The 133,195-nt window shown below is 31.0% G+C and overlaps 8 protein-coding genes and 1 pseudogene across 20 annotated transcripts; 5 read left to right on the top strand and 4 right to left on the bottom strand.

Moving 5' to 3' along the window:
- Nucleotides 1-6,829: 6,829 nt before the first annotated feature.
- Nucleotides 6,830-10,853, top strand: LOC111277982 (protein NRT1/ PTR FAMILY 4.4-like). The gene is made up of 5 exons (XM_022864428.2): nucleotides 6,830-7,170; nucleotides 7,604-7,821; nucleotides 8,110-8,550; nucleotides 9,152-9,294; nucleotides 9,553-10,853. The coding sequence occupies exons 1-5, from the start codon at nucleotides 7,026-7,028 to the stop codon at nucleotides 10,448-10,450; spliced, it is 1,845 nt and encodes a 614-aa protein (XP_022720163.2). The 5' UTR covers nucleotides 6,830-7,025; the 3' UTR covers nucleotides 10,451-10,853.
- A 1,010-nt stretch (nucleotides 10,854-11,863) lies between these two features.
- On the bottom strand, nucleotides 11,864-60,907 carry LOC111276705 (leucine-rich repeat receptor protein kinase HPCA1-like; annotated as a pseudogene).
- A 1,013-nt stretch (nucleotides 60,908-61,920) lies between these two features.
- On the top strand, nucleotides 61,921-65,680 carry LOC111276706 (RING/FYVE/PHD zinc finger superfamily protein). Of its 3 annotated transcripts, none has more exons than XM_022862452.2 (5): nucleotides 61,921-62,526; nucleotides 62,786-62,915; nucleotides 63,004-63,216; nucleotides 64,063-64,671; nucleotides 64,761-65,680. In XM_022862452.2, exons 1-5 carry the CDS (start codon nucleotides 62,172-62,174, stop codon nucleotides 65,590-65,592), a joined length of 2,139 nt encoding a protein of 712 aa, XP_022718187.2. In that variant the 5' UTR covers nucleotides 61,921-62,171; the 3' UTR covers nucleotides 65,593-65,680. The 3 variants fall into 3 exon arrangements, with proteins under 3 accessions (XP_022718187.2, XP_022718190.2, XP_022718189.2); XM_022862455.2 differs by having other exon boundaries at nucleotides 61,925-62,526; nucleotides 64,111-64,671; XM_022862454.2 differs by having other exon boundaries at nucleotides 61,925-62,526; nucleotides 63,013-63,216; nucleotides 64,761-65,653.
- An 83-nt stretch (nucleotides 65,681-65,763) lies between these two features.
- Nucleotides 65,764-70,023, bottom strand: LOC111276708 (vacuolar protein sorting-associated protein 9A-like). 2 transcript variants are annotated; one of them, XM_022862457.2, is made up of 7 exons: nucleotides 69,777-70,023; nucleotides 69,645-69,691; nucleotides 69,413-69,560; nucleotides 69,165-69,335; nucleotides 67,934-68,113; nucleotides 66,182-66,488; nucleotides 65,764-66,095 (listed from the first exon to the last, which is right to left on the bottom strand). In XM_022862457.2, exons 1-7 carry the CDS (start codon nucleotides 69,858-69,860, stop codon nucleotides 65,866-65,868), a joined length of 1,167 nt encoding a protein of 388 aa, XP_022718192.1. In that variant the 5' UTR covers nucleotides 69,861-70,023; the 3' UTR covers nucleotides 65,764-65,865. The 2 variants fall into 2 exon arrangements, with proteins under 2 accessions (XP_022718192.1, XP_089619603.1); XM_089763477.1 differs by having other exon boundaries at nucleotides 69,645-69,988.
- A 750-nt stretch (nucleotides 70,024-70,773) lies between these two features.
- Nucleotides 70,774-72,599, bottom strand: LOC111276707 (uncharacterized). The gene has a single exon (XM_022862456.2). It carries the CDS (start codon nucleotides 72,342-72,344, stop codon nucleotides 70,905-70,907), a length of 1,440 nt encoding a protein of 479 aa, XP_022718191.2. The 5' UTR covers nucleotides 72,345-72,599; the 3' UTR covers nucleotides 70,774-70,904.
- Nucleotides 72,600-98,418: 25,819 nt separating this feature from the next.
- LOC149517991 (uncharacterized) lies at nucleotides 98,419-100,735 on the bottom strand. The gene is made up of 5 exons (XM_089764324.1): nucleotides 100,698-100,735; nucleotides 100,438-100,528; nucleotides 99,326-99,557; nucleotides 99,127-99,260; nucleotides 98,419-98,916 (listed from the first exon to the last, which is right to left on the bottom strand). Exons 1-5 carry the CDS (start codon nucleotides 100,733-100,735, stop codon nucleotides 98,419-98,421), a joined length of 993 nt encoding a protein of 330 aa, XP_089620450.1.
- LOC111276709 (vesicle transport protein GOT1) lies at nucleotides 100,078-104,354 on the top strand. Of its 7 annotated transcripts, none has more exons than XM_022862458.2 (7): nucleotides 100,078-101,343; nucleotides 101,489-101,546; nucleotides 102,736-102,827; nucleotides 102,934-103,014; nucleotides 103,129-103,226; nucleotides 103,323-103,404; nucleotides 104,123-104,354. In XM_022862458.2, exons 2-7 carry the CDS (start codon nucleotides 101,516-101,518, stop codon nucleotides 104,159-104,161), a joined length of 423 nt encoding a protein of 140 aa, XP_022718193.1. In that variant the 5' UTR covers nucleotides 100,078-101,343; nucleotides 101,489-101,515; the 3' UTR covers nucleotides 104,162-104,354. The 7 variants fall into 7 exon arrangements, with proteins under 7 accessions (XP_022718193.1, XP_022718197.1, XP_089619605.1 ...); XM_022862462.2 differs by having other exon boundaries at nucleotides 100,341-100,439; XM_089763479.1 differs by having other exon boundaries at nucleotides 100,349-100,579.
- Nucleotides 104,355-105,189: 835 nt separating this feature from the next.
- On the top strand, nucleotides 105,190-119,805 carry LOC111276710 (SCY1-like protein 2 B). Of its 4 annotated transcripts, XM_022862464.2 has the most exons (14): nucleotides 105,190-105,906; nucleotides 108,763-108,867; nucleotides 109,341-109,451; nucleotides 110,417-110,599; nucleotides 111,327-111,453; nucleotides 112,022-112,083; nucleotides 112,209-112,295; nucleotides 112,704-112,790; nucleotides 114,028-114,141; nucleotides 115,131-115,259; nucleotides 116,550-116,612; nucleotides 117,155-117,316; nucleotides 118,160-118,278; nucleotides 118,467-119,805. In XM_022862464.2, exons 1-14 carry the CDS (start codon nucleotides 105,415-105,417, stop codon nucleotides 119,422-119,424), a joined length of 2,799 nt encoding a protein of 932 aa, XP_022718199.2. In that variant the 5' UTR covers nucleotides 105,190-105,414; the 3' UTR covers nucleotides 119,425-119,805. The 4 variants fall into 4 exon arrangements, with proteins under 4 accessions (XP_022718199.2, XP_022718201.2, XP_022718200.2 ...); XM_022862466.2 differs by lacking the exon at nucleotides 115,131-115,259; XM_022862465.2 differs by lacking the exon at nucleotides 112,704-112,790.
- A 3,694-nt stretch (nucleotides 119,806-123,499) lies between these two features.
- Nucleotides 123,500-125,901, top strand: LOC111277651 (endoglucanase 9-like). Its single transcript, XM_022864047.2, has 6 exons — nucleotides 123,500-123,786; nucleotides 123,972-124,475; nucleotides 124,580-124,729; nucleotides 124,925-125,036; nucleotides 125,159-125,322; nucleotides 125,400-125,901. Exons 1-6 carry the CDS (start codon nucleotides 123,571-123,573, stop codon nucleotides 125,733-125,735), a joined length of 1,482 nt encoding a protein of 493 aa, XP_022719782.1. The 5' UTR covers nucleotides 123,500-123,570; the 3' UTR covers nucleotides 125,736-125,901.
- The last annotated feature ends 7,294 nt before the right edge of the window (nucleotides 125,902-133,195 follow it).

Raw genomic sequence — 133,195 nt, forward strand, 5'->3', positions numbered from 1 at the left:
ATTGATGTGGTAATGAAGTGTGATGATTTGACATTTGAAATGAACAATAAAAATGCTGATTTGGCAAGAAATTAAAATAAATTAAGTATAGGAGTGTAGATTCAAAATACTAGTGCATACTATAGATCCTTGGGGCTTTGGGTTTTGATATTTTCAATGATTTTTCTTGGTTTGGAGTTAGTGGTGATGAGCTGAAAATGAGATAGTATTGTTTGATAGTGGCAATGGTAAAAATTTTGCTAAAATTTCTTTTAGTTTGGGTTTTTTTTTTTTTTTTTGAGCTGTCTTGTTTGTGCTTGTAACTATTGGTGAGAGAAAATAATATAAGGGAACGATGGATGAAATGTTGTAGTTGTTCAAGCTTAGAAGAGAGTATTAATCTGTGTTTTGATTAGGTAATTCCTAATTAATGCATAAAAATATAGTCAATAGATAATGATACAGTGTCTATAAGCATAATCTTTAAATTCAAAATTCATATGTGCATATTAGAATACCAAATAGAATAAGTTGTTTATCTGATTAGGTAGTTATAGTTTATAAGTGAAAGCAATTGTAGTTTATTAAACAAATTAGATCTTTTTCTTTATTATTTTTTTATTGGCAACTCTTAATTGGTAGATATGGTTCATTAGAAATGAAAAGAGAAACCCTAGAAGCTTTTCCATCAAAGATTTCTAGGCCAAAGGCCTACATTGTCAAACCAATGTACAAAGTCTACATATAAGTAATCACTTTAAATTATTTAAACTTTCATAATTGTGTCATATTAGAACTAAACTTATCAACTAATTTTATTAAATTATAAAATAACCAATTAATTATAACTCATTTATTAAAAAATTCAAACAATGACAACTAGCAATGGAAAAAAAAAAGATAAGGATGTTATTTGAAGATAGATGAAAAAAATAAAGAAAGTAAAAATATTTTTTATTTCTTAATAATTACTCTTTCTCTCATGAATAATGTTTTATTTGCAGACTTTTAATTTTTTTTATGTCTTTAATTGTCTTATATTAATGTGTTATTTGAAAAGTGAAAGAAAAATCAATATTTTTCTTTTTATTTTTAATTAATAATCACTAAAAAGGTGTTTACGCACTGTCGCAAGTAGACCTGATAATTTGTATATTCATATCGTATAAAACAATAAAAATTCATGCATTTATATTGTGTTTTATATGAAAATTACATATCACAATTCGTGTCGACAAGAAAAACATGAAAAACATTTTTTGTTTTTCGTTAAACCCATATATTTTTTTACTAAAAATTTAACCTGTGTCACTTTCATTTTTTTGTATTCTTTTCATATCATGTCATTGTATCCTATTTTAAATTACTTGATCTAGCCACAGGTCTACATTTTTTTATTTTGTGATATCTATTTATCATTTTTTTTACAAAATTTACCAAATTAAAAAAATGAAAGTAAAGAAAAAAAACAAACAAGAATGAAATATGAATATCTTAATTTATCCATTTTTCATTAAATTAATCTAAAAAAATACTAAAAATGTGAAAAAAAAGGGGAGGGGGAAGTGATAAACAAATAAAGTAAAAAAACCTAAAAATAAGTAGAAAAAGGGTAAAAAGAGCTAATAAAAGGTGGTATATTGACAATTTATATTGACCTTAAAATATTTCTTAAATTAAGATAAAAATGTAATACATATATATATATATATATCTATAAAACTAAATAAATAATAAAATATGTTTTTTATATGCATATCGAAATGGGTCAAAACAAAGCACCATAAATACGATTCCAACCCAATCTCATTTTTCTTTAAAAAAAATTGATGTCTCAACTCAACTTCTAATTAAAAAATAATTTCTTATCAAATTGAGATAAATCGCAACTTGTGAGATACAGATTTTTTTGATATCTTTATTAATTGGCACATTTTGCTATAAAATTTATTTAATTAAAAATACAAAAAAAAAACTTAAGGTAAAAAAAATTCAAATGGATTGTCATTTGGGCACACACACACACACACACACATATATATATATATATACAAATTACTTTTAATAAAAAGATAAAAACTAGAAAAATGAAAAAATGAAAAAAGGGAAAGAAAAAAAGAGAAGGAAAGAAAGTTCATTTGAATTACTATGTGGACTTCTTAATTGAATGGAGACTTATCGGATATAAGTTGTTTTACCATTAATGTTATTAATTGCCTCCATTCGTTATAAAATTTATCTAATTAAAAAACTCAAAAGGAAAAAAAGCAAATTGAGGAAACAGTAGGCACCTATATAACTTTATTCACAAAATTGATCTAAAAAAATTTAAAGAAAATGAAAAAATAAAAAAAAAAATATAATACGTTAAGATCTCGAATGAGGGTCAAACAAAAGTTAAAATGAATGAAATTTATATAATGAATAGATTGATGAATTACATCTTAATTATGTATAAATATATATTTTTTATTAAATTAATATATTAAATACTAATTTTATTAATATATTACATATATACAAATATAAAATTAAATAAATATTTTGAAATATAATTTAAAGTACATATATAGTGAAAGCAAAAAGGAATACCATAAATCCACCTTCGACTTGATCTTATTTTTTCATGAAAAAATCTCGATTCAATCCCAAATAAAAAAGAACACACCTATTAGATCTTGATAAATTGAAACCTATATGATTAAATTAACAAAAAAAAATGAAAAAAAAACTTAATTATATATATACCTCTATTAATATTTTTTATAAAAAAAACTTAATTTATTAATTGCTTTGTTGTCAATTATCTAATTAAAATAACAAAAAAAATGACAAAAATAGTTAAGCAAGGTGTCAAGTGTACACATACATTTTTTTTAAAAATTTATCTAATTAAAAAACAAAAGAATTAAAGTAAGAAAAAAATTTGGAAAAGTAAAAAAAATAAAAAATAAAAAGAAAAAAATTGAATTGCCGAGTGACATTATCTATAATAAGATTTCCTTGCAAAATTTATATCATAGATTTTTAATTTACTTCTTTTTCCTTTCTTATATTTAATATTTTTCTTTATATTTTAATTTTTTGTAGAGTCAATTTGATATTTTTGATTAAAAAATTATTTTTTGTACGATAAAATAAAAAAAAAGAAAAAATATCAAATTTATATGCCATGTTGACACATCCATTAATATCTTTTTTAACAAAATTATATAAATATAAAAAAATAAAAAAAGATATTTTAATCAATAATATAAAATTGGCCCTACTCATAATAAAAATAAAATATAAAAAATATTTATTAAATATAAAAAAGAAAAAAAAATAAAGAAAGAGAAAACTTAAGAAAGGAAAAAAGAAATAACAAAAAGCAAAAAAAAAAAAAAAAAGGAAGGTTGAGTTGTCATATAACATTAGTAATGATTTGAAAAAAAAAGTTTTATATCATAGAATTAAAAAAAAGACTAAAAAAAGAAAAAAAATCAAATTCAAATGTGATGTTGGCACCTCCAATAATATCAATTTTTAAAAATTATCAAAATAAAAAAAAAAACTAAGAAATATATTTATTATAATAATATCAAATGAGCTCGATACAAAAAATAAAATAAAATATTTATTGAATAAAAAAGAAAAAAATTGCAAACAAAAAGGTTCAAACAGCAAAAACAAAAACTATTTGACACGTGATATATTTTTTATATCAAGTAAGGTACAAAAAATGAAATTTACAAAATTATTTATTAAAAATATAGAAAAAAATAGAAAATGATAAAAAAGTTTAAAACTAAACAAAAAAAAAAATACATAGCATACCTTTAGTATTAAATATGTTTAAGAAAAATATATAAAAAAATTTTAATTAAGTTTTTTTTTTTAAAGAAAATTTTGGTATCAAGTGGGTCTAAGAAAAAATATAAAAAGATTAATTAAATTTAAAAAAAAAAAATTGATGTCAAGTGGGTGAAAAAAAAAACATATATTAAATATTTTAAAAAATAAATTTAAAAAATGCGAGATCAAAAGAAAAAAAGGTTTAGAAAAAAACAAAGATAAAAACGGGCCTTATAAGAAATAAAATAAAAAAGTCAATCCCACATTTAAAAATTATAAATAATTTAAAAAATAAAAAAAATTGAAAACAAAAAAGGTAAAAAATCAAATACATACTCAAAAAAATATCATAAAAAATTATTGGTCCCACTTACAAAAGATTTTTTTATAATAAAAGATATAAAAAGGTAAAAATATATATAAAATACATACAATATTAAAGAAACCATTGAAAAAAGTGAGTCCGGCCTCATTAAAAAATGAAATTATTTTATAATAATACATATATATATATATATATATAAGTAAAAAAGTGACAAAAGCTAAAAAAAAAAAAAAAAAGGAAGAGAAGTCAAAATGTGGCACGAATAGGAAAATTTCATTTGCAGCATTTATATATAAGACTTATTTCAAGTCAAAGATAATTTTGTAAAAAAATATATAAATCAATAAAAACCAAATTTTAATTTAAAATATTTAAATCTTGTGCAAAATCAAAATCACACAATATATATGAAGCAACCAATAAATATTTTTGCATAATGATTCACATAGCTAAAATTTTACCATTCATCAATTTGTATCATGCTATAATTATTTAAATGTACGTATATTTGATGTACTTCACAGAATATATGGAGCAGCCAATAAATATTTTTTAATCATGATTCACATGGCTAAAATTTTGCTATTTATCAATTTATCTCATGCTATCATTGTTTAAACATATTTATATATATTTTTAAAGTTATATTCATTATCAAGTATTATATACATATAATCAATTAAATAACCAAATATTATATTATAATCAAGTTACATTATTAAATAATCAATTAATAAATTATAATTTAACTAAACAATCAAACTTACATACAGTGAGACTTAAACGTAATACTTCAAGTATGTATTTGGTATATAAAATTATAATAAGATAGGATAAAATGATATTATGAATATGATTAGATTAAATAATGTTATCTTATCTTGTAGTTGTTATACAAGGATTATGATAAAATAATTTATTTATTAGTCAAAATTATCCGTCCTCAAACTTTATACAATTTAAATTATTAATGTAATTTTTAAGGATATAATAGGATATATAAGTTTAATTTCATAAATTAAAAATAATCTTTTCCATTTTAAGAAGATCGAATCATCATATATCAAGAGCATGATAATTCTTCTTATAATCTTATCTCTTTTCAATTAAATGCAAATTAAATATAATATATAATGATTATCATTCTATCATATCTATTATTATATGCACCAAACATAACCTTAAATTTTAGTATCTCTTCCTTGTCAATGTCAATAAGCCAAAATCTCATTGGCAATTATTTGATAAAATGTTAGTATATAGATACAAACCTCTAAAATAAATAAAAAAAACTTGATTTTTTAAAAAAAATTTATCATTAATGAGATGATATTATATAATTTATTGATAACGTATAAAATTTATACATATAGTATATCAAATATAAATTTTTAAAATTTTGTCATATATATCATCACGTCTTAAAGAAATTATAGTGTAAGGATTATATAAAATCAATAATTAACATGAGTACAGAGAGCACTTGAAGAATTTGGCAAAAAGGGCAAAATATATATATATATATATATATATAGAAGGAATAGAGAATTAGATATACAATATATACATGAGCTTGTTTATGTTGAATTATTGCATAAGCTGTAGCTTAAGAACGATAGATGGCCATAGTTTCACAAACAATAATTTCCCAAATGTTTTCTTTCAGCTTCACAATTGCTCGGTAGAATAAGATCTCACAAACAAAACAAATTAAATTGAACTCCAATGATACATTGGGTTTATAAAGTTGATGGGGCAGGCCATCAAATTGAAACTTTTTGTCCACCAATCTTACCCTCTTTTTCAAGAAAAAAAAAAGTGAATTTAAACTTACAAAGTTCCGTGCTTTCATAATTGGTCTGGAAATACATAAAGTTTGAATTTTGAAACCTTCGCACAGATAAAAAGATAAAAAAAAAAAAAATGGAAGCTGCACCCTACTTGTCTGCCATTGGGGGAATTAAAATTTATAGAATACAGGTTTGTGTTCGTTACTTTGAATAGAGTTATTACAAATTTAATAGATTTTAAGTCTGTATTTTTTATATTTGATACTTAGATTATTTTAATTTAGATTATCAAATTTAAATTATTTCAGATGTAAATTATTCAATTTTAAAATCAAATTAATTTAATTTCGTTTTATTTCAAGTTAATAAATTTTTAAGACGATTTGATGTGGTTTATTTTGAATTTAGGTTAACTTAAATTTAAACTTTTGATTTTTTTTAATAAAATTTAATTGAATCAGATTCGGATTTGGATAAATTAAACTAATTTTTTTGCGTATTAATTAATTTTGTCAACTCTCTTAAAATGCAAATTTGAAAGCTATCTTCCTCAAAGACTCAATTAATTAATAAGATGAACACAAGGGAGTGGAATTATAAGATGATTTGTAGCCTATGACCCACATTTGAGAAATGACATACCAACCAAAGTTATCATGATATATACGAATGACTAATTTTCGGCTTTACGTGTAGTCTCCATGGCAACTGAACCACCAACATCTAGATTCTAGCGCTGAGTGGGAAGATCCAAACCTATTGATATTACCTGATTCTGGGAGCTGATTTGCTTGGCCAAGTTTTTTGAGCACATTCATGTAATGGATGGGACATGCCACTGCTGCTAAGTCAACTTGGCAAGGAGTGCCAAAGATATGAAAAAAGATAGGCAACGAGGAAATGCAGGATAATATTATAAATACGAGGGTAACTTGGTTGTGAACATTGCCTCCAAATTCGAAAAGAAAGGCTCTGCAAAGAGAGGCTTTTGTTTTGAAGTTGAAACACTTTATAATATATTGTTTCTGTTTTGTATTTTTGGACATTGTCAATTGATTCTAGTATATAATAGACACCAAAGACTAGCTAGGAACATTATGGACTGTACAGAGAAGACAAGAAAGAAATACTTCGATGGAGATTCCATGTCTGGTGTTGTGGATGAAGTATCTGTTGATTGCAGAGGCAGACCCTGGAAGGCTAACAAGCATGGTGGAATAACTGCTGCTGTATTCGTCCTTGGTCTCTATCTCTCTTCCTCTTTCTCCCGTGCCTATAGCATACTTTCTTGTGCTTTAGCTTCCACTCATGTCTTGTTTTTCTCTCAGTCTCTTGTGAATTCCAAGATAAACAGGTCTCGCCACTGTATGCTGAACCATAAATCAGTAAACAATTTCATTTTGCACTTCTTTCAAACTGTTTCCTCTTTCTCCTAGCAAATTTGGCAAGACAGTTTGACTATGCTGGCTGTTTACTTTATATAAGATTGCTAATCGCCTTCTTAGTTCCGTTCTGCAACTACTTTCAGTAGTGAAGTGGATACTCATACTATAATCCAAATTTAATGGTGGAAGCAGTAGAGTCGAAAGCATATTTAATACTGTTTTCTTTTACGTTATGCAATATGCATCTCACGACTGGGAATTAATCTTCTGTTACTGGTGGTTGATTTCAGGTCTTCAAGCATTCGAGATGATGGCGATTGCCGCTGTTGGGAACAATCTAATAACTTATGTCTTCAATGAGATGCATTTTCCCTTATCAAAGTCTGCCAACATAGTCACCAACTTTATTGGAACTGTGTTCATCCTCTCACTAGTTGGTGGGTTCCTCTCAGATTCATATCTGGGGAGCTTCTGGACCATGTTAATTTTTGGATTTGTGGAGCTCTCTGTAAGTAATCGTTTTCTCTGGTGCGTTCCCTTTTAGTGGTTTTCTGCTAAATCTTTCATAATTCAAGCACTATATATGTATCTTCAATTTGGATTCTCCACACTCTTGTCTCCCTTGGCATCCCAGCTAATCCATTTAACTTCTACAAGCCGGTCTTATTGTAAAGTAAGGTGTAGGTGAATGTTTCTGTGATCAATGGTTTTATTTTACAGCCCAGTGTTTTCCAGCAGCAATCAGTACTGGCATGGAAGCCTACTGGCTTGACACTTACAGGATAATGTTTTGCAGGGTTTTATATTACTTTCCATTCAAGCACATCTTCCGCAACTGAGGCCACCCCATTGTGATATGGTGTCTCATGGAGATCAATGTCTGGAGGCAAAGGGCTACAAAGCCTTGATATTCTTTCTTGCACTCTACTTGGTGGCTTTAGGAAGTGGATGCCTCAAACCCAACATAATATCTCTGGGGGCTGATCAATTCAGAAGGGAAGACTCAAAGCAATCCAAGAAGCTCTCAACTTACTTCAATATAGCATACTTTGCTTTTTGCATGGGAGAGCTAATTGCACTGACTCTTGTCGTTTGGGTCCAAACTCATTCTGGAATGGATGTTGGATTTGGCGTCTCAGCTGCTGCTATGGCAATGGGAATGATAAGCTTGATTTCCGGTACGCTTCTTTATAGGAACAAACCACCAAGAGGAAGTATCTTCACTCCAATTGCTCAGGTGCCCTTTTTTTTAATTATTTTTTCTTTAGGCAAGACAAAGCTTTACCATGATCAAGTTTCTTTCTTCACACTTTGAAGTTCTTTGTTCTAGCTAGTTTCTGCATCTCCAGGCCTGTTAACCAAGAACCGTTTTCTTTTATTTTATCCTTGAAGCTAATAGTTTCTTTTTAGGCTCTGTTTCTTAATGAGCAATAAAAGTAATAAAGCTAAAAGAAAGAAACTTTAAACTTTCTATTGCTTCTTTTTACCAAGCTGAGGATATGAAATCTTCTTTTTGCATATCTCTTCTATATATGAATTATTTTAATTCACTGAGTTAAAATTCTTGAGCAATCTTTTTGTGGCTCTGGTTTCTGCTGGTTCATTTTAGGACAGCCAAAAGTATTTTCTTTCAACTTATTTTATGTTTGGACGGCTAATTGAAGTAGTTTTTCTCTTTGCCGATTAATTTATCAACAATTAAAGGAAAAACTGATGTGTACCAAATTAAAAGGAAGAAAGTGAAAGAAATATTGCATCAATATAGAATGTATAGCCTTTAACCCCCCCCCCCCCCCCCCACCTATTCAGTTCCTTTTGTTTGCTTTCTACTTTTACAGGTTTTTGTTGCTGCAATAACAAAACGAAAGCAAATCTGCCCTTCAAATGTACAGTTGCTCCATGTAAGCCAAAACAATGTGCCAAACCAGATTCCTGGTATGTCGGCCAATGTCAGCAACCTTCTTCATACAGACAAGTTCAGGTGGGGTAGAATAGAAAGATTCAAAACGTTAAGAAAAACAGTGGACCTTAATATTTATTGCAAGATGTTGAAGCCACCAATAATATCACAATGCCGAAGTCTCTCTAGATCTTGTCCTGTTTTCATCAGGGAGATATAGGACCTCTGCTATATTTGTATTAGGACTTTTCATTTTGTTTTTCCTATTTTGATATGAAAATCGTGTTTAAAGTTGAGCATTTTACGATTCTAATGATTTTCATCATATTCATGTTGTAGATTCCTTGACAAGGCATGTATCAAAATCCAGGATGGAAAAAAAGAGAGTCCGTGGAGACTATGCACAGTGACCCAAGTCGAGCAAGTGAAGATAATCATCTCGGTTATTCCTATATTTGCCTGCACCATCATTTTTAACACCATTTTAGCACAGCTCCAAACATTTTCAGTCCAACAAGGAAGTACTATGAACACGCGGATCATGAATGGATTCAAAATTCCACCAGCTTCCTTGCAATCGATTCCTTACATCATGCTTATTTTTGTTGTTCCACTATATGAAACAGTATTCGTTCCTATTGCTAGAAAAATCACTGAAAAGGATTCTGGAATCACTCCTTTACAAAGGATTGGGATCGGTCTATTTGTTGCAACTTTCTCAATGGTTGCAGCTGCCCTGGTGGAGAAAAAAAGAAGAATCTCAGCCTTACATTCCAATGAGACTGTATCCATCTTTTGGATTGCTCCACAATTTCTTATCTTTGGGCTATCAGAAATGTTCACCGCAGTAGGTCTTATAGAATTCTTCTACAAACAGTCCTTGGAGGGGATACAATCATTTCTAACGGCCATGACTTACTGCTCATACTCATTTGGGTTCTACCTTAGCTCCATACTTGTTTCCCTTGTGAACAGAATTACATCCTCTTCCTCTCATAGTCATAGTGGCTGGCTTAGTGACAACGACCTCAACAAGGGCAGGCTAGACCTTTTCTATTGGATGTTAGCCACTCTTAGCCTCCTCAACTTCTGCAATTATCTTTTCTGGTCTTCATATTATTCTTACAACCCGTCTCTGTCACTTGGTGAACCACATGATGATCAGTATCATGAACAAGACCTCGAAAACCAAGGCAGGGAAACATTGAAGCATATGAATGAATGCAGCCGGATATAGTACCCTAGAATAAGATTTTCCTTATGATATTATTCTAGGTAATTACCTGCCTATTGCTCATGTAGTTGAATTACCAAAGTATAGTCTTAGAAACATTGAAGCATATGAATGAATGCAGCCGGATATAGTACCCTAGAATAAGATTTTCCTTATGATATTATTCTAGGTAATTACCTGCCTATTGCTCATGTAGTTGAATTACCAAAGTATAGTCTTAGAGCCACCTAATGCACCTATCTTATGCTAGCTGGCTAGTAAGTTGATGACTTTGTGCTCACTTGTTTGTAGACACTTAATTTTATCTAGGATAATTTGAGTTTATCCGATTTTTATACTTATTTTGGACATTTCAATTTAGACCTATTTAAGCACTTTAATTGAATTTATCTGGTAATGAGCTTTGTTTAAGATCAATTTTATAGGGTCATTTTGCGTGGGTTTAGGTCCAATCCTATTTAATTTGGGTTAATTTTAAATTAGGTTATATAGGCTTAAAAACCTAAAATTTAGTGTTGAAAGTCCAAATACAATTTTTAAGCCTAAAGTCAACTTTATTAAGATAAATTGATTTTAAAAGTCCAAATTGAATTTAAATGCTCATGTGTGTTTGGATTAGGTATATTTCTCTACATCGGATTGTTTGAAACATTTGAGCAATAATGCTTTTATGATTTTTGATATAGCGTGATGGTTAGAACCTTATTATAGTCATTCCTTATTAAATGATATATGAGCTTATGGTTCTTATGGGTATTGCTTTGTATTGCATATGCTTATGGAAGATTCCTAATCACTTGAGAATTATTGATTGTGATATATTTTAAAGCATTCCATATGCTTGAGATATATTTGTTCCTTAAAAGTTGTTAGATAAAGATGTTAATGAACTATTTAACTTTCATGGGATGTTCTTTATCATGCAAAAATATGTGTTTATCTTTAATATAGCTTATGTTTTTAAGCAAAAATTATTATTTGCATTTTAAATTGATTTTTTTTCTCCTTTTGTTATTAAAAAAAGGGAGAGAAGTCATAGAGTATAAATTTTGTTTGAATATATTTACGCTTAAATGTCTATTTTTGTTTAACATTGATAAATATTTTGATGAAATACTTTCTTGAAAACCTTATATTCAAAAAGCATATTTTATCTAAAACATGATTATATGACATGATTTATAAGACTTATCCACTAACAATACTATATCTCTTTGCTCATGCTATATATTATGTAATAACTTTGCAATTATTGTCTTAAAATTCTTCAATTGGATATATTAGTATATTTATTCTTACATTTGAAAATATTTGCCTTTACATTTGAATTGTTTGCTCTTGAATTTATTCTTTTTATATTGAATTGATCTCCATTTTACTATGATATAAAGGGAGTAAATGTTTTATAAACAAATTTGCTTTAACATATATGGGTTTAAATGAATATTATGTCATAAATTATTAGATATTAATCTATATATATGCTTATTAATTATATCACATATATATTGCTTTTGCCTACATTAATTATCACAATGTTGTTGACATTAATATATATATATAGAGAGAGAGAGAGAGTGAGTAACCTTTATGTAACATTAACTTCCTTACATATGTCTTATTTCATTTCTCTTGATAACAAGGATAGCTAGGCCATCTAGAATTCAAAAAAAAAAAAAAAAAAACACTTGTGAAGATTCTAATTAAGAAAAGAAAAAACAAAAAATTAATGAAGAGGAAGGACGAAAGCTAGATGATCTACTTGGATTCAAGCTTTGTAGAAAGTCTGTATCCACCATTGCAGTTGAAAGCATCACTGTTTTTGACATCTTTTTTATAAGGTAAAGTATTGCCCTAAGGGTGTTTAATAGAAACTAATTTTGCACCTCCAAAATCAATGGTAGAAGCCAAAAGTAGTTGTTAAGTTTGTATTCTTCCCATCATTTTGCAATAGGGTTTCAATGGCCTTTACTACTTGGCTAATTGTTGGATGGTCTATAGCTGAATCTTTAACACATTGCCAACTCCAAGAATTTTCCAAGTCCTACAAGATTTTCTTTACTTCTAATGCTTGGATCCATTAACTCCCTCAATCCATAATTCTTTTCATCATCCTTATCCATTGTTTTTTTCGTGTCTCGCACACAATATTGTATTTACCTTTCTTAATAGGTTGCTTGGTTGTTATAAGTTCAAGCATTACCATGTCAAAACTGTAAACATCACTCTTTTAAGTTAATTTTTGGGTCATGTAATATTCAGGATCTAGTTAACCTTGCAATAAAATTTATTTCATTTAAGAATTAGAGATAAAATTCCATATATAGTTTTAGCTTTTAGTGGATAACATATGAAAGAATATTATTGATTTTTAATAGACAAGTTGATAAAAATCTGATGCACCATTTTATGAACAATTAGCCAAGAGTAAATTATGATTAAATAGGAATCAACAAGAGAAATATATAATTAAAAAAATTTAAAAATATAAGTAGAACCTATTTGATTATGATATCACATTAGCGAGAATGAATCATATATATATTTATATATGTATATATAATTGCATCAATATGTCATACTAATTAATAAGATTCCAATAAAAACTGATATCTTCCCTCATAGCTTATGTCTTTTTTGATCACCTCTCCTCTTGACATGGATATAATTGAAGCATGTTAAAAGTACTCACTGATGTACCTTTAACTTGGGTTGAAACATGACCTTTTGAATTGTATGTTATTGTTAGAGACAATAGCTTTTGAAATTTATCTATCAATAATGTTAACATTTTGAAATCTTGTAACATATTATTAATAATGTTAATTGAACTTAGTCAAAAACCATGTGAAACTCCTTGAAATAAGGAGACATGTGTCAACTACTACAACTAATGCTTTTGTATAAATTATATGATAATGAAATGAAATGTGAGTGTCTGTTCCTAGTTCATATCCCATTTTTGTTCTCTACAATGAAAATTTTATTTTTTTTCTTAATACCAAAACATGGTATCGGAGCATTAGAAATGATCTTAAGCGCTATAAGTTAGAATGCAAACTAGAAAAACTTCATTCCTTAAAACTTTTAGAACCTACTACATGGCTTTTAACAGTTTTGCAACTCCATCACCTCTTATTTTTATAGGAGAAAATTATTCTATTTGGTCAGTAAAAATGAAGTCTTTTGAAAGCATTTGATTTGTGGGAAGTAGTGGAAACAGGAAGAGATTCATCCACTTTAAAAGCAAATCCAATAATTGCTTAAATTAAACAACAAAGTGAAGAGGTTTTCAAAAGATACAAAGCTTTGTCTTACATCCATTCAGTTGTGTCAGATATGATTTTGACAAGAATAGTGACTTATGAAACAACCAAAACAACATGGGACAAATTTAAGGAAGAGTTCCATAAGAGTGACAAAACAAGGCAAATTCAAATGCCTAACTTATGAAGGGAGTTTCAAGTTCTAAAGATGAAAGATATTGAGAATGTTAAGAAGTATTCTAATGGACTCATACTAACTAAGGCTGCATGAAGAAGAATTGTCAAATAAAAGGATTGTTGAAAAGGTACTTGTAAGTGTTCTTGAGAGGTGGCCATTTTAGTTATTCAACTTTGAAGAACATGCATGTAAATAACTTGGTTTAAAATTTGGCTAGCTTACATGATAAAAATGATATATATGTTGTATGTCAATATGGCTATTGTGGTATTGAGAAAGAAAACGAAATACTCACCGTAGAGAACAAAAAGTGATATGAGCTAGGAATACACACTCACACTTCATTTCATTACCATATAATTTATACAAAAGTATTAGGAATAGTAGTTGATACATGTCTTTTTGTTTCAAGGAGTTTCACATGGTTTTTGACTAAGTTCAACTAACACCATTAATAATACATTATAAGATTTCAAAAAGCTAACATTACTGATAAATAAATTTCAAAAGCTATTGTCCATACTATAGAAAAATATCAAAGTCTAACACTCCCCTTTGAGATTTTTCTTTGAAAAGTTTGACTTAGACAAAATGAGATATTTTCTTGGAATGTAAATCAGTCAAGATGATGTTAGGATTTTCATTTCACCAAGAAAATATGCTTTAGAGATCTTAAAGAAGTTCAATATGAAAAAGTGCAAATAAGTGGCTACACCATTGGTGGCTAATGAAAAATTGTCAAAGAATGACATAGCAAACAAGGATGATGTTTCTGTATACAGAAGCTTAATTGGGAGTTTGCCGTATCTTTTAGCCATTAAACATGTTATAATGTACTCAGCAAGTTTGCTTTTAAGATTCATGTAATCTCTTAGTCAAGTTCACTAGAGATATATCAGAGGTACAGTTAATTATAACATATGGTAACTAAAGCATAAAGCAACAAGCTTTAAGGATATGTAAATAGTGACTGGGCAAGAAGTGTGAATGATTCCAAAAATACTTCAAGTTATGTTTTTTCTTTTGGCAGTGATGGTTTCTCCTTAAATTCAAAAAAGCAAGATGTGGTGGTTCAACCCTTAGCTGAAGTTGAGTATGTTTCTACTGCTGCAGTAGTAAATCAAATTATTTGGCTTAGAAAAGTTTTGACAGATTTGAAGTAATACTAAAATGAAACTATTGCAATATGGGTTGACAACAAATTTACTATAGCAATCATAATGAATCTAGTTCAACAGGGCAAAACTAAGTACATCAATATGAAGTTTCATACAGTTAGAGAAGTTGAAAAACTTGGTAAAGTAAACTTAATACACTGTTACTCTAAATATCAGATTGCTGACATAACGACTAAAGTTCTTCCAAAAGCAAGGTTTGAATTTTTAAGGACTAAACGTAGAATCTCAAAGAAAAATCTTGAGAAGTGTTAGAATTTGAGATTTTCTTACAATAAGGACAATAACTTTTGAAATTTGCACATCAATAATGTTAAGCCTTTTGAAATCTTGTAATATATTATTAATGGTGATAGTTGAACTTACAGTATGTTTGGATTGAAGGAAGGGAAAGTAAAGTAAAGTAAAGGAAACAAAACCCCCTTCCACTTGTTTAGATAAAATTTTAATTTAAAGAAAGAGGTAGATTGGTTTCTCTTATAAACCAAATAACCTTTGGTTTCTCTTATAAACCCAATTTTTTTAATACCTCAATTTGAAGGAAAAGCTAGGGAAAAGAAAGTTGAATTTTTTTTTTTATAAAAACACTATTATATCCATCTTTTTATTAATACTAAAAACCTAATCAAAGTAATATAAGCAAATCACAATCATCCTATAATTTTTTCAAAACCTTCTCTTTTTTCAAATAAGTTTCATATATCTCTTCCAATATAAAAATTTTTTACAATTTTTTAGTGATTTGATTTTGATGAATGATTGAATATGAACGGACATATTTTTTTGAGTTTATCAGATGTTAAACTAGTTCAAAATTTTTTTATTTTAATAATTAATATATGTGAGTAATTAATAAATATTAGTATTATTATTAGTACTATGTATGATTTATTGTTAAATGCCTCATGTCTCAAAATTCTCTAATTCAATTTTGTTTTAATATTATTTTCTTTCATACAAGTGTTAGTGTATTTATTTTTACGATAATAATAATTATTGTTAATATTTTACTTTGTAGATGGATAAATAAAGAAATGAGACCATTGATATAGCAATAATTGAGAAGTCAAACAAGATAATAAACATATTATGATTCGAGAGTGCTCTAAAATCACAAGTAATGAAAAGTTATAATTGAAAAAAATTATTATAACGAATCATTTTCTTTCTTTTTCACTTTTTATCTAAACAATAGTTATTAAAATTCCTTTTCTTTCCTTTCTCTTATTAATTTTAATTATCCAAATAAGGGTTACATATATCATTTCCTTTCATTTAAAAACTTTTTTTTTTCTGTTTTTTTCCTTTGCTTTATTAATATTTATCTAAACATAGCATTAATCAAAAACTATGTGAAACTTTTTGAAACAAGGAGACATGTATCAACTACTACACCTAATGCTTTTATATAAATTATATGGTAAAGAAATGAAGTGTGAGTGTGTGTTCCTAGCTTATATCCTTATTTTTGTTTTTTTATGGTTAGTATTTCATTTTCTTTCTCAATACCACAACAGATACCAGCTTCAACAAGCCAAAGTCTGCGAGTTTTGCAGTTAAATTTTCATCCAACAAAATGTTGCTGGACTTAATATCTCTGTGGATAATAGAAGGATTTTCAAGCTCATGTAGTTAAGCTAATCCTCTAACTCGCTATCCTTTTCCAGTCAACAGAAATGCCACATCTCTCTACAACACATGTGATTCCATGTCAGATATCAAAAGAGATAGCCCATCACCTACATTATTAATAAGTGCAATTTCCATGGAGTTCCCATCAGGCACATAAATGAAACTCTAGGTTAAAATTAAAAAAAAAAAAAGAATGGTTCTCTAAAGGTGCAGATGATAACCTGTCGCAAAGATAACCATCACATTTTCAATGCCAAAATTAAGCAATCTTTCCCATGATTAACGCATCAATCTTATGGGCCAAAATAAATTTACTAATCTCATTGTTTTATCTTTTACTCGCATGTTACACCTGCTTCATAAGGTAAACTTACCTGATAGGCTCCTTCGAAGTGTTCCATTAGCCATAAATTCATAAACCAGCATTTGTTCTCCTTGTTCAAAACAAAAACCAAAAAAGTTTTTGTGATGTTCTCTTGAAAGCAATTCAATTTCAGTCTTGAATTCAAGCCCACTCTGTATTAATCCACTCTGAGCTCTTTTAATTGCCACTTCTTGTCCATCAGATAGTATTCCTCTGTATACCTGCATCGGACATGAAAGCTATTTTAGCAATTGCAACAGTAATTCATAAAACTCCTCTGACAAACTTGGACGTTTACCTTTCAATACCCTCCGAATCCTAATTCATTTCTTTCAGAAAATTTATTGGTGCACTTTCTGAGTTCATCATATGAAAACCACGTTGCTCCTTTCAACTGTGGTGCACCGCCACTGTCTTTGCCACTTGGCACCCAGGATGCTGGAGGATATGAAGGATCAATACCACTTACAAGTTCCTATCCCAACTGCTAAATTGGCAGGGAAAACAGTGATTTCAAGTATTACTAATTACCAAATAGTTTAGTCAACCCAGTAGCTTTTTGTTCACATTTCTTTTGTCCAACAGCATATATTCCAACTCTGAAAAGTCCTAGAACCAAAAGAACAGCCCCAGTTGCTACAGCAATGATTACTTCAGTTGTAACTGAAGTTCCACATGAGACTAAAGCATATTATTTAATTTGATTTGTCAATCCATCAGTTTTATAGGGTATGATCAAAGTTATAGTCAATTAAAGTTACTTGGGAAAGTATAAGGAGAAGCAATAAAATAGTAGGGTCCAAACTTTGGAGGCGGCTTGTAGGTTTGATTACTTAAATCAAATCCAATTCTCTGAACTTCTGATCTATTGAAGTATTTTTTTCTTTTGTTGGAAAGAGTGCCAGCTGGATTTGAAGGTAGTCATCAACATTGAAGAAAGGATTCTGAAGGAATATTGAACCAGGCATTAGGTCCAATTCGAGCCAAAGGCTCATTTTTAATGAATGGAACATATTCACATTGGACAATTCCCTGAACACGGGTCTTTCGAAATACAATGTTCCTTCAAATGGATAGGCACATTCACGAGTTTGGGGGCTAAGCTTCTGATCAATGGAGCATGATTTACTTCCACAATTAGCTAGAATGGTGGAATAGGATTTTGTGTTTTGTTGTTGAATCGACAATAATTAGTGTTTGAGACAGCAGTTGTGCACACAGGATTGCTTATAAGACTGAACTAAATAACATTGACAAATAAGTATGATAGGGGAAAATATAGATTCTCGTTCTAGCTGACGACAATTAACACCCATGAAATTTCTTACGTCAAGTATTTGTATATCCAGACCCCAGAGTTATTGAGGAAATCTGATTGTTCTGCTAATCAACAAGTTGAAGTTGAGTGCCAACACTGTCACCCTAGTTCAATGTGCCATTAAAGGCATTGTTTCGTAGTTTCCTGTCAAAAGATCAAGATGACCTGAATGGAATCATGCACCTTCTCTTTTCTTAAATAACGACCTTTTAAAAATGGTAATTATGTATTCGAGTCAATACTCACACTTGCCGTATCTGTGGGAAGTTGAAAAGCTTTTGTGGTACAGGCCCTTTAAGTGATCCATGTTCAATAACACTACACATTATAAAATTTTGCATGAGTTTTAGAAATAGTTAAAGGAAGACTAGGATTCTTTTTTGGTGACTAGTTACGCACAGAGTAATGAGTGACGATAAGGTTGAGAACCAAACTGGTGCCTCTGTTGGGTCGAATGAATCGTTACTAAGATCCCTGTAAAATTAGATGGATCAAGATTTATTACTATGGAAAACAAATAAACCATCACACCTGAAGAAGGAAACTCCTATTCTTTCACTTACATATAATTGAGGGTATTCATTGAGGTTAAGTCCGGTAAAGGGCCAATAAGAATATTGTGTGCTAAATTCCTGTAGGAAAGCAAAATTTTCATCAGGAAGCAAGTTCAGTAACCACAATATAATCAAACTGAAAAAGTAAATACCCACAATTCATTGAGGTTTGTAAGGTTGTTGAGATTCGAAGGGACCTCCTGTCAAAGTGTTCCAATCAAGTCGACAGTTTCAGATTGGAAATGTAAGCATTGCCATTAGTGTTAAAAGAGGAACTTAATAGAGCAAAGTAAATTTACCAAGGAAAGAAAATTAGCTTAGGAATTTTTGACTCACAAAACCTCGAGAGTCTGAACGTGTCCTAATGTGGACGAGATGTTCCCAGTAAATTGATTTCCATCAAATAGTCAGTCATTGGAACACTACAAACCATTTGTTGGGATTTTTTAAGTAGAAACAAATTCCACAATGAGATTAATACAAAATAAATCACTAGTAAGAGGTAATATTTAACGTGACAAGAGGCAATATTTAACGTAGTTCAACCCAATTGCCTACATCCATGGATGAGAGAAAAAATTCACTATAAATGTAGAGATTACAAATAGTACAAAACACCATAAACAAACACTAATCTTGAGCCCTTGAAACAATTCCAGTTTTCATGCTTTCTAATGTATAACCTATAAAATATCTTTTATCCCATGCAATTGGTGTTTTCCCAAACAAACTCTTTTTCACATCCCTACAAACCTATTTGTCTTATAGAGATCTCATAACTTTTTTATAATTTTAAAAGTTAATACTCACTTTATATTTATAAAGCTCTATTACTTGATCATCAAGAGTTTCTATTTACTAAACACTCTTACCCATTAAGAATATTTATCTTTAAATAAACTTAATTATCAAGTAATTCTTTAACTAATAGAATTTCACTGGAATTCAAACCAATTCTCAATTAGAATTTGAGTTAATATCTAGCAAATCTTCAACTTGACACAAATTCTACCACAATATTAACCTTCAAGAAATCTCGACTACATATGGTCAAATTAATGTTGACTCCACCTTATTCAAAAAAGATGGTCAACACTCATGTAGCCAAATCAACTTCATATGGTTGACTTTACATGTAACTAATGCCTTGTTGCAGTATTTTCTCTTGCATATCTCCGATCTCACGAACACAATCTACAACAGCAAATCCCCTTCCATAATTGATGTGGGATAACCTTAACAATCTTTGCCTTTCACACATCGAGCCATAGGGGAGAGCTTCTATGCCTGGTTCATGAGGGGATGTTGGAAACTTGGCTCTGAAACTACTTTGATGGGATAAAATGACCTTAAACAATATTCAAACTGAATATGTCAAGCAACAAAAAATTAAATTATCCTTCTTTTGTGTGAATCGAGCAAGAATTAAATAAATAGAGCTAACAAATAAATTTTTAAACCACAAGTACAAGGACACAATAAATTTATGTGATTTTTACTTTTTATTTTGGGAAAGTTTTTCACGTAAATTGCTTGTATCCTTGTGCTTGTAGTTTGAAGATTTCTCACACAAGAGAGGATTGTTGGGATGGTTTACATGTAAGGAAAAAATCACACATTACTACAAAATATGAATGAGATGACTTATATATACATGGAGGATCTAAGAATCTAATAGCTTAAGCTTTTAGGCTCAAGTGACGTTCAACATATATGTATGGGCTCTTTGGAGTGATTCCATAGGCTTTAAGTGTGACAAATCTTCCAATAACTAGTATCAAAGCCAAGGTTATGGGTTTGAGTCCCAATGGTGTTACTAAGGGAGAGATTGTTAGTAGATCGAAGGTTGACCACGTCCATTAACTCCATGTGCTCAAACGTCAATATTAGAGTGAAAGGTTCAACTTTGGATGTAATGAGTGTGTAGAATCGAAACACCTAAGAAAAAAAGTGATGTATCAAGTCAACCTATGACAGAGTGCAAAGATAAGGCTGTGATTGATTGTAAGTTTGAGAGGCACTAAGACAACATAGGCAATAAGGTGCAATAAGGTTGTATGCTATGATTGAGTGCAAACTTGAGGGGCATTGAGATAACCTAGACCCAAAGAGAAGCAAGGTTGAATGTTGGGCCTAAAGTGCACTAAGACCATCAAAGATGCAAAGTTACCTAGCCCCAGGGAGGTGTTGATAGAACTTACTTGCATGGGGGAGCCTAAAGTGCAATAAGACCATTCAAGAAGTGAGGTTGCCTAACTTAAAGGAGGTGTTGATAGAACTTACTTGCACAAGGGAGTTGAGGTGAGACTTGATAAAAACTCACAAGTGAACGGAAAAGATTGTTAGGTTGGTTCACATGTGAGTAAAAAATCTTACATCATTAAAAAATCTAAATGAGATATCCTATATATACATGGAGGACTAAGAATCTAATAACTTAAGCTTTTGGACTCAAATGGTATCCAACATGTATATATGGGTTATTTGGTGTACTTTTATAGGCTCAAAGTGTGGCAAATCTCCCAACACCATTATGATGGTTGCCATGCAAACTAAATTGATGGATGGATGCATATCAACTTACATGTGTATTAGCACCATCTCAAAGTTGAAAAGTTTCAAAGGAATGATACCAGAATGCTTATTTTTATTAAAATGGTTGCAAGTTCACAAAAATGAAGCTCTTATTTGGTTAATACTTAGTGATCTAAACATATAACTACATAACAATCAAGTACTTTCTTCATTGTTTTCCACACTGAAGGTGGATTGGAAAAATAAACTTACATGTGTTTAGCCTTTAAAAGGATGTCCAATCTTGGTAGGTGGGTACTAAAACTGGATAGGTTCCATCAGTTAATTGTTAGCCAAATCGAGCTAATAAAGGTTAGAGAGCTTTTCCAAAGAGAAAGGAATTCTATCAGTGAAATTATTTGAATCCAGGGCCTTACAAACAAGGGTAGTTTTGAAATGAAGAGGCATAAGAAGTTAGAGTTTATTGTGAAACCGATATATATAGTTTTATTAGTACAATGGCAATTCTTACAAGAAAGATAACTCTACAAGATTTTCAAGCTCTTCTGAAATATTACCAGTAAAACCATAGCCAACTAAGATTCTAAAAAATAAAATACGTAAAGGAAAGTAAGAAGAAATTCATATCATAGGGATGTTAGTTGAACAGAAATTTGGATTCATCGTATCAATAAAGTAGCAATCTTACAAGATATTTAGCTTTTGCAAATCCCCCAATCGTGGAGATAAAAAACCAATGAGATCCTGATTAAATGATAGGTCCCTACAGTTAAATAATTTTAAAAGTAGGTACATTCAATAGATGTGATTGAGAATTATTCATATACCAATGGAGCAACAAAAATCCATGTTAAGACTATCCATGTAGTAATCTTGCTGGTTTAGTTGAAAACCAATGTTGTTATTTATTTTGTTTCAAACAAAAAAAATGATGAGAAAGAAACTCACAAGAATCTTAATTCAGTTAGTGCCCCAATTTCACCACTTAGTTTCCCTTTGAGACCTACGGTTAATAATCCCCTAAGATTACATAACACTATGATAACGAGCAGTAGATGAGAATTAGTTGCAAATTTAAAAAGAAAAGATCATGAAAAGCCCACATTCAGGTTTGAGAAAAAGAAACACCCACTGTTATACAATACTCATAATGCAGTCATCCTTGAACTATTGCATGTGATTCCTTCCCATGGTGCTCTATATGGATCATTTTACTTACCGTAGCTTGGTGGCATATTTTGGCATGAATCCTTCAATGATTGGAGAGCAGCAGCTTAAAAGCACAATTTTATATCAATAAATTGGTTATTTACAAATGATGATTTAGAATGTTTTTCAGATTACTGAAGTAAAAAAGATTACATTCAATGAAAGCGGTCTTGAGTATTAAAGATGTACAATTTAAAACCTTGTTAAGAGCATGTACTTAACATGGATAATGAGAAAGCATAATCTAGACATTTTATCAAACGAGGGAATATTTATATATATATATATATATATAATAAAATATAATATAATAATAATTTAATTTTAATAATTTTATATAATAAAAGTAAATTAATCATTATGATTCTAAATAAAATTTAAAATATAAATATATAAAAACTCAAAAACAAGATCCATAAAAAATAAATATCCAATATTTCTCTATTTTGATCTTTCTTTTAAGAAACTTTTTCTTAAAGTCTTCTTGTGTAAGGTCATCATTTTCATCTTCATCTTCTTCATTATTTTTTGTTTTTATTTTATTTCTTTAGAGGATCATCTTCTATTATAAGCAAACTGGATTGAGAATTTTCTTTCTTTTCTATTTTTTTCTTTTTCATGAACTTTCTTTTTCTTTTCTTTGTTTGTAGATCTTTTATCTTCATTTTTATGCATTTACTAGGTAATCAATTGTCGTTTAACTTGTTCAAACTCTTACTTTTGATCTATTTGCACTAAAAATTTAAATTCCTTATTTAGACTTGAAACTTAATTGTTGTAATAATCAAGTTCTCTTCTTTTCTTTATTTCTTCTTACAATTAAATAATATTAATATTATAAATAATATTTTATATTATATTAAATTAAATTACAATTATGTAAATAATAATTCATTACCTTATCATTCAAGTACTTGAGATATTATGAATTTTCACAACCAATGAAAGTTTTTATTGCTTGTAGATAAAGTGAATATAATACTTTCCTTTCTTGATCTCTATTTTACCCTATACCTATTTAAATGATATAAATTAGTTTGAAGTTTCATTTGATTAGAATGAAAAATGCATACTTATTTTATGTATATAATATGTTATTATAATGAAATTTCTTACCTCGGTCCAAATTTTGTAGTGAATTTTATGCATTGTTTACACCATGCTTGGTTGATGTTTTCATCAATTTCTACCTTCTCTTTGCATTCTTTGCAAGCATCTTACCAAGGTTTTTCTTTATTGGTAATATTCCTTATAGTTCTTTGAATGAATATACCATATTCTACAAAATTAAAGAAAATTAATATTTTATAGTATTTCAAAAATAATAATTTAATATTGTGAATATTATAAACCTTTGTAGTTGCAAATAATGGATCAACGATTTGTTCCAAAGTGACTTCCAATTCTTTCATTTTCTTCTCAAGCATTGAGTATGATGTCACGTTGTGAATTTTATAATCAGAAATCCTAATAAATAAATTAATTAATATTTTCATTACATAGTATAAAATAACTTTTATTTCTAGAATATTTGAGTGAGATGCATTTAAAGAAAATATATAACTTACCACTTTCTTAATTTCTTTATCTTTTTTATTGTATGATTAACAATGATGGAAGATATTGCAAGCAATTTTACATAAACATATTTATCAAATTGATCTTCGGTTAAAATCTTGTTTCCTTCTTGTAATATGATTAATATATGGGAACAAAGAAGTCTTCTTTTTTGAAATTCAATAACATAGATATGTGCTACAACTTTTTCGAATATTTCTTTCTTGAAAAATTGATTTTTAAGATCTTGCAATTTAGCATGAAATATTCTATAAGTCAAATTTGGTTTATCTTTAGCCTTCTTTTAGTTCATACGCAGCATGTCTCTAAGGCCATTAATAAAAGTTGCAAGAAGAACTATCCTTTTTTCCACTTGGCTTCCTCTTACTTCTTTAGCTATTACACTATCAATAATTTCCTAATACAATTCAGATTGATGTTTTGATTATAATATACACATTTATGACAAATTGTTGAAACAATCGCCTGGCAAAAAGGTATATCGTTAATGTTATTTCAAAGTTTCTTATTTGAAAATTGAAACAATAATATTCCTTATTGACACATTTCTACTCTTTTCTACAATAATTCCTAAAGTAATAAACAAATTTTAGAGTTTAGTACTTTAACTACCAATTTAACAATAAAACGTAAGATTATTATAGGAAACAAAATATCAATAAGTTACAGAAATGTTAAAAACTTGTACAAATGCTAAAGTAACTAAAAGATTAATGTTGTGAATCTTTAACATAAAAATAACATTAATCAAGTATATAAAAATATAAAAAAAAAATTAACAAAGTATGATTAGAAATTATGAAATAAAAAATTAGAATTTTTTTCATAGGAAGCTAATATTTATTGAGGATTTGATTGAATGAATAGTGCATATATTTTCTTACCAGTTAGCAAAGTATAAATTTATATAAGAAGTGAAAATTTAAAAATGAACAATTAATAATGAAAGTAACAAATTCTAGATAAAAATTTTACTATCTATGATATGATAAAAGTAATGACAAATAAATAACATTTAAAAAATTAAACATATAATAATTTTAAAAATATTAAGTTCACAATAATTATCTTCACATTCTCTTTAAAAAATTTCTTCTACTAAGCAAAAAGATGGTGTATTTCCAATTTTTGCTTCATTCTCATTAGTATTATTCAAAATAACTTTCTTAATATTTTTATGCCAACCAACTTCTCTATTTGGAAAAAGTAAAGGATACTGCAAGGGGTCATAACAACCGAAAATAATGTTTAACTTTGTTATCTTTTTAAGTGAACATGAACTATGATATCTCTTTCAAATGGAATGTTTGAGTTGTTTCCTTCAATCCATATAGCAATAACTTGATTAGCAGATGGATGATTATAAACTCGTTGATATAGATTAGCATTTGTTATAATACGAATTTTAAAATCCTATACCCTTTAATCTCCATAAGACTTGAGCATAAAGATTTTCTTCTAAAATTTTTATTAACGTCTCCACAACTGTGTTTTCACTCTATTTTGAAGTTCATTAGTAGTATCATAAAAGTATAGCTAAAAATAATATAAAGTATTTTCTTCCAGAACTAATGCTGAAATATCATGATATATTTGCCTTTGTGCTCGAAAGTTGTAAATACCTTATCTTGGAGATGCAAGATCTTTATCTAACCTAACTCCAAAAGATGTGAATAAGAACATACTATTATAAGAACTAATATGCTTTCGAAATTCATTGGCTTCTTCATTTTGAGAGACAAAAAGACGGTATAAATATTTTGGAATAGAAATGGTAGCTAATTTCACTCGATTAGTTTGACAACAAAATGGTAGAGGCTGATATTGGATCTTTTTAGCACCATAATAATTACAACATTAAATATTATTCAATTGATGTAATAGGGAAAATGAAAAAGTATACAATGTTTAAAATTTCATATTAATTCTAAAGAATATTGAAATAAATACAATTATATATTTTGCATTTAAAAATCATATAAAACTAACCTTGTTTGTCATATGGAGAAGATAAAGCCATGTATAACCTATCATTCTTTTTTCTCTTTTTTTGCTTAGGATAATCCTCCATTGGTGCTTTCATCAATTGAAAGTAATTGCATGTTCTATTAATTGAACAATTAATTCTGTTATTATTGAAAAAATTTGTTATACATAAATTTAATTGTATATAAATATTAAAATAAAGAGTTTTAAAAAATAAAATAAAATAAATTTCTAACCTTGATATTTTGTCATGTTTCACTGAATTTTTTTCACCTTGAAAAAATTCACTGATGCATAACTTTTCTTCTTGATTTTTGGTTAAATTTGATGTAAGAAATTTCAAGCAGTCAGTATACAGTTTTACAATGGAGATAAGCCAACCACTTGTTTACAAAAAGGAGAAGATTTTTTACATAAAAATACAAGAAGATAAACATGCATAAGTTTTGCTAAAAAAATCACATAAAAGTTTTCATTTAAAAAATACTATTTGATGTCTAAACTGATTTAAACTTTTTAATGATAATGACATTATGCATATTAAATTTGAATGATGCTGAATCTGCTAATTAAAAATGTAAAAATGTAAAACTTTTTTAGTTTAGTACTTATCAGGTGGCATACTCAATATTAAATCTCCTTCAATGACTATTAATTTAAGAATATATACATATGGCATGCATGAATGTCAATTTATGCATGCATCTCTAATAGATCTATGGTGTATGTGTGTCGTAATAGTTTTGGGGACCGTTAGATGAATTTGAAAATAAAAGAATAAAGTCGCCACCAATCTTTTTTGGTTATGTGTGATTGGCCACCTATTAAAACTTATTCTTTTAATAAAAATTTTAAAATTAATTAAAATTTTATTAAAAAGAAAATTTTTGGGTCTACAAAAACAGTTTGATTTTCGGAGTCGGTTATGTGTGGGGAAGGATTAGCACTCCCATAACACCCATTTAAAATGGTACCAATTAATTATGCACTATCTTTTAATATTGACAAAAATGGTCTTAATTTTGGTATTTAAAAATTAATTTTCCTAATTTTCTTTTAAAATATATTTTTATTTTTTTTAGTAAGCTTGAAAAATAAATAAGAACCTTATATTGAAAATTTTATAAAAATATTCCAATACTCTAGCAATATTAAAAAGAACCATCTCACCTAAGGAATTTTTAAGAATCACCATTCAAAATTCTAAAAAATCATACCATCGGTGGTTCATATTTATTTTTATAAAATATGACATCTATAATTTTAAAAACAAATAACATTTTCTAAAAACTTATTTAAAAGAATGAAAATCTTTATTGAAAATTAATCTAAATGCTCCAATATATTGGTGGCATTTTAGATAAATTTTCTTACCTAAAGATTTGTAAAGAATCACTACTCGAATTTATTTAAGATCTCATTCTTAGAGATTTTTCATTTTTTTTATAAAAATTATTAAAAGTCATGCAATAATATAATTATCTAAAAATACATTTATTTCCAAAAAACATACTTTCATTTATTAAGAAAAATTGTTCAAATAAAAGAAAATAATTAAGAAATGAAAATTTTTCATATTGAAAAAAAGGTTCAAAATATTTTAATACTTTAATAATTTTTAAAAGATTTTTTTCACCTAAAAAATTTTCAAGAATCACTACTCGGATTTTTCAGAGTCCCATCATAAAAAATTCTCATTACTTTAAAATAATGTAATAATATTATTATATATAAACAAATTTATTTCCAAAAAATGTATATTTTCATATATAAAAAAAAGTCTTAAATTAAGTATAAGGATAAAATGGAAATCTTTTGTATTGAAAAGAAATTTCTAAATATTCCAATAGTTTAGTAATTTTTAGAATACTTTTCTCACCTAAAGAATTTTCGAGAATCACTATTCAAACTTTTTGAGGTCTCAACATCGAAAATTTTATTTGCATTTAAAACTATGTACTGTAAACAATCAAGTAGAATATGCATATGAAAGACATATATTAATTATGTTTTAATCTTATTTAATTATTTTCCAATTATCACTAAAACTTTTGAAAGGAACAAAGCAAATAAAATTTTTATTGGAAATTTTCCTAGATATCTCGATACTTTGATAATATTTTAGAAAACTTTTCTCAGCTGGAGATTTCTTAGGAATCTCTACTAAGACTTCCTTAAAATCCCATCATCGAAAATTTCATTCACTTTTTCCTTTCTTACTTAATTTGTTATATTTCATTCTAATTTCTAATCTTTAATTATACCAATTTCATTACTAAAAGAGTCATTACATTATTATTGACATCTATCAAATTTTTAGAAAAATAGACAAATGAAACTTCTTTGTGTTGAATATTTTCCTAAATACTCCGTTACTTTAGTAGTATTTTTAGAAAAATATCCTCACCTAGACATTTTGGAGAATCGTTACTCGGATTTATCTAAAATATCATCCTCAAAAAATTTTATTCATATCACTATTTTTTAAATTTTGCATAAATCTAACATAGATAAAGAACAAATTTCTCTAAAAGTAAATTAGAATATAAAAGTTTAAATTGCATAAGAAATCAAGACAAACATATAGATCCACTCATAAGAAATCTAAAAAAAAGAAATTTGAATTGCAAAAATAGTGTGCATAACTTTGAATGATGAGTCAAGCATGAAAAGAGGCATTATGGAGAACAAGTAACTTTCGATCATATGTTGAAACTTTTGCTCATTATTCAAGTAAAATGGAAACTTATGGCTTTTCACCATCTAATCTTAAAGTAAAGTCACCTTCCCATACAATATTTTATTTGTTTAAAGATCATGAAATGTGATATAAGGGAACTTTGACAAGTCCTACAACTACAAATCCTAGTATCTATATTTTAGAGACTTTTTTTCTTTTTTTTTTTAATTTAGTTTTTGGTGGAGTTTTCTAAGGCCATAATTGTCACTGCCTTTCCTCTAACTAGCTCTCTTCTAAGAAACCATTCAAAACACCAACCAACCATAATATTTAAAGCATCAATACATGAAAATAAGCTTAGAACTAAATTAGCAACTATATTCACATATAAAGCATCAACCAAAAAAATGGTCACAATAGTAAAAATGGACACAAATTCACTTAAACTAGTAAACTTGCATCAAACAAACTAGTATACAGTGAGGGTGAAGGCAACAAATATATAAAAAAAAAAGGAGCTTTGTTCATGAAAATGACTAGATCCACACAAAAAGGACAAAGAAGGCTAGCTTTGCTCTATCTTTTTCCTCTAAAGAAATGCTTCATTCCCCTCTTTTTTTTTGTTAGCAGCTTTCTCTTCTTTCTTTCTTAGGCATTTCCCTACTCTTTTTCAATAAAATCCTCTTTTTTTTTTTTTTTTGCTTTTTTTCTTCTTCTTTACCTTCTCTATTCAGTTTGCTTTTTTTTTTCAATAGTTTCTTTCCTTCCTTTCTTTCTTTATATTGGCCCCCTATAAATCGTTAAGAGTCAGCCCAAAAAAAAAAACTCATTTTATTGATTGTAGGCCATTGGATGAGATCTCATCCAAGGGTTAAAGTTTTTTTTTTTTCTTTTCAAGGAACCACCTTTGGCCATTGAATCAAAATCAATAAAAGATCCAATGACCACATTATTCACTACAAAGGTTGAATTTTTATACCCTCCAAACCCATGAAAATGCCATTTTACCTTTAGTGCAAAGTTTTCGGTATTTAGGCCATTTTTTTAGAAATCAATGTTCCATGCTCATTTTTGAGATTTTAAAACACAAAAAATCATGAAATATTATAAAATTAAGATTTGAAAAGTTTCATGAAAATCCGAGCTCAAAAATGTCAAATTACAAAAATACCCTTATAGAGGTAATTTGGTAAATTCACACTTCTGTGAGGTATTGTTGTGATTTCAAATGCACCAAAAATCATGAAATATTATGAAATTAAGATCTGAAAAGTTTTATGAAAATCTAAGCTTGGGAACGTCAAATTATGAAAATACTCTTATAATGGTATTTTGATAATTTCAAATTTTTCAGGGTACTCTGTGATTTCAAATACATTAAAAATCATGAAATATTATAAAATTAAAATCTAAAAAGTTTCATGAAAATTTGAGCTCAGGAAAGGCAAATTATGAAAATATTCTTATAAAAGTATTTCAATAATTTCACACTTTTCAAGATACTGCTGTGATTTCAAATGCATCAAAAATCATAAATATATTATGAAATTAAAATCTGAAAAGTTTCATAAAATTCGAACTCGAAAAGGCCAAATTACAATACCCCCTAAAGGGCTTTAGTAATTTTGTATTTCCTCGATCCAATAAAAATTTTTAATGTTTTAAAATCACCAAATTTAATTTTAAACCACATTGATTCCAATTAGGATGTGAATTTTGAGGGTTGACCCCAGTTTTATTCATTTGACTAAGTTTTGTGTAATTTTGATCAGAGTTGACTTTGAGATTTACTCATTTCGTTTATTCTTTAATTTTCATGCATTCACGTGAAAAAGGTATCATCCCTATAAATCCCATGTGAAAAAGTATGATAGTAACCATACAGGTCTCATTTTTCTTTGTTTATTAGGCCTAAATATCGATGCATTTTATGGGCTCTTTAAAGGACCTTTTTACGAACTTTAAATGGGCTTTGTTCAACCATACTAAAATATTTCGAATAAAATTCAGTGTCTATAGCTGCTCCTTTTTGCATATTTCTGAGAATAAAAAATAATACAAAGACACAAACAACAATTTTTTCTGGATGACACTTTTAAAAGTTTTTTTTTTATATATGACTTTTCTTGAATAGAGGCTTTGAAACTTTTTTTTTAAATGACTCCCCCTAAACTAAAGCTTGAAAACTTTTAAAATGGCTCCCCACAAACAAAAGTCTTACAAATCTCAAAAATCTTTGAATGCTCCACGTAATAGAGGCGTTTAAACTTTGAAAATTTAAAATATTTTGTCCGGAGGTCTTGAAGATTATGCCTAGAGGTCATACAAAATTTAAAAATCTTTGAATGCTCCATCCAATCAAAAGCATTGAAACTTTAAAAATTTAAAATGTTTTGCTAGAAGGTCTTGGAGATTATGCTCGGAAGTGTTACAAATCTTAAAAATCTTTAAATGCTCTTCCTAATTAGAGGCAATGAAAATTTGAAAATTTAAAATGTTTTGCTTGGAGGTCTTGAAAATCTCAAAATCTTTTGAATGCTCATCGTAATAGAGGCATTGAAACTATAAAAATTTAAAATATTTTACTCGAAGGTCTTGGAGATTATGCCCAGAGGTCTTGAAAATCTCAAAATTCTTTGAATGCTCATCGTAATAAAGGCATTGAAACTTTAAAATTATAAAATATTTTGCCCAAAGTTCTTGGAAATATATCTGGGTGTCAGCTTAACTGGACTTAAGTCTTATCTTGTATCATATCTCTTTTTTTTCATTTTTTCAACAATCTTTCTACTTTTTATAGATAAATTTTCTTTCAACTTTTAAACCTTTTTGATATTTTGATATCTTTTTAAACTGTTTTTTCTTTTTCTGATATTTTCATGATAGACTTATTTTTTATTTCTCTCTTTTTTTTTGTCTTTTTTTTCTAATATTTACAAAGTTGATAAATGCAATCATGATGCAAATATCTATTCTCATCAAATGATGCTAATGGAAATATCAATATGAATGCAAATGTCAAAATAAATGCAAGAATGCAAATGTTTGATACATTTGACTTTTTCACAATGCAAATGACAATGTTCTTTTCATGTAAATGCCCTTACAAATACCTTTTCTTAGGATGCAAATGCCATGATGCAGATGCAAATGTCTTATACAAGTGCAAATGCAAGTAATGCGAATGTGAATATCTTTCTTGTGATGTAGATGCAAGTGATGTAAATGTGAATGTCTCTTTTTTTATGTAGATGCAAGTGACACAAGTACAAATACAGTGATGCAAATGCGAATTCCCTTTTTTGATCTAGGTGTAAATGATGCAAATGTCTTTTTCTTGATATAGATGTAAGCAATGCAAGTACGAATACAAGTGATGCAAATGTGAATGTCCCTTTTGCAAAGCAGATGCGAGTGATACAAATGTCTTTTTGTTGATGTAAATTTGAATGCAAATTCCTTTCTCATGATGCACATGTAAGTATGAAGGTGAGTGATGCAAATGCGAATATCTTTTTTTTTTTTTGTGATACAGATGCAAGTGATGCAAATATGAATGTCTTTTTGTTGATGCAAAGCTGAATGTAAATGTCTTTCTTATGATGTATACGTAAGTACAAATGCAAATGTATTTTTTTATGATACAGATACAAATTATGCAAATATGAAGACCCGTTTTTATTTTTTACAGTATACAGACTAAATAACCTTATCATGATACAAATGTGAATGCAAGTGATGCAAATGCGAAGACTCTTTTTGTTTTTACAACATGCAGATTAAATGTCTTTTACAATTGATGCAAATTTAAAGATTTTTTTATTTTTTTATTTTTTTTTGTTTCAAAAAATCTTTGTTCAAAATTTCAAGTTCATTCTTCACCAAAAATGATTTCAATATCTTGTACAAAAATACTCAACTAATCTACAAACTTTTTTGAAGTAATCACAAAATTATCCCACATAAAATGTTTTTGTAATCAATAAGAAAAACTAAAAACACATAATTTTTAAATCTCTTGTAAATTGATGATTACTATCTGGAATACTTATGGACGGCATGATTGGCAATTCAATTTTTCACTAGTGGGCATATTTCTAAGAAGGCTTTATGATTACTATTTGGAATATTTATGGATGTGGTGATTGATAATTCAAAATTTTCACTGATAAGCATATTTTAAGAAAAGATCGATAAAGGTTACAAGGATTTCTCTTAGGCTCACAAAACAAATAAAATTTCTAAAACACTTTTCTTTTATTGAAAATATGATACTTTAATGTGCATTAAAACTAATCAATATTTTTCGAGGAAGATTTGGGAAGAGAAAAGAGTTGTTATTTTATTTTCACACTTTGGGTGAAATGCAAAGTCTTTAATGGGTACTGATCCTTTAAAAGATTTTGCTTTGTGACTTTTTATTTTGGATAAAACCTTAGAATTCTAAAATTCTTTTGGGGTCTCAAGAGTGATTATAGCTCTAAACTATCCTTTTTAGGTTTTCACCTTAGAGCTATATTTTTTTATAATAAAGAACTTGGTTAAATCTTACCAAATATGTATATACAAATTTTCAAAGACATAGCTCTTCAATTCAAGTGTCCATATTTGATCAGAATGGACTTTTTAAGGTACGTAATGTAAGCCAAGTTTTGGGGTTCTAAAAGAATGGATAAATAGGCTCAAAATATATAGGATAATTATGCCAAGGATCTTACGGAGCATTTTTTAGATAAAAGGTCAAGTGTCTGTCTTTCTTTGCCCTTTTTTCTTATTTTTTATTTTTTAAAAAAACATTAGACTTCAACTTTAGCATTCTTCTTCTTTGAATTCCATTTTTCTTTTTACTTAGGATTCTAACTGAAGCTTCACTCACTTTTTGCCTTAGGCTCTCATTTCTGAAGTGCATACCTTGTTTTTTTTGCTCTTTTTTCTTCTTTTCTATTTTTTTTGGGAAACATTAGACTTCAATTTTAGCACTCTATTTTCTTCAATTCTATTTTCCTGAAGCTTCATTCACTTATTGCCTCGGACTCTCATTTCTGAATGCATTTCATTCTTTCTTTGTTTTCCCTTTATTTCTTATTTTTATTATTTTTTTTTTTGGCTTCATCTTTAGCAATTAATTTCTTAAATTCTATTTTTCTGAAGTTTCATTCACTTTTTCCTTGGGCTCTCATTTTCGAAGTGCATTTCTTTCTTTCTTCGCTCTTTTTCTTTTTTTTTTCCTCATTTTTTTTGCTTTATCTTATTCCAATCAACTTTTTAAAATTTTTGAGATTCCAATTGAAGCTAAATTCACTTTTTTACCTTAGATTCTCATTTCCAAGATGCACGTTAGACATTCTCAATATCATACACTTTTCATGAAGTTGGACTTTTGAAAATATCCTTATTTTACCCGATATAAAAAAAATGATCCTTGATCATGATTTATTTTGGGAACAATAAATTTAATAGGCTCAAATGGGTAACATGTAGATAATTTTTCTATAAGTGAAGGATAGAGAAAGATGGTCATTCATCATATCAAACATGATCACTTAATTAGAAGAGTAATATACTTGAAGAAATAGATAAAAAACTTTTTTTTATTTTTATTTTCATTTTCACTTCATTTTTATTATTTTTTTTGTTTTTTTACAACCATCAATTATTTTTATGTGACTGATGCCCCATCTTGTTTTTCTACTCAAAGTTTTTATGTCAACAAAAATCAGATCATATAGGTGTCTAAAATTTGAGTGCACAATTCACCAAAAGGCTCATTTTGGTTTGGTAAAATAAAGGAAAAAGATATTAAGGCATGAAACAAATTGTCTAAGGTGAGAAGGAATTTTACTTCTTTTAGTCACTGTGCCTTAAGACATGAAACAACGATTAGTTGAGAAAGAAAGTTTAGGCATTTTTCATGTCTATGTTATTGAAAGAATTTGGATGGTTCAATCATATTGGCAACATTTGATATACATTAAATTGCCAATAAAAAATTTGAAAGAGTATCTTGCTTGGTTTTCAAATTTCAAAATAAATTTTCAAAATTGGTCTCTTTTGTTCATTACCCAAGAAATGATCATGATTTCAATGTATCAAATAATAACAAGGTTCATAAGAGGAAATTCATATCCCTTAAAGGATTATGACTGGTGAATAAAATCATTCAAAAAGATTGAAACATAAAAGTGGTCAAGGAAAAGTAAATGGTATTGGATGAGGTTTTTTTTTACATCTAGTAATCACCAATTACTTTGAGATTCTCATCATAACAATCTTAAATTTTCTTTTTGAAAAAGCCTATTTTTTTATTTGATCTTAAAAACTGCTTATATGGGACTTTATTGCGAATAATTTTTTTTTGGGTTTTTTTTTTGTGAAATGTTTTTCATTTTATGATTTTGAAAATTAATTATGTGGGATTGTTATTCAAATAAATGCATAGAGATTTCATCGAAAGCATTCATTTCTTCCAAAATAAAGTTTAACAAGATTGATTTAAATAACTCTTAAGGACACCATGCACATGTCATACACAAAAGGTTAAAGGTTCAAAAGAAAACCGTTTTATCTTGATCTTTCAATACTTGAAACCTTCTTCCATATTTCAATTCTTCACATTTTACAACTGACCAGAGTCAACTTCCATTGTTCCATCAGTTTTGAAACCAAAATACCATTCTTGATAAGATCCTCATCCATTTTCTTTAGCTATCTATATTTTTTAGTTGAATGGCTAATTGTTCTCATATGATAATCACACTTGTCATTAGGATCATAACTCATGATCGATGGATTATGTGTTATTTTCAAAGGTATAAGAGTGAGATATCAACCTTTTATTAGCAAAGACAAAAGGTAAGCAATAGGGATTGAAAGTTTTTCTTGTTCATTTTTTTTTCTTTTTGAATTTTTTATTGGTCGGGTGGTAGACTCAAATATAGGGACAAGATTGTGAATGGTCATTGTAGACACCCAATTGGGTCTAGGCCCAGATCAATTAGGCCTGGCCCAAATGGGTAAACCCAATTCAATTTTTATCTGGTATTATTTTTATTATTATTTTTTTTCTTTTGTATTTTATGTATTTTATTATTATTTATTATTATTATTATTATTATGTATTAATATATATATCTTTATTTATTTATTTATTTATTTTTTTGTTAATATTTATATGTATTTTATTTATATAGTTATATATTTATTATTATATTATTATTATTATTTTGTAATATTTTTGGATTTATCTTATTTTATTTTATTTATTTTTTTGTAATTATCTGTCAATTTTATTTTATTCATTTATCTCATTTTTTTTATTATCCGATTATTATTTTTTTTTCTTTTTTTGATGGCTGTGATTGAAAGTTGAAGAATCCCACTATGAAGAGGAATTCAATCAAGAGAGTCCAGATTGGATTCAAAGATTGAATCCCCGTCTAAGGAGGAATTGGGATTGATCAGGAACTCCTGATCAACCCCTATAAAAGGGACCTCCTGGAACAGATGCTACACAAACAGAAAACAGTAAGCAAAAGCTACTGATTGAGAGAATAGGGGCGTATAGAGAGCTAAGAAAAGGTTTAGGAGTGTTCGGGAAATTAGGAAAAATTTTTTGAAGTTTTTTAGCGATTTTTTTTCTGGGAATTTCTGGAAATTCCAGATTTCGGTGAATTTTTCGACGGAGTTTGAATTTTTCGACAAAAATTTTGGCCAACCTTGAAGTTTCCGGTGATCTGCCCAGTTTTGGACGAAGAATCCTAGAACCGGTGATCTTCCGACCAACTTCCAGTGAAATTTTTTTGATTTCGATGACATTTTTTCAGAATCTGACGAACATTCAACCGGAGTTCTTCAGCTTTTAGAGAGAAGGGAGAGAAAAAGGGAAGAAAAAAGAGAGAGGGGAGAAGGTTTCTGCCAAAAAATGAAAGGAACTGCATTTTATACCTTCCCAAAACGACGTCATTTTGGCCTTAAGTGACCCAGAGGATCCGTGCGTTTTGCCGAGAGCCGATCCGACCCGAGCGTTGACCCGCCTCCTGACCCACGCGTGCTTGCCCCCTCCGAGCCAAGCCGAGTCGAGCTTTCCAAGCCATCCCCGAGCCGTTTCTCTTCCTTGAGCCGAGCCGAGCCGATAGCCGAGCCGCTCCAGTTTTTTTTTTTTTAGAATTTTTTTTATTTGTTTTATTTATTTATTTTTATTTATTAGATTAGATTTATTTAATATTTTTTTACCTTTATCTTATTTTTATTTTACTTTTCTTTTTTTTATCTTTATTTATTTTCACTTTTATTTTGTTCTATTTTCTTTAAATAAAAAAAAATATTTTTTAGGAAAAGTTGAAAGTATCAATTTTCCTTAAAAATAAATTTTCAAAAAAATATTTTTGGGGAAAAATTGAAAGTATCAATTTTTCTTAAGAATAAATTTTCAAAAAATATTTTGGGAAAAAGTTGAAAGTATCAATTTTCCTTAAAAATAAATTTTCAAAAAAAATATTTTTGGGAAAAAGTTGAAAGTATCAATTTTCCTTGAAATTCAAAATTTTCGAAAAATAGTTTTAGGGAAAAGTTGAAAGTATCAATTTTCCTTGAAAATCAAAGTTTCCAAAAAAAATATTTTTGAGGAAAAGTTGAAAGTATCAATTTTCCTTAAAAATAAATTTCCAAAAAAGTATATTTGGGGAAATTTTGAAAGTATCAATTTTTCCTGCACAAAAACTATCGTTCTTCCCTTCCTTCTTATTTTGATTTTGATTTTTTATTTAATTAATCCGACGACGGAGCCTTTGCAAGTGAAACAATAGTTTTTCTTGCATACTCTTGAGGTGAGGGGATTTTCTCAATTTTTTACTAAAAGTATTAGAGTCAATTGAGGATAATTTCCAACAATTAATTACTTGGTAAAATTTTAAGGCTCATTGGATAACACAAATTCAAGTTGGTACCATCTTTTGATGGGCGTTGTGAGGGTGCTATAACCTTCCTCACATGTAACCGAACTCCTGAGCCCTGTTCTGGTTAGTAGACCTGAACCTATTCTTTTAGGGACCCTTGAACATAAGTGTTCCCTGAAAAGACAGATTTTTTAGGTGGCCAATCGCACCTAGATAAAAAAGATTAGTGGTGACTCCCTAAAGTCAATGTCTAGCGATAGATCCCCAGATCTAGACATTATGACAGCTTGACGATTCCACTGGGGACTTTGAGAGTCAGGCCAGCAAATAATTTGTGTTATCCAAAAGCCTAATAAAATTGAATCTTTTTGTATATATGTGTTATTATTCATTCGTGTTTATTTACCTTGTTAATTATGTCATTCATATGCATGTGCATAACATGAGCTCTACACCCGAGCTTCGTCCCTCTAAGAGGGAGTAAAGTACCTATTGCTTTCGTGAGGTCTAATGCCTCCGCAGTGGCTAGCGAAATACTCCCACTCAAATTAAACATTTTCCGCTTGTAGCCTGTAATGGGTGAGGATTAGGGTGCTTTACTAGTCTGTGATGGATAAGGATGTAAGGAACAATTTGAGGACCTTTATACTTTGACCTTAAAACCGTATATAGTGAACCTTAAGAGTGCCCAAGCCTAGGATAGAGCCCTTTCTACCCAATGATAGATATACCCTGAAATTAAGACACAAAAATGGTGTTTATCTAATCATTTTTATTGTTTAACTTTGTGTATCATTTTCATTATCGTATGTAACATTATGCATCATTATCACTTTCATTTCATCCATGGAACTAACTATGTTGTTTGTCTGATTGTATGCATCTACATTATTTTTATGATCATGTTTTAACACAATCATTTGCATTCATTTCATACTAAATTTTATTCAGGAAAATGTACATTTCATTCGTGCATCAAAGCATCATACATAAGGCACATCATAACATTTCTAATCATAAGTATGGTACTCAAGGTCCAAAGATAGCTCCGTCTAGCGAGAATGCTACCCATCGATACAACACAAGATCCAGAGCAAGACAAATGGAGCAAAAAAATTCTCATAGATTTGAAAAGATAAAAAAAGCACAAGAGAAGATTGAAAGTGAGCTGAGCAAGATTCTGGAGGCTCTTAATAACATGAATAAAGGAAAAAGAGTTGAAAGAAATACAAGCCAGCAAATTCCCCCATTACAAGAAGTGGCTGACCTTTTGTACCCTTCAGGTTTTGGCCCACCTCAAGCCCAATCTGCTCAAGAGGTCCCACCACAACACTTCGCATATCCAACTTATCCTGGAATACCATCAGCTTTTAACCCAGGGTAGTATAACAGCTATGTAAATCCTATCTTCACTGAAAAAGCCGCAAAACCAATTCTTGATCTAGATGATTTAAAAGAGAAAGAGAAATAAAAGATAAGAGTGGAAGTTCAGGAAAGCTCCAAGATTAGTATGCTAGAGCAAAAGTTACAGGCTGTAGAAGGATTTAGCTTTTATGGGTCAGTTGATGCTGTTGGGCTCTGCCTAGTCCCTAATGTGGTTATTCTCCATAAGTTCAAAGTACCAAAATTTAAAAAATATGATGGTACAAAGTGCCCCAAAACTCACATCACAATGTATTACCAAAAAATGGTAGCTCATGCTCATGATGAAAAACTCTTGATGCATGTCTTTCAGGATAGCCTTATAGGCTCAGCGGTCAGGTGGTATGTTCAGCTGGACAGAACCCGTATTCGCTCTTGGAGCGATATGGCACATGACTTCATCGGTCAGTATCGACATATTATCGATTTGGCCCCTGATTGTTTATCTTTACAGAATCTGGAGAAAAAGGTAAACGAGTCTTTTAAAGAGTATGCCCAGAGGTGGAGAGATGTTGCTTCTCAAGTACAACCTCCTTTGACTGAGAAAGAAACTACAGTGTTATTTGTCAGCACTTTGAAGTCTCCCTATTATAAAAAGATGATAGGGAATGCAACAAAAAATTTTACTGATATGGTAATCTCTGGAGAAATTATTGAAAGTGCCATAAAAAATGGCAAGTTAAAAGGAGGAGAAACCAAGAAGACATCAGAAAAGAAAGAAGCTCAAGCTCAAGCTGTGAGCTTTGATAGACAACAATTTAGGGGTTATCAATCCTATCCATCCCAAGATTACTCTCCATACTATCCTGCTGTGAATAATGCATCATCCTACCCATACCAGCTAGCTCCACAACCACCTTATTCATCCACACGTCAATCAATTTTTAGCCCCCAAGATCTTACATACAGCCTTAACATTCAAGCTCTTGCAAGAACCCAAATTCGTCCTATTAACCCAGCAAGTGGTTCACGAGAATAACGAACTACTCGAGAAAAATTTATATTTGATCCAATCCCTATGACTTATACAGAGTTATATCGAAAACTCTATAATAGCCATTTGATTACCTCCAGCCATGTGGAGCCGCTTAAACAACCCTACCCAAAGTGGTATGATCCTACAGCCCACTGCGACTATCACTATGGAATTACTGGCGATTCTACTAAAAATTGCACTACTTTAAAGTATAAGGTGAAATGGTTGATCAATGATGGAATGATAACTTTTGATCAAGGAAAAGCAACAACATCTAATGTTAGCGCTCTGAGTGAAAGTCAACAGAAAGGGTCCGAAGAGTCACAATGAATTGAGGGGCAAGATGTCAATAGAGATTCTTCACCTGATCGCATAGGGGGACAATTTTAAAAAATGGAGATATGGCTGTGACACTGTAGTTCAGGGATAGAAAAAAGAGGTCTCCAAAGCCGATGCTTCCAATATTGCTGGTGTAGGAGGCATTACTCGAAGTGGGAAATATTACACCCCAGAAATGCTAGAGAAGGCTAGGAAAGAGAAGGCTAAAGAAGGAGAAAGGTGAAATAATCCTAAGATAGAGCCTTAAGAAGATCAGTCGAAGCCAGTATCAGAAATGGAGGTTTGTGAATTCCTAAAGCTGGTAAGACATAGTGAGTATTCTGTTGTGAAACAGTTGAATAAAATGCCAGCTCGAATCTCATTATTATCGCTGCTGCTGAACTTAGAGCCACACGAAATGCCTTGCTAAAAGTGTTGAATCAGGCATACGTGGCACATAACGTGTCTATCGAATATGTGAACCACTTGGTTGGAAATCTAGTTATACTGAATCACATTTCATTTGGTGATGATGAGATTCTTTTGAAGGAAAAAAGAAATGTCAATGCTCTGCATATCACAGTCAAGTGCAAGAGCCATATCATAGCTAAAATTCTCATCGATAATGGTTCTGCCATCAATGTCATGCTTATGTCAAATTTGGCAAGGTTACCCATTGATTATTCTCATATGAAAGATAGTTAGATGATTGTGAGAGCCTTTGATGGGACCAAAAAAGAAGTCCTGGGGGATATTAAGATGCCCTTACAAATTGGGCCATGCACCTTTAATATAAAATTTCAAGTGATGGATATTTCTCCATCCTACAGCTGTCTGTTAAGAAGGCTATGGATTCACATGGCAGGAGCTGTGCCTTCTACTTTGCATCAGAAGATTAAGTTCAATATGAAAGGTCAATTGGTAGTGGTAGTTAGGGAGGAAGACATGCTGGTGACCCAACCATTGAACACTCCATACGTAGAGGCTGCTGAAGAAGCATTGGAATGCTCCTATCGATCTTTTGAATTGGTCAATTCTGTAGGTGAAGGATTTTAAAATCAACTTTTTTCAAAGATAGTGGTGAGCCAAGTCATCAACAAAGGCTGGTATCCAAGACTTGGGCTAGGCAAAAACTTACAGGGAATTAAAGAACCTCCAACAATAACAGACAATAGCGATAGGGTGGGCTTAGGCTATGAGATAGTAGAGTGGGAAGTCAAAAAAAGGACATCAAGAAAGACAGCAAGGCTGATGTTTATCCCACATTTATATGAAACTTTCAGACATGAAGGATTCATGTACCCAGATGCAAGAAAAAGTGTGGAAGACGATTTTGCCCAGTTAGCCATTAATGTTGTTGAAGATGAAGTGAAGGTTAATCAAGAGAAGTGGGTTTGCCTTTGTCCACCAGATTTTAAGCTCAATAATTGGAGTGCCATTGAAATGCCTTTGACTTTTGATTTAGATGCAATGTAATTATAACATCCCAATAGCTATTGCCCAAGGTATTGGGGTGATCTTTTTGTTTGGGGCCATTCATCATTTATTATTTTTAATAAAAATTAAGAAGTATGCATTTTCATTCATTTCTTCTTGTGTCTTCATTATTTCCATCTCTCCAAGCACATCTTGCCAACATATCCCATTTCATTCAATTACAGGTCTTTAAATGAACATGAAGATAATCATGATAACAATCAAGAGGTTAGCTTTGAGAATTCAATTAACACTGATGAACTTGACAATGAAGAGAATTCTGAAGAATATGTTATACCTCCGGACTTAATGAGGATGATTGAACAAAAGAATAAGCCAATTGAGCCTCATCAGGAGGTAGTGGACTTAGTGAATCTGGGAGATGAAAAAGGTAAGAAAGAGGTTAGAATGGACACTTCACTTTCATCTGGAGATAGGCAACGATTGGCAGACCTACTTCGAGAATTTATAGATATATTTACTTGGTCTTACCAAGATATACCAGGACTAAGCACAGAGATAGTGGAGCACAGATTGCCCCTAAAGCCAGAATGTAAACCAGTTCAACAAAAACTGAGACGGATGAAGCCTGAAATGCTGCTAAAGATTAAAGAAGAGGTGAAGAAACAATTTGATGCAGGTTTTCTACAAGTGGCTAAGTATCCAGAATGGGTAGCCAATATAGTCTCAATTCTTAAAAAAGATGGAAAAGTACGAATGTATGTAGACTATCGGGACTTGAATAAGGCTAGCCCAAAGGATAACTTTCCTTTGTCTCATATCGACACACTGGTAGATAACACAGCTAAGCATTCGATTTTCTCCTTTATGGATGGTTTCTCGAGGTATAATCAGATAAAAATGGTTGCAGATGATATGGAGAAAACTACTTTTATGACCATGTGGGGAATCTTTTGTTACAAAGTCATGCCTTTTGGGTTAAAGAATGTTGGGGCAACATATCAAAGGGCCATAATAACACTCTTCCATGACATGGTGCACAAAGAGATTGAGGTGTATGTAGACGATATGATTACAAAGTCTTGTGAGGATGAAGATCATGTTACTAGCTTCAGAAAGTTATTTGAAAGGTTGAAAAAATTTTAGCTCAAATTAAACCTAGCCAAGTACACCTTTGGGGTAAGGTCAGGAAAGTTGCTAGGCTTTGTGGTCAGTGAAAGAGGAATCAAAGTCGATCCCGATAAGATATGGGCCATCCAAAATTTGTCACCTCTCAGCACACCAAAAAAAGTTCGAGATTTTCTGGGGAGATTGAACTACATTTCTCGATTCATCTCTCAGCTTACTTACAAATGTGATCCCATATTTAAGCTTCTCCGTAAAGATAATCCTGGGAAATGGAATGAAGAATGTCAAGAGGCGTTCGATAAAATTAAGCAATATTTATCAAACCCTCAAGTATTGGTGCCACTTGTTCCAAGGAACCTTTAATCTTATACTTAACCGCATGTGAAAATTCAATAAGATGTGTGCTGGGGCAGCAAGATAAGGCTAGCTGAAAGGAGAAAGCTATTTACTATCTGAGTAAAAAGTTCACGAAATATGAATCTAAGTATTCTTCATTGGAAAAAATGTGTTGTGCATTAGCATGGACTGCCAAAAGACTTAGACAGTATATGTTCTATCATACTACATGGCTCATAACGAAACTGGATCCCATTAAATATATCTTCGAAAAGCTTTCTTTGTCTGAGAGAATCGCTAGATGGCAAGTAATGCTCTCGGAATATGATATTATATACGTGAGCCAAAAAGTAATAAAAGGGGACACAATAGCATAATTCCTTGTAGATCGTGCTACTGAAGACTATGAGCCAATGAAGCTAAAATTCTCTGACGAAGACTTAATGACTATTTTCCAATCGGAGGAGGGGAAGCATGAGAAAAAATGTTGGAGAATGTACTTTGATGGAGCTGTTAATGCCTTGAGGCATGGAATTGGGGTAATTTTAATTCTCCAGAAGAACGATACTATCTTGTAACAGCGAGGTTAAATTTTAATTGTACAAATAACATCGATGAGTATGGGGCATGTGTCATGGGCCTGCAAGCTGCTATAGATAGAATAGTGAAAGTACTGAAAATGTTCGAAGACTCAGCTCTAGTCATATATCAGTTGAAAGGAGAATGGGAGACGAAAGACTCAAAACTCGTTTCATACTATAAGTACATTATGGAGCTGATGAAACAATTTGAAGATGTCCAGTTTGATCACTTACCTCGGGAAGAAAATTTGATTACTGATGCATTGGCTACTCTGGCTACAATGATTCGAATTAATGATAATACCGACATTCAGCCCATCAAGTTAGATGTTAAGGATATACCAGCATATTGTTCTAATGTAGAAGGGGAAGAAGATGGAAAACCCTGGTATTATGACATCTTACAGTATGTCAAGGATCAGTAGTATCCAGTTCATGCAAAAAAAAATGATAAAAGGGTCATCCGAAGATTGGCTATGAGCTTTTTCCTAGATGGGGATGTCATGTACAAAAGAAGCAAAGATCAAGTATTATTGAGGTATGTAGATGAGACTGAAGCGAAAAAAAATCATTAAAAAGATGCATGAAAGAATATATGAGACACATACTAGTGGACATATGATAGCAAGACAGATCATGAGAGTGAGATATTATTGGTTGACGATGGAGAATGATTGTATTGATTATGCCCGTAAATGTCATAAATGCCAGATATATGCTGATAAGATTCGTGCTCCACCGTCTGCTTTACATGTTATGGCACCACCATGGCCATTTTCAATGTCGGGCATGGATGTCATTAGTCCAATCACCCCAAAGGCTTCTAACAGGCACAGATTCATTTTTGTGATGATAGATTACTTCACAAAATGGGTAAAGGCAGCATCATATGCAAATGTGACACGTTTCGTGGTTTGTAAGTTTATAAAGAAAGAGATCATCTGTAGATATGGACTTCCGAAGAGAATTATTTCAGACAATGCCAAGAATCTAAATAGTAAGATGATGCAAGAAATATGTGCTCAATACAAGATCAAGCATCATAACTCGACACCATACCATCCGAAAATGAATGGGGCAGTTGAGATAGCCAATAAGAACATAAAGAAGATTTTGGAGAAAATGATCGAGACTTACAAAGATTGGCATAAGAAGTTACCATTCGCATTGTATGCATATCGAACGTCAGTTCGCACCTCTACTGGGGCAACCCTATTTTTTTTGGTGTATGGGATGGAAATCGTACTACCAGTGGAAGTAGAGATCCCCTCTTTGAGAGTCTTAAAAGAAGTCGAGTTGAAAGAAGTTGAATGGATTCGAGAACATTATGAGCAGTTAAATTTCATAGAAGAAAAGAGATTGACTGCACTGTGCCATGGTCAGCTATATCAAAGAAGGATGATGAGAGCTTATGATAAGAAAATTCGACCTCGTCATTTTCGAGAAGGAGAATTGGTCTTGAAAAGAATTCTCCTAATTCAACATGATAGTAGAGGAAAATGGACTCCGAATTAGGAAAGGTCGTATGTGGTGAAACAGACTTTTTCAGGTGGAGCGCTGATACTAATTGAGATGGATGGAAATGATTTACCCCATCCTATAAATTCTGATGCTGTGAAGAAGTACTATGCTTAAAAAAATAAAAAAGGAAAAAATGAAAAAATGAGAAAAAATGAAAAAATAAAAAAAATGAAAAAAGTGAAAAAGAAGGACTCAAGGCGAAAACCCTAAAAGGGCGATTTGAGTCATAGGGGGTTTGTCTAAGTTGAAAACCTGAAAAGGCAGCTTAGATAAAGAGAATACAACATCGAATTCAAAAGTCCACTGATATAGAAGCTAGCAAATTTGGAAGAGTTTTAAGTTGTTAAATACATCAAAGGGTTGAGTTTTCATGAAAAACTTTGAGATGTGTTATCATGATTATCTGATTGTTCATTTTGGGCTTTATCCCCATACCTATCCTTGTAATTCTCTCTTGGCCAAAGTTTGCCAATATTTTGCTAATAAAAAACATTTTATCTCATTCTTTGTGCCTTTTTCTAATGACTGTTTCCTCAACCATTCAGATTCTTTTCTTCTTAGTCCCTAATCATAGAAGAAATGTGCAAATGCATTCTTACTTTTTGAGTTTGAAATAATGATTGATGAATGAATAATAACATAAAAAGATTTTTACATTACATTGAATAAATCAAGAGTCATAAAGGCAAAATCGAGATGTTCAGTTCCTGATTAGGACATTAAATCTGGAAAGAGATTTTTTTGTTACAGAAAGAATATGAGTAGAAGAGACAATTAAAAGCTACACTGGTTCGATCTTAGAAGAGCAGTGTGATTGGATCTCTGAAGAATCAAAAGGCTTGATGCCCAAGAAAAGCTTGAGAAACTTGAGTACCATACATTGAATAGGAATTATTTGGCCAACATTTGCATAGCATGCATTGAAATTCATATGCATTTGCATAGCATGCACTACTTTCAGGAAAGTATAGTGTATAAATTCAAGAAGCAAGGGTGTTCCAACATCTCAAATGGAGAAGACAGATATGAAGATATTTTGCAAAATTGAAAAAGAAAAAGCTTGTCAGGTAAGTTCCTAACCTTTGAAATAGGATGTCTTTTGGTATCAGGGTTGATTTATAAGACCTTTGGGTATAATCTCCTGAAATTCCTTCAAACACAACTTTCAACTCTTTTGGACATGATTGTCAAGGAGCAATTTACTTTCCAAAGTTCCGTTGCCTCTGTTTAGATGAGCAATTTATTTTTTAAAGTTGTGGTGCCTCTGTTTAGAGGAGCAATTTGCTTTCCAAAGTCGTGGTGCCTCTGTTTAGAGGAGCAATTTATTTTTCAAAGTCGTGGTGCCTCTGTTTAAAGGAGCAATTTACTTTCCAAAGTCGTGGTGCTTTTGTTTAGAGGAGCAATTTATTTTTCAAAGTCGTAGTGCCTCTGTTTAGAGGAGCAATTTACTTTTTCAAAGAGGAGCAATTTACTTTTTCAAAGTCATGGTGCCTCTGTTTAGATGAGCAATTTACTTTCCAAAAGTCGTGGTGCCTCTGTTTAGAGGAGCAATTTATGTTTCTCAAAATCGTTGAGCCTCTGTTTAGAGGAGCTTTGGTAAAAAAAAAAACAAAAAAACAAAAAAACACAAAAACAAAACAAAAAAAAAATAAAAAACACAAAAAAAAACAAAAAATGACAATGTTGAGTTGAGTCTTGATTGGGTGTCTACGTCTTTGCGCAATTTCTGTTTCACAGAAAATGTGCAAAGAGGGGTAGCTGTAGACACCCAATTGGGTCTAGGCCCAGATCAATTGGGCCTGGCCCAAATGGATAAACCTAATTCAATTTTTATCTGGTATTATTTTTATTATTTTTTTTCTTTTGTATTTTATATATTTTATTATTTATTATTATTATTATTATGTATTAATATATATATATCTTTATTTATTTTTTTTGTTAATATTTATATGTATTTTATTTATATAGTTATATATTTATTATTATATTATTATTATTTTGTAATATTTTTGGATTTATCTTATTTTATTTTATTTATTTTTTTAATTATCTGTTAATTTTATTTTATTCATTTATCTCTTTTTTTTTATTATCCGATTATTATTATTATTATTTTTCTTTTTTTGATGGCTGTGATTGAAAGTGGAAGAATCCCACTGTGAAGGAGAATTCAATCAATAGATTCCAGACTGGATTCAAAGATTGAATCCCCATCCAAGGAGGAATTGAGATTGATCAGGAACTCCTGATCAACCCCTATAAAAGGGACCTCCTGGAACAGATGCTACACAGATAGAAAACAGTAAGCAAAAGTTACTGATTGAGAGAATAGGGGCGTATAGAGAGCTAAGAAAAGGTTTAGGAGTGTTTGGGAAATTAGGAGAAATTTTTTGAAGTTTTTTAGCAAATTTTTTTTTTCTGAAAATTCCAGATTCCGGTGAATTTTTCGGCGAAGTTTGAATTTCTCGACGAAAATTCTGGCCAACCTTGAAGTTTCCGGTGACCTGCCCAGTTTTCGACGAAGAATCCCAGAAACCGATGATCTTCCGGCCAACTTCCGATGAATTTTCGATGAAATTTTCCAGATTTCGGTGATATTTTCTAGAATCTGGCGAACATTCAACCGGAGTTCTTCAGCTTTTAGAGAGAAGGGAGAGAAAAAGGGAAGAAGAGAGAGAGAGGGGAGAAGGTTTCTACCGAAAAATGAAGGGAACTGTCTTTTATACTATCCTAAAACGACGTCGTTTTGGCCTTAAGTGACCTAGAGGACCCGCACGTTTTGTCGAGACCCGACCCTACCCGAGCTTTGACTCGCTTCCTGACCCGCGCATGCCTGCCCCCTCCGAGCCAAGCCGAGCCGAGCCGAGCTTCCCAAGCCGTCCCCCGAGCCGTTTCTCTTCCTTGAGCCGAGTCGAGCCGATAGCCGAGCTGCTTCAGTTTTTTTTTTTTTGGAATTTTTTTTATTTATTTGTTTTATTTATTTATTTATTTATTTATTAGATTAGATTTATTTAATATTTTTTATCTTTATCTTATTTTTATTTTTGTTTTACTTTTCTTTATTTTTTTATCTTTCTTTATTTTCACTTTTATTTTGTTCTATTTTCTTTAAATTAAAAAAATATATTTTGGAGGAAAAGTTGAAAGTATCAATTTTCCTAAGAAATAAATTTTCAAAAAAATATTTTTTGGGAAAAGTTGAAAGTATCAATTTTCCTTAAAAATAAATTTTCAAAAAATATTTTTGGGGAAAAGTTGAAAGTATCAATTTTCCTTAAAAATAAATTTTCAAAAAAGGGATTTTTGAGGAAAAGTTGAAAGTATCAATTTTTCTTAAAAATAAATTTTCAAAAAAAATATTTTTGGGGAAAAGTTGAAAGTATCAATTTTCCTTGAAAATCAAAATTTTGAAAAATATTTTTAGGGAAAAGTTGAAAGTATCAATTTTCCTTAAAAATAAATTTTCAAAAAAAGGATTTTTGAGGAAAAGTTGAAAGTATCAATTTTCCTTGAAAATCAAAGTTTCCAAAAAAATATTTTTGAGGAAAAGTTGAAAGTATCAATTTTTCTTAAAAATAAATTTCTAAAAAAGTATTTTTGAGGAAAATTTGAAAATATCAATTTTCCCTGCACAAAAACGATCGTTCTTTCCTTCTTTCTTATTTTGATTTTTATTTTTCTTTAATTAATCCGACGACGGAGCCTTTGCAAGTGAAACAGTAGTTTTTCTTGCATACTCTTGAGGTGAGGGGATTTTCTTAATTTTCTGTTAAAAGTATTAGAGTCAATTGAGGATAATTTTCAATAATTAATTACTTGGTAAAATTTTAAGGCTAATTGGATAACATAAATTTAAGCTGGTACCATCTTTTGATGGGCGTTGTGAGGGTGTTATAACCTTCCTCACACGTAACCGAACTCCCGAACCCTGTTCTGGTTAGTAAACCTGAACCTATTCTTTTAGGGACCCTTGAACATAAGTGTTCCCTGAAAGGACAGATTCTTTAGGTGGCCAATCGCACCTAGATAAAAAAGATTGGTGGCGACTCCCTAAAGTCAATGTCTAGCGATAGATCCCCGGATCTAGACGTTATGACAGTCATTTAAGGATGAGGATTTGTTGGAAAACTTATATATTGGCTTAGTTGGCAAAGATATAGGCTTTGATGAATACTATTTATGACTAGGATATGGGGTTGATGAAAAAGATAAGAATTGCATGAGATGAAGTTCTTGGGTAGATGCCCCTTAAGTATGATTGCTTGTAACTCTCATTTATTCTTTTCTAATGTATTCCCCTTTTCAACATCAGTTACATCATTCAACTTAATCCTACCATTCTTGATTGTATTTTTTATCATTTTTCCAGTAATCACCATGTCAGCAAAGTTTTTGGAGATATTCTCAATCATTTTTTCATAATAGAGAGTATTCAGTGAACAGACAAACAGAATAGCGAGTTCTTTCTCTAACAGAGGTGGTTGCACTTTGGCTGCCACATCTCTCTTTCTATGTGCATATTCCTTAAAAGTTTAATTAGCTCTATTTTCAATATTTTACAGTGACAACCTATTAGGAGTTATGTCTAATACATGTTTGTATTACACTAGGAAGGCTCTTGCCAAATCATTCCAGAAGCAAATCTCACTTCGGTCTAGTTGGGCATACCACTTAGTTACAAACCCGTGAGACTATCTTGAAAGCAATGGATCAACAACTTATCATTATAAACATGACCTATCATCTTTTGATAGTACATGGTAATGTGTGTTTAAGGGCACTTTGTTCTATCATACTTCTCAAAATCTAGGACTTTAAATTTTAACGAAATGACAATATCAAGCACTAGACTAAACTCATTGGCATTAACACTCCCATAGATATCATGGCCTTCAATTACCTTTAGTCTCTCTTCCAATAGATTATATTTGTCTTTCATCACTGTTTCTCCTGATGGATCTAGCACCCTTTTTATTCGCTCTCATTTTTTTAGATTTTTTAAATTAGGCACATCCATGGAGTCATAAGGAGTCGGTCTAGGATTGACATTTATCTAAACTGGAGGCCAGTTGGTGAAAATATTAATATAAGGTTAATGAGTTGTTGGAGGTGCTTGTGAGATATGATGGTTTTAAACATATGGACGTGTGAACCTATGTGGACACAATGGTGCTTCAATTGTTGTTTTTTCCCTTGCCTTTTATGTTTCAACGATTCTTTTCTTTTTTGTCCAACCTGCTAACATCTATCTTAATTCTACCAACTATCTATCCATATTCTATTGTATTCTCGTAATTGTTTCTCTATTCTTTCCTTAGGCCGTTTCCATTTTGTCCATCCATCTTGCATTTTCATTTTTCATGATTCTAGTAAAGCTCAAATATTGTAAATGTGCAGACTTATCTTGTTTTCTAATATACGCTATCCTTGAACCTTTTATTAACTACTAAAAGTAAAAAAGGCATGGCATGAATTATATTTTCAAAAATATCTTTTTGCTTCAAAAGTTTGACGAAAGTATATTCACAATTATCATTCATTTTTCTTAGTTGGCATGAAAAATAATGAATTCAAATAAATGATACATGATATACAAGTTAAATTTTATTATTATTAAATGAGCTCAAATTCTCTTATATATTCAAGTTGGGTTGTTTAAAAACATTCTTCCACCTCAAAAGTTTGGTGAAAGCATATTTACAATCATCATTCTTTCTCATAAACTCTTTTAGGCACACCATTATTAAAAATAAAACATAAACAAACACATCCATTCGTAAAAAATTCAATAGTTTTCCTTCATTTCCAAAAGTTTCAAGTTTATACATCAAGAACAATCCTAGGATAAGGGCCAAAAAGTGCTAGACTAGCTTTTGCTCCCCCTTACCTCGCCTAAGAAATCCAAAAGAGGTGAACTATGATTGTTGGTAAGAATAACCCTTTGCCTTAAGGCTTCTTCTTTTCATTCATCATTTTGGCCAGTTTGACTACTACCTACAGCACTACTTGCTATTTCAACATGGATCGATGAAGGATTCCAATAAATAACTAACTTCATTTTGATGTCAAAACTCAAATATCTGACTTTTATCAATCTTTGTATCCTATGTTTCAAAATCGTACAGTCTTTCAAAGAATGGCCTGCGATGCCAAAATGATATTCACATCGGGTATTAAGGTCATACCATTTGAAAAAAGATGGTTTGTGGGGTTCAGCAGGGATATGGGTAATGAAGTAGTTTTCTAGGAGCAGTGGGTATAACTTTGTGTAAGATATGGGTATTGGATCGATAGGGTTTTTTTTTTTTTTGGTGTTACGAGAGTTTTTCTATTCTATGGTTGGTTTGCTTTGCTAAAAAAATGGTGGTATAGTTGGTCTTCAAATGAATTAAGAAACTCTAAATTAAAAATTGGATTCAGAGGGTGGTGATAGGATAGCATGTTGAACAAGTAGTTGTGAAATATGAGGTGGTAGACATGAATTCAAGTGTGGAATTCTCAAAGGTTGTATAAAGTTTAAGGACTAATCTTAGGTGCTTTGAAAGGAGATCGAAAATAGTCATGAGAAGAATTTAGGTGCAGGTTTGGAATCGAGATAATTGGTGAGGGTTATTTGAAACCAGGTGACTCCATCTTAGAAATCATACTTTTGAGTTCAATCATTTGTATGGCCAATTCACTCATTTATTTATTGAGCTCGCCCAAACTTTGGTCACTATTTGAATCACTCAATGCCTTAGTATGCTTAAGAAAAGTGTTGAACTAATCGGAGCCAGTTGATCTTGATTTAATGAAATGAAAAATGACAACAATCATTGAGGAGCAAGAAACTTAACTCCACCACTACCTTTAACTATTTCTATCAATTGAGTTATCTGTTATTTTATTTCTTGAAGTACGAACCAAAATTCCTCTTAATTCAACTCTAATGTACTAATCTTTTCTTTCAATTGATCTCTCATTTTTGCCATTTTGATTCCCTACCAAGATAAACATTTTATTCAGAGACTTAAACCCAAAAATTCTATATAATTACCCTTATTGAATGAATGCTATAGAAATAAGTTCTAACTTATGTGACATACAGAGCATGTTTAAAAAATATCATGAAATGCAAATATGCCTAAGATAATGGATTTTATATATAGGCCCCAAATGATAAAAGTTTCCTCATCTATGAATATGTAAGCAAGGAATGTAATGTTATGTTGTAGTGATGGTGGGATATGAAATGTAAATTCTATGAAACTCAACCATTCATGAATCCATATGCATGAAATGCTATAATATGTTATATGAGTCATGAAATATATACCTATAATTAATGCAACAGACTTGTATGGAATGTATGAACCTATCAAGTGCATGAGATATATCTACATGACATGCTTGTGTTTTGTTGAACTAATGAAACTGACACTACCTTTAAATATGTAATGAAATAGAGTGCATGCACTACCTATTAAGATGTACATGGGAAGCATATATCATTTATCTACATGTGTATAAAATGGAATACATGTACTATCCATTGATGTGGATGGGATGTAATGTATGTATTATCTTATTATGATGTGATCAGAGGGGATGCAAATACTATCTATTAGGATGCATAGGATGGAGCGTATATACTATTTGGTTATTATTATTATTATTATTATTATTATTATTATTATTATAACATGATGAAAAATATATGTAAAAGATCAAATGAAAATATGAAAAACAAAACAACATTCAAATTTAAAATTCTTTTTTTCTCTTTTATTTTTAGAAAAGGAAAAAATTTAAGAACACATTTTTTTTTATTATCACATAGAATAACTGGATTTGAAGATTTTTTATTTTTTATTTGGCTAATAAACAAAAAGAAAAAAAATTAAGAACCTTTATTTTTTTGTTTTGAAATTTTTGTTTGTTTTTTTTTTTTTTTGTTGGATAATGCTAAAAAATATCTTCATTTTATTTTAAAACATTTCTGAAAATGTAAATTTTGGACAACCACAAAATGAATGGACTTTATGTTAAAAGAAATTTTTTTTTTATTTATCCTTTTTCAAAATTTTAATTTTACCTATGCCATTATTGTTTTACACCTAAATACAATTGTATTGGAATGTTTTTTTGTGCCCTAATTTGGGTAATTTTCTATAAAAAGAATTGGCATAGCTCTACCTAAGGCTAGTCCCCTAAAGTTCACGATATGCTAAGTGAGGATTTATACATCTAAAAGGTTCTCAAATTATTCTTTACTGACATCCATATAGGACTAGTAAGGCATCCTGATTTTTACCCATTATAGGCTATGAACGAAAAAGGTTTCGATCTAAATGGGAGTATTTCGCTTGCCATTGAGGAGGTTATTACCTCGCGAGAGCATAGGTACTTTACTCCCTCCTAAAAGCTTAGAGTCTGAGTATAGAGCTCATGTATGATATGAAATGTGTCATCATGTGTGTAAAAGAACACAACATCACAATTTCTATCCTACATGTCCCACAATTTATTGAAAATAACATACACATAAAATAAATAATGAACAAATGACATAATTAAAATGAAATGCATGTAAATTTTTATTACAATTGTTAATTAAAAGCTAAATAAAAATCAATAAAATTAATGTTAAATACCAATAAAGACTATTAAATCAAAATTAAAGATAACACCTAATTAATTTTTGGCCTGACTCTCATAAAAAAATGACGTCCCTAATGAAATCGTCAAGCTGTCATAACGATTTTGGGGATCACTAGATAAATTTGAAAACAAAAGAATAGAGTAGCCACCAATCCTTTTTAGCTAGGTGTGATTGGCCATCTATTAAAACTTATTCTTTTAATAAAAATTTTAAAATTAATTAAAATTTTATTTAAAACATAATTTTTGGGTCTATCAAAATAGTTTGGGTTCGAGAGTTGGTTACGCGTGGGGAAGGATTAGTACTCCCACAATGCCCGTTTAAAACGATACCAATTAATTATGTGTTATCTTTTAATATTAACAAAATTTGCTTTAATTTTGGCATTTAAAAATTAATTTTTCTAATTTTCTTTAAGAACATATATTTATTTTTTTAGTAAGCTTGAAAAATAAATAAGAATCTTATATTGAAAATTTCCTAAAGATATTCCAATACTTTGACAATATTAAAAGAAACCATCTCACCTAAGAAATTTTTAAAAATCACTACTTAAAATTTTTAAAAATCATATCCTCAGTGGTTCTTATTTATTTCCATAAAATATGACATCTATAACTTTAAAAACAAATAGCATTTTTTAAAAACTCATTTCTATATCATTTATAAAAGAACAAAAAACCTTTATTGAAAATTAATCTAAATGCTCCAATACATTGACGGTATTTTTAGATAGATTTTCTTATTTAAAGATTTCTAAAAAATCACTACTCAATTTTTTTAAGATCTTATCCTCAGAGATTTTTTATTTTTTTTATAAAAAATTATTAAAAGTCATATAATAATATAATTATCTACAAATACATTTATTTCCAAAAAACATACTTTCATTTATTAAGAAAAATTCTTCAAATAAAAGAAAATAATTATGAAATGAAAATTTTTCGTATTGAAAAAATGTTTCTAAATATTCCAATACTTTGACAATTTTTAGAAGATTTTTCTCACCTAAGGAATTCTCGGGAATCACTACTCGGACTTCTCGAAGTCTCATCATCGAAAATTCTCATTACTTTAAAATCATGTAATAATATTATTATACATAAACAAATTTATTTCCAAAAATGTATATTTTCATATATATATATATATATATATATAACCTTCTCAAATTAAGTACAAGGATAAAATGAAAATCTTTTGTACTGAAAAAAAAAAACTTCTAAATATTTCAATACTTCGACAATTTTTAGAAAACTTTTTTCACTTAAGAAATTCTCAAAAATCACTACTCAGACTTTCTAAGATCCCATCATCGAAAATTTCATTTGCATTTAAAACTATGTACTGCAAACAATCAAGTAGAATATGCATACAAAAAACATATATTAATTATGTTTTAATCTTATTTAATTATTTTCCAATTATCACTAAAAATTGTGAAAGGAACAAAAAAAAATAAAATTTTTATTGAAAATTTTCTTAGATACCTTGATATTTTGGTGATATTTTAGAAAAAAATTTTCATCTAGAGATTTCTTAGGAATATTTACTTAGACTTCCTTATAATCCCATCCTCAAAATTTTCATTCATTTTTTCTTTCTTACTTAATTAATTATATTTTATTCTAATTTCTAATCTTTAATTATACTAATTTCATTACTAAAAGAGTCATTACATTATTATTAACATCTATCAAATTTTTAAAAAAATAGACAAATGAAATTTTTTTGTATTGAATATTTTCCTAAATACTCCATTACTTTGGTAGTATTTTTAGAAAAACATCATCACCTAGACATTTAAAGAATCACTACTCGGATTTCTCTAAAATATCATCCTCAAAATTTTTCATTCATATCATTATTTTATAAATTTTGCATAAATCTAACATACATAAGGAACAAATTTCTCTAAAAGTAAACTAGAATATAAAATTTTAAATTGCATAAGAAATCAAGACAAACATATAGATCCACTTACAGGAAATCTTAAAAAAGGAAATTTGAACTACAAAAAGAGTGTGCATAGCTTTGAATGATGAGTCATGTATGAAAAAAGGCATTATGGAGAACAAACAACTTTTCATCATATGTTGAAACTTTTGTTCATTATTCAAGTAAAATGGAAACTTATGGCTCTTCACCATCCAATCTTAAAGTAACGTCACCTTCCAATGCAATGTTCTATTTGTTTAAAGATCATGAAATGTGATACAAGGGAACTTTGACAAGTCCTACAACTATAAATCCTAGTATCTATATTTTAGAGACTTTTCTTCTTTTTTTTTTTTAGTTTAGTTTTTTGGTGGAGTTTTCTAAGGACATAATCGTCACTACCCTTCCTCTAACCAGCTTTCTTCTAAGAAACCATTCAAAACACCAACCAATCATAATATTTATAGCATCAATACATGAAAACAAGCTTGGAACTAGATTAGCAACTATATTCACATATAAAGTGTCAACTAGAAAAATGGTCATAGTAGTAAAAATGGACACCAATCCACCTAAACTAGTAAACTTGCATCAAATAGACTAGTATACAATGAGGATGAAGGCAACAAATATAAAAGAAAAAGGAAACTTTGTTCATGAAAATGACAAGATCCACACAAAAAGGACAAAAAAGGTTACCTTTGCTCTCTCTTGTTCCTCTAAAGAAATACTTACTTCCCCCCTCTTTTTTTTTTTTTACTGGCAACTTTCTACTCTTTTTTGGTAGAATCCTCTCTTTTTCTTTTTTTCTTTTTCACCTCCACTATTCGGCTAGCTTTCTCTTTTTTTTTTTTTCTAGTAGTTTCTTTCTTTCCTTTCTTTCTTTACGTTGGCCTCTTTCTTAAGCCTTTCCTTTCTTTCTTCTAATTGGCAAACCCACCCCCCCAAAATCCTTAAAAGTCATAAAAAAAATCTCATTTTATTATTATAGACCCTTGGATGAGATCTCATCCAAGGGTTAAAGTTTCTCTTTTTTTTTTCAATGAATCATCTTTAACCATTGAATCAAAATCAATAAAAGATCCAGTGGTCCATATTATTCACTACAAATGTTGGATTTTTATACCCTCCAAACCCATGAAAATACCATTTTATCTCTAATGCAAAGTTTTCGATATTTAGGCCATTTTCTTAGAAATAAATGTTTTCATACTCATTTTTGGGATTTTAAAAGATCAAAAATCATGAAATATTATAAAATTGAGATCTAAAAAGTTTCATGAAAATTCAAGCTCAAAAAAGTCAAATTACGAAAATATCCTTATCTCTAATGCAAAATTTTCGATATTTAGGCCATTTTCTTAGAAATAAATGATTCCATACTCATTTTTGAGATTTTAAAAGATCAAAAATCATGAAATATTATAAAATTGAGATCTAAAAAGTTTCATGAAAATCCAAGCTCAAAAAAGTCAAATTACGAAAATACCCTTATAGAGGTATTTTAGTAATTTCACACTTTTCAGGGTACTACTGTGATTTCAAATAGACCAAAAATTATGAAATATTATGAAATTAAGATTTGAACAATTTCATAAAAATCTGAGCTCGGGAAGGTCAAATTATGAAAAAATTATTGTCGAGATATTCTAGTAATTTCACATTTTTTAGGGTATCGATATGATTTCAAATGCATAAAAAATTATGAAATATTATGAAATTAAGATCTAAAAAGTTTCATGAAAATCTGAACTCGAGAAAGGTAAATTACGAAAATACTTCTATAGGAGTATTTTGGTAATTTTACATTTTTCGAGGTATTGTTGTGATTTCAAATGCACCAAAAATTATGAAATATTATGAAATCAAGATCTAAAAAATTTTATGAAAATTTGAGCTCAGAAAGGTCAAATTATGAAAATACTCCTATAAGGATATTATAATAATTCATACTTTTCAAGGTATCACTGTGATTTCAAATGCATAAAAAATCATAAAATATTATGAAATTAAAATCTAAAAAGTTTCATGAAAATTCGAGCTCGAAAAAAGTAAATTACGAAAATACTCTTATAAGGGTATTTTGATAATTTCACACTTCTCAAGTACTACTGTGATTTCAAATGCATTAAAAATTATGAAATATTATGAAATTAAGATCTGAAAAGTTTCATGAAAATTCAAACTCAAGATCAAATTACAAAAATACCCCCTAAAGGGAATTTTAGTTATTTTATACTTTCCCTAGTGTAATAAAAATTTTTAATGTTTTAAAATCACCAAATTTAATTCTAAACCACATTGATTCTAATTAGGTTGTGAATTTTGAGGATTGACCCTAGTTCTATTCATTTTGACCAAGTTTTATGCAATTTTGATGAAAGTTGACTTTGGGGTTTACTTATTTAATTTATTTTTTATTTTTCGTGCATTCACATGAAAAGGTATCATCCATATAAATCTCACATGAAAGAGTTTGATAGTAACCATAGGGGTTTTATTTTTCTTTGTTTATTAGGCTTAAATATCGATGCATTTTACAGGCTCTTTAAAGGGCCTTTTTACGAGCTTCAAATGAGCTTTGTTCAACCATGCTAAAATGTTTCGGATAAAATTCGGTATCTACAATGTGGGTAGATGTTTTATCCATTAATAATGTCATTTTTAATCCTTGCAAGAATCTGCTGCTTGTATTTGTTCAAGGAAACACTACAAAGAGTTAAAAAGTTGGTTCATTTTAGGGGATTTTCAAATTATGAATATTTGCAAACAACATTAGCTGAGGCAGTTCAATAGATTGAGTCTATGTATTTATGCTTTCTATTACCCTCATCATGCAATCGGTAAATATTGTTAATAGAGATTTTATCATGGTTGAAGCACACATCTTGTTCTGCTAACTCTTGAATATGCATAAAAGTTATGTAAATGTAAATATAAATGATTGATTCTTGAAGCAGAACTTTATATAAATGATTATTGCTTCCAAGAAAATGGGTTTTTCACTGGAATCACACTAATATATGTAGTAATTTAGACTTCCATCTTCATTTCATTTGCATTACCAATCTACCTTATTTCACTAGCATCTATGTCTTTAAGTCTTCCTATGTCTGTAACATACTACAAGGTAGCCCCTTGCTTGCCCTTCCCTCTTTTTCAATCTCTAATCATGGTCACACATTTCATAGGTTTTTATATTTAAATGAAAGTTGTAAATGCTATGTATCTTGTATTATCATTTCTAACATTGGTAGCAATTTAGGTTTGTATCTTGTTTTATTCTTCTATGATAAGAAGTTTTCTCCTTTTTTGGTGTAGGATGGCTCCACAGTTAGATCATCTTATCAGAGACTTATGAACATGGGTTTATTGATTATATTTTTTTCCAAATACTTGGTGACTCTACCTCAGATATTGCTAATGGTATAGGCATATCAAGGGGATTCATGCATAGTTTAAGCAACAGTACCAAGGAGTCTGTTTCTTTGGAATCTATTTTGCTTTCTGTTCTTGATGTTTATCATTGTATGGATCTATCTTTATATAAAGTGAAAACCATTTCTTTCTCTTCTTTGAATTTAACAAATAAAAGTCAAAGTGTTTTTCAGTTTTTAATGATTCAACCTTTCCTTTTTTAGTTTGAGTTTTTTGGGATGTTTTCTAACTCAATTTATCTTTTAAAAAAAAAAAAAAAACATTATAAAACAGAAAGGCCAAACTATTTTTATATTAAATGAAACAATTGACTCTGAAAGCTCTGGAAAATCTTTTATAATGATCGTTCGAGTTAATGATCTCCCATTTATGTCTATTTCAAGATCCATTTCTATAAACTTTTGGAATTTAAATCAATTAAAGGTAAATGTTTCTTCTTGTAGATCCTAACCACACTTATTGGGCTAAATAATTGATAAGACCTTTAACTTTATTGTTTCAGATGCTCAAGATTTTTAGATGTCAAATTAAGATTGATACAAAACCCAACTAAAAGAACCTATTCAAGTTGTATGGGAAAAAGCAAATATATATTGGATAAGTTGTTGTGATGATTCATGCACTTGACCTTTTTTCCTGCAATGCCGAAACCTTTGCTATCTGAATTTTCGTCTCCAATCACGTAATTCTATAGGAAAATTGCAAACATTCCTTGTAATTATATTTTTGTATTTACTTTAACAAAAGGTGCCTAAGCATTAAACGCTATGAAATTCAAAGAAAAAACAATTAAATTAACTAACTTTAATTAAAAGTTAGTATAATTTGCAAAGTTACCTAAATAGGGGCAGCAAAACTCTAATAGTAATGCGAAAAAGAAGATTTTTTTATTAATATTGCAAATAATTTCTTTAAATGAGCTTGAATATTTAATTCTTTTCATATTTGTATTTAATGTGAAATTCTTTTTTGTGACTCAATAAAAGTCTAACAATAAAAAAAAAGTTTAAATTACAATTTTTAAGAAGTCTAATAATAATAAAAGAGTTCAAATTATAATTTATCTCAATAAAAATTTAATAACAAAAAAAGTATTTTAATTAAAAGTTATTAAAAATTTTATTAAGGATATTTTGATCATTCATTACTATCACTTTTAGAGTTCATATTTTTATATATAAATGATATATATATATATATATATGAAATAGCTGGAAGAGGCCAATAGAAAAATTAAAGAAATTTAGATTAAGGATATAGTAGTTACCATCGTGAGGATCCGTAAAAACAGAAATGAAGGCAACATGTGCAGAAAAGAAAAGCAGAAATACGAGCAATGAGATGGGTGGCATGGCTGCAACTTGGCTCTTGCTCTGCTCTGCTGCGTTTCAAACTCCACACTGATTCATTTTCAACCACACTTGCACAATGTGTTGTTGCTTGTGATGTAGTGTAAAAAAAATGTGAGTGATCATCAGCAGCAAAAGAGAAACAAGGCAGTGGCCTACCTTTCTTTTCACTGCTTCCCAACTTTGAAGCTAATGTAATAACCCCAACACTCGTTAAACAAAGCTATCATCATCACTTTTTATCCTTTTTCATTACAAGTATATATTCTAGAGCAATTAAAGTGTCACCGTCATCTTTTACCAATTAACATGACCATCTTTTAGAACAAAGTGCTTTCTCATCTTTTTACAACGCCCAATGGGATTCCTGGATCTGGTTTAGGAAATGATTTACAAGAATTATTGCTTGCTATGGAATAGATCACAGTAATTAATTTTCATTGAAGCAAGCAACTCTATGTTTTCCAATTTCATGTTAGTTGCATGTGCATTTTTTCATGTCCATATGTCTTTTTTTTTTCTAAATTTATGAAATGTTAATAATAAAATATATAAAACCAACATTAATTAAAAATATAATTCAAATGATTGTTTTTTTTTTTTTATGAATAATGATAAGTTATCTAAACCAAAATAAAGAACATATAAATAAAAAAAATACATACAAAAAATTTATAAAAAATTAAAGACAATAATATAAGAAATTGATAAAAGTTATCAAAACCCAAAATAAGTAAAGGTTACGAATTTAAGTTTGATAAAACAAATAAATATTAATATTTCTTGTTAAACTTAAAATATATTTTTGAAAAATAGAAAATAATAAAAAAATATAAATATATTTTATATTAAAATTTTTTTAATTATTTCCTTTCTTTAATTTTTTTTCTCCTAATTTAAAATAATTTATAAAAAAAAAAGCTTTTAAAGAAAAGAAAAGAATATTCAACCGTCTTTCTTTTTCTTTATTTTGTTTTAAAATAAAAGTCGTAAAACTTTCATTTTTTCGTTGCTTGTCTTTCCTTTCCCTCCAGAGGCTTAAAGAGATTTTATGTTTTTGAAGAAGAAAAGAGAAGTTAAAAAAAAAAGTGCCGAAATCTGCCCAGAAAAGAAACACCGAAGAGGCGGAAAAACCCTAATACTAGTACGACTGGTCTTAGTAATTGTAGCGGTTTTTGTATGTAAAAAAGGCTCCCTACTCTCACTCTCTCACTGACTGTAACATTCACCAAACAACAAACACTGCACCCTTCTCTTAGTAAACCAAATGCCGGAGGCCCACACCATAGCCAGGCCACTCAAGAGACGTCGCAGGACTACCAGAGTCACCGCCGACCTCTCCCATTTCCTCGATTTTCCTTCCCCCGCCGTCACTGCCTCCGCTTCCGGAAAGCCTTTCCGCGACGCCGTCAGAAGCTTCCTCTCCACTAACGCCCGCCTGACCACGGCCTTTGCGCCGCCGCTCCTTCCCGCCCTGATGACGTGGCAGATCCTGTTTAGAGTTGATGATTGTTTTATCGATGCGGGCGATTCCTCGTCGATCGTCGTGGCGTTTTATGTCGTCGAGGAGGACGTCACGAGATCCTCTAGATCTGTCTATTGTGACCAGTGCCGAGTAGTTGGTGAGTCAACTCGCTTCCCCCACCCGGGTCAGGTCGAGTCCACTCTAGTTGTGCATGTTTACATCGCATTCCTGTTTTAAGTATGATGAAAAATCAAAACCAACCAAAGAAAAGAAAGAAGTTTTCTTAGAGAAAAAAAGAAAAAGAAAAAGAAAAGAAGGCTTATTAATTACATAATGAACAAAAAAACACCACATGTGATGTCTAATTAAATTTTTTTTCTTGGGTTGTGGCAATGAAAAAAAAAAAAAAAGAATAGGTTGGAGCGGTCATCCAGTTTGCAGAAAGAGATATCATTTTATAATAAGGTGTTGTGATAACGCCATCAATGATAAAGAAAACAAGTCATGTCCAGGATGCGCCAATCTTCTGCATTTCTTAGAATCAAGGTCACAATTTTCAACTTACTTATCTTATCAATTTTTTTCAATTTTGCTTGTGAATTGTGGGATTGATATGATAATGATATTGGTATAGGAGGTGCAGGCGTTGTAACGGTGGGGATGATGATGTTGAAGAATGGGAGTATTCACAGTTTCAAGACAATACTCATTTGCTGCATGGAATTGTTCACTCCAATGGTTATGGCCATCTTCTTATTGTCAATGGCAGAGAAGGAGGCTCCAACCGTCTCTCTGGTTTTCAAATCATGAACTTCTGGGATAGACTCTGTACAACTCTCTCTGTCAGGTTTGGATGCCACCTTATCACATTAATTAATTTTAGTTCTCTTGTTAATTCATTATCCAATAATTTGTTTTTCTTGCTTTGTTTCTTCGCTTAATGAATTTTAGTTTTGGATTCTCTAAGCAATACACAAAGCTGTAAAGAATGAGGAAAGTAAACATAGAAATGGGAAACAATTTTGTGAGTAGAGTTTTTTTTCCTTCCTTCCCCTCACTCTTTTAAAGCTCTCTATATGATTTATGACTATGTAAAAAGATGTTTTGAGTTTTGACATATGTCTGCTAGTTGTAATAATAAATAGAAAATTAGATATCATTACAAGTTTGCTCCGTCCTCCATATGTTATGGTATTGTATACAAAATATCAGGAATAGGTAGGACCACTCAATATTACTGCTGTTTCGCAGATCTTTCCACTAACTTACTTTAATTTTGTCAAAAGGGAAAAGGGAAAAGGAAAAAGAAAAAAACTATACTTACTCATCCAATGCACTCATTTCGCTCACATAAAATTTTGTTTTCGAAATTCTATTATAACCCATAGAGATTTCAAGGCTTTTCACTTAAATCCCTAGAATAAAACTTGAAAATAGGTGAGTGTATAATTTGAGTGTAATATGTTAGTACATGGCCTTTTTGATCCTCATATACCATTGTACATGCCTTTAGAACCATCACCATATTCCTACATTACTTTTCCTGACCTGTTAACACAAACACAATTGCTACTGTATCATTATGTTCAAATCAGTCTAGATTTCTCTTTTTCTTCAATAGAGTATTAAAGACTCTTGAGAACTACCATAGAATGTTTCATTAATCCTGCTTTCCAGTCATTTTGTTGAACAGAAAGGTAACTGTGATGGATGTATCAAAAAAATATGGAATGGAATACAGGCTACTTCATGCAATTACCAGAGGTCATTCCTGGTTTGGTAACTGGGGTTATGAATTTGGATCAGGAAGCTACGCCGTCACACAAGATGCTTACAAGAGAGCAGTGGATCAACTTTCGAGCATGCCCTTGTCCACACTTCTGTTCCAAGGGTGTAAGTCCCATACTCGCCTTCAGAACATCATTACCTTTTATCAGTCCTTATCATGTTCAGAACTTTCAACACTGAAGGATCTGTTTTCATTCCTCCTAAAACTGATCACTGAAAGCCATAAGACCTCAATGCCTAAAACATCTAAAATGTCAGAATCTTCCACAAATGTATTGTGTGCATGGACAAGAAATGATGTAGAATCTTTGCAGAAAGCTATGATTAAAGTGCTAATGGCTGCAGCTGTGGGTTTCAACTGGGTGACTAGGCGTGCTCTTAAGGGTGTCATGTGCAAGGCAGCCTCCTCTGAACTTCTTGATTACTGCCTTAAGCACTTGAGAGGGAAATTGACAGCCAATGGCATGGTGGTTGAAGCCCGTTGCAATCCAAACTCCAGTGATTTTGAGTTCAGGTGAGGCAATTTCAATTTTGGTTCACTTATCTTCTGTTTACTGGATCGTTGGAGCTAACAAATGTCTTATTACAACATTGGCCAAATAGGCTTCAGCCTCTACGCTCTTTCCAATATGAATCTAGCATGGACTCAAATTGCCCATCAGAAGAGCACATCAAGGGTGATTTGAAATTTTTGTTGGACTCTTTAATCCTACCTGAAACCTTGTTAACTTACCTACCTCAAGCTACAAGGGGATGTGTGATTGACTCGACTACTAAGCTTCTTGATTGCAAGCAATTTGTGAAAGACTACAAACCATGTGCTTACAATTCCTCTGCTATCTGCACTTGGTGTCATTTAGAGCTTTCTGACCCTGCCAATGATGATCCAGTTCCTCCACCTGAACTGATTGTTTTACCTCTTGATGCTACCATTGGCGACCTTAAAACGGAAGCTACAAAAGTTTTTGAAGAGGTATATGCAATGTTTAAAAGGTTTCAAGTCAAGGATCTTCTAGACTATGGTTCCGTAAAGGACAACATAACTCTGAAATTATTGGTTGGCACAACTGGATCAGTTCGATTTCAAGGAAGATGTGCATCAAAACATGGACTCAACCGTTTCCGGATGGAGAGGGGAACAGAAAACTGGACAGTTGACTGCACTTGTGGGGCAAGGGATGATGATGGTGAGAGAATGTTGGCTTGTGATATGTGTGGCGTTTGGCAGCACACAAGGTGTGCTGGAATTGACAATGCTGATGCAATACCTGCAAAGTTCACATGCATGAGATGTACTAACTCCTTTCATAAGAAATCTGTAAGCATCCCAAGTTCTGGAAAGGAAGCTAGAAGGTTTTCTCAACTTGACACAACATGTAGGGGGGTAGTAGGAAGTGATGGTCCTCAAATAACTACTACCTTGATTGTACGTTAAATGTATGTATATTTGTGTGTAAACACGTAAATAGTTGCCCTTTAGCTTAAGGGCGGGGGTGGGGGAGGGGGGGGGGGGGTCGGCGATTGTTGTTACAGGGCTTTTTCTCTCCTACCTTTTTGGATTATATTTTGTCCAAGGAATTTGCGTAGGATATTTAAATTTAAAAAATGAAGAAAAAACAATTTCCAATTTACTTGAGGAAGGATTCGTATTATTTAAACAAAGTGGTATGATTGTAAAAGCTGTTACATATTTATTTTGCAACTTTTTTCAGTCTTCTTGGCAACTAGTGTCACTGTTTGTTCCATTACACTCCTTTAACAAGTCATTAGTTCCTTGTTGAGCAGGGGAAACTGTCTTGGAGATAGAAAGGTGTCTAACAGCGTTGCACAAACTATTATACTTTGTTACCAAATCTTTGTACAAACTTAGTAATCTCTCCACATCACCCACTGTCAATTCACCAGCCTCAGCTTCCATGTAAGGATAATTTGACCCACCTGGTCCAACATCAATTTGACAAATTTTATTATAGGGTAAAGAAATCAAATAAAAATAATCCATTAGTCATGGATTTCAAACTCACTGTTTAAATTAGTTTCCCTTCCGTGCATTAATGTTGATGGCCCAGGATCTGTCAGGTTTCCAAATGTTGATCTCTTATCTAAGGTGGGTAAGGTTACTTGGGGCACTCTGTCAATTAATCTTGCAGCTTGCATACTCTCCTCAAATTCAATTTCTTCAATTGAAAGAGATTTGGCATTTAAGTCTACAATGAAGGACTTGGCTGAGACAAGATTTGTGAGAAAATAAGCTGCTTCTGAGATAAGTTTGTCCTGCCTCCGGTATAATTGGATGAATTTGAGGTTGGAATGCAATTGTGGAGGATTGGCCTGTCCATGAGATTTAGCTAGCTAACATTAACGGGAATTAATCATTAAGCCTTCAAAGCAACAAAATAATCTGCAGTCAACAACTTTACAATAAACATGAGAGTAAAACTTGAAGATCTTGTTTGTTTGATTGGAAAACGTCAACTAATAACCTGCGTTGACGACCATCCTTAATAACTCTTGAGCAATAAGTGCATAATGTTGACAAGACACTAACATAGGATTAACAATATGGAATTACTTTACAATCATTTATTCACTATGAAAACACAGTCTGATCCAAAGTGATTTGGAAAACAGATTGATTTGGTTCCTGGAATACAACATTATCTTCCTAGAAGCCTGGTAGACTGGGATGAGTATTCTTCAATTTTTGACATCAAGTCCACTTGCCAGAAAAATATGAATTCAACAAAGAGCTAACAAAATAAAATAAAAGTAAAGCATAATCTGTGACCAAAAAGACAAACAACTCAAGAATAATCCTTGCCCCACCACCCCCACCCCCCCCCAAAAAAAAAAAGGAAAGCATAATCCAATAATAAGACACAAAATAATAATGCCCTAATCCCAAAACTGATTGAATTTTCTGATGCATCACACTGAACAATCTGTGATTAAGATTGCATTGATACTATTCAAAATTCAGTGTTATCTGCAAATACTTCTAACCTTTGAATGGGAAAACAATTGGAAGCATTAGGGTTTTCTCAATATCATTTCCAAAAATATGCTATTGACTTGATCCACTTATGTCTTCTTTCTAAGAAAACATTGAAAAGGCTTTTTTTTTTTTTTTTTTTGAGAAACCCAATGATCACTTGAATCAATTGAAGACTGAATAATATTAAAAATCATGCCAATGCAAATATAAAAAGATGAATTATTAAGGCATCATAATTACATACTTCATGGTCAAAAGTACCAAATGACCTGCACTTTTATCAATGATAACTATTTCATACTGAAACAGCAGACTATACGCCACCACCCACAACCACTCATGCACACACACAAAGGATAACAAGAGAAGAGCTATTACTTGAGAGATAATTGCAACCATCTGCAACAGGATCAAAGGATCAAAGGTTTGTTTCTATAAAGAACATGGGAACATAGATATTGATGAGACCAAGCAAGGTAGAAGGTCAAGAAAAATATTTGTACATGACAGGCAATGTTTACTTCAGAATGAGGAACTAAAGATATCAAGAATTTCCAGGAAGAAAAAAACATGGTGCATTTTCCAAAAGAAGTATTCAACGTCAAGAATATGTAAATTGACCATTAATTCTCAGAAGCTGTATGATGAAAACAAAAATCATTCTAACACAAATCATACTTTGCAATGATGGGACTATGACTGAAAATGTGAGACATAAGAATCCACAATTTCAAATGAGAATGATGATTAGTAGAATGGCTTATTACCAAGGAGAGCTTGCCTTGATCGTAACATATATAAGAACGGGAAGAAAATCATCTGCCCCTCCTAGAACATGATCTTCTGAAATCGATGCATTGAGAAGTAAATTGTTGATGACCCTACAACAATTCATGATACACAGAAGCTTCTCACGAGGCGCTTTGAAAGCATTGATCTTTTTTAATTCTTTCTCTGCTAGCTGGGGACAGAAGGAAAAGTATGACTACTTATTAGGAGGAAGTATCATCAAATAACTAATACTTAACCAAACAGAATGAAAGCTCCGCATTACAAACAAAAGACAAAGTCCAGACACCAACTTTCCAATGCACTCACATGATCAGCAAAATATCTCAACACTTATAAAACTAAACAATATAGAAAAACAGAACTATGCAGTCATAGTCAACCTAAGTCCAAAAGCAATATAATTTCCCATTGACATCCAAACAAATGGAATTTTCTTTAGATGATTTGTCACCTGAAAAAAAATTACTGTGATGTGATGCAGATTGCAAAAACCTGATAGTACAGAAAGTAAGAAGATGATGTGTTCCCTAACTCACATTTGATATCAACCACAATCTATATAACTCTTCCCCAAATACTAAAGTTTTTTAAATGGTTAACTACTCTAGCATCGAGATTCAACAACAGGTCAAATGGTTGAAGTGAACCAATCTAAAACTAAAATGTGGAACCCTTTTGTATACTTTCCTTTTTTTCTTTTCTTTGTAAGATAAAGTCAGGAACTTTTGAGATTATGAATTTTGCAAAAGAAAGTTAACCTTTTTGAACCAGTTTGTCTCCTCATAAAAAGGTGTGGAGTGGATTAACTGTATTCTATCATATTATCTAGCATCAATTCTTTTTTCAAAGCTTTTTCTTTTGGAAGGTAATAGGGTACACTTTAGGCGATGTTATAGTCTTTTGAGGGAAAAGTATTACAGGGTTTTTCATTCATGCTGTACGCCACACCACGCTAGTTTTTAATGTTAATGAACCATTGATCATTTAATCGAAGCCATGATGCTAAATTCTAAAACACTTTAGTTAAGTCATTTATTCATTGAAAAATAGCAATGCCACAGCAGAGTTAGGCTGAAAATAAGCTTCCTAACATCAAAATCCACATAAATGCTCAACATCACAGCAACAAGACATATCTGACTAGAGATTTACCAGTGCATAACTGTAAAAAAAAAAAAAAAAAAAAAAAAAAAAAACATAAAATAGCATAGCAGGTATACCAGCCATGAAGCTTCATTTTGAAGAACTGGCGGTATGTCCAAATGTTGAGGCCTCAAGAAGGTCTGCAACAAGCATATCTTGTCAGAGATCTCTCCATCCATCTTGACATCCTCAGCAGAGGAAGCAAACGTCCGCGAATGTAGTTTAGTCATCACGTATTTCTCCAGGCCCTGAAGTAATAGCATTTGCAAATAGTTGATAAATGAAAAGCATTTGCAAAAATAAAATATGAAATGGGTAACCTCACCTCCAAGGCGTTGTCGATTTCTGCATCAGAGGCACCTGTCCATAAAGGATGATCCCTTATAGCAGCTTCCATAGTCAGAAAAAAGTCTTGTATCCTTTTCCCATCATTTTCAGGGTTTGCCGCATAAAACGAAAATGACACAATGAAGCTGAAACAAATGCTAATTGGTAAGTTGAATTTTTAATTAAAAAATACAAATAAAAAACCAAAAATAAAAAACGAAAGAAAAAACCTCTTGATGGAGCGAACAAGATCGAGAGAAGCAGGGTTTCGCATTCGCTGGAGAAAAGAGTCGAATGGAACTGAGTGAGTCGTCGTCTCCATTTCTCTTATTGAATAACAAAGAATTGAACCAAAAACAAACCAGAGTCTCCTTTCGATGGATTCCGATAGCAATAGGCAATAACATAGAAATAGATAGAAATGAAGTAAGCAGCGCAGCAACCATTCCAATAAGCTTCCCAAAGACTGTTAGGTTTGTGATATATTAAGCTACTAGCAAATTTCTCTCTCTTAAATAGATTTCTCTTTTATAAAGTAAAAAAATCCATCATGAATAGAAGGTTGAAGAGATTCCCTTTTTAGGACGTGAAATTTGAAAAGAATTATTATGTTTGTTATGAATATTTGTGTCATTTCATAACATAGAGTATTGTTTTCTAAGAATTCGCTAGTGTTTAAAATTAAAACACCTTATAAAATAATCTTGGTATTCCTTTATTTTTGGTTGAAGAAATTGTTTAATTTTCAGAATAAAATGTATTTCATTTGATCATTTAAAAATAATAGTTAATAATTATAGATTTTTGGATGTACTGTATTGACATCCTAAAAACAATGATTATAGATTTTTTATTGACAAAATTTGAAATAAATAAATTACTCAATTTTTAAAATAAAATATATTATATTTGATAATTTAATATTAATAAATATAAATCATGTATTTAAGATAATATTAATAAAAGATTATTAATTGAATTCAAATTTAAAATTTTTATGTCGAGAATAATAATCTTTATTAATTGAGTTAATTTCTTATGGTAATCTTGGTATGCCTTTAGGAGTGAGTTTAAAAACTATCCTCTTAGACCTTCATTAGACATTTTTTTATATAACAAATTTTTTATAATTTCGGACTTGAATATTGTCGAAGTTTGCCAGTAATCAAAACCTCAAAACCGAGCAAGGACCTCGCATGGACCTTAAAAATTTCGGATGAGCCAAACCTCAGTTGGCATAGCCCATAAACCTGTGTGCAGCCTTCAATGTTTATCTACAATGGTTGAGTGATTCTAAACTTTTGACTTTTGACCTTATTCTTTCGTACTTTATTATTACCAAAAAAAAATACAAATGAGTAAACCAAAAACATTAATTATTCTTTTTTTGCTTTCTTTTTATAAGAGCAAAGAGTAAATTTCAATTCTCAAAGTAGTAACTTTTATTGATCAGTAGCTTCACTGACACTTCCACAAACACTTGTAACCTGCTACAGTTTGCATGGCGGTAATGGAGATCCACACAAACAGTCATTTCCCACAAATGAAGAAGCAGGAAATTTGGTGTTGGGAAGCTGGCCGCACAGATGATTATAACTTGCGTTCAATTTTTCCAAACCAGTGACAGCCTTAGGAACCTTGCCATACACCATATTCCGGGATATATCCAACTGTTTCAGTGTCTTAACAATTCTCAATTTCTCCAAATCAAACCTCAACTTGTTCCCCGAGGCCTTGAATTCCACCAAGTAAACTGTCCTATTCAATAAACCAACAGGGCTACCTGATATTTCATTATCCGACAGATCAAAGTAGTCATAAAAGTAAGTTTCCTTAGGATTCCAACTGTCTAAGCTTATTTTAATCCCACACTTGGCTAGCTTAAGTGAATAAATTATTGGAGATGAAGTAACCCATTTTGGGATTTCCTTGAGATGGAACTTGTTGTATGATAAATCCAGTGATTCTATACCTTTCACGTTCATCTGAGGAAATGGGTCGGTTAGAACATTGTGAGAGAGGTCCAGATTGAAAATTTTTGTTAAGTTTGAGAAGCTTTTAGGTACTGCTCCCGTGAATAAGTTCCACGAAAGATCTAACGTGTCCAGTGCCCTGAAACTTCCAAGAAAACTTGGTATTTTCCCTAACAGACCATTGTGGCCTAGCTCAAAATACATCAATCTAGGTGCTAGAGATGATATTGATTCTGGGATATGCCCGGAAAACGCATTACGTGAAAGTACAAGACTTCTTAGATTGGTGAATGATGTGAAAATATCTGGAATGGTGCCCGAGAGCGTGTTTTTTTCCAAACTTAGAAAGGTAAGGTTCCTAAGCTGTTTGATACCAGTCGGAAACCGGCCAGTGAGAAAATTTTTGCCGAGGTTCAGCTGAATTAACTGAGTCAACTCAGAGATTGAACTGGGTATGGGTCCGGTAAACCGGTTCCCAGCTAGACTCAGTGCCTCAAGTTGGGTTAGCTTACCGATGTTAGCAGGTAATTGACCCGAAAGCTTGTTGTTCTCAATGTAAACAAATTTGAGTTTGGGTAATCCGAAAAGAAGATCCGGGAATGTACCCGAAATGTTTCTTAGATTTTGAAGGTAGATGCCGTCTAGATTTTGGAGTTTTAACAGGGAGGGAGAGATTGTACCCGATAAGGAGGAGTTGGGTTTATCGAGTTGGCCGAAGAGAGAAATGCTGGTGACCCGATTGTTGAAAAGGCAAGAAATACCCGCCCAACTACAACAATCTGTACCCGGTTTCCATGTATTAAGCATGCCTGATGGATCCTGGGTGATGCCCGATTTGAAGGCTAACAGACCATTTTCATCATCCACGTGGCAGATTGCTTTGATATGAGGGACGGTGAGGATGAACAAAAGCAAAAGGAAGGGGAAAGGGAAGTAATGCGAGAAAAAAAGCTTCATGCTTTGTTTCTTTTCCTAAAGTGGAAGGGAGGGGAAGAGTTTGAAGGATGAAGTTTTGGGTAGGAGTGGAGTCTATTTTATAAGTTCCAATTCCAAAATATTTGTATTTAAAAAAAGATTAATTTTGGGTTAGTTTAAAAGTGTAAACTAAATTATTTAAAGAAAATCAAAATTGATGTAAATGATTAAAGTTTAGAGTTTGATTATAAAATATTTAAATTTAAATTTATGCATTTAAATTTTTTAAATTTTTAATTAGGAAGTGGTTTACAAATTTAAAAAGTTTTAAAAAATCAATAAATTTTTTATGTAAATTGATAATTTAATTTGATTTTGAAGATAAAATAAATTTTTTTTGTTTTAAATTATTTTTAAAAAAAGTAATAAATTGAATAGTACAAAATATAAGTGCGCTGCGGAAGAGCAAAGATCGTTGTGGTCAAGCCAAAGGCCACTTGCTATGAATGTGGGATGGGGGTGGTCGAGGCTGAAGCAAAGATTGTTGTGGTCAAGTCAAGACTGTCGGCTAACGTTGCTGGTCAAAGTACGTTACTTCGGCTCACTCCGCGTTGTACATTAAGTAATTAAACTTAATAAACTTATAAATACACTCAAGTTCCCCTTTAAGTATTTAAATTTGTTTTAATAATTCAAGTTAGTCGAACTCAAACACCTCAACAATAAGTTAATAAAATTCAAATAATTTTTTAACCGTGCTTGAATAGCTTAGTGAATAGGGTTAACAATATCCATAGTTTTTAAACTTTAATTCTAGTTTTATTTTAATTTTTTATCTTCAAAATATTTTAATCAAATTTTTAATTATTTAAAATTATTTTATTTTAATCATTTTATTTATGTAACCATCTAAATTGACCTCAAATATTAATTAGTACCATGTTATGATGTTAATTGATATCTTGTGTGATATAAGAGAGATCAAAATAAATTTTTTTTCAAAGTTTAGATATTAAAATTAAAACTATCTTAAAAATTTTATATATTTTATAAAATTTAAAGTTATATTTTTATATTTTTGTAATATAATTTATTAATTAAATTTTTTAATATAAAATAGATTTTCAAAAATTAAAATTAAGTTAAAATTTTTTAAATTTCAATTTTAAAAAATTAATATCATTTTAAAGATAAAAAAATATTTTCTATATTAAAATATTCTTTTACTCATAAATCATAATAAAAAATATTATTTTTATTTTAAAAAATCTATTTTTTAAAAATATTAATTTTTTTTCTTTTTTCTTTTTTCTTTTTCATATATATATATATATTATAAAACATGTTTTGTAAAAAAGAAAACAAAAAAAAACAATTAAAGAAAAATTGATTTTTATATATTTGGAATATATTTTATAAAATATTATGATTTAAAATATTTTCATTTTTTATTATATGATTTATCAATAAAATAATATTCTTTATAGAAAATAGATTTTTAAAATATTAAAATTAAGTAAAAAATTTCTAAAGTAATTGTTTAAAATTCCATATAATTTTTAAAAGATTTAGTAAAACTTTCTATATCAATTTAAAAAATTAAATAAAACCACCATACTGTTTTAAAACATTGTGTAAAAATTTTCATGTCATTTTAAAAAATAGATTTATTAATCTATTCAAAAATTTATTTTCTATAAAAAAAATCTAATTTGAATCATATAAAATAAAAAAATATAGTTTAAATTTTTTATTTTCATGAAATATATTTGTAAAAGAAAAAATAGAAGATATTTAATCTTTCTTGGCCTTTTGGGATCCTCAGTTAGTGAAAAGAAAATGAAATAGTGGAGGAAAAACGCCAACGACAACAAAAGAGCAAAACATCGACGGAAATGATAGTTGCTAACAACGGCGGTTGAGTTTTCCCAAATTGGGACTCATGAGAAAGAGGAGCACAAATAGGCGAAGAACATATTGAAATTCCAACTCGATTAGTGGGGCGTGGAAATAAACAAAGTTTTCGGTAAATTATTTGTAAATATATTCAGTTTTTGTTAGTTTATATGCATTTATTAAATTTAACAAATGATTTTAAATAATATTTTTATATTTATTTATTAAATTAATCGAATAATAACAAAAATCTTTTCGATTTATTTATATTCGCAAACAAACTCGTTTAAAATTTATTTAAAATTTATTTATTGTTTGTTTGCTGGTCGTTTATAATAATATTAATAAAATTACATTTTTATCATTTATCTTAAATCTATTTTAAGGTTCACTTATATTTGTTTAAGTTAGTTTATATTCGTTTAAAGTTTATTTGTTTAAATTTATTTGTTATAGTTCGTTTATTATTTATTAATATGTTCGTTTATATAATATGTTCATGAACATATTCGCTTGATGTTTACGAACGAGCTTGTTTAACTAATTGACCCAAATATGAACCGAATACAAACTGAATACGAACATCTTATCATTTAAATGAATCAAGTTCGAACAAATAAAACAGTTTTTTTTTTAACACTAACTGAGTCCAAATACTTCTAAAAATAAATAAACAAACTACAAATATACATTCATTAATTCATATTCAATTCATTTATAACTCCATAGATTGGAGTGGTAAAGGCCAACATTCTATAGGGTTTTAAGCCGAGACTTTGATAGCAGATTTAGGGCATTAAAGAATGATTTTTGAAAATACAAAATTAGATATGAGATAAAAAAAAAAAAACAAAATGAGTTTTATGGTAAGTTTTTGGAACGATTTGGCAAAGGTGGTTGGCAACGTGTAGTGACAAAAGTGACGGGACGGTGTTGCAATTTGAGAAACTTAAAGGTACATTGGTCGATAAGCAATAAAAAGGATAGGCTTAGAGAGAGAAAAAGTATTTGAAGAAAATGAAATTAAAAACAAAAGGGTTTTAGTATTTATAGAAGGCCCGAATGACACTTGTTAGAGGCATTTGATGGTCAAAAGAGTATAGTAGTCTTTTTTCCTCTCAAAGCATTCAGCAAACAACCAAGAGTATCTTCATCATTTGTGCCGACCTAACCTGACATAATCAATGTCACCTCAGTTTAGCCTTGTCCTAATTGTCCCCTTATGGTCCCTCTCAACTTACTATAAGTAAAAAGACTTAGGCATCATAAAGCCAGGTTCGTTCCACTCACTTCTTTCTCTCCTTTCTACTTTTTGTGAACCTGATCTTTACTGACTTGCGCATCATGGTGCAAACATAGGGAACACCCTCTGCCTTTATCTCTAATCATTTTTTCTTTCTATACTTGCAGTAATTCCCTCAGGTCAAAGCTCGGCACTAACATTTGACGTGCTATGTAAAAGACATCTTGTATTAGCTGAGCACAAAACAGTGCCACCAAGAAAAAGAACCTAAAAGGAAAGAGAGGTAGCTACTTTGGCTGGAATAGAAACTCACTTTAGCCAACATTCTATCCGTCAGCTCAACCATAGGCAAGACTAACCATTGAACAATTTCAAGCCCTAACAGAACAAATATAAACTCTTAAACAGATGCTATAAATAATAATCCCACCACAAGTCTCAAAAGTGCTAGACTTAGTCACATGTAGTAGAAAAGCCCCTCTCAAACAATCGAGCCTTCAAAGAAGAAAAACACACAAACCCAATTCATCATTACCCCAAACACAATCTCACACATGTCACAACCTAAAAATCCAAACAAAAAAACCATGAATTTAAACTGAACAAAAATTGGGAAGCTTGGATGCAAGCCATGAAAAAATAGCTGAAAATGAAGGCAATGACATTTGAGAATAAGCTCAAGTTCTTAGAGACCTTACCTTTTACTGAAGAAATTGACAATGCTATGCCTTCCAAAAGATTTAAAATGCCAACTTTGGAGATATATGATGGTACTTTCAACTCATTTGATAATTTAAAACTTTATAGAACTAACATAATGATGTAAGGTGCAAATAAGGCTCTTATGTAAAAAGGTCTAACCACTACGTTAAAAGGTATAGCTCGGTTCTAGTACAACGGCTTAGAGCCAAGGTCAATCATTACATTCAAAAAGCTCAATCATTATTCCTATCTAGTTTTGTAAGTAACCAAAAAGTAAAAAAAATGACCTTGAGATTGATGTCAATTCACCAAGGGCAGAATGAAACTTTGGAAAACTATGTCACGCGTTTTAACATAGAAGCTCTACAAGTTAAGGAGCTAAAATAAATAGCTACTATTGTTGCACTGACAAGTGGACTCAATGATAAGGAATGCCTTTTCAAACTGACATTATTGCTAGAATCACCAAAAACTATGGTCGATGTCTTACTAATAGCAGAGAAATACATCAATACTAAAGCTACAATGAAAACAAACTATGGTGAGAGAGGCTTATCCCCCTCTTCGATGGTCAAGATGAGAAATGCTCATCCCTCTTCATCGATCGTAAAAATGGTAAAGATTTCTATAATCTCCCCCAATAGAGAGATGATAAAGTGATAAAAGTCCTAGTGGAGAAAGAAGTTATACTACACTAAATACCTCTCGTGAGAGGATTTCGATACAAATTAAAAGAAATCCCGACATTAGATGGCCTAAGTCACTGAGATAGAACATAATGAGGCATTCGACAAAAATTATGCCTTTCATAGGGACATCAATCATAATACTGAAGATTGTATTGACCTAAAAAATAAGATTAAAGCTTTAATAAGACGAAGTTAGTTGAGGATATTTATGAAATAAAGAAGATAAGATCGACCTAGAATGGACTACAGATAAGACCATAAAATGCCTAGTTGGAGCAGAAAGGAAAAAGTAGAACAGGGAAGAAGAGATGCCTAAAAAGAAAAGTTGAATTAAGAATAAGGTTGATCTGACAATAGTAGGCTAACTACCGAAGTGATTAACGTGATCACAGGTAGTAGCTCTATCTTGACAAAAAAAAAATTTAACCCGGGCATAGTAATGGTAGTAGGCACCTTAGTAAAAAAAAAGACTAGAGAGACGAGTCGATCTCATTTAACTCTGAAGATTTGAAGGGAATCCAAGACCCATACGATAATGCCATTGTGATCATAACTTTGGTGTATAACTATGTGGTCAAAAGAATTCCATTTGATAATAAGAGTTCGATTAATATTATGTACCATGGTTATTTGAGAAAAATGATGATTGGTAAAGATCAGTTGAAATTGATCACTACCACATTACAGGGTTTGGGAATGAGTAGGTGCCCATAAGATAAACTATTAAGCTTTCGATCTCCTTAGAGACTAAACCAAAGACAATTAGCTCGATTGTAAAATTCATGATAGTAGATGTCTCATCTGCCTATAACATAATATTAAGCTGACTTAGCCAATCTGTTATACAACTTATAGGCTTAACTCCCCATTATTTCCAACACTTGAAGGGTTAAAAAAGTTCAAGGAGACCATTCTATGGCACAACAATGCTACATCAAAATAATGAAGGGTAGGACTAGGAAACAAACAAGCAGCTTGACTAATACCAAGGTTGAAAACAAAGAAAAACCAATATAAAAAACTGACAAGAAGCAAGAAATCACCAATAAAAACACAGAGTGTAAGACCAACCTAGGAGAAACATATTCTTAAGCTACTTTAAGCTCTCGAGCTCTGAAAAAGTTTAATTTTGTTCCATTTTTAAAATTTTTTTAGATAACATTAGAAAAAACTAAACTTTTAAGCTAGTGCGAACATTTTGATGTTGCTTAAATCGAGATAATATTTCGATCAAAACATAGCTTGAAATGAAGAATATATTTCACTTTTACTGATACATTCAAGAAGTTTTTCAATATATTAATCATCACGTTAGGATCTGTTTTCACAAAGAATGATCTCGATGTAATTGAACAAAAAGAGATAATTAATCAAAGATCAAACTCGGATGCAAATTGACCCGAACTGATTGAGGTTTTCATGATAATCTCATTCTAAAACAACATTTCTAAAAAATACATGTAGATCGAAGTCAAGCTCTAACATAAAGACCAATTAATTTAACTCATAAAAGACAATGTCGACCTATTTGCTTGGACACCATCCAATATGTTGAAAAATGATATCGAAGTGATAGTCCACAAACTACACACTACTCATGAGGTAAAACTAGTTTGGTAAAAGAAAAAAACTTTTGCCATCGAAAAATAATAGGCCATTGAAAAAGAAGTTTACAAGTCATTACAAGCTGACTTCATCAAGGAGGTCTACTACCCTAAATGGATAACCAACATAGTCATGGTCAAAAAGCATAGTGAAAAATGAAGAATGTGTGTGAACTTTAACTACCTGAATAAAGCTTACCTAAAAATAGCTTCACTTTTCCTAGCATAGATCAGCTAGTAGATGATAGTGCTGAATGTTATAACATATAGATTCGAAAATCTTAGCTAGATTTAACAAATAAATGAAGTCACTATCAATCTTTTATTAGGTGTGATTGGTCACCTAGGGAATCTATCTTTTCAAGGAACTCCTAAGCTTAACTATGGGTCCTTAAAAGAATATGTTTGGGTCTACTAACCATAACAGGGTTCAGGAATTCAACTACATGTGAGAAAGGTTATAGCACCCCCACATGCCCATCCCAAGGATGGTACCATATTATTTCAAATTTATCCTAAGGTTTGGAGTCTAATGGTTTCAAATTTTATGTTAAATATTAAAAATAATTTTTAAGATTCTTCATCAATCTAGTAAAACACTTAAAAAATACTTTCTCACCTCAAAAGTATTCAAGAGTCCCATTTGATTTTTTAAAGAGGCTCCGTCGTCGGAAAAATATTTTTTTTATTGGAAATAAATCTAATTATTCCACCATTTGGGCCAAATTAAAAATATTTTTTCTTTTGAATTTTTAAAATTTTCATTATTTGGGTCTATTTAGAAATTTCCTTTTTCTCTTTTTTCCTTGGACAAAAAATAATATGACAATTATTTTTATTGAAATTTCATCTAAATTATTCCACCATTTGGGTCAAATTTAGAGAAAATTTCTCACTTAGAGATTTCTTAAAAATTTAACATTTGAAATTTCTAAGAATCTCATCCTTAGATAATTATCAAATATTTTCAATCTAAATTTTTATGTGAAAAAGAATACAATTACTTGTATTGAAATTTCATCTAAATCATTCCACCATTTAGGCCAAATTTAGAGGAAATTTCTAACCTAGAGATTTCCTAAGAATTTATCATTTGAAATTTTTAAAAATCTCATCTTTGGGTAATTTGTATTGAATTTAAAAAAAAAATTTATATTTTTATGCTTTTTATGTTTTTTATTTTTTTGTTTGAAAATAAATATTAATTATTATTAATGAAATTTTATTTATATCATTCTACCATTTGTGATAAATCTAGACAAAATTTCTCACCTAAAAATTTTATAAAAATTTTCATTTGAAATTTTTATAAATTTCATCATTAGATAATTAATATTTATTCTCAAATTTTTTATTTTTATTATTTTATTTTATTTTGATAAAAAAAAATAAAACAAATAAATAAAATAAAATAAATAAAAAATACCAAAAATTCAAAAACAGCTCGGCTCAAGCTTGGGATACGACTCGACTCAAGATAAAAATCACGACTCAGATACACGGCTCGGGATCTTGGTTGGACTCGACTGGAACTTAGGCGGAAAAACGGGTTGCTGGTACAGGTGCACTACGTGTCGGATAAGATCTTGGCAAAACGTGCGGATCATATGAGTTTACTAACGTAAAAATGACGTCGTTTTGGGAAGGGTATATAAGGCTGAAGATCGATTATTTTTTTTCAGAATTCCCTTCTCCCCTTCTCTCTCTTCCCTTCTTTTCTCCTCATTCTCTCTAAACAATTCCAAATTTCGGTTGAATTCCTACCAGAATCTGGAAAAAGTAGTCGAAATCTTCAAATCTGGCTGAAAAACTCGTCGAAAAATTTAAAATTCACCGAAAAAATTTACTGAATTTTAGAAAATTTCAAGAAATTTTCCAAAAGAAGAACTCCAAAAATTTGAAAAAAAACTTCTAAAAATCCTATACTGCCTCTAAACACTTTTTGCTTCTGTTTCACCTCTCTGTTTTCTTTTTTTCTATGTGATTTTTGTGTGTTCTCAAGCTTAGCTAGGGTCTATATTTATAGGATCAGATCAAAAGAGTTTTTGATCAGTTTCGAATCCTCCTTTGATTGGGTTCCCACATTATCAGAAAACCTAGGATCCTAGAGAAATTGAAACAAATTGCAATTCTACCAGTGCCTATGCACTGGTAGAATTGCAATTTTTTTCTTCTTTTTTTTTAATATTATCTTCTAAATAAAATAAATAAATAAAAATAGAATTCAGAATAATAAACCAATAAAAATAAAAATAAGGAAATTGGGCCAGTTTGACCCATTTAGACTAGATCTAAGCTAAGCCTAATGGGCTTAGGTCCAACCCCTATTGAACTAGGCTCAATGGGTCTGGGTTCGAACAAATTAGGGTGTCTATAGCTGCCCCTCTTTGCATATTTTCTGTGAAACAAAAATTGTGTAAAGACATAGACACCCTGCTCATAATCATCCCAACAAATTCATGCCCTTTTTTTTTTTGAAAAGAAAGTAAACAAAGCTATTCTAAGCAAAGGCAACAAAATTTTGAAAAATAAAATGGCTCCCCTGAATAGAGGCAACGAACTTTGGGGAAATAAATGACTCATCTGAATAGAGGCAACGAACTTTGGGAAAATAAATTGTTCCTCTGAATAGAGGCAACGAACTTTTAAAAATCAAATGGCTCCTCTAAATAGAGGCAACAAAACTTTGGAAAATAAATAGCTCATCTGAATAGAGGCAACGAACTTTTGAGAAAATAAATGGCTCCTCTAATCAGAGGTTCAATGACTTTGGAAAATAAATGGCTCCTCTAATCAAAGGTTCAACGACTTTGAAAAATAAATAAATTCTCTAAGCAGAAGCACCATGACTTCAAAAATAAATGCTCTTCTAAACAGAGGCACCACAACTTTGAAAAGTAAATTGCTTCTCTAAATAGAGGTAACCACGACTTTGGAAAATAAATTGCTCCCCTAAACAGAGGCACCACGACTTTGAAAAATAAATTGCTCCTCTTAACAGAGGCAATAAAACTTTGAAAAAAAATAATTTGCTCCTTAACAATCATGTCTAAAGGAGTTACAGATCATGACTGAAGGAATTTTGTAATGAAAACTCAAGGATTCACAATTTGAGTTTAACATTTAGAGGTTTAGATTCGCAAGAATCTTTCAACTTTGTAAGAATCTACTGAAATTTGATTCTCAAAATTTTAGATTCATTCAAATTTATAATATCTCAAGATTTGTATTTGTAACTTACAAGACTCGCATCTAATATTTAAAGATCCTTATTTAAATTTTAGAGATTCACATCCAAAAGTTCAAGGCTTTTCAAAGGTTCTTATTTGGCAAACTTGGAATTTGATATCCAAAAATCTAAAGCTTTTCATTTGAATTTTGGAGATTCATATCCAAAAATTCAAAGCTTCTCATTTGAGTTCAAAGGCTCACATGCAATAAAACTTAGAGTTTCACATCTAAGTTCAAAGGTTCTCATTTAAAACATTAGAAATTCATATCCAAAAAGTTGAAGCTTTGTATTTTGGAGATTCATATCCAAAAGTTCAAAACTTTTCATTTATTCGAAGATTCACATTCGATGAACTTTAGGGTTTCACTCCTCAAAGATTTTCATTTTGAAACTCAAAGATTCTCATTTGAGTTCTCAAAAATTCTCATCGTGACTCAAAAATTTGCATGAATGAATGTTATGACCAAAAATGCAAATGCCTTCTTAATGATGCAAATACAACAACCTAGATTCTCATAGTGCCATGCATGTCCAAACAAAGTTTAATTCATCAAATTATGTGCATGCCAACATGATACATATAATGCGAATATTAATAATGTCATAAAATCTTAAATAATTATGGTAATATGGCTCTCAAAACTCCACCATTTCGTATTTCTTCCTTGTTCAGTTTCTCAATACTTTAGGACAAGTTTCATCAATCAATCATCACTTGACCCTCATTCATGGGCTTTTCAGCACTAATAAATTTCAGAACAAGTTTCATCCACCATCACTGGGTCACACTCATAGGTTTTTCAACCCTAACCACTTTATCCATTGATCCATATTATTTTCATCATTCAATCATAACCCGTAAGTCATGTCGATCAATTCATCACTTGATCATATCACCTCTTCAAGTTTTTGCATTCTCTTCATTTGTTGGCCAACCCATCAATATTTTCATCATTTAACCACACCACGTGTTATCTTAAATCATCATTCTCAGGCTTCTACAATCTCTTCATTTTTTTTTATCATCTTGGATTTTTTTTCAAATGAATGCAAAACTCTTTTAAGCGCATATTCATTCATTCATTATCATTTTAATCTTTGACAAATACAATGCAATCAAGTATTTTCTCAATTCATTTTAGAGATGTAAGAACAAAAGAGTGGAATGTGTATTGAGAGAATGAGAAGTGAGTCTTGGTACCAAAGCAAATGGGGAAAGAAACAAGTTGGATGTATGACATTGGGACAAATGAATATTCAAACAATTTTAAACATTAATTTAATTTTTTTTTCAAAAACTCATTCCATTGATTGTCAAAATCATTTTGAGCTCATCAAATTTTACCTCAACTTTAGAGGATCTTTAGATGCATTGATCTTCTATATATTTAAACTGTTCATCTAACTTTCAGCTCGAAGATTTGGTCTACCTAAATTTCCCTTCCGTTTTCCTCATTTCATCTTTTTTTTCTCTTTTTTTTTCATTTTCCCCTCTTTTTTTTTCTTTTTTTCACCTTTCACCTTTCATCATTTTTTTTTCCCATCTTTCATCCATTGTTGCTATCTTTCACACATTAATCTTTAGGGTAATAATATGATTCCATCATGAGCACCCATTTGCCCAACATATGATTATTCAATTCGAGCATTCACACTTAATCCAAATGGACTTTTCAAGGCTATAATGTAGGCCATGGTTTGGGGTAATGAAAGAAATAGATAAAATAGGCTTAATATATATGTTTAAAGGGTTCAAAACCAAAGGATCATCACTTGATACAGCATGGCATTTTGCCCCACTCTATATCATTTCACTACTTTTCTCTTTTTCTATCTCATTCTTCATAAAAAGATTCTTATTTCTTTACCTCAAATCATTTGTGGCATTTTTTTTATTTTTTTTTAAATCTTTTAGACTATTTTTTTTCTAAATAAAAATTACTCCCTAGTATGGAGGGTGATCCTTGGTCAAGATTTTTTTAGAAAAAAAAAATCACAATAAGCTTAAAGGGGTAGCAATGAATGATTTTTCAAATGATAAAAGAAAGATGGCTATTTTTTATCTCAATGTGGATACTTTTCTTGAACCTCATCTATTGAGAAAAAACAAGCTCATGGATTTGTAAAAAAAAATTACCCATCTTCAAGATATATTAATCTCACATCTATTTTTTTTGCTCCAATAATCTCCTTAAATCAATGTGAATGAGTTCTTAAAATTAAATTTCAAAATTATTACTGCCATTGTCTAAACATTCATCGTTCAAAATTCAAGAATGGGAACAAAAGTTATGAAAGGTGACAAAGCATGGAACAGTAATTGAATGAAGAAGAAAATGTAATGAAATACATTAAATTGTCTTTTATTGAAATGATAACAAATGAAATCCTACTGCCCAAAAGAAACCTAACATTACTCTAAAAAAAATCCTAAAATGACAAGAAACTTTCAATCAACCTTATCTCCATTCTCCAAAATTGTCCCTTTATGCGATCAAGTGAAGAATCTTTATTGACATCTTGCCCCTCAATTTATTGTGACTCTTCGGACCCTTTTTGACCAATGGTTCTTCATTTTCACTCAGAGCATTATGATTTAGTAATGGATTGCCACTAACATTAGGTGTTGTTGCTCTTCTTTGATCAAAACTTACCATTCCATCATTGATTAACCGTTGCACCTTATACTTTAAAGCAGTGTAATTTTTAATAGAATGGCCAGCAATTTCATAGTGATAGTCGCAGTGGGCTGTAGGATTATACCACTTAGGATAGGGTGGCATGAACGGCTCCACACGACTGGGGGCAATCAAGTGGCTATTATAGAGTTCTCGATATAACTCCATATAAGTCATGGAGATTGGATCAAATACAGGTTTTTCTCAAGTAATTTGTTGCTCTCGTAAACCACTTGCTGGGTTAGTAAGACAAATTTGAGGTCTTGTAGGAGTTTGAATGTTAAGGCTATATGTAAGATCTTTAGGGCTAAAAATTATTCAGTATGTGGATGAATAAGATAGTTGTAAAGCTAGCTGGTATAGGTAGGATGAGGCATTATTCACAGCAGGATAGTATGGAGAGTAACCTTGGGGTGGATAGGAAACAGTACTGTAGTTTCTTTCTCAGTCAAAGGAGACTGTACTTGAGAAGTAATATCCCTCCACCTCTAAGCACACTCATTAAAAGTCTTATTTGCCTTTTTCTTTAGATTTTATAAAGACAAACGATCAGGGGCCAAATTCATGATATGTCGATATTGATTGATAAAATCATGGGCCATGCCACTCCATGAATGGATGCGAGTTATGTCTAACTGGATATGCCACCTAACAGCAAAACCAGTAAGACTATCTTGAAAAATATACATTAGTAGCTTTTTGTCATGAGCACGGGCTGCCATCTTTCGATAATACATGATAATATGAGTTTTTGGGCACTTTGTACCATCATATTTTTTAAATTTTGGTACTTTAAACTTAAGAGGAATGACCACATCAGGGACTAAGCAAAGCTTAGAGCATCAACTGAACCATAGAAATTAATTCCTTCCACAGCCCGTAGTTTTTGTTCTAGCATACTAATTTTAGAGTTTTTTTAAGCTTCCATTTATATCTTTTCCTTATCTTTTCCTTTCATTTCATCCAGATTAGGTATTTAAACTGGTTCAACTACCTTTTCAATAAAGACAGGATTCACATAGCTATGGTAATACTCTGGATTAAAGGCTGATGGCATTCTAAGATATGTAGGATATGTGAAGTATTGTAGTGGAACCTCTTGTGTAGACTGAGCTTGAGGTAGACCAAAACTAAGTGGATATAAGGAGTCAATCACTTCTTACGATGCAGGCCCTTGTTGGCTTGTGTTCTCTTTTACTCTTTTCCCCTTATTTAATTTGTTGAGAGCATCCAAAATTTTACTTAACTTATTCTCAATCTTTATTGAGCTTTTTTTAGTTTTTCAAATCAGTGAGAATTTTTTTACTCCATTTGTCTGGTCCTGGCTCTTGTATTATATCGGTGGATGGGGTTTCTACTGGATGGAGCTATCCTTGAACTTTTAGCATCACAATTACAATTAAAAACTATGTATGATATGCAAATGTATGCATGAAATGTACTAATGTTTGCCACATCATCGATATTGATAAAAGAAATCTCCATTTGAAACTTTATTAAATAAAATTTTAAAATTACATCCTAATAAAGTCAAAGTAATATTTTAAAGTCCTAAACATCATTCTTTATTTCCAATGCCTCTTTATAAACTTCCTAGCTTGTTGGTAATGATTTTGTGCCTCATCTAGGAAATCGAGTAAATGTCGCCCATGCATTCCCACTGGTTGCACCATAGCCTTCAAACTTTCTACTTTTTTTTTCCATTTCTGATGCTTTGTCTGCAACAATGCATATTTGATCAAACAAATGCCTTAGATGCCTTTGTTTTTCTATACACGTGTCTTTTCATAACTCACTCTATTGAGCTTGTTTCTTATATTCATCAGACAAAGCTTCTACTTATACTGTGCGTCGATCAACTATCTCTTGTAGCATTTGGCTATGTCTATGTCCCCTAGCAATAACCTTTTGTTCTTCTTCTACCTTCACTTTTAACAATTCATTTTCTTTTAAAAGTCAGACAAGCTCGGGTGTGACTGACGAATGTGTCATATCTAAATCATTAAATAAGGCTCTCCATTGATCTTTTTGCTCTGTAAGGCTCTAGATTTTTAGTTTTTAAAGTGGTGAACACTTTCCTATTTCTATCTTTAATTGCTTATTTTCTTGTTCTAACTTATCTTTCTCAGACTGGAGTTTTCTCTTAGCTGTTTCCATTTTAAGCAAAGGATCTTGAAGAATGAGTTTTAGAGAATGCCCTAATTGTTCACTGGGAATCACAATGTATTTTCCCCTCCTCGTATGCCATACACTATATTCTGAAGTGACATCATAAGTAAACCTCCCTTAGTTAACCCTGGTGGTTTGCTTCCATGTTTTTTTGATCTTTTTAACTATTCCATATGCCCCTTTATCAGTGAATGAGAACTCTCCTTGGTTAAGTCCATAGGTTTCTAAAATAAATTGCTCACACCCGGATTATCTTCTCACTAAAGCTGAAGTATAAGTAACAGCACCCTATAGGCCTAATAAAAACACCCATAGCTGATTTCCATAACTATATAACAGCATATCATGACGCATCCAAGGTGCTCTCCAAACTATCCCTTAACTATCAAAGGCTCGAAAATAAAAAATCCATTCCTCTTTTGACTTTGCTTGAGGCCATGTGTTGTAACAAAATTCTTTGATAAGGATACTGGAATGAAGGTATGGCTTACGAAATTGACTTTCTTTACATTTCATGTGGCTCTTGATCCATACATAAAGCAATTGTAAACATCTATTAAATCGACCTTTACCGTTTCTGTGATAAAAGTTTAGAGATCGAATGGTTTCTGCCAAAATGGTTGGTGCTACATTGACCTGATATACTAACTGATCAACAAAATCCACCACTAGAACATCAACATATCCGATGACTTTCAAAAAGATCACAAATCCATATAAAGCTATAGCTATAACTACTAATCCCTGATCATCATCTATGTGCCCCTAGATGAAATCTCATAAAAAAACTCCATGGAATAGCCTTACTTTCACCATTTATCTTGACACATGAATTGACTTGAGGTAAACTAAGTCTAAACATTTGCACTAGTTTTTTACGATAGCCCACCTTATTGGCCCAGTAAATCTTGTCTAGGTTTACTAGATCGAAACGAAGTAAAACCATATACTCTTCAATTGTAAGCACTGTCTGCTTCATTGAAAATAAAACATCTATATGAAGGATCTCAAAATTGAATGATAACCCTAATCAAATTATTATCCACTTGCACCTATAGCAGTGAAGCTATGTCTCCATATCTATTTTCAAATTCCTCATGTTTTATTCTATTCATGCATTCTCATATACTGCTTAAGTCTGATAGATTATTTTACTGTAGCTCTAGATGAACTATTTTGGATAATGATGAAATAAAATCCTTAGGCAAGCAATCTCCTTATTTTTTTTTACCCTCTTTTGACTTAATTTTTAATTAATGAGTAGACTCATAGTGGACTGATGTAGACTTTGGTTGCATTTGGCTTTCCATGGATGTAAGTGTGAGATCTGATTTATCAATAACTGATATGCGATAACTATTTCCTATATGAAAATGATGCAAACGATAGTGTTAAATATGATCATGATATGATAATTTTAGAACATGAGAATAGAGATGATGCATAGAATGAAATGCTAGAACATGAGAATGAAATGACATATAGATGCACAAAATCAAGCAGACAAAATGGTTAGATAACAAATTGTTCTTTTTTATGTCTTAATTTTAGGTTGTATCTATTGATGGATAGGAAGGGCTTAAGTTGGTTTCTTAGGGGTGAACTATATGCAGAGTTAGAAAATTTTAACCACTAAAAGGTTTCCAAATTGTTCCTTACATCATTGTCCATCATAGACTAGTAAGATAGTCCAATCCTCACCTATCACAGGCTACCAACGGAAATGATTCAATTTGAGTGGGAGTATTTCGCTAGCCATTGTAGAGATTATCATCTCATGAGAGCGTAGGTACTTTACTTCTTCCTAAGAGAGACTGAGCCTGGGTATAGAGCTCATGTAATGCAAATGCATATGATAGTGTGTGTGGAGGAACACAAAATTATCAATCCCATAAATCAAATAAGAAATCAAAAAAGGAAAAATGTTAGTAAATAAATAACTTAAAGCTATTAGTTCAAAGGATAGGATAAATTTAGAAATTATGGCTTGACTATCTAATGTCCCCAGCGGAGTCATCAAACTATCATAACATATAGATTCGAAAATCTATAGCTAGATTTAACAAATGAATGGAGTCGCCACCAATCTTTTATTAGGTGTGATTGGTCACCTAGGGAATTTATCCTTTTAAGGAACTCTTAAGCTTAACTAAAGGTCCCTAAAAGAATAAGTTTGGGTTTACTAACCAGAACAGAGTTAGATAATTCGGTTACATGTGGGGAATGTTATAACACCCCCACATGCCCATCCCAAGGATGGTATCATATTATTTCAAATTTATCCTAAGGTTTAGAGTCTAATGGTTTCAAATTTTATGTTAAATATTGAAAATAATTTTTAAGATTCTCCATCAATTTGGTAGAACTCTTAAAAAATACTTCTTCACCTCAAGAGTATTCGAGAGTCCCATTTGATTTTTTGAAGAGGCTCCGTCGTCAGAAAAAGATTTTTTTATTGGAAATAAATCTAATTATTCCACCATTTAGACCGAATTAGAAATATTTTTTCTTTTGAATTTCTAAAATTTTCACCATTTGGATCTATTTAGAAATTTCCTTTTTCTCTTTTTCCCTTGGAAAGAAAATAATATGACAATTATTTTTATTAAAATTTCATCTAAATTATTCCACCATTTGGGTCAAATTTAGAGAAAATTTTTCACCTAGAGATTTCTTAAAAATTTACCATTTGAAATTTCTAAGAATCTCATCCTTAGATAATTATCAAATATTTTCAATCCAAATTTTTATGTGAAAAAGAATACAATTTTTTGTATTGAAATTTCATCTAAATCATTCCACCATTTGGGCCAAATTTAGAGGAAATTTCTAACATAGAGATTTCTTAAGAATTTATCATTTGAAATTTCTAGAAATCTCATCTTTGGGTAATTTGTATTGAATTTCAAAAAAAAATTTATATTTTTATGCTTTTTATGTTTTTAATTTTTTGTTTGAAAATAAATATTAATTATTGTTATTGAAATTTTATCTATATTATTTCACTATTTGTGATAAATCTAGACAAAATTTCTCACCTAAAAATTTTATAAAAATTTTCATTTGAAATTTTTATAAATTCTATCATTAGATAATTAATATTTATTTCCAAAATTTTTATTTTTATTATTTTATTTTATTTTGATATAAAAAAAACAAGTAAAATAAATAAATAAAATAAAATAAATAATAAAATATAAAAAATCTGAAAATAGCTCGGCTCAAGCTTGGGATACGACTCGGCTTAAGACAAAAATCACAGCTCAGATACGCGGCTCGGGATCTAAGCTCAGCTCGGCTCAACTAGAACCCAGGAGGAGAAATGGGTCGCTGGTTCGGGTGTGCTACGAGTCGAGTCTTATCTTGACAAAACGCGCGGATCATGTGAGTTTACTAACGCAAAATTGACGTCGTTTTGAGGAGGGTATATAAAGATCAAATTTTTTTTCAAAATTCCCTTCTCCCATTCTCTCTCTTTCCTTCTTTTCTCCTCCTTTTCTCTAAATAATTTTAGATTTCGGTTGAATTCCTACCAAAATCTGAAAAAAGCCATCGAAATTTTCAAATCTAGCCAGAAAACTCGTCGAAAAATTTAAAATTCATCAAAAAATTTCATTGGATTCTGAAAATTTTCAAAAAATTTTATAGAAAAAGAACTCCAAAATTTCAAAAAAAAACTTCTAAAAATCCTATATTGCCTCTAAAAATTTTTTGCTTCTGTTTCACCTCTCTGTTTTTTTTTTTTTTGTATGATTCCTGTGTGTTCTCAAGCTTAGCTAGGGTCTATATTTATAGGATCATATCAAAAGAGTTTATGATCAGTTTCAAATCCTCCTTTGATTGGGTTCCCACATTATCAGAAAACCTAGGATCCTAGAGAAATTGAAACCAATTGCAATTTTAATAATGCCTATGCACGGTAGAATTTGTAATTTTTTCTTTTTTTTCAAATATTATCTCCTAAAAATAAAATAAATAAATAAATAATAGAATTCAAAATAATAAACCAATAAAAAATAAAAATAAGGAAACGAGGCCAGTCTGACCCCTTTAGACCAAATCTAAGCTAAGCCAATGGGCTTAGGCCCAACCCTTATTGAACTAGTTCCAATGGGCTTGGGTCCAGATAAATTAGAGTGTCTACACTGAGCATGGCCTCTTTAGCTTCATGGATGCTTATTCTGAATACAATCATATCAAATTGTTGAAAGAAAACAAGGATAAAATAGCTTTTATTACTAAGAAAAGATTTTACTATTACAAGGTTATGCTTTTTAGATTGAAGAATTCAGAGGTGAACTACCAAAAATTGGCAAATAAGGTGTTTAAAAACTAGATCAACTATAATATGGAGATATATATAAATGATATGATAGTCAAGAGTAAGAGTTTAACCAAGCATCTGAAAGAGCTCAGAGAAACCTTCAACACTTTAAGAAAATATAATGTAAGACTTAACCTAAGCAAATGTGCTTTTGGGGTTACATCAGGCAAGTTCTTCAATTACATGACCAACCAAAGAGAGATAAAAGTGAACCCTGAAAAGGTTCAGGTAATCCTAAAAATAAAGATATTAACTTCGATATAGAAAGTACAGAGGTTAACTGGCAGAATAGTCACGTTCAGTCGATTCATGTCCAGATCAGTAGAATGATGTCTACCATTCTTCAAAATTTTCAAAAATATCTCTAACTTCAGGTGGACTCCTTAATGCCAAAAAAATTTTGATGAATCCATAGAGTTTTTATCCTCTCCACCTGTCCTATCTAAATCAAGGACTAACGAAACACTATACTTATACTTAGCCAGCATAGATCAGGCTATCAGTTCAGTCTTAGTCTGAGAAGAAAAAGGGAAATAATGATTGATCTATTTTGTAAGCAAAGTATTGATAGGACCTGAAGTTAACTATAGTAGTATAAAAAAATTAGCCTATACCATTGTCACATCAATCAGAAAACTCATATTGTACTTTCAAGCCCACGTGATCTACGTCCTGACCAATCAGCAATTAAGACAAGTTTTACAGAAGCCTGAAATGTCGAGAAGGCTAATTAAGTGGACAATAGAGTTTGACGAATTTGACCTACATATTTCACCCAGATTGACATTAAAATCACAAGTGCTGACAAACTTCATCGTGGAATGCACCTTGGTACTACCTATAGGATAATATGAAAAAAATGAAGAGACCTTAGATAAGGATGATTGAAAGCTCTATGTTGACAAATCAGCTATAACTAGAACAGAGGAGTCGACCTCATTCTGCTCAATCTAAAAGGGCTACAGTACCTATACACTTTGAGATTCAAGTTTAGGGCATCTAACAATGAAGTAAAATATAAAGTGCTGATAGTCAACCTAAGGTTAGTAATTGAATTGAACGTTCAATACATAATCACTTATAACGATTCTCAACTGGTGGTTGATTAGATAAATAAAGAGTTCAAAGCTCGAAAAGATGGAATTCGAAAGTATCTCGATAAAATGCTAACCTTGGTAGCTAGTTTCAAGAAAATCGATGTGAAAAGATATCGAGGTTAAAAAATTCAATAGTAGACTCCTTGTCTAAGTTAGCTTTAAGAACAACAATAGAAAGTTCGAACCAAGTTCTAGTAAAAAAACTAGCTATAAAAGCACCGAAGACAAGCTCATTGGATAGGTCATAGAGAAAAAAAACCTAAATAATGCCAATTAAAGCATACTTAACCGCAGGAGTGTTGCCTGACGAAAGAGTTCAGGCTAAAGTATTGATGAAAAAGGTTCTTCGATACACAATGATCGAAGAAAAATTATACAAAAGATCTTTCAGTCTATTTTATTTAAGATATATTGATGAAAAAAAAGACAGAGTACATCTTACAAGAAATCTATGAAATAATATGTAGAAGTCACTTCGGACTTCAACCTTTGGCTTATAAAGTGCTAAGGCAGGGCTATTACTGGCCAACCATTAGGAGGGATGCAATCAAATTAGTGAAGCAATGCGATAAGTGTTAGAGATTTACCCACATGCAACATCTTCCTTCAATCAAGCTAACTCTATCATCAACATGTGGCCATTCATGCAATAGAGAATGGATGTCTTAGGACCATTCATCCTGGTTACGGGTTGAAGAAAATTTATCTTAGTGGTAGCAGATTACTTTACAAAATGGTTTAAAACTAAAGCCCTGCCACCACCATGGAAACACAAGTCAAGAAATTTGTATGGAAAAACATAGCCTGTAGATTTTGCTTACCTTATTTTATAATAATAGACAATGGTAAACAATTCAAAATTTTAAAGTTTAAGGAATGGTATTCAAATCTTCACATCAACCTCAAGTTCACATTAATTGCCTACCTTCAATCCAACGGGTAGGCCGAAGTTACAAATAAGACAATATTAAAAGTTCTAAAAAAAAAAGCTTGACGTAGTAAAAGAAAAATGAGCCAATGAGCTACTGAAAGTTCTGTGGGTCCTAAAAACTACCATGAAGTTACCTACTAGTGAAACCCTCTTTCACTTGGCATTTAGAATAGATGCCGTGGTGTCCATTGAGATTAGTTTGCTGAAATACCATAGTATCAGTTGAGATTAGCCTATCAAGCTTAAGAGTTGAATTGACATCAAAAAAAAAAAATAAAGAGGCATTTAGAGTCAACCTTGACCTCTCCAAAGAACAAAGAGACATAGCTTTAACACGAATTACAACTACTAACAAAAAGTAACCAACTATTATAATAAAATGGTTCAACGTAAGAACATAAAAAAAAATGACTTAGTACTAAGAAAAGTAAAAGCTTCAGTGGTAGATGATCAAGGTGGCAAATTAGCCTCGATGTGAGAAAAACCATATATTGTTAGGAGTTCATTCATGGTGTAACCTACAAATTATAAGATCTAAATGGAGACATCATTTCAAGGACATGAAACGTAGATAATTTAAAGATTTATTATCAGTAGCTTGGTATAAATCAAGCTCACACTTATAAATTAAACATAATAAAAAAATCCTAAAATTTGAAGCAAAGACTGCTAATCACATCTTTATAACTACTATTATAAATTGTATGCAATTGATAAAAACTCAAGAAACCTAAGAATAAGGAATGAGATAATCCCTACAACAGCAATTGATGGGATATCAAACTGCCCAAGAGAGCTATGTGACACATTTATGCTAAGGATGATAGTCAAAACCCTTGAAACAACATGGATTAAAGGTTTTTGTTCAATTACTAATATCAAATTCAAACCTTCAAGCAGTGAACAAATTGTAATAGACATGTTAGCAAGTTTAATACCGAATATTAAAACTGCAATAAGAGGAACTGCTTAAAGTAAACAAAAATTGAAAAAAATAAAAAGAAAGCATATTTGATAAGAGCAAACCTTTGTATTGATCTTGAATAGCATATTTGTAAGGTACTGATCATTGACCCTAGTTGGAGCAATACACTGAGTGACTATGCCAAACTCAACAAGATTCTTTCACTTCTATAGACCTTAAAAGATTTGATAAACATTATATTTAAAGAAAAAACTTTAAGAAAAACATGCAAGGCCAATGTATGAATAGATGAGATTATGCACGCCATAAAGATCATAAGTTTTTCTATCAGGCAGCAGGCAAAGAAGGAACTGTAGAGCTCCAAAAAGTTTAGATTGGATCTCCTCAAACATTTTTTTCACTCTAACCACAGGAGGGGCACATCTATTCTGATTCATCTTTTGAAACAAATCAATAAAGGATCTATACGCTAAAACAGAGACATGAAAAGGAACTTAAACCAACAAGTTAATTTTTACAACTTTATCTATGCTAACTAACAAATCCCTTAAACAAAAGAAAAATTAGATGAAAAATCAGATGCTAGACTTACAATTCTTTTCATTTCCCTATAACTAATCAGATCCCATACTAGGCTATTTATATCACAATGTGCTGAGAAATTAATAATAACCCATTGTTCAATCCTACTTGGGTACTCAACTAAGGTGGAGAGTTGCATTCCTATATCTTAATTGCCCTCACCTCCTTTGGAGCTAATGCCTAGAGTTATTTCGAAATCCCTAACTTGCAGTAAAGCACAAGCATCTATAGAAGACCCTAAAAATCCAACTATAAAATGACCTATTAGATGTTATATTTATATATTGAAAGTACCCTTCAAAATCTTAAATTTTGCATAACAATCTAATCTAAGATCATTTCATTTAGCTATTACAAGTCAAATATAGACTCAAGTTTTCTAGGTTTTGACAATTAGCTCTTTTCGCCTTCCTATTTTGAATCACTAGCTTATTAATATGAATAATGGATAGCTTTCTCTAAGCTAGATCACCTTATTCCTATCGTCTTCTTGGCCACACCAAGGTCGATGACATTGATAACTTTCCTTTACCATCATTTTTTTTGTCAAAATTTATTTTAGCATGGTCCTCACTCAAGATAGTTAGAGAACTATAAGACAAACAGAAGAAGTGGATCATGCTTAAAGACTTTATCATCATAATGTTTTTGTACGAAATTACATGGATGACTACATAATTAGACACAAGAAAAAATTATGGCTACAACTGTAAAGTTCACTTGCTATGAAAAAACTTTTTATAGTTATGTAGACAGGCAACAGCCTTCTTTGATTTGTCTTGGATTTTTCAACTTTGATTTGTCTTGGATTTGAGTTGGCTCTGGTCTAGCTTCAAAATATTGGAAGAGAGTGGAAGGAAAGGGTGCCACAAGGATTTTTTTGTGAGATATGAGAGACGGGGAGAAAAAAAGAAAAAAAAAAAAGAGAAAAAAGAAAAGAAAATTTTAGGGTTTTTTAAGTTAAGGTTAAAATAGTAATTTTATAAATAAAATAATAAAATATATATATAATAAAAAAGCTCGATTAGGCTCACAAGCTATTTGAGTCAGGTACTAATAACTTGAATTCAACTCGTTCGATAAGTCGGCTGCTCGAGCTTAAGCTCGACTCGATAATTATCAAATCGAATCTGAGTTTTAATCAAATCGAATCCAAATAATTTACGAGTACTAATGTATCATTTACACCCTTAGTCCTTGGGGAGTGTTGGTATAACGAGACGTCGAAGTCTTTGCTATCAATTATCTTTGTAAAATCGAGCTAACAGTTAGATAAAAAATTAACTTAAAATAAAACCCTGTAAAGTTACCTCAAACCTATCCTAATACTTTATCTTGTTTATTACTTTCAGGGAAGTCAACTCATGAGCATCGATGATGAGCTCCTCCTTATGTGTAAAATCTAAAATTTTATCTTGATTTGATAGATTAAAGATAGAGATGGCCATTGGTATATCCATAAAAGAGCCAAGTATACTTCTTATTTCTCAAGTCTCAACCTTCAATTCACCATCTTTATTTGCTTTTTTCTTCTCAAGGCATAGGAAAAGCAGTTTCTAATTCTTTATTATGCTCGAGTAGTCAGTAAGAAGTTTTTTGTTTAGCAAAGCAGTGATTAAAACCACCTGTTGTCACTAAGATATTTTTTAAGAGAAAAGAACTCCCTGAATAAAAGGTAAGAAGGAAGAATATTTAATTGTTGATAAAGAATAATAAAAGCAATTATGTACCAAATAGAATTTGAGGTGAGCTGAGTGATGATCAAATTATAAGAATTAAAAATTGAAATGAATAAAAGATGAAGTGGAAACATCAAACCGACCATGAACGAATCCTAATAAACGTAGAGCAGATATGGCTTTAGTCTATTAGTGACTCGGTCTGATAAGTTTGGCGTTATTATACTGTACCCCTCTTTAGAAAAAAAAGAAAGTGGTATCAAGAGCATGAATGTGATAAGCCGAGCATAAGTTAGGATAGTCTTCTGGATTTGTCTTGCCCTTTAGCTCGCTCATCATGTCCTTAGGAATCTTGTGAAGTTATACAGAGTATATACAATGACCTTGATGCATTCATCTTATTCTATAAGACTCTCATTCATTATCACTTTCTCTACTCGAAATGTTCTCTTTCTCTTATTCTTCCTTGGAACCCCCTTCGTCAGAAGAATTTGACTATTAGGTGGGAGATAGATCCTGAGAAAGAGCAGTGAATGAAAGTAACTCGATCTCAAAAAAAGAAAAACAAGGTGGAAACCTATCGGTAGAGGATGAGATGTCTAAAAAAACTTATTGATAAGGAAAAGTAAAAGTGACAAGAGGTGAGAGAAATCAAACCCTAGAAAAAAAAAAGACCAAAAAGGAAGAAAGGTTGACCATAAAAGATGGACCGACTTGAAAAACAGGGAAAACAGGTGAATTTTGAAGTTCAAAGTTGATCTGAGCGCACAGCTTTTTCGTACTCAAAACTTGCTCGTCTATTTCTCGAGCATTCTTTTTATTACATCGTTACACTTTCTTGGACATCTGGTTGAACCAACAAGCCTTCTTTTCATAGTTGCGGCCTTTAATAATAGGGGGATAAGGTTGTCATCCTGCTGCCCTCACTGACCTTCTTTTGGCTCTACCCTATAACTCAACCTCTCCAAAACTTGTACTAGAAGAAATTATTAGAAATACATACTAAAGTAGGTGCAGAAAAAATTTTAAAGGCTAGAAAACTATTAAAATAAAAAATTTTTGGTCGGATAAAAAGAAAAGAAAGTAAAAGGTGGAAGCTAAAGCCTTACCAACCCTTGATATGGATGAGCTGCATACCAAATGGATTACACGTTCTACGTCATGTGTCGAAGAATGAACTAGTAAACATAATTTCATTTGTCTGTTTTAAATTTTCCTGTTCAAATCACCTCTCTTCTTATTTAATACTGTCAAACCAACCTAATTGGACGAACCCTAAGATGGGCCATATAATTCAGACAGCTGTCAGGAGTAAACTGAGAGCTCAGTTCACTTTCAGGATCCAAAATAGAGGTTTAAATCTAAATTTTTGAAAGAAAATATAAGTTTCACCATAACCAGATAAACTCTAGCACTTATCTTAAATCACCCCAAACAATTATCACCTCAGTAATCTTTAAACCAATTATGCACTCAATCCAAACACACACATACAATATCAGATAACTGCCAGATCGGACCAAGGCTCAAAGCTAGTCATCATCCAAAATTGACCTTCCCCTTTAATGTCGATCTTCGACAAACCAAGTTGCCAATCTATTCTTTCAGCCAATCTATCCCATATTGAAGACATCGATAATAAATTTTTTATCTGATACTCAGAACGTCTGATGGGGAGACAGAGTGTTAGGGGCATTTGATGGTTAAAAAGGTATAATGATTTTTTCCTCTCAAAACCTATAGTAGACAATAAGGGACATCTTCATCATTTGTGCCAACGTAATATTGTGAGTGCCACCTCAGCTTAATCCTATATTAGTCGTTCCTTTATGGTCTCCCTCAACTTACCTATAAATATGAAGATTCAGGCACCATGAAACCAAGTTCATCCCACTCATTTCTTTTTTTCCTTCTTATTTTATTGCCGATCTCATCTTTATTGATATGCTCATCGAAGAGAAAACACAAGGAATACCTCATGCCTTTATCTCTAATTGTCATTCCCTTCTGTACTTATAGAAATACATTCAGGTTGGTGCTCAACACTAACAATACAATTTCTTTTTAAAGAGAACTTGTATGCTAAATCAAATTTGATCAGGAATTCACACAATCCAATCCACAACTTTAAGCTATTGAATAAAAAAAAACTAATCTAAATTGAATTAAATTTAGTTTAAATCTATTGAATCCATCTATCAAAAGTTGATTGAACCTTTGATTTAATATTGACTTTTAAGATTTTGATTTTTTTTATTTATATATTTTTTAAATGCTTTTATTTGACTTGATTTCTTTTTCTTCTTTAGATTAGAAGTATTTTTAATAAGCAAATCAGTAAGAGCCTGATGTACATTCCTCAATTTTAGAGAAGTGGACAGTGATCGAGTCCAATTTTTATTCGAGAGAACAAAGCCACACTTGCATTATCAGGGATTGCAACTTGTGATGAAATACCTCTACCATAGTTAACAATCGGACCATTTTTAAGCCAGTTGCCAAACCACAAGCATGTATTTTTCCCATCCCCAATCCTGTGTTTCAAGAGTGTAATGGCTATGCTCCTTGATTTAAGAAGTTTCCTCCAATGCCAGCTGTAGTCTTGAAGGCCGGCAAGGTGCCAAAAACTTCTCCTCAAACGATAGGCTTTTATCCATGCTACCCTAAGAAAGCGTCTTTGTGCAAAAGGTGACCAAATATGTTTTAGAAGGCATGCATTGTTCCAGGTTAACAAATCTCTTAAGCCAAGTCCTCCTTCCCTTTTACGATAGCAAGTTGTTTCCCAGCTAACCTTTGCTCCCCTACCATTCCCTTCCCCGCTTTCCATAAAAAAAGAGCAAATCTGATTTACCTTCTTGATAACCTTCATAGGGAAAGGGAACATCTTACACCAGTAATTCTAAAGGCTGAACAACATTGATTGTAATAACTGTAGCCTACCAGCATATGAGAGTCTCCGGATAACCCAACTATGAATTCAGAGTAATGATTTTCTCTGTCACTTCTTCTTGAAAGAAAGAGGAACTCCCAAACATTAGACTGACAGATTTCCCTATCTAAAACCAATATTTACTTCGATTTCCTGAAGCTCAGCAATAGCAATGTTAGCATGGAAAAGTTCAGTTTTGGCAGATTTCAGTTGCAATTCAGATGGAGTATAAAAATCATGAAAAATAGAGAAGATTTGCTGGACAATTTGTGAATATCCTTTCATGAAAATCATAAGATCATGATCCCTAAAACATAGATGATTAATCTTAATTTTTTGCAACCAGGATAATAAGCAAGTAGACCTTGAGAGCAGCAATCATTTAACAAACAAGATCGAACTTCCATAACCATCACAAAAAGGTTGGGTGAGAATGGATCACCTTGCATAACCCCTTTGGCACCTATAAAATAGCCTACAAATCCTCCAGTCAATGAAATGGAGAATTTGGTAGTAGTAAAACAATTTTGCAACCAATTAAAGAAATTTCTGGAGTAACGAATAGCTGCCAATGCCTATGTTTGCAATTTCGAAATCCTATTGTCTTAACTCTAATCAAATTGAATATTGTATCTTTAATTGAGATTTAACTTTAATATTAGATTTTGAATTGAGCATATGATCAAAAAACTTATTTATTTAATTGAGATTTGACTCAAATTTTAGATCTTGAATTGAACATTTAATCAAAAAATTATGTACAGATTTACCACTTATAATTTTTTAATAAATTTTATATTATTTTAAATTATAATTAATTAATTGTAGAATAATGATATTAAATGGTATGCTACCATTTTTTTTTCACCATTAAAACAAACGGACAAGTGGTATGCTTTCAAACTCTTTTTTCAGAATAATTTTTTTTTTTTTTGTCCGTCACATGAGAGGAGTTTTGAAAATAAATAAAGATGATATATATATATATATATATATATATATAAAACACTCATCAATATAAAGATTAATTTCTTGGTCGATAAAATAAAGACTTCTATTCCATAAAATGATGGGGACCAAAAGAAGAAGCTAAACAATTTTGATTGATCAAAGCTTGGGCTACATATAGACCTTTAATAACTCGAAAGAAATTTATATTTTTTATTTGAAAATTCTTTTATTATAATTGAATTGGTTTTATTTTCAATAATTTTAATTATGAAAATTATATTGTTGTTGATGAATAGTATGGCTCATCTTCAATGCCTACATTTCATGATCATTTTATTTTCAAATAATCGAATTTTCTTAAATGTTTTCCTTTTAAAATTTTTTTAAATCATAAATTTCACCATAATAAGCGACCGATTTTTAATTTTTTCTCTTTCTTCTCTATATTTCATTCTCTCTGAACTCAGACCATCGTCTACCACCACTTAGACCGCCGTTCGTCACCGGTAACGAGCAAAAGATACATATTTTCTTCCTATCATCCTTCCAAACACTGTAATGAGTTTTATTTTTTGAAAAAAAAGCCCTTTTTTCCCTACAAAGAAAGCAAAAATATTAAAATATTAAAATCTTAGATCTGACACCGGTAACCACCAAAAATACCTCTTTCTCTTCCTCTCATCCTCCTAAAAACTTTAATCGTGTTTTTTTGAATATTTTTCTGTGCAAAAAAAAAATCTAAAAATCTGCGAAATTTAAGATACGGCGCCGTACGAAGGTTCACAGTTGCTGTGGTACCCATTTTCTGATTTCTGGTGGCTTTTTTTTTTTTTTTTTTTTGCTGCTGCCATCGATCTACCGCTCCTAAACACTTTGATTTTTGCTGCCGAATCAATCTGTGTGTGTTTCTGTTTGGAAATTTTTGGAGAATTTTTTATGGTGATCTTGTTTAGGATTCAGTTATAAGGTAGTTTTTATTGTTTTAAGACAGTTTGTATGATCGATGAAGAATTGAAGAATTTGTGTGCTTTTTTTTTACTTTGATCTCTATAATTTCAACTTTGATTGCTGGTTTTGATTGATGCTTTTGTTAATTAGCTCTGAAAATTTAAGTTGAAGAAGAGGATTTTTTTTTTTTTGGGTGACATTTATTAAATAACACCGTTACAAAACAGAATAAGATCTCAGGGTGTTAAATGAAAAGAAAAAAAGCTCAAGGGTGATAAGTGAGAAACCATTACACCTCAGGGGTGAATGTGTGGAGTTTACCCTATTATTTATTTATCTCAACTTCTTTACGCTATCTCCCGGCCCTCTTCTCTCAATTCCTATTTCTCCATTGCTCTCGCATAGGTCTCTCTCTTCTTTCTCTGTTTGGTTACCGAGCAAAAGTACTTTTTTTTTCTTTCGGTAAACAAAACGAAACTTTCTGATTTAATTTATTTCTTTTGATGGAGGCTCTACTCTTTTAGATCTGTATTTAATTATTAGATTCTGTTTTCTCGTTTGTAGATTCTCACATGATTCAATTTTTTCTTTGTTTTGCTCTTTGAAGGTTACAGGCATCTGAATAATCAGCAAAATGGTTTCCTTTGAAATGAACGACCGAAAGAGTGAGCTTTTATGTTCATTTTTTTGTGCTTTCTTTGCTTCTTTTCATTCAATTAACGCATCTATGAATCTGTGATTTTTGTGAGACTTCTGTTGATTTGGTAATTGAAATATGATACAATGTGCAATCCCTAGAAATTTTAGTGCAATACAAATCTCTAGACTTGGTTCTTTTGATTCACTCTTCCGATTTCTGTTGGTTATCATACATGTTAGTTCATTTTTAGAACTGCTTCTAAGTTAGGAAGCTATTTCAAGTGTTCATTTTATTTTACATTAAGGCAATTTGGGAATGCTTTGAGGTGCTAATTTATTTCAGACTTTTAAATATGTTTGATAAAGTCAATGGAACATATTGCCTTACAAAGATTTTTTTTTTAATCATTTATTTATTTATTTTCCAACTCAGTATCTTAAGAGCAGATAAAAGTGGAGAATGAAACAAGTATTGCGGCAAGTTATGTGGAGTTATCAAGAGGAGGTTTTTTAAGAAGCAAATATATTCTAAGAAATTGATGCTAGCCAAACCGCTAAAAAATTTTACTAGTGGATCACTGTTTATCACATTCGGTATACTTATATAGAAAAGGATTTTTAATTGATATGTTCCCACCTTCTCAGTCGTTAAAGTTCAAATAGATGAGGTAGTTCAATACTATGCAGTTCTAATTGTTAACTTTATTAAAGGAAGTGCTTACGATGATATTGTTTAAGACTCACTAAGTGACAAACACTCATGCATGTGGATTTTGTATGGAAAATGCTAATTAAAAAGTTTAGAGTTATGGAACTTTCATAGTACTATTGCTAAATGATCTTATTATATGTAAATAACATATGAGATGATTTGGTGATAAGTAAGACTTTACCAGGACCCCAGCTATATGGAATATGGACTTTTTATTTAACTCTGATTTTTGTCTAGAACCTAATCTTTTTAGTTTAAAACTAAACCTGTTTGCTGAATAAATTATGTGTTTTGTTACATGGATTATTGTGATTGAAATTGCTTGGAGGCAAGTAGTAGTGCTTTGGTACTCTAATATTTGATTCACATGGACTTAGCAATTGGAGAAATGTGACTTTGTTTGTTATCAATGTTTTGAGGAAAAAGCCAAACTAGAAACTTTTATGTTCATTTTTATTCAGTTAACTTTCATACGTATTGATATCTGAAATTATGAAAAACAGAAATTGGGCTGGGATTAACGGGATTTGGCATATTTTTCTCATTTCTGGGAATAATCTTCTTTTTCGATAAGGGATTGCTTGCCATGGGAAATGTAAGCTAACTTTTATTATCTTTTTGTCCTCTTTGCACAACTATTTTCGTTTTCCACTTTGAATCATGCTTGATTAATGCTGCCTTATTTTTTTCCTGTTAATCAGATCCTTTTCATATCAGGAGTGACCTTAACCATTGGTCTGAGGTCCACCATGCAATTTTTCATGAAGCGTCAAAATTTTAAGGTTTGATTTATTCTCTCTCTCTCTCTCTCACACACACACACACGCGGGCGCGCGCGCGCACACATTATGTATGCATCTCTTATTTTCTTTAAGATCTGTTGCTACTGAATGCAGGGAACAATTTCTTTTGGTGTTGGCTTCTTTTTTGTTGTCATTGGATGGCCTATCTTTGGCATGATATTGGAGGCATATGGATTCATTGTGCTCTTTAGGTCTAAATTAATTTTTCATTATCTTGATTTAACACAAATTCTTGGCTTTTGTTAATTTTGGAGCTTCTTAATTAGCATTCCCTTTTTATTTTGCAGTGGCTTTTGGCCGACACTGGCAGTGTTTCTTCAGAGGATACCTATTCTTGGTTGGCTGCTGCAGCAACCATACATCAGATCGGTATGTTTAGTTTCGAAGTCAAGTAAATTTTCTTTTTAACTCATAAACTGTCTGCCAGACATGCATGCTTTTAATCTATTATTTTTCTAGTTCTTGGTTGGTTGTTTACTTGATTTAAATTAGTGTAATAGTTTAAAAGCATCCTAGAACAGTTCTAAAATTTGAAAGACCAGCGATTGTGATCTTTAGTGATCTGAGAGTATTAAAGAAGGCCAATAAATTCTCTAAACCTAGGTTCACATTAATATTTATGACTAGCTCCAAGAGGTGAAATTTGAAGCCATTTTGTTGTGCATTCAATATGTGAGCAACTGAAGCAGCATTCCTTCAACTTGCTGCAAGGGGATGGTTTAATAGTTCAATATGACTGAGACTGGAATAATTGGAAAGATGAAATTATAGAACCAGAGCTAATATTGGATTGTTTTGTTCATTTATTGAGATATTTTCATCCCAAGTTTAAGCAAATGTTTATTTAATATAAATCCATGATGTAGCGGGAGGTAAAACATAAGAAAATGAGAAAACTTGTGAATATGTTCATAATATTGCCAGGTGCACATTTAGGTGCTCATGTCAGGCACCTTAAGGCAATGATCAGTCTTTGTACACTAATGCCTGACTTGATAAGTTCCAGGTCCGTTGATATGACTCCTTTGAACTTGGTTGTTTAAGGAAATTATTGAACTAACTTTGGTCCTCTTTCTTCTTGGTGCAGTTGTTCGACCGATACCGGGGCAGGAGGGTGCCTGTGTAAGCCCATCTATCAGAGAAAGTGGAACAAGTGATAGGCTAGTTGACTTGTAAGTCTTTGTAGAATACTGGTTGGAAGAAGGCCTCTTTTTCCTTTTTAATTTTGTTCAGACGGTGATGATGTAGAAAATCAGTGTTATAATTTTTTGATTAAAGAATAGAAAAAGAAAATGAAAAACTGAAGTAATTGTGGTTACTCTGAGCAACTCTGTGGGCTCTGCCTTTCTGTAGACGGCGTTGCTGGCTGAACGACAGAGTCGACCAATCAAGGTCGAATTACACACTTGAACTCCATTGGTGGATTCAATTGAGACTCATAAAATGGAATTTTTCAGGGAAAAGAGTAGGGTCCCAAAATGCAACTTACATCTCGTCTTCTCCCAACTTTTAATGGGTCCTTAAAGAGTTTTGGTTAAATTGTAATCCGTTTTTTAGCAGTGCACTAATGCACTAGCTAAATTTGTTCTTATAGCAGCTGCTGTTTTTATTTTACTTAATATTTTTATCTCTACAATATTGTTAGGTCAAATTATGTGAATTATTTTTTTATTTATCAGATCGTATGAATCAGTTTAGTTAAAATTCAAGCCCTTTTGCACAAAACTAACATCAACTCAAATGTACTTGTTTAATTAAAACACAACTAATAAAACGACATCTGTCTAAAAAATGTTTAGATTGCAGTTGAAACAAGCTTTAACAAATATTTAATTTATAAAAAGAAAACTACATCTGTTTAAAAATATTTAAAATTTTAGTTGAATAATATAATTTATAAAAAAATGTTTATTTAATTTTTTTTGTATGAATTGAATTACACATATTTAAAAAAATGTTATTTTAAAAATTTTTACAACTAGATTGTATTCATTTATTTATTTTCGAGATTCAATGATATAATTAAATGGTTTGAGATGGTTTTTTTTTTTTTTTTTTTTAGAAATGGTTTATTTTTTATTGATTAAAATTAGACCGTGTCTTCTGGTATTATTCCTAAGCTAATAAATCAATCAACGAACAAAAAAAATGACTAACCAACAGCCAATTAAATAGACAGACGAAAGAGAGAGAGTTGAGAGAGAGACAGAGAGACAGAAACTGGAAAGCAAGAAGCATAGTTTTTGATCCAAAGAGATCTTTCTTTCTTTCACCTCCGTCCTTCCTCCGTCGTCTTCCGAAATTCAATTCATTTTTCAATACATGTATTAATATTTTCATTTATTTTTATTTCTTCCTCTAAAAGCAAAAAAAAAAAAAATGTCAATCAACATGAAAACCCTAACTCAAGCCCTCGCCAAAACCGCTGCGGTCATCGAGAAAACCGTCCAAACTACCGTTCAGGAGGTTACTGGACCCAAAGCTCTTCAGGACTATGAGCTCCTTGACCAGATCGGCTCCGCAGGACCAGGGCTTGCCTGGAAGTTGTACTCGGCCAAGGCGCGTGACGGAACGCGTCCCCAGCAGTATCCCACGGTTTGCGTTTGGGTTCTGGACAAGAAAGTGCTCTCGGAGGCACGGGCGCGTGCGGGCCTTTCCAAGGTGGCGGAGGATTCTTTCTTCGATTTGATACGATCGGATGCGGCCAGGCTGGTGAGGCTGAGGCATCCAGGAGTGGTCCACGTGGTCCAGGCATTAGATGAAAATAAGAACGCGATGGCGATGGTTACCGAGCCATTGTTTGCGTCGGTGGCTAATGCGCTTGGGAATGTTGAGAATGTTGCCAAGGTTCCTAAGGGCCTCGTAGGGATGGTACGTGCTCTACTGTCTTTTTCATGATTAAATTTCAACTTGGTTCAGTTTCAATTTTTGAATTACTCCATTGTTTGTTCTTAAATGGTTATAGTTTATCCAAATCTGTGAATCTTTCTCCATAAACTAATTTGTGTACTACTAGGTGATACTGTAAATGGCGATTTGTAATTTTTTACATAATTTACTAAATAAGTATTTCGAAGTTAGTCAATATTACCAATATCAATTTGGATTCATGGATAACTTAGCAATGTGCTTTCTTTTGTTTTATATCAACGGAGTTGTGATCGCAATATGCCTTTAAAGTTAAAAGTGAAGTTGTATAAAACAACTATAAGGCCTGCATTACTGTATGGAACTGAGTGTTGGACTGTCAAGAAACAACATGAGAAGAAAATGAACGTAGTGGAAATGAGCATGCTTAACTTGATGTGTGGTAAGACTAGAAGAGACAAAATCAGAAATGAAGCAGATTCGAGAAAAATTAGGAGCAGTCCGAATTGAAGAGAAGATGAGAGAGGGCCGTTTGTAATGTTTTGGACATGTGAAACGTAGGCCTAGCTGCGCATTAGTTAGGAGAATTGAGTCTCTAGATCTAGGAGAGATCAAAACATCTAGAGGTAGACTATGAAAGATATGGATGCAAGTAATAAAAAACGATATGATGGTTAAGGAATTAGATGAAAAGGTGGTTATTGATAGAAACGAGTGGCGCAAGAAGATTCAAATTAAACCTAACTTGATTCTTTTATTTGGTTTTTCATACAGCCGACCCCAGAGTATGGGATATAAGGCTTAGTGTGTTGTCGTTGTTCTTGTAGTTGTGGAAGTATCGGAGTTTTAAAAAGAATAGTTGCTAAAATTAAGTGATAGGCATTTTGGACTAGGAGTGACAAATATGGTCTGTTGCAAGTGCTGAAGGTGGGTTTACTTGCTGGTGAAACACAGTTCAATTTTGTATTTAGAGGCAAAAAGTGTCGGGCAGTGAGGAAAGAGGTTGCTGAAATTTTCTGCCTGGTAGATGGTAGGGTTTAATTGAAAGTTGAGAGGGGGGGGAATTGGTTAGAAAATATTTGCAATGTTTAGAGGGTCTGAAGGATAGGAAAAGTTTATTGTGGAGGGATTTCAAAGGAGAAGGGGAAACTACCCTCAGATATGTGTTTGCTGTACTTACTGAAAGGAAATTTTGAAAAAACATGTATTGAAGTTATCCAACAACCTCTTAGTATTCTATGTCATCATAGGTCTCGAGTAATCTGCAATTTGAAAATAGAGATAGGGAAGCTTTACTAATATAGATTGGATTAGAGATTAAATCTTTAACTTTTAGAAATCATAGCCAACTTTTAAGAAAATGGTCAAATCATAGTATTAAGATTCTATAATCAGGTTCTGTTTTTAGCAAAACAGAAAATCGCTAATACTTGTGGCTGCTATAAACCATTTAATGAAGTATCGAATCAATGATTTGGGTAACTACCAATAAGATTTTTTTTCTTGGATCATGACTTCTTTGTTGTTGCACAGCCCATAAATTGTTGCCCCGTGTTCTTTCAAAAAAAAAAAAAAACAGAGAAAACCTAATTATAGCCCCTCACTTGAAAAGAGAAAAACATTTATTTAAACTAGTTATTGATGCACTATTAAGTATTATAAGTTTTTTTGTAAAGGCAAAAGGGAAGAAAAGGAATAATCAATTTGTTAGATAAAAACTTTAAAATCTGAAATGTACTTTTGAGAAAATTAAGAACAAAAAGCTAAGCTAAAATTGTTAGCAGTTGTTACCTAGATAAATCTTGTTACCCAAGCTTCCTGCATCAATGCTTAGTTGCTTACTCGGTACAACTTATGTAAAATTTAAATTTAGTGATTTGTTCACAAATACACCTAGAGGGACAATGCCTTTTGTAATTAAGCTGGAAATGTTCTCTTGCAAAGTTATTGTGTCTATGATGATTCAACAAAGGTATAGATAGGTCTAAAACTTAGTGCGTAATCTAAGCCTTAAATGGCAAGTTATTTTATTGTTGCTTCAATTTTAATATCGTATTAGCTACATTAATCTTTTTCCTAAATTGAGGGGAAGGAGGAAAAAGCACAGAAACATAGTATAAATTTCAGCTTGGGCTTTCACCATTCTTAATTGGACTTTGGCCTGCATTGGATATACGCAGATATTTGATTTCCACTTGGTCTGAGCCTTAATGAATCAAACAGTATGTTGGAAAGTTTGGAGGTGGAAGAGAGTAGAGTGAATGGGTGGAAAGATTACTAGAGTGGAGTTGATTAGTAAAAAGAATATTCTTTTTAACTTTTTTCAGAGTGGACAGAATAGAAGGTTAAAGTTGTAAGTTTATGGGCTGCAACTACGATAACCTGTTTTGAGATTGTTATTAAATATATTTTTAATGGTTTAAAGGGAATCAAAAGCAGAAATCTTGAATTGGAATACGTTCAAATCTTTTTGATAATGGGGAATTTAAAGTGACCTTTTGAAAGGGTTAGTTTCACTGTCCAGCAATATCCTATCCCTTTTCAGAAAAATTCCCAAATAGGATAAGGGTAAAAGTTTTTACTCCCTTTCACTATCCTTTCCTCCATGTCCCCTCTACATGAACACATTGCAACAACATGGAGTTACTGCTAGGTGGAAAGTGAACCCATTTCTTTCTTTCTTTTGAACATTGGATTTGCCTGTGTCTATATTTGACACATCTTTATATAAGATGAAAAAGTTGTTTTTAAGGATTTCATTAGGAATGCTGAGCGTTTGAATTATGCACCAACATGTTATGTCTTCTCCTTCATATTCTTTATAACTATAGCAAACTTAAAAGTGTTTTTGCTTTGCAGGAAATGAGTTTGTTGGAGGTGAAGCATGGTTTGCTTCAGATTGCAGAATCCTTGGATTTTCTTCATAACAATGCACGCCTTATTCATCTGGCTATATCACCTGAGGTTACTTCTTTACTTTTTTTTTTATTTTCCTAATTTCTACTAATATGATCACTGATAATGCTTCAAAATCTTTGTTTCTCTTTTTCACATTGTTATTTTGATATGCTCTTATAAGAAATAGTGACATTTTATGAGCTATCTTCTATGGAGTGTTTTATCCTCATATTCCTTTTGATTTTTCAGATTTTTCTTCATTTTCAAGTTTTAGTAGGTTTAGGTCAACACTTCCTTTTTATATTTTTGTTTTTTTATCCTCTTATTCCTTTTGATTTTTCAAAATATTCTTCCTTTTTAATTTTCAGTAGGTTTAGGCCAACAATTCTTTTTTATTTTTTTGTTTTCTTCTTTTCATAATTTCTTGATTGTTGAATAGAGAGTATTATGTGCCTTTTGAGACTGCAGGATAGGTTATTGTGGATAGGGAACATAACTGCTGAATTTGTGTGTCTAATGACTGATTTTGTACTTTGCAGAATGTCTTGATTACATCAAGTGGAGCTTGGAAGCTTGGTGGGTTTGGTTTTGCTATCTCGACAGATCAGGTCTCTAGTGATTTGGCTAATGTGCAGGCCTTCCATTATTCTGTAAGTGAAAGTTCTGATATTTTAAGGGTTGAAGGGTGGGCGGAGTTTGGGAAGAAATGCTAGGTTCGTGCCACAATACTCTTTCTTGTAACCAAATAAAAAATGATAATGCTTTTCATATTAATTCAATTCCTTGTACTTGACCAAACTGAAATCAAAACATGAAACAAGGAAACCAATATGAAGTAAAACCCATTTCCTCTAGTTATGTTGCTTTGACTCTTCATTTTCCATTAAGGGTGGGTGGAGTTTGGGAAGAAATGCTAGGTTCATGCCACAATACTCTTTCTAGTAACCAAAGAAAAAATGATAATGCTTTTCATATTAATTCAATTCCTTGTACTTGACCAAACTGAAATCAAAACATGAAACAAGGAAACCAATATTAAGTAAAATCCATTTCCTCTAGCTATGTTGCATTGACTCTTCATTTTCCATGAAGTGTCCATGTTTGACACATATATGACAGATATGGGCATGGAGGTCTAATTGTCATGCACATGTCTTACACTCACCTTGGAGTATAAGTAACATAGTCTAGTTCACTATTGATAATTTAGTTAATTCTTTCATTAGGTTAGCCTAAGCGATGTGGATATCCATGTCATGTGTTTTTGTGTTCTAATATATGTCATAGATGTAGAATATGGTCATACATGAATTAGCTTATTTATTACTGTTTTTGTATTTTGGAATTCCATTTCAACTCCATTCTTTAGCCACGTTATTGGCTTTGGTGTCAATGCTTCTATTCTAAGTAATTTTCTTCTACGTTTTAGGCTTTGCTATCTTCTGTGTATTATTCTTTTTTGACTTGTTGGCTACATGGCGTTTTCTATTAGCAAATATGAGTATGCTCCTTATGATTTTTTATCGAGCCATTCATCATGATTGATGGATTTACCATGCTTGCAATAATGATCCATATTTAGCTATTATATTCTGATTTGATTTGGTCTGTGCAGGAATATGATATTGAAGATTCTGTCATACCTCTTCAGCCATCATTGAATTACACTGCACCTGAATTGATTCGTAGTGAAGCATCTTCAGCTGGATGTTCTTCTGACATTTTCAGTTTTGGATGTCTTGCCTACCATTTAATTGCTCGGAAGCCTTTGTTCAACTGCCACAACAATGTCAAGATGGTACGTACCTATTTAAAAATTTATCCTTTTGCCATTGCCTATAAAATTGGTCCTGTTTTTGTTTTCTCTTAACAAGAAAAACCACTTTCCTATCAGGTTTATTTTCTGGCAAGGGGTTTTTCTCTCATTTTTGGATGCCTGTTACCTTTTTTATAGAAAAAGAAATTCATTAAGATAAACTTAAATCAGGATTAAAAAATTGGTAGGGAGAGGCCTCTACGATAATCTCTGTTCCTCTGCATCACATGTAACTTTAGCTAAATTATGAGCAAAGAGATTAGCACTTATCTTAACATGAGAGAACTGACAACTATTACATTCCAAAGATAAATCCAAAATGTCGGAAATAATACCACCCCATTCCCAAAATGTTGATCTCTGTTTAAAAATTTCCTTGATGGCCAGCATTGAATCACTTTCAAAACATAGTCATAAATCCATGTTTCATTGCCAGCTCTAACCCATAAAGTATAGCCTTCATTTCTGCAAGGAAGGGAGAAGCAATAGGTTGTTTTTATTTTTGTCCCCTACATCACATGTTGAATTTATATCCCTTTGCAGCAAACTAGACTTATGTTGCGCTTTCTTTTTTTCTATTTGGCTTTTTAATTTTTTTTGTATAATAATAATAAAGTTAGCATATTAACATGTTTCTGCTTCACTGCTTTAGACTCTTTTAATCTGTTTTAAAGTACTAGTGGTTGATTGTTGTGTTTCTTTCCTGCAGTATATGAATACATTGACATACTTATCCAATGAAGCCTTCTCCTCTATCCCACCAGAATTAATCCATGACTTACAGAAGATGCTCTCTGCAAATGAATCTATCCGGCCATCAGCACTGGATTTTACTGGTAATAATGGGAGCCTCATAGACCTTGTCATTTATTTTATATGTCCTCAGAAGAAAAAAGGAAAAGATTTTCAAATAGCAGAATTTGTTTCCCAAATGCAAGTTCTCTTAGAGTAATTTTAAGAGAATGGTTTGGGGTGCAATCATCTCTCTACTATGACTTGTACTGTGTTCAGTGATCACAGAGTTGCCGGGAATAGCAATTAAGCATGAGTTAAAATCGCTGTTTATTGTAAATATGAACTTCCTCTCAAACGAAAGTGGTTCTGTTTTGAGTTGGATGCATGATGTTTGTGGTGTTAATGAAAGGCTTGGGCCATTACCATCAGCTACTTAATCACTGCATGGTATAAAAGTTTCTCTCATCTTAGATGGTCTTGTGCTCTCCTTTCTCGTATCTATTTTTTACTCTCATATCAGAGATGATTAACTTGGATGATGTGTAGTTAAATTAAAGCAAATGCCATGAAGTATCCTGTCAGTTCCACGTAGTTATTACTGAACTGGCAAATAAACTCTGCAATTTGGATTAATTTATTGATTGTGAATTTTATGTATTGTATTTGCAGGTTCTCCATTTTTCAGGGATGATACTAGGTTGCGTGCTCTTCGCTTCCTCGACCACATGCTTGTATGCATTTGAATTTTTGCTTGTATAAAACTTCCTCATTAAATGCAGTCATCTATAAATAACTTGCTAGAAATAAGTGCTATGAAAATGCTAAATTCCTGGGTGACAATTTTGTTTCCTTACAGGAAAGAGATAACATGCAGAAGTCTGAGTTTTTAAAAGCTTTATCTGATATGTGGAAAGATTTTGACTCCCGTGTGCTGCGATATAAGGTTTGAGATCTTTTTTTTCCTCTCTTAAGTACTGCATTCCTAAATTTGCTTAGTGTATAATACAAATTTCAATTTTAATTACCATTTTAGTTGTTAAACATGAGTCTGCCTTTAAGGATATTTGGGAAACTAAGTGAAGAAATATTGGAAAGCAGACTTGTTTCTGATTTCTTACAGTGATTTTCATATGTGCATTCTCCTTCCCTCCTCCCAGCCTCTTTCCCTCTCATGGGGTGGTCCATTAGATATTCTTCAAGATTTTCAAGTGTCATCTGTCTACCTTTTTTTTTTTTTTGTTGCCATTTAGGCTTCACTGAGCTCTAAGAGTAGTATTAGTGGTTCATTTATATTATCTATTGCATTTGGCAGACAAAAGCAAGTCAAGTGAATATGATTTTCTAAATGCAGGTACTTCCGCCTCTTTGTGCAGAACTAAGGAATTTGGTTATGCAGCCAATGATTCTCCCTATGGTTCTCACAATTGCACAGTCACAGGTGCTTGATTTGCTCTTTATCAGGTTTCGGAGTACCAACAGAACGCATTTTTTATTATTTGTGAAAATTGCTGGGAGTCTATGTTGGCCTTTGAAGTATCTTCATGCTAACCTTTCTAGATTAGTTATTAAAAAAGGAATTTTTTTTATATTTTCAACATGCTAGATATTTTCTTTCTAAAACGTAAATTAACCTTTTCCTTTTTAATCAAGCTCTGTGTCTGGGACTTTTACCTAAACTGACCACAATTAGTTTTATGAGATATAATGTGTAGTATGAGTTTCTCTCTGTCCTACTGTTTCTTGGTCAACAACTTTTTATTTTCCTTAAATTCTTTATGCCATCTACTAAATATTTTCATAAGAAACAAAATTTCATTACTAAATAAGATACTTTAATGATTTCTGAATTGTCTAATCATGACAATAACAATGAATTAAAACTATGAAATAGCATGTATGATGTAAATGCATAAATGCTTAAATATATGTTATGAAAATTTATAATGAGAGTTGTTATTTACATTAAAATAAGCATATTAAGGTTTTGAAGCATGATCTATGAAGTAATACGAAAAAGCACACTTTGCTCTATTTAGGACCATGTCCCTGGTTATGAGTAAAGGAAGGTCTCTGGGACTAGTTTATTCTCATGAAAATAAAATTAACACGTAGCAAAAGCCTAACAAGTGCAAGCGATGTGGAAACCATATCTCTTTCTCTCACAAACACACAAATGCACACACACACTTTCTGTTTAATAAAATGGGGATGACTTGCTAAGTGCTTTAACTAGATTCTAAATGAGATGATAAATGGGTAATTTCTTTTAATGTTGCTGAAAATTATCATACTGACTTCTACAGACATTTGGATTATACATTGAGCTGCTTGCAACGTCAATAAATTCAACATTCTATCTATTGAATGCCAAATATAATACAACTCCAATCTAGAATGTTAAACCATGTTTATAGTTTCTCTCCAAAATTTGTTGTGCATTTGATTGGATTGCAGTCATGCACTTTACCTTCTCCTATTTGAAGTTTGTTTGAGCTTTATCATTGGGTAATGTGGAGGAAATTGTTGTCTCTTAATTCATCTCTTGTTCTCTGTTAACAAAATGTGAATAAAGTGATAAATCCTTTAATACTGAATATCCATTATATTCATATCTAGAATAATCATACTTTCTATCTTGTTTGAGCAATGAACTGATGGCTTGAAATGTATTGCAGGATAAAAATGATTTTGAGTTAGTTACGGTGCCAGCTCTTATGCCTGTCCTGAGCACTGCTGCAGGAGAGACCTTGTTGTTGTTGGTTAAGCACGCAGAGCTTATTATCAACAAGGTAACTAAAGTAGCATGCTCACTGAAAGAATGTTCTCAAGGGTCAATATTTCCAATTCTTTTGTTCTTTAAATCTGAGGATAAAATGGTCTAATTTTGTTTGTGTGAATAAGGTTACAAAGTATTGTTGTGACTAATGTTTTAAGTACTAATAAATAATTGGTAAAAATCTGAATTTGGTCCCTCTAATATCTCAATTATGTGGTTTTGGTTCTTGTACTTTGATTTTAATGAATTTAATCCCTTTACTTTATAGAAAGTCAATTTAAGGACAATTGATAACAATGTCAAACTTTCTTCATTTAAATTTGACTGTGTGGCTTTTTTGTTAATGACTAATATATATCGCGTAACCCAAAATTAATCTAGCTCAACATTTCAGGTAATTACTTAAATTCCATGTCATTCAAATTAAAGACAAAATCTCAAAATTGTTATCAATTGTTTTTAAATATACTTTTAATTAAAGTACATAGAATAAATTCATTAAAATTTTAGTAGAGGGACTAAAACAACAAAAGTGAGATAGTAAAAGGACCAAATTTAGACTTTAACTTAAATACTTAATACAGTTATGAGGCATTCCTCCTGAAAATATCATTGCTAAAAATTTTTCTGATGCGTTACAGAATGATGCATTTACACATCTATCATAACTATGGTCTTTAGCTAATGAACCTATCAGTGCATATAATATGTGTACTTAGAATTCTATTGTTAGTCATCTTTTGACTGCTATTAACTAGCGGGTTGCTGAAATCTGTGGTAACATGGAGAAAATCATGAAAATGAAGAAGCTTGATATCATAATTGTTTTCAGATGTGCCATTCAATTTTATTGGGCTTATGTCTTACACTTCCCCTCTATAGTAATTGCTGATAAGGCTCCTCTATGAAATGGCACTGTCATGTTTACCATTTTCTTCAGATGCTTGTTTTCATCATGAATCATACTCAATCATTTAATTATAGTTATTCCAATAACTGTAGACAAATTTGGAGCACATAGTATCCCATGTATTGCCCATGCTTGTTCGAGCTTATGATGACAATGATCCTCGCATACAAGAGGAAGTTTTGAGAAAATCTGTATTCCTTGCCAAGCAACTTGATGTGCAGGTGATTCTCAATTTTTTTTTTTTAATGGATTGTCATTTGAGAAGTTTACCTTCTCTATATTTGTTGTATGCAACAAGACTGATCATAAGTGCATTGTGCATCTGTTAGAAGATAATCACAGATGTTACTGGATTCCTTTTGACCGGGAAATTATTTATGTTTGTTATTGGCTATTGGGTATTAGAAAAAAGGGATAAAAATCCGTTGTACCTTTTACTGTTAGATGATGTAAATTATCCCTAGACTATAGATTCTAAGAGGAATGTATGAATTTTACACTTAGTTTTCATCTTTTCTTTAGTTTTTAAAAGAAGTTATTCATCACACCTTTTTTCCTTAGCTGCATTTTCTATGGATTTGAAATTAATCAAATGTCAAGTTGTCTAAGTATAATGGGTGAAGAGACGAAAACCTACAATTTTGCCCTTGTTAGGCTTTTTTCTTGAATAATCGTACCTGAGTTTTTATTAATTACTCAACGCTTGACCAACTTGCTCTATCTATCTCATTGTTCTAGGGTGTGTTTGTTTCTTAGAAGCTATCTATTCTTCCATGTTTTCTTTATCTTCTTGACTAATTTAATATGATGGTTTGTGTCACTAAATGAAGTTTTAATAATAAACAGAATTCCTAGAATATCCAGCACTTTTTAGTTTACTTTTGTTATTCAACTTTTACAATGCTGGATCTCTAAGTTTACTTTTGATGGTTCTCTTTATTTAAAAGCAAGGACCCTGATCTAATGGGCAAATAAATTTTCTCCAGAGCAGGAGTTTCATTTCCATTTTATCGTCATAGTAATGGATGTTCAACCTATCATAAATTATATTCAGTACCTTGAACACCTTATTAGTGGATTTTACTTCAAAACACTCTTTGAAAAGGGAAGCATCATCTTATCTTATATGTTTTGAGTTCTTCTTTTTGGCTATTATATTCTTGTTGATATTTCATTATAATGAAGGTACTAAACAAGTAACAACAGGTCATTTAGGATTATTTTTATGCTTTACTGCTTGTGAGACAAGCTATTATGGCCTCATAGTGGATTTTGTTCAAGTATCTTTAAGGTCTTCTGAGTGCATTGCAGTCTTTTGAATTTCTTATTTTAATATAATAAAATATTAATATGTATAATGTGAAATATGGATTATCAAACACATTTTATGTTTCATCTATATTTTTTAGTTCTTTTTCTTTTCTTTTTTTTTTTCTTTATTATATTCCTGATGATATTCCTTATGTTAAGGTACTAACTTTATATTTCAAATTATTTTTTATGCTGTTCAGCTTGTGAAACAAACCATTCTACCTCGCGTTCATGGCTTAGCTCTCAAAACAACAGTTGCTGCGGTATGTTTGCATTTTTTTTTTTTGTAATTAGCTTAATATTAACATATATGGTTATGATTTGTTAGATGTAACAATATGACTAAAAACTTCTATGTCATATCTCATGTTACAAAAATGCCATCTGTGATAATTTGGCCTGCGTCAAATACATTAGTTAGTGCTGCTTTAGGTTAACTTAGTGTTTCCTTCTGCATTACCACTGCTAGTTTCCTGAAAAGACATCTGTGCCTCTAAGAGGAATATGAATTTAGGTCATCCATAAAATTTGAGTGTAATGGAAAAGGAAGAATGTTCTCAGTGAAATGTGTCTTCATTGTTGTATTTAGGAAGACATCTAAATTCTAATTTCTTCATTCTTGTCATTCAATATTATTCAAAATGCTCGTCAGAATTGAGTGAAGCAGCAGACACATCTGTTTCTCAAAGTTTGTATTTTTTGAAAATTTTTAAGCAGTTTTAAAGTGCCTTTTAAAAGAACATAGCTATTCTATTTCTATTAATTTCAATTACATTTTTCTGAACCTCTTGGTTTCTTTGGGCAGGTCAGAGTCAATGCTTTGCTATGCTTAGGAGAATTTGTTCACACTCTTGATAAACATGCTGTACTGGATGTCTTGCAAACCATTCAACGTTGTACAGCTGTTGACCGTTCTGCTCCCACTCTTATGTGTACCCTAGGGGTTTCAAACTCAATTCTCAAGCAGGTAATGATGCACTCTATTTTTTGTTGCCTAAGTTGTTTTTCATTGGTACTAGATTGTTGCCTATGATTCACTTAGGGTTCTTTTACTTGGTAAAGGTTATTTTAGAGTAGATATTTGATGAAAATGTACAAAAACTTTTTATCAGTATGAACAAATAATGCATATTTTCCCAAAAGAGTAACTTATAACTTTTAATAAAAACTTGTAAGAAATGAATACAAAATAGTACCTATTGTCAACAAATTCATTCAATTCGACTTCTTGATGCATAAACTGAAAATAAAAACTTAATTTCAAATGATTCTTATACATTTACAAAGTATTGAAGCATAAAAAAAGATCAAACTGAAATAGAGCTTTTAAATATATAGAAAGTACAATCATAATTGCTATTTATGCCTGAAGAGTTGAAATGAGTACTCCAAAAGAGCATATATTGACATGAACAATTTGGATTAGATTCCTTGGTATTTATACTATATCAATAGATATGAATATAGAGTCAAAATATTAAACTTAAATGACACTAAATGCTAAGTACATCTATCCACAATTAATTGAGTTGATGGATACCATAGATTCATGAATATTTAAGTTCCTTTTTTTTTTTTTGCCTAAAAATGAATGACTAAGTTCATGAATAATTACATTCATATTACTTAAAATAAATTAAAAAGTTAATTAATATAATGTAGAAACTGTTCATGGCTGCCTTGTGGCAGCAAATGGATCCTTTCCAGGGATGATTTTGATATAATGTATGTATGTGTATAGATAGATAGATGTTTGAAACTCCTGGTGACTTAAAGTTCATTATTTGCCTTTTCCTTTCATCTTGTTTAGTATGGAGTTGAATTCGCTGCAGAGCATGTCCTCCCTCTCCTCACACCTCTTCTCACTGCCCAACAATTGAATGTTCAGCAGTTTGCCAAATATATGTTCTTTGTCAAAGACGTTCTCAGGTGTAGTTGTAATTGTTGTTCTTGCTTAATTCCCTCGGAACTTATTTCTCTTTAGACCTGTCTGATTTCGTTGCAAGAAATGAAAATTTTTTTCTCTCACTCACTGATAGATAATAGTCAGTAGTACTATTATTATGTTACTACTTTCTTATGAACATGTTGTGATTCCTAATTTTGTTGCAACTCAGAAAGATAGAAGAAAACCGGGGGGTTACTTTAACTGATTCTGGAATCCCAGAGGTAAAATATGCTACTACTGCCAATGGGCTTCGGTCTGAAGCCTTGAGCAAAGCAAGTGGTACTTCGGCTTCAGCAAAGAGCAGCCCAGCATGGGATGAAGACTGGGGCCCTACTACTACCAGAGGAGCTGCCAATGCCAGTGCCACTGCCCACCAGCCTCCAAAAAACAATTTATCCTCTCACTCTATTTTGGGTGATAAATCAATTCTATCAGCACCCAGACAATCACAGTCCTCCATGATATCTACTGCATCTAGCCAGCAAACATCTGTATCTTGCGCTGTGGTTGAGATCGAGTGGCCTCCTCGTGCATCTTCAGGAATAACTGCAGAGTCAGGCCATGGCGAAAAACAATTAAATGTTGGAACATCATTGCCATCAAATTTTGATGATTTAGATCCTTTTGCAAACTGGCCTCTGAGGTCTAGTGCCTCCTTAAATGATTCTGGGACTGTCAACAATGGTACCATGCGACCAGCCACAAACAATTATGGATCCAGTTCCATCACAATTACCCCAAGCAACATGAACTACCAAACAGATAACAGCAACAGTTGGGCCTTCAGCAACCAAAACTCTGGGGAGCTACTAAGACCTAATCATGGGAGTTCAACTTCGAATACAAGTATTTTGAACAGTGGGGGTGTCCAGAACTCTATTGGATTCTTGAAACAGAACCAGGGGATTTCAGCTTCGATGGGTTCTTCGTACAATAATCAGAAATTAGCAGATCTTGGGTCTATTTTTGGTTCTAGCAAGAATGAGCAGACTGCCCCAAAACTTGCACCACCACCCTCAACAGCTGTGGGTAGAGGAAGAGGCCGAGGAAGGGGAGCAAATTCTGCCTCAAGGGCTACTCATGCTAGACCAACATCCGAACAGCCACCTCTTTTTGATTTACTTTGATAGGTGGGGGTTGCTTTTATTAGAGGAAGATAAAGATGAGAATTTTTGGATGTGGCTTCATAGAGTTGCCATACCACGTACAGAACTTTGCCAGATTCTGCTGAAAGCTGTTGGCCCTGGAAGTAAATTTATTTTTCTAGGGTTGACGGTCATCTGTCTATTGTGGATGGCGTTGTTTGTTAGATCATAGCTTTATTATGGGCTTGTTTGTAGCCTATGTAATAGACATCCATGTAACAGGGTACGTGTTTTTATGTTATAAAATTTTGTGTTGTCTCTCGACTTTTTTGAAGTATCTGCAGCTGCATATTGTAATTGTTGAGACATTTCACTGATTTGATTGTGAATTAATTAATAAAGGAGGTTGGAATATTTGAGTCACTAACTATTGAAGGTTCGGAGACCTTAATTTTGGTTATCAGGGGGGAATACTTTGGGCTTTGCAAAATAACGAACTGGGATTGGTCATAATTAGGACTACTCATGAGAATCTGTTATTGTTAAATTTCACTCTCCAAGTAGGGACAGAAGCAGAAACAAGATTTCTCTCAATTATATCAAAGTCCTCTACCTTTTACAGCCATAATAATAATAATAATAATAATAATAACATAAATCAATGTGATTATGAATCTATCATCTTTTGCAATTGAAAGAGCATCAAAATTGTGACACCAGAATGTCTAGGGACTCCAGTACCAAGTAGAAAAGAAAAGGAAACATATATCCTAAGCTATCTATCTAAGACTATTCGATTTGTTAACGATGACTGTTTGTCACTGGAGCTTCCCAGGACATGTTCAAGGATAGCCATCTTCTTAAGACTGTTGATAAAGAGCACCGCCTTTCGATCTGTCTTGAGACAGATAAAACAATCTCGTATCCATCATAATTAATGTGACTCCATGCCTTGTGCTATAGCCAGTTCCACCAAAATTGTATATGTTCATGTATACTATATTCAAGAACGAGTCCCCACTGCTTACGCTGTATCCTGTGAAAATCAATGGCTTCTTCAATATCATTCTTGAGTCTAACTCTGCATAAATGCCATTTGGTCATGCTCATTCTGCCCGGCGAGCCTATATATTGCAGGTAAAAGTTTTCGTTGGCTGTAGGTAGTATGTAGCCTTCCCTTCAACATAAATTTCAATAATACCTTGAAATTCGTCAGGATAAGCATGTATTGTCGCAAAATCAATTTCCTTGATAAGATTGTCGATAATAAAATCTGTGCCAACTTGGAAACCAGGATTGATCAAGTGATCTATTTGGCAATGAGTCTCCATAGAAATCTTCCATGCCTATTACCGACAAATGCTTGTTGTCAATGGATTTTAGATATGTTGCATTGCCTTTAACCCATTCCTGTCATATCAGCAAGTAGAATTTAGTCACAGAAACAAGTAAAATCCATATTGAAAAAAAAAATTAATATATGTTCTGGCAGGGAATATATATATAGTATAGAGTAGGCATTCATTTACACCAACCTCAAATATATATATATATATATATATTCCCTAAAGTTTTATGGACCCCCTATTTAGATTTTATGGTTTTACCAGAGTAATCAACTTGGCAGCGAGGTTGATTTATTAGTTCCCATGCCATAATTGCTGGGTCATCTTTATATGGGATTCTTGTAATTGAATTGAATCTTGCTAGTACTTTCTGTAACACAAGCATAGACATTTGTTAGCACAAATGCATAATCATAGAGCAACAGTATATATGTTCACTTTTACTATATATTAGCTTCTTTTTTTTTTTAATTTGATTTTTTTGCCAATAAGTTAGGAGCAGTGACAAACTATAACCTCGGATTGGACATATAAAGGGCATCATTCCAACTGAAATTCAGCAGTGCTTTTTCCATGTGCTTTAAAATAAATTATGAGTAGACTGACAATCCATCTGATTTATGCAAACCGTACATTTATTTTCGGATCATCCAACTATATTAGATGGATTGAAAAGGAAGAAAACATAAGGGATGGTTGGTTTTATATCATCTCAACATATTCATTGGATTAACGGAAGAGGAAAAAAAAAACAACAATCGTTTAAAGGGGGACCCTGTCCCGCTGTGTCTTAATAAAAGCAACTAGTTTTAGTATTATATTGGATATAAGATTAGATGCATAAACAGACACCATTGTTCAACTGAAAGTTTGGCTACATATATATTTCATATTTGTCTGAGAAAGAAAAAGCAACTAGCGAACACAGTTTCATGCATTTGCAACCAAAAATAATGATGCATGCCGAGTGCCAAGCATGCGCCGGCAGCCTTCAATAACTTTTTTTTTTTTTTTATCATTTATTATGGCTCAATTTTTATATCATGAAATATCAATATTATCTCATGATTCTAATTTCTAAAGAGTGTGATATTAATCTATCTAAAAAAGAGTGTATATTAGAATACATTTAATGATTTGATGTAAACATATTATGCTATATATATATATATATATAATTAGAATAAAGTTGTATTCATTATTGCTACAACAACAAATTTCTCATTCCACTCATTTTCCTACTAAAATAATCATTTCTCAACTCCCCCTTCTTTTCAATCACTTCTATCAAAGCCTTTTCCTTATTTGTTTTTTATTTTCCATTAATATACACTTATTTATTATAGCTGACAAGAGCCTTTACTAGGCATTCATATATAATTTCAACACCATTTTGCACCATGCACATTTTTTTTTTTTATTAAATGTAAAACTTCATTTAATTTATTCATATAATCATTCTAAAAAAAATAATATTCAATTCATTTAAATTTTAAAATCGAATTACATAGTTTTTTCTATTCCCAATGACCTCTTTTATATATATATATATATAAAAGAAATGTTATTATTTGGGTCGTAAAGCATGGGTAAAAAAAGGGAATAAAGAGGTGCGGAGGGAGGAATGGGCAATGTGCAAAAAGCAGGAGCCGAATTACTTGCGCGATCCAAGGGTCCCAAAAACGCGCCATTCACGCCCCGCTTTTTCAACTACAAAATAATAAGCCGGCTTTTTGTCCAAAATTAGGCGCTTGCTTTCTTTATTGCCCATTGTATGAAACAATCAATGCATCACTTTTTGTAATACATCAATTACCGCAATGGTCCCTACATTTTCCTATTTTCTTTGATTTGATCATTGAGAATCTATTTGTGCTTTACTCGTGATATAAAATTAAAAAAAAAAAAAATCATGCTAATCTTTCATATTTTTTAAATTTTTTTATTTGCAGCGAAAATTAAAAATATATATAAACTATATAATAATTAATGTTGATAAAATATTAAAATTTTAATTTCAAAACTTGAGCCATATAATAATAAGTTTGGGATTATAACTCAAGTTATTTCATATGTTTTGTATCGTTTCTTTTGCAATTAATGGCTGGGTGGCTTGAAATAAAAGAATTTTAAATTTTATTAATAAAAATAATTTCAGAAATTACACAACTATACATATAGTTTTTTAATTTCTCATTTTGTAACCTCACTTCTCCCATACCGTCCAACACTTTGTAATCCGTCTTAAATGATTATTGTTTATGGTATTTTAAAAGAATTAATTAAGTATGAACTGAAATTAAAAAAAAAAAATCAACTTTTTTCAAATTTGATGATTAATAAGAGCGAAAATAGACATGTGAGCCCCATAGAAAATAGGGACGAGAGAGAGAGAGAGATTGGTGGAAATTGAATTGTATTGAATCGAAACCTCACTGCCAATATCCAATTAGTCAACTCATTTCATGTTAAAGCAATCAATCAGTTACCCGTCCTGCTATATGCTTTTCTTACCCTTTGTATCTCAAGCTGTTGCCATGTACAATTAGAACCATTTTTTGATACATATAACAAAATGAAGGACTAACCTTGACTGTATTTACAAAAACAAGAACTTTGAATTTATCATAATTTTTTTTAAAGAAATTTTCTTAAAAAGAAAGTTGGAACAACAATAAAGAATAGCATCCTGGGTATTAAAGCCTGATTTTGCGCTATTGTGATTTGGGCACATATCTGTTGCATTTTCTCCTATAAAAAGGCCATGTGTTTGTTGAACCATAGTCACAAAACTAATCAATCAAAATCAAACTAGGCAATTGCAGTTGAGTAGCAAATAGCAATGGCAAGCATCAGCAGCATATCATTTTTCTGCCTCTTCCTTTTCTTCTTTTCACCGCTGCTGAATGCTAATGCTGTGGAGGGAAATCCAAATTACAGAGAGGCCCTGCTTAAATCCATTCTCTTCTTCCAAGGTCAGAGGTCTGGCAGGCTGCCTTCCAATCAGCAAATCACTTGGAGGTCCACTTCTGGCCTTTCAGATGGTTTCCTTGACCATGTATGTTACTAATTAATAGTCTCATCTTTTTTGTTTTCTTTCTTTCATGGACATTCAAAATGTATGATATGGGCCATAGTTTTTTTTTTTTTTCATTTTTTTCATATGATCTTTCATCCATATGTAAATAATGATCGTCCCAAAAAAACCTAATATTAAAAGATTGCTTGTTATTACAAATGCAGGTAGATTTAACAGGAGGTTACTATGATGCTGGAGACAATGTGAAGTTCAACTTCCCAATGGCATTCACCGCCACAATGCTATCATGGAGCACACTTGAATATGGCAAGAGAATGGGCCCTCAATTGCAAGAGGCAAGGGCTGCAATTCGTTGGGCCACTGACTATCTCCTCAAATGTGCCACAGCCAAGCCCGGAAAGCTGTATGTTGGTGTGGGTGATCCCAATGTGGATCACAAATGTTGGGAGCGGCCTGAGGACATGGACACTGTCCGAACAGTGTACTCGGTATCCCCAAGCAACCCAGGGTCCGATGTTGCTGGCGAGACGGCTGCGGCATTAGCAGCTGCCTCTATGGTGTTCCGAAAAGTGGATCCAAAATACTCAAGGTTGTTACTTCAAACTGCGAGGAAAGTTATAGCATTTGCCATCCAATATCGTGGTTCTTACAGTGACTCACTTGGATCAGCTGTGTGCCCATTTTACTGCTCATATTCTGGATATAAGGTAAGATGGGCTTGCTGTTAGCAGCCCAAAATTAAACATATATTACTATTTCCCCTCACCAGTTAGCAACATTTAGCATTTACTAGAATTGAATTTTATTGCAGGATGAGTTGCTGTGGGGTGCTTCATGGATGCTGAGGGCAACAAATGATGCATATTACTATAACTTCTTGAAAACATTGGGAGCTGATGATCAACCGGACCTCTTCAGCTGGGACAACAAATATGCTGGTGCTCATGTTCTTTTATCTAGGGTACGTAATAAGTTAAACCAACATTTTCAAATTTCCTTCTAACTCTTTTTCTTTTTACATTCTAATTCAAAAGCAGAGGGAAAATGAAATCTCAGTGGCTGAATATAATTTTTTTCAATTTTCTAATCGCTTTGGTGATAGTCTTTCATTATGGAATTATTATATTGTTGACACCAACTTATTTTTTATTTGCAGCATGCATTGCTCGAAAATGATAAAAATTTTGAGCAGTTCAAACAAGAAGCTGAAAGTTTTATGTGTAGGATCTTACCTAATTCTCCTTATTCAACTACCCAATACACACAAGGTAATGGCCATTTTTTTGTTTAGTGGGATCATTGGTATGCATATCCTTATTCTCAACCCAAGAATTTACAACTTTTTAGAATTTTGAACCAATAATATGTCTTGTTTTTGAATTTAATACAGGAGGGCTTATGTACAAGCTACCTGAAAGCAATCTTCAATATGTTACATCCATAACATTTTTACTTACAACATATGGCAAGTACATGAAAGCCAGAAAGCAGACGTTTAACTGTGGCAATCTCTTTGTCACTCCAAATTCTCTAATTGGGCATGCAAAACGACAGGCAAGAAGTTATCCATGTGAAATTTGCTTCAAGTTTCTTCCTTTGAGGTTTCTAAAATTTTGGAATCTGAATTTCAGGTGGATTACATACTGGGGCAGAATCCAATAAAAATGTCGTACATGGTTGGATTTGGACCGAATTTTCCCAAGAGAATTCATCACAGAGGTTCTTCATTGCCTTCCTTGGCAAGCCACCATCAGAGCATGGGATGCGATGGGGGTTTCCAGCCATTCTTCTACTCATCAAACCCGAATCCTAACATTTTGGTTGGAGCCATCGTTGGAGGTCCAAATCAAAACGATGGATACTCTGATGATCGATCTGACTATAGCCATTCGGAGCCTGCTACATACATTAATGCTGCAATGGTTGGACCATTAGCATATTTTTCTGGGCTCAATGCTCACCCCTAGTTCATAGGTTCTATCATCATATGGCTCTTGTAAATATTTTATTATCGCCACTCTCCCTAACCTGGGAGTTGCAAGCCACCAAAGGGTGCATTAAGACATGTTAAAACTGTCTACTTTCTTGTTTTTCTTTGGTAGATCAACATCACCATCCTAAATTCCACTCCAATTATAATCTACCACTGACCGTATAATCTAACAATTAAATTTTGTTTTTTTTAATCTTAGGTTTAGTTCAAATGATTCATTTATCTTTTTCAAAAAAAAAAAATTTCTTAAGACTAGAATTTGATAATCCACATTGATACTGCAGTGCATGCGCGTACACACATATATTTATATATATATATATATATGTATTCCGTTAGTGGTTATAAAACTACTTAATGATATGGTACGACTAAAGCTATCAAATTATTAGAATATGAGGGAATTAGGTTGTGCAATGTGTTGAAAATAATCTTTGGATGCTACAATAAAGAAAGCTAAAATAATTAAAAAAACATAAACTTTATCACTTTATTTATATAAATTTTTATACCTTTATTGCACCCGATTAAGCTTTTGATCATTAAATATTTGCATCCAAATAAATTTTTAATTTTTAATTTATATTTATATAAACTTTTAACATGAATCAATATTTTATTTGAAATAAATATTTATTTAGATACAAATCAAAGAATAAAAACTTATCGAATCACAATAAAAGTTTAAGGATTTTTTTTAGTATTTAAATAAAAAAGTAATTGTTAGGAAGGAAATGCCAACTTTTAGATTTTGCTTTGGTAAGGTGAAAAAAATGGAATGATAAAAAAATAGAAAGGAAAGAATAGTGAAAAGATGAAACACATAATTATTGGTTGATTTTTCAAAAAAGTCCTACCTATTTAGCCAATCAAATGATTCACACATTTGATACCTTCGACAAGAGCGGAAATAAGAGACAAAGAAAGAAGTTTGGATAATTAGCTATGAGTTAAAACTACACCAAAGTGTGTAAAGGTAAGGTAATTGAATTGAATTAAAAGGTTAGATAAATTAGGGATGGGAAAAAAATTAAAAAAAAGTTGAAAATTAATTCGAAATTATAGTTGATTGAATTTAATTTTTTTTATTCGGTTTAAATATTCAATGTATATATTAAGTTTTGATTGGATTTAAATTAGAATGTGAAAAACTAAAAAAATCGAATGAAACTGAATTATATATTTTTATTAGTTTTTATATATTTTTTAAATTTTTATAAAATAAAATAATTGTTTTATATGTAAAATTATTGAAATGTATTAAAAATCTTATTAAAATAATATATAAAAAATTTAAAATTTAAAAATTAATGAATTGAACTAAATAAGTAGAATCCAATTCCAATCGAATTAGTTTCAAAAAAACGATTCGGATTCGGATCAAATTTTAAAAATTTATAATATTATATATTATCCAAAAAAATTAAATTGAATTCGATTTAATTCGAAATATTATCATTCCTGAAAAATACATTAAAAGATAAGAAAATTTGTAATTTAACTTTAAGATAATTGAATTTGCATGTTGACTGTAGTTTCTAGAATCCGTTCTTCATCGTTTTAAATTAGATTTGTACTAACAAAACAAAACAAAAAATCTAACTATTTCCTAACTATACATCTGTTGTTACCTTTTCTTTTGCCTTCACGTTCTCCATCATAGGTGAAAATTGCTCCATGCCTCATTTTTCATTCCCCTCACAGCACTGAACATGCAACTGCTTATAACTATCCCTATCAGCCCACAAATGGTTGGACTCTTTAACCTCTACATGATAGGTCTTAGTCCATCTAATAATCGGGCTAATGATAACTCAAAGGTGTTGGACTTCTCAGGGTTGGGCTTTCAATATAGTTTATATTCTTCAAATAATTAGCTGATCACTAATCAATTCAATTATTAACTCAATTATCCATTAATTACTTAAATTGGATCACACCTGATTGTTCATTTTATGGGCTACATCTGGCATCCTTTAGTTAAAACTCGTTGTTTGGCTTAAACAAGTCTTCAGCTAGTCTTATTTATTAATCTTGCAAATTGTGATCAATTATTTTTTGGATCAAGAAGCATATTATTGGATGTTGATATTTAAAGATTATAGGTTTAAAAATTTTTATGAGTGCAACGTTTTTTTAATCAAGTAAGTAGTAAGATTAGAAATTTAAAAAAAAAAAATCTTATAAATTATGAATTTATAATACTACTTAATCGTTTAATTTAATTTATTCTATTTAATCTATAATATATATATTATTTTTTTTCTTGCTAGAAACTGTGGTGACATGATGAACTCAGGAAGTCAAACCAAGCTATAAAGCTACACTAAAGCAAAGTTAGGTATTGGGGGGGGGGGGGGGGGCGCATTTTCACGGTGCCCAAGTTTGCCCTTTGTTAAAATGGAAGTGCTATGAAATATCACATTGATGTGGGACCTATTTCCATGCCCATGATTTTTTTTTTGTGTTGGATCTTCATGGTGGGCAACAGTACAGCAAATTTCCTTTGTGTAAATGTATCATTAATGTCTGTTTTGTCAGAAAGCTCATTTACTATTATTTAATACAAACTCATATCTAGTAAACGGTCTATGTAAGCGCTTTTGTCTCGCAAAGGTATTATTAGTGTGTCAAATTAAAAATATAAAATCACATCTAAATTAAGGATATCAACAAGCAAAATTACTACTTACTGAAATTCCATTAAAAAAATATTTAAATTTGACTTATTTATTATCAATTTAAATTTAAATTATTCAGATAATGAATTAAGTTAAATTTAAATTTTGTAATACTTATTAAAATTTCATTAAAAAAATATTTAAATTTAACTTAATTATTATCAATTCAAATTTAAATTATTCAAATAATAAATTAAGTTAAATTTAAAAAATTGTAATACTCTACTTTATTGACCTGCGAGTCTTATCTATCTTTTGAATTTTTTTATATTTTTAAATATCATGTATATAAAATATAAACCTTATTTACAATTTTGAAGTTTTATTGATAATATAATAAAAATTACAATCATAATTAAATATTCACTTTTATGTAAAATTATTAATTAATTAATTAATTATTTTATTTATGTATAAAAAATCACTAAGTAATAAGTCAACAAATTAAAATATAAGTAAATAAATTTAATATAAAAATAAAAGTATATCCATATATAATATTTTTGTTACTCCTATTTGTTTATCAAGTATTATTGTTATGAATTGAAAACCTGTGAACACGCTTAAGAAATGCAAACAAAAGAGTTGAACAGGTGTAAAGACAATACAAATTGGACATAAATGACCCTTCTCTCACAAAAAGGCATTGGCCTTTTTCTCTGAGGGTCTCCTCAGCCGATGTTTTGAAGTGATGATAGTGACTGTTTGGTTTTTTTCTCTAATTTGAAAAACAAAATTTTGTTTTCTCCATTGGGCATTGGGTTTTGGGGTATATGGGAAATGCATTATGAAAAAAAAAAAAAAAAAGTTTCCATTTGCCAAAAGAAGAAGTGCACCACACAAATATCTGAATTTAGTGGTCAAAAAATCAAGCATGGGGTTTTTTTTTTTTTTGAAAAAAATTATTATACTCTTGATTCTCACATTTTAATTATGTTTGTTGACTTTTAACTTGGAAGTGGGATTTTGAGACTTTCTTTATTCACATCCTTTTTTTAGTAATTGAATCGTGAAATGGAATAAAAATTATCCATCTATCTTTTTCATGAAGTTCCAAAACAATATATTCATTTTATTTTCTTAACTATTTTATATTACATACTATTAATTTTTCACTTTATTCGTAGTCTTTATGCCAAATTAAACATGCAATGAATAATTAGAACAAAGGGAGTACATACTTTTCTCATTTGGTATCATTTTAATATTCGTTATGTATGATTTTGAAAAAAAAAAAAAAAAAACTTATATCTCATTATGCAAAATGAAAATTTTTATTATCTATTCTCATTAAAAAAGCTAAAATTCAACATTAGTAATTCTATAAGTTGATTAGCTCAATCTTTCTTTTTCAATTTCTACATAACAAATAGAGTAGTTTTTTCTTATCATTTTGCCTAAATTATAATAGATGTCAATTGGAAAGGGAAGAAACATTTTCCAATTGTTTTTACAATTTATGGGTGGTACCCATTAAAGAAATTAGTTTTGAATTTTAAAAAAAAAATTAGAAAACAAAAAGGTGAGCACTCTCAGCACGCAAGTTGCATCGGTCTTTGAAATTATAGCAATTTTGATGGTACTATTATTTATTCTAGCCCTACGCCATTGGCAGAAGGGTTTGAGTCCCACCCACAACAACACAAATGATCAATCATTTTACTGAAGAAAAAAGGATTCTGATAAAGAATAGTATGTTGTACTCACCAAACTACTGGAAATTTACTAGAAATCAAAACTTCAAACATACATAATATCTATTTTAAATTATTAGCGTCTTGGTGAGGGTAAAGAGAGAAAAAAAAAATTCGTTGTTTAAGCTAAAAGGAAAACCAAAATATTTTTGTATGATTGTTATCTTTTTTTTATTATTATTTCATATGATTTTACTATTAAGTAAAAGCAAAAGATATAAAGGAAGATAATGTTTTTCTCTTTTTATTTTAAAAATAGAGGATTCAAAATTTTTTTTTTTTTTTACATAGCATAACTCATAGAAGAAGGGAGGAATCAAGACTTTAGCAATCACTTGAACCGTTAAAATGTTCATACAGAAAATGTTAGTTTTATTAGTAAATAAGCAAATGTTAAAAACATATTAATAATTTTTTTTATTTAAATTATATTTTATATGAAATGATCATTCCGAGAATTATTGCAATAATAAAATTTTTTTGAGTGAAATTTAATAAAAAAATAAGAGCAAAAATCTTTATCCATCACCCATGGTTAAGATTAAAGAAAATGTCCCACACAGAAAAAGGACAATGCGCAGGCTATTTAATATTATTATGATGCACTTCATTAATTAACTTCGCTTCATTAATTTGGGATCATTAATACTCTCATGTTAACATTTTCCTTTCTTCAATGTCATTATGCATGATTAAATAGGCAATTTATTCGAAAAATCGCTTGCCATTTTAAAAATTTTCCATGATAACAAGAAAGTGTTTGTCACAACTTTATTACATAAATATTTACAGCTTTCATTATTTACTATCAAGTTTTTTTATGAAAATTTAATGAAAATTGTGGATCCAAAAATGTTTGCGGTACAACTTTTAATTATATGTTGCGTATTGATTTATCATGCCTATGCCTAACCTGGAAGTTAGGATGTATAAGTAGTAATCTCTTTTTTTATTTAGAGAACTGGGAGATTCAAACTTAATTTTTTTTTTTAATAAAATTATACCTATTATATTTTTTAAAAAATATATTTTTTAATTTTTAATCTATTCACTTAAATGATTAAAAAAAATTTACATATAAAATTTTTTAAATTTATAATTTTTAAGTATCAATTAATTTAAAAAGTAATCGATAAAGTATATATTTTTATTTTTGAATCAAGTGATTAGATAATATATTTATTAATTTATGCATAATTTTTTTTGGGTGCACATACTAATTTATACCTAATTAATAACCAAACAAAATAAATAACAGTAAACAAAAAAAGCCATCATGGAAGTCAACAATTCAAAGCTTCAGTCTATCACCTAATTGCATGATTGGAGGATTATATAAAATACTAGTTCCCAAATTAAATGCTTTGATTTGATAATATTTTTTTTTTTAAATAGATAATTTTTTGGTACACTACTGAAGTTAACAAATTCAAAGTGCAATTATAAAAAGGTACAAATGTCAGTCCCACAAAATGTTGTTGATTTGGACTTTATGGATTAATTAGTAAATCGGGATGTTTTTGAAAATTTTTTTAATTTATTGTCAATAAAATTTTGAGTTTTCTCTATTGCAAATTATTTTATGAATTCAAAAAAATTTTTTATGCAAAATTTAATGTATTTATACAAAATTATCTTTCAACAAATTTTTAATAAATTCAAATCTAAATACTAAAAAAAATTTTAATTTTTTTTTAAGTAAATTTTTGATTTTGAATCTTATAGATATAAATAATAAATTTATGAGAGATTACATGAGATTCGATTTGATTCAATTTGAGATTAATCAATATTTAAAATAATTTTTAAATATAAAAAAAATTTATATAAAAAATATTTTTTTATTGCTTAAATCAATCATATGTTATCGATATTTTTTAAATCTGATAAAAGAATAATATCATTAAATTAAAAGACCACTATTAATTAATTTTTCTAGGCTAGCATCCAAAATTTTTTTTTTATGTTAGCATTAATGATGAGTCTATTTAATTGGTTAATAATAACGTGATTTATTGATAAAATATTAAAATTTTAATTTTAATTATTTGAAACTAAATATTGAAAACCAATAAAAAAAATGAATGTACCTAATTTGATTAGAGTTACTTTAATTTTATTTTGATAAATGCATTACATTTTTTAATAAAAAAAACTAAAAGATTGGGTTTCTTATAATTGAAAATTACTAATTTAAAATCACTTAGCTAACTTACGCTTCGTTTAGGATTGAGGTGAAACAGGGCAAAATAGATGCATTCCATAGCAACTTCAATCCTAAACGAAAGAAAAATGTTAGTTTTTGAGTCAATCAGTTTGATTTACAAATCCAAATTAAAAAACATTGACGCGGATGCTTTTGCAATTCAACCGAAATTTTAGCGAGTAAAATAACTTTGTTAATTTTCTATCTCTAGATTTTTTATTGTTATATATATATAATTAAAATATTTTTATTTTATCGTATTTTTTTATTGCAACAATATCAAACATTTAAAAATTTTAAATTACATTGTCTTATTATATTTAAAATATATTTGTCAGTCTAATTTTTTGAACCGTAATTCTAATGTTAAACTTAGACCTTAATGACATTTGGAATGTTGTGTTAATTTAAACTAAGTTAATAAATTTAAAGCAGTGATTAAAAACGAACATTATGTTACACTCATAAATGGCATGCCTTGTTAACAATAAAGTGGACAAATTGAGTCACATTAATGATTTAATGCTTTTTGGTCAGGCCAAAAGGTAAATAATTTATCATCCTATTCCTATAGCTTTAAACCTAACAGAATTTGGAATACTGAATTTTTAGAATGATTTATTGAATTATAAAATATTTTATGTAGCAATGTTTGTTTATATATTTTATGTGGTATGGGTTAATAATTATGATGTCATATGAAAATACAAATGAGTGGAAAAATAATTACTTGTCAATAAAAAAAAATTATAATAAAAAAGAAGCCTTTACAAAAAAAACAGTATAATAATAATTTAACCAAAACTATAAGGAAAATCCATCAAGTTAAAAGTAAGGGGGAAATGCCTGAATT

This window comes from Durio zibethinus, chromosome 7 (genome assembly GCF_047325235.1).
Source record: "Durio zibethinus cultivar Kanyao isolate XHJ-2024 chromosome 7, ASM4732523v1, whole genome shotgun sequence".
NCBI classification, from domain to species: Eukaryota; Viridiplantae; Streptophyta; class Magnoliopsida; order Malvales; family Malvaceae; genus Durio; species Durio zibethinus.

Coding starts and splice junctions, on each gene's coding strand:
- LOC111276706 (XM_022862452.2), top strand. CDS start 62,172: ATGCCGGAGGCCCACACCATAGCCAGGCCACTCAAGAGACGTCGCAGG. Junction 62,527..62,785: donor TGACCAGTGCCGAGTAGTTG/GTGAGTCAACTC, acceptor AAAAAAGAATAG/GTTGGAGCGGTCATCCAGTT. Junction 62,916..63,003: donor CTGCATTTCTTAGAATCAAG/GTCACAATTTTC, acceptor ATATTGGTATAG/GAGGTGCAGGCGTTGTAACG.
- LOC149517991 (XM_089764324.1), bottom strand. CDS start 100,735: ATGGGTACCACAGCAACTGTGAACCTTCGTACGGCGCC. Junction 99,558..100,437: donor GTATCTTTTGCTCGTTACCG/GTGACGAACGGC, acceptor TTGCAAACATAG/GCATTGGCAGCTATTCGTTA. Junction 98,917..99,126: donor CTGAGCTTCAGGAAATCGAA/GTAAATATTGGT, acceptor TTCCCTATGAAG/GTTATCAAGAAGGTAAATCA.
- LOC111276707 (XM_022862456.2), bottom strand. CDS start 72,344: ATGAAGCTTTTTTTCTCGCATTACTTCCCTTTCCCCTTCCTTTTGCTT.
- LOC111277982 (XM_022864428.2), top strand. CDS start 7,026: ATGGACTGTACAGAGAAGACAAGAAAGAAATACTTCGATGGAGATTCC. Junction 7,171..7,603: donor TGCTGCTGTATTCGTCCTTG/GTCTCTATCTCT, acceptor GGTTGATTTCAG/GTCTTCAAGCATTCGAGATG. Junction 8,551..9,151: donor TCTTCACTCCAATTGCTCAG/GTGCCCTTTTTT, acceptor CTACTTTTACAG/GTTTTTGTTGCTGCAATAAC.
- LOC111276709 (XM_022862458.2), top strand. CDS start 101,516: ATGGTTTCCTTTGAAATGAACGACCGAAAGA. Junction 103,015..103,128: donor TGAAGCGTCAAAATTTTAAG/GTTTGATTTATT, acceptor TACTGAATGCAG/GGAACAATTTCTTTTGGTGT. Junction 103,227..103,322: donor GGATTCATTGTGCTCTTTAG/GTCTAAATTAAT, acceptor TTTATTTTGCAG/TGGCTTTTGGCCGACACTGG.
- LOC111276710 (XM_022862464.2), top strand. CDS start 105,415: ATGTCAATCAACATGAAAACCCTAACTCAAGCCCTCGCCAAAACCGCT. Junction 105,907..108,762: donor CTAAGGGCCTCGTAGGGATG/GTACGTGCTCTA, acceptor TTTGCTTTGCAG/GAAATGAGTTTGTTGGAGGT. Junction 118,279..118,466: donor TTTGTCAAAGACGTTCTCAG/GTGTAGTTGTAA, acceptor GTTGCAACTCAG/AAAGATAGAAGAAAACCGGG.
- LOC111277651 (XM_022864047.2), top strand. CDS start 123,571: ATGGCAAGCATCAGCAGCATATCATTTTTCTGCCTCTTCCTTTTCTTC. Junction 124,476..124,579: donor GCTCATATTCTGGATATAAG/GTAAGATGGGCT, acceptor ATTTTATTGCAG/GATGAGTTGCTGTGGGGTGC. Junction 125,037..125,158: donor AACTACCCAATACACACAAG/GTAATGGCCATT, acceptor AATTTAATACAG/GAGGGCTTATGTACAAGCTA.
- LOC111276708 (XM_022862457.2), bottom strand. CDS start 69,860: ATGGTTGCTGCGCTGCTTACTTCATTTCTATCTATTTCTATGTTATTG. Junction 69,561..69,644: donor CTTGTTCGCTCCATCAAGAG/GTTTTTTCTTTC, acceptor CATTTGTTTCAG/CTTCATTGTGTCATTTTCGT. Junction 68,114..69,164: donor AAAATGAAGCTTCATGGCTG/GTATACCTGCTA, acceptor TTCTGTCCCCAG/CTAGCAGAGAAAGAATTAAA.